The sequence below is a fragment of the Scomber scombrus genome, chromosome 14, assembly GCF_963691925.1.
Source record: "Scomber scombrus chromosome 14, fScoSco1.1, whole genome shotgun sequence".
NCBI classification, from domain to species: domain Eukaryota; kingdom Metazoa; phylum Chordata; class Actinopteri; order Scombriformes; family Scombridae; genus Scomber; species Scomber scombrus.
In genome coordinates, this window is record NC_084983.1 from 12,751,883 (window position 1) to 12,873,778 (window position 121,896).

At 38.5% G+C, this 121,896-nt stretch overlaps 1 protein-coding gene across 1 annotated transcript; it reads left to right on the top strand.

The window, feature by feature from the left end:
• The first annotated feature begins 27,792 nt into the window (after positions 1-27,792).
• Positions 27,793-121,539, top strand: nrxn2a (neurexin 2a). The gene is made up of 20 exons (XM_062432629.1): positions 27,793-28,495; positions 30,046-30,066; positions 37,287-37,316; positions 44,679-44,980; positions 49,188-49,349; positions 54,110-54,539; positions 55,247-55,630; positions 56,507-56,710; positions 59,395-59,421; positions 63,579-63,698; positions 63,786-64,167; positions 65,208-65,398; positions 66,455-66,628; positions 67,446-67,565; positions 104,912-105,093; positions 111,760-111,931; positions 114,781-114,870; positions 116,254-116,582; positions 118,626-118,704; positions 120,523-121,539. Exons 1-20 carry the CDS (start codon positions 27,793-27,795, stop codon positions 121,323-121,325), a joined length of 4,905 nt encoding a protein of 1,634 aa, XP_062288613.1. The 3' UTR covers positions 121,326-121,539.
• Positions 121,540-121,896: the final 357 nt, after the last annotated feature.

Consider the following 121,896-nt stretch of genomic DNA (forward strand, 5'->3'; position numbering starts at 1 on the left):
AGCAGATGTGCTTCATAGGTACGTTGGTGACTTCCAGTGTTTTACTCAGGTCAAATGCTTCATTTTATCTGTCAGTGAACCTGTCAATGTGCAGCTGCACAGGAGGAATACTGTCACCTGGTGGTAAATCTGGTAATGTCACAATGAAAACCACCAGGTTTGTTCTGCAGTAAGGAGACTAAAGCAGAACAAACAGTGCCAGTAGAGAGGATTATCAACTAAGTAATTTTATTAACTTAATGTCACAGAGATAATTTATAATGTGTCACCAGAATGTTTGATAAAGCTCACAAAATAAATTACCATTATTAATTGCGATTTTTTTTAAACATTTGTGTTGGATATGTACATTCTTTCACTATGACAGGCACAGAATTGTCTTGCACATTTTGTGATGAAACCAACTTTTGTCAGGGAATCCTGGGGAAATATTTAAACAATATAAAAAGGAACAGATGAAGATTTGCAGGAAAACATGATAATTCATTCTGTGCCCTCTTTTAAGACAAATACCCCACCTACAGGTGTTTTTATTTACATTAACTGATTACCCGTTAAGGAGGTCAAAAATTACATCTTTATTATTTGTATTGGTACAGAGAGTTTGGTGACATCGCATAATTCCTATCATTACTCCACCAATCTCCAGTTCAAAGATACACTCAACCAGAATGACTGCAAACACAAGTGTGGCCTTTTAGTGCATCACTAAGACAGCACACATTACTGAAACATACATTCAGGTGGATTGAACCTTGTTTGTTTGTTTTTAGTCTTTTTTGCATCTTTTTAAATAATTGATGCTATTATTTTTCAATCATGTGAGAGATTTTTTTGTCTGCTCAATAGGCCTTTTTCAGGGTAGACATTTTGACTTTTGTTGTAATTCACAGGCATTACTAATTACATTAACAATGACTCTTCTCTATTCAAGTGTGCCAATAAACCATGACAGTGTGACAGTGAGCCAGTATGCACAATACCAGGACCCTGAAACTGAAGCAGTTAAATGGAATTCAGACTTCATTAATTTTACAGTTTTCTTACAGCTTTTCTTACTGTGACATTTCAAAATGTTTTCTGTGAAAAAGGCCTATTGATTTTCATTCTTTATTTATTTATGATGAAATCGTATTATCACATAATATACATTTTCAATGTGAGAGATGGGACAGTGCTAATAGCCTACTGTTGTGACTTTAAAACAAACATCATAACAATTAGATATTTTATGTTTGAATTATAACTATCTTGTATAGTTATAATACAATATGATTTTGTTTGAATGATACAGTGCATTACTATGCATTTAAACTCACTCATCAATATTTAGACCAATGTTAGACCTGTAATCAATGTTACACACTTTTGCAAAGCAGTTTAGATAAACACAGTATAGCTTTTACTCAGCTGACTACTCCTGCAGACCTTGTTTATTCACTCCACACTCCTGCTGACTGTGTGTTATCTGGTATGTTTTGAATATTAACAGCTTAATTGTACTAAGTAAAGTGCCTGAACTGCACAACACAGAGTATCACAAGAACTGCATAAGCAAATGTTGTCGGCTGGTGGATGAGCATTCCAAAGAAACAAACAGAATAACTTGCAGTTGCTGCTGTATCCCAGAAATCAGATTCAGTAACATGCTTGCTTTACTTTAGTCCCGAGGGCTTTCTTACGTATAATATGCATGTTGCTCAATATTTTATTGCAATTGTGGATATATATCTCTCTGCAAAACAGATGATTTCCTCATCTGGTCCACAGAGCTTCACTCTGCCTTACAGACCAGAGCATGAATCAATAATTGCCTTACACAGGTCACTCAAGAACACGCACAATACAGAATACATACTAACTGTTTGGTAGGCGTTTTGGGGGCAGAAATAAAGTAGGCTTCTGCTGTTTATAATAAAAGCTTGTACTGGTCAGCGTGTAGTTGTGTCCCCGAGGGATGGACAAAAGGATCACAGCTGGCCAAGTGAACATAATCATGATTTAGTGCATTAAAGTAAAACACAGTTTTCAGTTCTCTTTGTATTGTCTTTACATTTATTGATGCTTCATTGCACAATAGTTCTGCTTGTCAAGTTTTGTTTAAAACACACCATCTCTCCTGCTGCAAATGGCCTCATATGACACAACCAGCAGCTCTCTAAGGCTGTACTCAGGCACATCAGGGTTTTGACTGAATGCTAATATCATTATTGATAACAAAGTGATATTTATGTTTAGCATAGCATATGCTATGAGTATTTGTTGACTAGTACTAATATTATAATATTTGTTGACTAGCACTAAAGCAATGAAGGGTATGTCATTTGTTCATTGGGTACAAAACAAAAAGCAAAAACAAAAAACAAAAACTAAATATTGGACAAATAAAAATGTGTATTTTCAAGTGTGGCTGGCGGTAGAGGAAAACTGGAGGTCCACCATAGGTTTCACCATTCATCCTCTGGGAAACATGAATGCGTATACCAAATTTCACAACAATCCCTCCAGTAGTTGAAGATATATTTCAGTCTGGACCAAAGTGGTGGACACACTGCCATCCAAAGGCCCTGTGCTAAAGCATAGCTAAAAATAAGGTGACAGATGTCTCACTTTTGTCTCTTACAATGATGTTTTTACTGTTCCCGTGTATTTTCTACATAATAACTTGCCTAGCTGATCAACAAAAATACAACAGAGACAGAGAGAAATGTATGCAAAGTCACACATGCTTCTGAAAGACTCACATTACCACAACATGTTGGCTTTTTTGACACCTTTGTAACGGCAACATGGTGTATGTGATGATTTAAAACAAAGTCATTGACAGTGTTGAAAGTGTGGCACTGTCTATCTTCCAGCTCAACTCTATTAACAATTATTTGAGGCTGGAAACATTTGAAATGGTAACTAATCTCAACTAAATTCTCTGTGAGTGCCACCGTCTAATCTGCACTGACTAACACAGAGACAATAGTAACAGATGAATCAGTGTACAGATATTGAAAAGAGAATAGAAGAGAGGCTGAAGGTAAGATAAGATGATGGCGAGACAGGAAATTCATAAGCACTCGACCTCTGCGGTACTGTAAATAGCAGCAGAAAACCATTCGTGGACATTTAACTTCAGAGACAGGTTTGAAACAATCAAACCTCTGATGAGGAAATTCTTTGAATTGGAGTGTGTACCATCTCTGCTATGTGACTGGCAGGCAGATGTGTTGTGGTAATTTGTGGACATGTATTTTGTTCAGAGCTCAACTGTGGAAATCAGCTTTGGGTTGGTTTGTTGGATTTCCTGATTTAAGGATTTAAGGATTCTTGAGATGAGGTTTATTTCTTAATATCAATATTAAAAAATCTATGAATAGACTTGAATTTTGGATGATTTGGGATGCCTTAACATAAGGTGGAAATGCATTACTAAATTCCCATAAGTATGAATTATAAACATGCGTATAGAGGTGATTTTTAGCAGTGACAATTTTGAAATGTAGCTGCAAAAGTATTCAACCCCATTTACTCACTCAGGCTGAATTGTTTCGCAGGCAAAAACATTTCAGAGCATTCATTATTCATATGTCACCCTCAGATTCAAGATTGCTTTGATTTCATCTCTTGCGAGGAAGGCTCATACCAGCTCACCTTGACAGGCTTTTAGGGGTTTATGCAGGTGAGTCAGCTGTCACTGATGAGTCAAATATCCTACACACGAACATCCATTTATTGCATAGACCTTGTGTTGAACTTCCTCACAGGGAAAGTAAAATTGGTCATTTTCAAATGCATCTCAAGCTGACTTTTAATCACATAGACTCTATCAGGGTGGTCTCAGCTCATTTGGTCATATTCTGTTAAGAGTTGTCAGAGTCCAAACTAAACACTGAGAAACTGTTTAGTTATTAAGCTATGCATAGCTGGAACAGTAATCCAACACTAATACAGTTTGATTTGACCGGGTTAAAACATTTATGTTCTCTACCATCCTTATGTGCTTATATTGTGTACTCTCTTCTATTCATTTCTGCGAATTTACTTAAACTGTCATATTTCTAATTTATGTTTCATGCTTTAAGTTATACACTTTGATTTTCTTTTGTGTAATTTGTAATTTGTGTATGAAATGTAGGCTACCATATATATCACATTTTCAAGCATACATTACAAGAATAACATTTGAAAGACACTCCATTTGAGAAAGGGGACTGCCTTTACACTAGAGTTCTTCTTTGATCTTTAGATTTCCCATTTTTTGCATTCTCTTCACTAGTAAAATCACTTTTTGTATAATTTAGACCAGGGCTTTTCAAAGTCTGAAAACTGCGGGCCTTCCCTCAGACAAAGCTTGGAAAAAGGCACCCACTCAACCTCTATTACTTTACTTTGTTTTGTTCAATTACATGATGCCTATGGGATGAAGATTATGTTATTAGATCCTATAGACACAATTGAGCCAAGATAACTTGATATTTCTGTTCCATACTTTAGACTATACCAAATGCATTAAAAAGGTCTGCCCTAAGGAATTTATTAATTTCTTACTCTGGGAAAGTGGAAAAACAGCCAAATTTCCCAAAACGACTGTATATCTGAACCATCTCTTGAACCAAATCACACACATTTGTGCAACTCGACATGATCTTCTTTTGATAAATATTGTAATATTTTTTCATTTCCATTCACCTCCCCTGAAACTATTTGGAGCCCCCTTGGGGAGAGCCACATCCCACTTTGAAACCTCTGCATTAGACCAAATACACTACAAAAACAAAACAAAAACAAAACTATTACTCTTTCTAGCATGCCCCCCTTCCCATGTCATTAATGTGATATGTGAGATTATATTTCTGCTTTTCTAACTGGAAGGACCATTACTTTATGTGCTGCAAAATACAAATTCAATCGTGCAACTACACCTGGTGCTGGTGCCATAGTGGCAGCCAAACATAGACATTCAATTTTATTGTTTTAATTGTGGAGAATGTTTTCATAAAATTATAGCCTAATATAGTTTCCACTAAAACAAACACAATTTTGCTGGACTGCGAGTCAACATTAACTTCAGATCAACAAAAAATATCACCCAAATGTCACAATAGTTTACCTCAATTAGACAAATTAAATTTGGCAGGTGGTATTTCTTGTATGACATATTGGCTGTTTGAGTGAGCAACTCTGCATCATGGAGACACATCTTGTGAGATGGGTTCAATTCACTGCACAATGGGGGGAATAGTTTGTATTTATTTATTTATTTAGAGGCAGAATGAGTCATAGTAGAATTATGGACGTCTTTAAAAACGCTGATTAAGTTATTGTCCAGTCTTGTGCCTTGCTCAAGGACTCTTCGGCAGCATGGGGGGGTGAACCCGAGTCTGTCTTGAGGTCACCCTGCTGCCTTTTAAATTAAATACCACTCCTACAGTATATTGGAGATGCTCTTTCTAATATGATGCTTGGAGTGGAAAATAAAAAAACCTACTTAATCACCTACTTTACCACCACACAGGTTAAACGCCGCTTAATCCTCCATGGCAACGCCGCTGTTAGTTTGATGGGGAGCAGGATTGGTCAACAGCAGCTGACCGCGCCCTCAACCCATATAAGCTACCTACCAAACTATTACCATCAAGTGTCGGGGGAATGACGGCTCTGCTGCTGCTGCTGCTGATGCTGCTGCTGCTCTCGGTGCGGCGGAGGAGAGAGAGCATCTTTGTCTGTGCGGAGAGGCTCGGGGCTTCCCTGCCCGCCTTCCCCCATCGATACAGCAAAATATAAAGATAAGAAGACTATCCTTCTGAAGGCAGAGGTCGCAAAATTCATCTGTGGCGTCCATCTACGTTCAATTTAGGATTTCTGTTTCCCTTTTTGTGCTGCTTTTTTTTTTTGCCTGGCTGGAATAACCAAACCCTTCGCTGTATCCATGTGTCGGATGGCTGGATGATGCACAGGTAAATGACACTGCACACCTCTTACACAAAAACGACCTTATAGACGGTGATAATGAGCTTTAAAGCCTTGCTGCGGTAGAAGGCTACAAGATAAGATGCTGTATCTGTGTGTATGTGTTTTTTCAATGTCAGTGGTTGTTTGTAGGCTATTCCAAATCGGGGATGTTGGGGTACTGCTTGACACTTCTCTTGAGGTGTCTTTTGGAGAATTCACTTAATGTAGCCGCAGAAGATGATATTTGAAACCAGCCGTCTTTGTTATCAGTGTTTACTGTCAGTTGAGGTGGGTGTAGGAGAGGTACGGTTTCCAAATTCAACACGGTTGCGGATGAGGTCGCTTAATTGCGTGCCGGAAGACATGCCCTGTGGTTGGGATACAGCACATACAGTGGTGGCTTTGCCTGTGAATACAAGCTGCAGCTCAGGCAGAAACATGGAAACCAGCAGCTACACAACCATTGTTTGATTTTGCAGGATGCCACATGCTGGGCTGCCTGGTTATTAATTTTTCATCTACATAAAAGTTAAGGTGGTCTTTGAGTCATGCTGCATACAGGGCCCTTGTCTCTTGAAATGCTGGCGGTAGCCTACTTGTATTTATTATTGAGAAGGATTTCATGTTCTGTGTCAAAGGATTGGTTTTGAAGACAGGAAAAGAGAAAAACCATAGTTGAGTCAAGAAGCTTCCACATCATCTGCAACAAGGGCAGCTCTTTATATCATCCTTAAAATCAGGGAAAAGTTGTGAGCTGGAAAGAAAAGGTTTTCTTACCTGTGTGGTAAGAAAATGTTTCTTCAAACCTGCAGTCCAGTCTGCACGCCTCCATAGGAAGCCGCTGCCTCCATATAGCAGAGTGTGTGGCATCACTTCAGGAGGGGTTGACCACTGAGGAGGTGGTGTGGTTCACATCTAAAACTCATGCTCCTAAATTCAAAATGCTATTAAAAAAGAGACAGATGAAAAAATGACAGTCAGCTGCACTCATTTACAGTCTGGATGATTATAAGTGGATGAGTGTGAAGGAACAGAGAGATAATCACTATCCATTGTTCTTGGATTGCATAAATTGGTATTAAAACCTAATATTATAATTTTACTTCAAGATGTGTTTGCTTTATTTTTTGTCTGCCTTCAGTGCGGTCGATTTAAATATGGTAATGAGTCTAGGGGCCCAAAGCCTGATTCCCCCGCAATAATTAGATTATTTTATCAACAACAAAAAGGGGGGATGTGTTCAAGATTCTGAGCTACACCACTGCACATCCTGCGCACTGCTGCCCTTCCTGAACCTCCTGTAAATCTATTTGCTTTGCAAATTCTCCTCCCAACTGTAACACGACGCATTTTGTCATTGAGTTCTCTGTGCAGACAGAGAGAGCACTGCTAGCTCTTATTTCCTGTTCACCTGAATAAGGTGACCACCTCTCTGCTCGGCGACTGTTGCACGCCATCCTTCTGCATCTCACTTGTGGACAGCCTATGAGTGTTGCGTCCCAGATCCATTGCACGTTCTCTCATTACCATTTGCTGTTTGGCTGCACTCTTAAATCCCTGCTGGTTGTGCTGACAGACTCATTTAAATGCTATTGCATTCTGTAGTGAGCCACTTGGTTTCCTTTGAGAGCCATGTTGACAACAATTAAGTCATGGCTTGCAGTGCCCAGAATCTAAACAGTGAACTTATGTAATACTTTTTTTTAGTGCATATAGTGTTGTATTTTGATATTTTTAGGTAGCAGTACAACAGCAGGGAATGTCACACTCTTGGCTTTTTGTTTTATTTTTGTTATATATTTCTGCATTTAATGTTCCCTTGGTCATGCTTAATTAATATTTGCAGCTCAGTGCAATTTTCATGTTTATTTGTATTCTTATCAGCACTAATTTGACACAGGATATGCTATTGCCAAGATTTTGCACTCAGTATTTTTGGTGCCTTACGTGCCATCCTCACAACAATGGTGTTGCTATGATCTGACTCACAAGACATCTGTCTCCATAGATGCTTCCAATAAGATTTAAGGGTGTGGGTAGCAATTAAAAAATGATACCATCACTGCTACAACAACTAACTTTATACTGCTATTCAAAATATTTTTCACGAATAATATTAAGGATACATTATAGCCTTTAATAGAATTTGGCTGCATGGTACATCATGTTACTTCACATCCAGCTTAATATTCAAACTTCTTTAAGCCATTATCTCTTAAAGCTGCACTCATGACTTTTGCATTAGCATAGTAGCTGCTGAGTATGAAAAGGAAATAATATCTGGAATTAAGATATTTCACACAAAGCATCAGCCTATATGCAAAGACAGATGGATGATTGGATGACATGAAGGAGGAGACTGCTTGAAATAAGGACAGGGCAGAGTTGACATGGTGTGTGTGTGTATGTGTGTGTGTGTGTGTGTGTGTGTGTGTGTGTGTGTGTGTGTGTGTGTGAGTGTGTGTGTGTGTGTGTGTGTGTGTGTGTGTGTGTGTGTGTGTGTGTGTGTGTGTGTGTGTGTGTGTGTGTGTGTGTGTGTGTGTGTCACAGCTCAATAGCTTCAGCATGCATACTGGGGAAGAGGAAGGTTACAGATATTGTGTGGCATTGCGAATCGTGTCGCTTCCTCTCTATCATACCCCATCAAGGTCATATCCGCAGACTGAAAGTGGTGGCCCTGGCCTTTTCCACTCCTGGCTCTGGCAGAGGAATGGGGCCCGCGGACCACTGCTGCTTCTAATCAGGGCTGACGCGTGACTCAGTTGCATGCCAGCTGCACAGCCAAACAGGGATTATGTCCCTGGATGGTGAAGACAAACAAAAAAGGTCACTGTTGAGATCTTTGTCTCTCTACACCTTCGGCGAGTTTGGATTATTTCATTATTTGTGCCTTATTTCTAATGAGCTTTGCTCAAATAACTGAAATATAATACTTCAGTAGCTGAAATCATCCACAGAATATGAGGCATATAGCTGGGAGCCTTATAGTCAGAGACGTGACACCAGCGGCACACTGTTGATTAAGTTACAATCTGGGTCATTGTGCCACTTTTTTTGGAGAGTAGCTAGAAGGTTGTAAAACAGTGTGGAAGTCCAGATATGGACACTGTGCTGTGTTTTTAAAAATCTGCATATACTGTGCCAACTGACTTGGACTGCTTGATTGATATTGTTATACATCTCTGAAGTAGTCAGTAAAATTGCTGGTTATTTTCACCACAGGTGGTACAGTAGGTGGAATGGAAAGGAAGGTGGTCTATAATTTTCTGTAAGCAGAATGCTACTCAGGATTCAGCAGAGGCTGGTACATTGGAGTCTGTCATTTGCAGTGACAGAAATGTTTTTGAAAAGCTCAGCTGTGATTCATTAAAGATATGCATAGAAAAAAATCTAATTTTTGCTCGAGACAATGCAGCCAGTATGAAGAACAGATGAATATTCCTTCCCAATAATTTCCATTGATGCAATGCTGTAAGACTGAAATGTGTTTTGATGTGATGCATTATTAAGGAATAATACAGTGCAACTCAGCTTAAAGTATCCTTTAAGTTATTTCAGTGGGCCGGATCACTGAGGCAGTAGAATAAGGAATGTAAAGTCAGACCTGTGATATCAAATGTTTCAAAGGCTCTCATATAACAATGGCCACTGAGAGAGCAGCACACTCAGGGTCTTTCTTTCAGGGATATTGGTACATTTTCTGCTTCTTAACTGACAGTTTTACTATATAGATCAAAGCTCATCTGGTCCAATGGAAACAAGTATTTCCTCCCACCAGGAGCAGACACAACTTTTATAACCAATGACTTCCTATGGTTAAGACCAGGCTCTCCAATGTGTCTGAACCTGATTATGAGGCTATTCTGGGTCAGAAATAACAAAGAAAAATGGAAATTAAGGGATGTGAGTATTCATAATCATGTAGTTTAAAATTGCACAGTTCTTTTGGACCAAAATAGCATACAGAATAAAGAGCTCTTAGAGTGCAGATAAAAGCCCCCCAAGGTGATATTTATAATAAGCATTCCCTATTAAACTGAAGATATGTGACCCATCGGTTAGTTTGTCTTTCTGTTCCCTTCAGGTGCCTTTTGCCCATTCAAAAGTGTTGTATTACATTGCAAATGTAAGTATTTCAGCTCATCCATCGTTTTTACTGTATGACAGCATGAGAAAAGGAAGCTGAAACTGCACTGTTAACCAAAATGTGCCCAGGCAGCATAATCAGTGCCCTTAGAGATATAAAACACAATATCACCCTGTCAGGATATACATTATGCAGTTACAGTGTTCTGAAGAGGGCAACACAACGAGGCCCCAATCTACTACACAGCACTGAGAGCAAAAAACTAAAAGTGGTGAAGAATAACAACTACTGTGTATGCTTGATAGTCACTGTATCATTTTGAATCTGCATTTTTACTTCAATACAAGGAAAGTTCCATGGGCGATGTGATATAGGATTGGATATTGTCTGGTAGTTGGCAATCATAATATCATGATGTACTCTACGCTGTACTGTATGTGTTTTCCTGATCCTGAAAAGCTAAATTACAGTTAAGTGGAGAGCTTAATTGACTGTGAAAGAACCAGTCATCCATATAAATATCATCATATTTTCTGAATATTGAATACTATACGGCAACATAAAGTTATTTGGGTTTGTTAAGTCTGATATTTGGTTATTCCTTCTCCAAAATAAAGATATATCCAACAAAAGAAAAATTTCCAACTGCAGACTTGATCAATGCCGCACTATTCATGGTAGCGCTACAGCCTGCCCTACAGTACATCAGTGTCATCTCTAAAGAAATGTGTGCACAAGTCAATCTCTTCTGCTAAAACACAAGTGACGTGAGGAAGGTCAAGAATTCACCTTGGCTGACTGTCAGCCTGATAATATACTTTATCCACATCATCCGACACAACACGCCACACTCAGCAGCTGCTAACTTTAAAATTAAAAAGAAAATCCCGACTACAGTTTGGCCAGTTGAAACATTTTGATTGAACTTGCATCAGATCTGTTGCCAGAGACTTCTGACAGAGCTGCTGAGGTCTTACCCTATCTTAGTTGCAGATCGCTCAATGAATCTTTCTCTTTCATTCCAGACATTTCTCTCACCGGCACAGGCATTCATCTTTTTGAGGTAATATCCACATAACCCTCACATGGGAGGATGGGAGAGTTCATGATGAAAGGTGGTTTGTATGTGTGGAGAAAAATAAGAGCAGAAAACCTGGTCAGCCATCATAAATTGCATTATAGGAGTTGAGGTTAAAAGAGCAGTGTCCTGCAAGCTTTCTTTTCTCCTTCCTTATCATGTCACAGTAAGGCGGCAGGCAGATTTACGTGGATGCAATTGATCAGTAAGTGGCATATCAGGCTGGGCGTGAATCAAGAGATTTTTAGCAGCTGCCTGGCTGTCCATCCATCATGCTGGTCTCTGCTGTGCCTGAACCAGGGCTGTCACACTTAGATGGCCAACTGACTGCAGCATGGGGGATGGTAAACACTGGGACAGTCATTTATTTCAATTCACTCTGTGTCTGCAGGCGTCTCTCATGGGGAACAGATTCATGCTAATTCGTTATAGTATGCATCGGAAATCTCATCTAATGCTGCATGGCAAAATCAATCTTATCCTTGCCCGAGGCTGCTTCATCTAAAAAGGCGTTTGTCTTATGTGTTCTACCTGTGTGAGGAGGCTCCATGCCTTATCAATGTCAGCATTCATTGGGTTTTAGTGGAGCTGTCTGATCCTGGCCAAGAAGCTGTTGCCCAAGATTAACCCAGACTGTTCTGTTGCATAGCTGCTGAAGAGATGATGCGTGTGTGTGTGTGTGTGTGTGTGTGTGTGTGTGTGTGTGTGTGTGTGTGTGTGTGTGTGTGTGTGTGTGTGTGTGTGTGTGTGTGTGTGTGTGTGTGTGTGTGTGTGTGTGTGTGTTTGTTTGTTTATGTGTCTGTGTGCATGTATGAAAAGAAGAGAATCAGGGTATGATGCTTGCTCGCTCCCACTCTCAGTTTTGTCTGGTGGCATCCTCCTCAGGATGAGATGTGACAGTATTGGATGATCTAATCATGGATGTATGATAGCATACTGTAGCTGCTTATTAACTGAGATTTCAAGGGCAAACATTTCCATCATTAGTAGTATACTGTTGTATAAATGGTAGAGCTCCATGAGCAAGTACAATGCTCAATGATGGCTACTGGTAATGTCACTGAAACAACTGAGGAACTGGTTGTCTCATTTATTTATTTATTAATTTGTGCATACATCTGAGAAAAAGTCTTTGTGGAGAGCTAATTTATAGAACATGCGTTCTACTGTTCTACTAGAGGATGAAATGTAAGTGGTAATTCAAGTCTTCCTTGAGAGTTGAGGGGGAAGAGACTGTCATATATAGTCAGGATCACTTGGGTTGCTTTCATGGTGAATAAGTTTTACAGTATTTGCATACTCAGAGTCCTGAAGAGGCAGTCTGAAAGATGTGTGAATTTATGAAGTTTCACAGTACCGGAAGGTTTCATTGATCTTTGATATCTGTACTGTAAACGTTAAGTTCCTGACGGCGTATTTTCCCTTTATTTCTTTTGGATCATAGTATGTTTTGACAGTTAAAATTAGTTATATCGGGCAAAAAACATCTCAATCGCACAGTTCTTTGTGCGTGTTTGTGTGTAGTTACTTTGCTGTTCATCTTTAAGAAGTTTCAGGGATCTCCCAATGAGATATTTTCCCAGGTTAATTGTCTGTGAGCTTGATGCTATTTACTGAAATATCTCTTTGGTTGTTTTTTGGCAACTGCTGACTTCTGTTAGTAGCTGAGAAAAGCATCTGTCAAGAATATATTTTTGATAATATTTATTGACTGAAATTCACTTTTAGCCATGCTGGAACTGTGGCTTCAGAAATTACAGTTGGTCATCATCACAGTCAGTAAGGTTTTGACTAAGTTAATAGTATGGCCCTTACTCTGGGGCTACCCTCAGGTTAAACTTTTATGTTTCGGCCCCACTATTAGTAAGTTATCCATTTGTCCACCACTTCGTGGTGTATAATAATAAAGTGGATATACAGTAGACTTTAAGTGTATATAAGGGAAGAAAATGTATGCTGGCAGCAAACTTTTTAAATATGTTTCTTGTTTCACAAGGAAGCCAAACTATGATCATTAATGTCAGACAGGAAGAGATCAGAATATCAGATGAATATTATGAGGCTAAAAGGCTTTCCCAATCATTCCTACTTCGGCTTACCTCCGGGAGATTGACAGCGTCTAACTAAATGGCGCTCCACGCCATCGTTTGCTCGTCCACACACATCACTCATGTCATTACGAGCTGAAAAAGAGTAGAGTGGATGGCAAATGGAAAATGTCAGTCTTTTCACACACACACAAAAAAAAAATTAGCTAAGACAGATAGTTCTGTTGGGTGACTATTGTATATATATTATGTATGAGTGAATAAATTTAATGTTGACGGTACATATGCTGGGGCTAAGCTCTTTCTAATGATGTTTGGGAGCCTTTGTGCCTCAGCTGAGCCCCTGATAGCCACAATCTGGCCTCCACCTCAGAGTATGATAAGGGTGGTGCTCTGATCCTCTGATCACATTTTTTGCTGTGGTAACCCAGGCAAATTGCATCTCTGAAGAAAGCATTTCAAAACAGTTGTCGCTATGTAGCAGATGCGCATGCACTTTATCCTTTACTACGCCTACAGTGCATTTACATTTACTTAATGAGGGTACTGTGCATAGTACCATGTTTATGCTTGTAGCTAGTGTTATGTAGTTAGCTACCTAATTACCTGGCTTGCTGGTTTGTGAAAATGTCAGCTGTTACATTGCCCTATACCATTCATAAAATGGAAACTCCTGTTCTGTTCTGATCACACACAATCACTGTATGGCCTATATAATGTTCCAGCAAGAAGATGGCCAAAATGAAATTGGTTGTTCTGCTTGACTGTGGTTTCGAGCTATAGTCCCATATTTATCACACTTAAACCCACAGGTGCGGTAAAAACACTCTTGTGCCTGTATCTGTGCACTGTGAGCTCTTCCAGCAAGACAAATTGGCAGTTTGTTAAGAAAAATAATAGGCATATACTAACCGCTGGTTTGACCAGGACCACAATATTTTTATTATTTATTATTTTTTATTATTGTTGAATATTTACAATTGGAATCCGTATTTTCAGAAGACCACTTTGTGTCACTGATAAAAAACAATTTGTGCAGCACACAATGTGAAGAGAGTGCAGGTAAAAACATCTCATTTTCAGCACTACAGATATGGAAAGGGTTATACATCTCTGCAAATTATGCAACATATAAATCATCAGGATAACAGCTGATGCAGAGATATGAGTTAACGTTCAAGAAGAGGATCAAGTGGCTGATGAGGATGAGGATAATGACAGCTGTGTTGATGATGAAGACTGTGAGGCTGATGGCAGGGGTGATGATGCAGATGTGAATGAGTATAGTGATTATATCTCTTAAGCTTCCAGCCGAAGTAAAAAGCATTCCACAAATGCAAAGCATCTGTGAAATAATATGCAGAGAAAACCACAACTAAGAAGCAAATGTTTACAGCTCGGCTTTCACATTTTTCACCAGCGCCACGATGATAACCTAGCTTGTACCAGCACCAAAACAACCATCTATTGACAGCATTTAAGAGGAACAAACAATACGACCAATCCATCTTTAGTGACAGGGAACAACAATTCAGTCAGCTCCCCTCACCCCACCTACCAAAGAAGACACATTCTCAGCAAACAGGAGATAAATAAATAAATGTCATCCTTGAGTAATTAAAGTTTCAAGTGTCACACCAGCCACTGTGGATGAGTGCATGCCCATCATAAAAGATTGAGTTATTCCAATGAAGTTACCTCCAAAAAAAGAATGGAGGCTGAAGGAAAAAAAAGGACTGAAATGTAAGTTTCATAAAGCTGGGAGAAGAAGAGAGAGTGTTGTCTGCAACATGACATACATTTGAAGTCAGGACACTGTCATGCATAGTGGAAAATACGGATCTCACGACTAGCACTGAGAGCCTGGAACTGTGAGGCAGATACCCACAGGATCAAGCATGAAACAACATCAGTTGTTGTTGAGACATCCTGAAATTTAAACTTAACCACGAAGCTAAACTAACAGGTTACATAATAAATACAGTCAGTCCAAAACATGTTTAACATTATATATTACGTTTAATTTTTGTTAAGTATTATGGTAAATGGACTGCTTCTATATAGCACCTTTCTAGTCTTCCGACCACTCAAAGCACTTTAGAATACATGTCACATTCACGCATTTACACACATACTTGCCATGCAAGGTGCCAACCTCCTCATCAGGATTAGCATTAATTATTCACACACTCACACAACGATGACACAGCCTTCGGGAGCAATTTTGGAGTTCAGTATCTTGCCCAAGGACACTTTGACATGCAGAATGAAGAAGCCAAGGAATCGAACCGCCAATCTTCTGATTAGTGGACAACCTGCTCTACCTCCTGAGCCAAAGCCATCCCACGCTCTTCTTTCACAATCAATAAACACAATGTTCTACAATGTTTAGAATTGAATCTGTGCTTCAAACAAACAAAATGATCATACACATACAAGACAGGTTGATCTGTGAACAAAAAGAAGAGAAAAGAAAAAAACTCAACAAACAACATCCTTGTCAAATTACTGCTTGGTACAAGTCACAAACAACATGGCCTGGCTGTTCGAAGCAGATATTACAAATTACATTTAACTGACCTTTGAAAAGAAATAAACTGCTATTCACCATGAAATCGAGGGTGGTTTAGGTCACAGACAGTTATGTATTTACACAGCTGTAATTCATTAGACATTTGCTCTGCTTTTATCTAAAGAGCTGCAACATATACGGTAATATGAATTAAGTTAAGATGGCTGTAATTAAGAATAATATTGTAATTAAAATTGAAATTATAATTGCTTTATTTTTAGTCGTGCTAGCAGTGTGGCTATAGCACAATGTTGGTTGGTTGGTTCACCACTTTGGACAAGACTGAAATATCTCAACAACTATTAGATGGGCTGCTCATGAAATTTTGTGCAGACTGCATGGTCCCCAGGGGATGAATCCTAATGACTTGGGCGATCACTTCACTTCCTCACAACAACTATTGGATGGATTGCCATAATAGAGCCGCATAAAGCTGGATAAAGCCGGATAGAGCTGATAGCATGGCTGTAGACTCTTGTTATGACATTACTTAACCTAAAATTTATGTCAGAGGAATAGCTGACCAGAACAATAAATGCACAACCTGTGACTACCGTTAGTCAGCTATTGCTGCTTTTCGAAATGGATGAGTTAAAAACAAAATCTATCAATCAACAGTATTGGGTTTTTTGTACTCAGAGAGTTTTTTTCACGGCAGCAACTCATGCTGCATGAACTTTTTTTCCCCCTTTTGTCTCTTTGTTTCTGTTAAATTAAGTTGTTCAGGGGAAATTCAGACGGTATTATTGACATTAGGAACATCATGTTAATGGAAGATTATATGATATTTTCTTCTAATTTGTGAGCAGTGCATAAAAACTGTGATGACTATACTGATGGTGTGTTTCGGTTAGTTATAATAGGGTCATTTCATTCAAAGAGATGGAGATACTTTATTCGGTTAAGTTGTTCTCCTAATATCCTCTCTAAATTTTCAACATGCTGTTCGGCATGTTGTTCCATTGAAAAATGGAAAAACAGTCTACATTATCATATCTAAATGGCCATAGATTGTGGATGGTGGATGGTGAACGGTCACGATTCTCCACCTACACACCAGCATGTTATGTTGCGCCCAGTGAACCACCTGCTATCAAAATGCAGACACCACAGACACTGAGAATATATAAAAATACTAGGTGCAGATTGCAGTTGAAACATTTATTACCCTAACAGATTTTTCTGGATTAAGGTCCCATTTTAAAACCCAGGTATAAAATCACTTTACTTTAGTCATGTTAATGGTTGAATTTTGAGACGCAATATCTTAGCTTTCACAGCTTCTTCTGTAGACCCAGTTTCAGTGCAAAAACTAGTTCAACTAAAGTATCCTCAGAGTAAATGTGACTACTGTGCAGTGGATGTAATGTCAGTCATCAGGAGAAATATTTGGACTGAGCCTGGTTGATTTATAATGATGTATCCTTTTTTGAAATGCAGACATTAAGAAGTGAATCCTGAGATGAGACAGTGTTTGAAACTGAAACAGGCATTAAAATGAGTGTAATTGATATTCTGTAGATGAGATCAGTAAATTTGAATAAAACGAAATATACAAAGAGCATCTTGCACATGTGAAATAGAGGTGGGCAATGATTAAATACTGTACATTAGTGGAATTATGTCATGATGATGAAATCATATATGAAGATCATTATAAATGTGTCCTAGTGAAAAAGAGAGATTCACTTTATGTGGTGTATAACAGTGGAATTGAGCTCATCGCATTGCATTTTTTATGTTTTTCATTTCCCATATTGTGATACTGTACATATTAATACATAGTGACAGAGATTCTAGACCTCTTGTCTCAATGTTAAGGGAAAATAAGAGCTGGTATTTCTCACAACTCAAGTCTTAAAATTGAATTAAGTTAACGACAACTCGTCTTCCAGGCCGGTAGGGAATCACTGAGGAGTCGTTGGCATGGAGAACACAGACAGAATTTATTCCGACCCAGCAACAACAGCTCACTGAGGCTGCTTTTATAAGCGCCTAGTAAACAGTGTAAGAAGCTTCAGCTGGGCCAGACTGAGGTAGCAGCTTGTTAGAGTGATCCCACACAGCTGAGCAACCTTCTGTGACTTCGTCCTGGGTGCTGCAGGGTGGAGGGCGGGTGCTGTCCTTGTAACTGTGCTGTAGGTCCCCAGGCACTATCAGGGCCTCAGTGAAAACCCCCTGCTGCCTTTCCCCTGCTTACATTTGCAATCATATCCTATTTATATACTCTACTTTCAATGCAGCAGAATTCATGCTTAAACTTTCTTTTTTTAACTAAGCAGAACCTCCTTAATTATAAACATTTTAAAAAATGTTTTGCTATTCATGCAATTAATGTATATTTTTACATTCTTGTATTTAAGCTTGTGAGATCATGCATGGTATATGCTGCTGTTTATTCACAGAAATTTGCATTAATGTACATATATCTGTGAAAGCAGTGTTGGAATCTTTAAGGATGTAGGTAATTTCTGCATAATAATATGATATAATAGTGCCTTCGTTCAAATCAATCAACTACAGATTTAAATTTATTTTCCACTCAGGCTGATTTATTCTTCCTCATTCCTTTCGCTAATAGACTAATTATCATAGAGTCATATGCAAACTCCTGCTGCTTGTGTGACTTGGTGTGATGACTGAATATGGTGGTGTAGGAGGAACGAGAACGAGGAGAATAGTGCAGTATCCAGGAGAGACATATTGGGTACATCCCTTGAGGCATACACACTATGACTTGCCAGTGACATAGTTGATGATTCAGATCACAATTATGGCATCAAACTGCTTCAACCTGATTCGTTCTCAGTAATAGTGTTAATTAGTGTATTTCAGTCATATCTATCTATATATCTATCTACTAAGCTAAACCCATACATTACAGCACAATGAAAAAATAATACGCTGTCTCTTTAAAGGTGTTTAGATAGGTTATTAGTGTTCCTGCTGTACTTCAGTGCAATTTCTGCCATGTCTGAAATATGCAAATTCTTAGTAAAATGTGCAGTCTTACTTATGGGCGCCAAAATGCTGACATGGTGTGAACTGGGATTTGATGGAGCATTGAAAATCCTCTGGTCACTCTTTGTCTATGTATCAGTACTCTGCAGTGTGCTGACCCAGACAGTCTCCTGAGGTCCTTCTGGAGGAGAAAAACCTGAAAAAACAGAGTGATTACAGGGTTTAGTCAGAACACTCATGAAACATAATATTAGCTTTAAAGATTCATGATTAACTACATATCTTTGTACTCCATGTCTGTCCAGTAAGGATCTTTCCCCTGTTAGAAGAGCAGGCTTTATGTACAGGTCCTGTCTCCTGGGGAAGCCTGATTGCTGTAAATATGAAGAAGTGGCTACATTTTGAGCTGTAGATATTGGAAGTAGGGTAACGTTTTACCCGTCAACCTGTCTATTCTCAGTTACAGGAATAACTCTTACACACACCCCTACACTCACTCTGAAAAATAGCATGTCTCAGGGTTATTTGAAGAAATCAATTCCCAGTTACACTCTGTAATTACTAAAATATGCATAGACATAGGCATAAATGAGTCATTATGAGACAGCAAACAAAGCAAAACTATTTTTTGTCTTTCATCAGGTTATCAATAATGGAAGCAGACTAAAAAAAAAGAAAGACCAGTGAATAATAAAATAGAATAAGAACATTTAATTTAGAAAAACATATTTGATCTTCTACACTAGGGGTTTTTCAAAGTCTGAGACTGTGGGCCTCCCCTCAGACAAAGCTTGGAAAAAGGCACTGCCCTACCCCTTAGTTCACCTGCTTAGTTTCACTTGGATCGTGATTATGTTATTTGATCCCATAAACACTCAACAATTGAGGCAAGACAGCCTGATACTGCTGTTTGACATAGTTCAGACCACATCAAATACATTAAAAATGTCTGTCTGAATTTATTAGTCTCTGACTCTGAGAAAGTGGGGAAATACAGTAAAAATCCCTGAAACTACTGTATCTCTGAACTGTCTCTTTAACCAAATCACACACATTTAGGCTATTCTACATGATCTTCTTTTGATAACTAATGTAATAACTAATGTAATTTTTTCTCACTTCCATTCACTGAGCCTCCCCTGAAACTATTTGGAGCCCCCCTGGGGAGGCCCGCCTCCCACTTTGAAAACCTCTGTATCTAGACAAAGTTTCGAGGCAGCAACCCTTTCGTATGATGTCTTTAATCCGAAGTTTTCATCAAAGAAAATGTCCTAGTGTATGTAGGTCAGACTCTGTTCCATATCAGATTACATTAGATTTAATTTTTAGATTAGTTAAAAGTGTGTATCATTATTGCAGTCATTGTTTCAAGCTATGATTATTTATAATAATTCATACTGAGCTTTTCTTGTTCGACAGAAAATCCATTGTGTTTGATTTCTCACTCACAAAAATATGGCTGTGGCCTGTGGCTTAAAGGCCGTGAACCTGAGAAGCATGAAACAGGAACAGACTTATGACAGTAAATATTTCTTAATAAATAAATTATTAGTAAATTGAGTATCATCCAAATTTACTGATTCAACCAATCACATTAAGAAATGATGTGTCCAACTAAATATATAGAATTATAACAGCATTGTCTCACTATTAAACCTGCAATTGGTGCAATTTAAAAAAACAACAACATTACAGTAACATGAAAACAAATGACTGTGTTTCTGGTGAAATTAATTATTTTATAACTGTTGCATTTCTGTTCAGCTTTTATCTGCTTTTAGCTCATTTGACTGATTGAGTCTAACTGCTCTCATCAATTCTCCCTCTAAACCTCTATTCAGCCTTTATTTGGAGCCTTGTGGTAGTTTAAGCTACCTTGTTTAGACTGTTACCTGTTTACTAGACTAAAACCTACTTGATATTGTAGTCACATATTCCATACATCCTCCAATCCACATCCGTACTTCTCACAATAGGTGGTTGATACATACATTTGGGGCTCACAGTCTGCATCCATCAATACTGAGTTGTACTGGCTCACTGTTACATTACTACCCGCTCAGAATTTAACTGAATCTTCCTCCCCAGCCTTTTCCTGTTTTGGCTTTCAGTTGTTGGAGAATTTGAATGTTTATTTTGAATATGTATAATATGTTGTATGTCTCAGGCTCTGCCAGGGGGGTTGTAAGCTCAGGTACAGTCTCAGGTACAGTCTTTGTCAAGCTGGCAGAGATAGTTTCCTGAGCATCATGTGAGCAGATACTAAAATGCATGTTGTTACAATAAATGGTTAAAATCTTACCATGACTGTCCTGACTAAACAGACACAAAGCTTGGACAAGCTCAGACAAACATGTTACTTGAACCTAAACTGTGTAGTAAGTAGTAAGTAAACCCCGTTTTATGTATAGAAAAGTCAATCATTCAACACATAGTCAGTAAAATGGTTCATAAATTGTACACAGAAACATAACTGATTTATTTTTAAAAGCAATTGTTGCTAACTCTGGTGTGGGAAAACAAACAGAAGTTCATAATGCAACATTTGTTTAGATTAGCACATTCACAACGAGAACAGAGCAGAGGAAACAACTGATGTAGCTCGTAAAGATAGGCCAGCTTGACAGTTACTCAAGTGTTGTGTTTCAAGTCACCAGAGAACAAAAGTTATTTCTGTAACAGTATTTCTTTAAGTTATTTTGCTTTCCCTGAAATTACTTTGACACAGTTAAAGGGAATCTAAAGCACAAGGCTGAGCCCAAATGTGTTAGATACTTATTCAGTATTTGTACCTCAACTAAGCATCTAATATACCAAAGCATGCCTCGTGTTTCCTTGATTATCACTCACACTATGTGCCCTAAGGTTGAGGTGGTGAGAAATTGCAGAGGTGGGGTGAAGAGTCATTACTTGCAGCACAACTTTTACTTAATGCATAGACCCATGAAAGACCCATGCCTCTACTAGATTGGGTGTGCATATTGAGTGTGTTTTTGCTTATGTTCGCTTCTATAGGTCTTTTGAAATTACTTTCATAGACTTGCAGGCTCCGTTTAGAGAATGAGGGCGTATTCAACCTCCACTGGCACTCTAATAGGAAAATTCATGGGTGAAAAGAATAAAGCTAAACAGCTGGGGACCAATAACCATGTGGTATGCTGGGTACAAATGCTGCATTTTTCTGCAGAACCTGCTCTGGTAAAGTCTAGATAAGAGGGAGGAATGCTTGTAGTTCCTTGAATTGTTAAAACAAACCAATATATGCAACAGAGGCATGTTGTAAGACAAGAGGACTGTGATAACATATTGCGAAATGTATCACTTGCAATACATTATCGATACACTTGTGCCAATTTATTTTTTAAAACATAGGACTGCTCAAAATAGATTCAGCTACTTTGGCCTACCATTAACCTTTGCCTCCTTATGGAAGCACTGAACAGACTGATGATGGTCAGATAGATGGACATTGTAGGTAAAGACAAAGAAGAAATGCAGGCAAAATAAAGGTTTCCAGCACAGACTCATGACTGTACTCTAACAGTCATTAGAAGCACATTCATGGCCTTTTGTAAAAGTTTTTGTGTGGTACCTGTGTTGCAGCTGAGGTAGCTGGGAGGCTCCCAGATGTGTCTGTGTCTGTGGGGGAGTGTCAGTATGTCGATATAGACCTGCTGTTTATTACTATTAACACCACCATCATTACTCATCAGCCCTACATAATATCTTATGAAGCGCTGACTATCGCACAGTTAGTTATCGATGGGTCATGTGTTGTGTTTACTGCCACAGAAAAGAAATAAATCTTTAGGTTATTAGCACAACGTCACCTCTCTGCCATCTCTTATCAGACTTGCTAACACTATCAGCAGCTCTGGGAGAGGCATAAACTGAGTTTACAGTTATCGTGTCGTGATATTTACATGGCAGCATTTATTTTCCGTGTAACTAATGTATTGTTAAAAAATACTGTGCTGTATTTCCTGCTATTTGGGTTAGGGTTTAATTTTTTGTTTCAGTCACAGATATTGTGACATATCATAGATTTATTTTGTCATATATAGTTCATCACAGATTCACCTTTTTTGTGATACATCATTATCATGGGAAGAATATGTAACTTCTGAAATAATATAGTATTAGTATCAGTATAGAATATGATTTATGATTCCCACCCGTACTGCAGTGGCACATGGAAACATTATTCATCTTGTTAAACCAGGCTGTGACAAAAACAAAGGTGATTGTCTCACCCAAATATCTGTCAGCGTACTTACAGCAATTCAGTGAGGTTGTCATTTCCTTCACAGTCAACATGCTGTTTTGCTTTTTTACCTGTTTATGCAATTGATTCCACAGAGAAATGCTTTAAGATCACCACTGCATTCGCTAAAATGTTGAGGGTCACACAAACTCCTGTTGCTCAGTGTCAGTTGTGTACTCAAGCTGAATATGCTCAGTGCCATTCCCTTCAGTGTTCAGTCTCAGTATCTCAGGGCAGAGCTGTGAAATACTTATTGCACAGTCCCTAACTGTTGAACTTCCAGCCCCCCTGTCTGCCCCTCTGAGCTTCCCCAGGGTAGCAGGTTGACTCCTAATAGCAGCAAGTGAGAATCTCTTCAGCAGTGTAATGCTGGTCCTGAACAGATACATCCTGAAGATGTTCCATTTATGAGGCTATATTGATTGAGTGGAGAAAGTTGTACAGTTAAAATTATATTAGGTTGCAAGCCCTCCAGTCTAAATTTTTCAGTGGCCCAATCCCACAGGTTCCATATATCTGAATGTAATTGCTGTGCTTTGGCCAGTGATAAAAGATCCTTGAGGAGCAGAAGCTGTGGCATCCCAGTCACATGCCAGCTGTATAGTAAGGATGGGTCACACAACCATGTGTTGAATATTAATATGCAGGGTTTTCTGTAATATTTACAACTCTGTATTATACAGACCAGTGTGCACACATAATGCAACTTGTCCATCTCTCAAAACAGAAATGCTTTAATTTTAACCATTGCTGCTGTCTAGATCTGCTGTCTACACTTTTGCCATGCTCATCAATACAACTCAATATTAATCTTATATATTAACATATCTGATCTGTGATCATTCATGTATTTTATTTTCAGAATCATATATATGTTTAATATAATGTATCTCGGTATATGGCATAAAATCTACCAATCGTATACCAGTACTGTGAATGGTAAAGAATATGCATAGGTACTGGTTTAGGTCAGATACAGCTGTGTCATGTTAGATGTACATATGTCCATGTGCACAGCTGTAAACAGTCATAATACAATCTGAATCCTGGCAGCATGGGATCTCCTATGCTGTAATAGTCAAACTACTGTATGTGTACCATTCTTATGACACTTTTATGTATTCTGCAGGGGTGACTAAAACATTACACTATAATACACAAACAAAATCATTTTTGTATTATAGGATCATGAGTAGAAATGACATAGATTAAAGAATGGGGAAGTGGGGGAAGAAATAAAACAAGCCATTATATTCTGCATAGGAAATCAGAGATTAAATTCACAATTTTAGGTATCGTTTTATCATTGGTAACACAGTGTGTGTCCTGGGGCCTGGTGGAGTTGGCACAAGTCTCCAATGGAAATGCAGTAAGCTGTAGATGTGTACTGAATCTGATTGGGGTCTTTTGTTTGCACTAAAAAAAGAAAGGAAAAAGGATTGGGTGATGATGCCAGGAAACGTGTGGGATTTCAATGATAAAAACTAAATACAAACAGAAATCATTTAAGTTTTCAGTGGAGTTATTTTTAGGGTGTTCCTTAATCATCATCCCCGCCATCATCATCATCGCCATTTATACTTGTTATCCTTGTTGAATAATTTGACCTTAATCAAATTAAATTAAGCTAAACTAATCCTTCCTTTAACTGTGTGAATGTTGCCGGTGGCAAGTTATGCTTATTGATGCAATTTGTTAGACAGGGCAATGTGGCTAGCAGTAAATAAGGCGAAATGTAGGTTTACTGACTTTGCTTTAAAAACATAACTTCTTTGTTGAAATTAAACCTATTGTTATACTTGAATGTCAGTTAATTTTGACTTGAAATAAATTTGGGCTTAAGCTTTCATAGCAAGGTATGATATTCCAATGAAATGGTCTATAAATACAGTCAGCCTTTCTTTAAGATATTGTATACTGTATCTAAGTATTCTTAGCACAGGATATATTGTATATTATTTATCATTATAGTCTGTGTGAATACATCTTCTCCCACATTATGGTGCATTTGCAATGCCATCTTGGAGCACTAGTTGGTCTTTATGAGTACAGTATAAATGAGACTTGCTGTGGTACAGTGCAGTACAAGGCTGAAAGTCCCTTATGGCTCCTTGTCTTTTATTTTACAATAATACTAATATGGTCTTTATCTAAATTAAAACAAGCTGAAGTCTGGCCACGTATATACAGTGAGGGCAGGCTCTGAGAATCAATTCACACACCATACCTGACCCTGGCAAATTGCAATTCTTCCTGTGAGGAGGGTGTCAGTTTTTATGACCTTCCAGGATACAGCTATTCCCATGATAGACCGGTCTATCAGAAGGCTTTTCTTCCAGCCTGGAGCTCTCTGATACTTCAGGGAAAGACTTCGATTTGTCTGCTGTGATGCATTCTTTCTTGGAACATCTACCTTTGGTGAATAAACCCAACTGTGGCAGTCCCTCATCAGCAGGAGACCCAATAGAGGCTGCAGACTCAAATACATATTATATTTCTCTCTGTCAGAGAAAAACAATACTTGAATGAAGTGCCACTGACCCTAATTAAGAAATGCTTTTAAAAGACAACAGTTTAACATACAGAAAGATATTTATTGCTTTAAGGCAAATTAGCTATAACCCTGGAGCTTTACCTTGACAAATTGTTTAACAAATAGACTACCTGATTAAATCTGAGTGGATCAATACCTTGTATGTAAACTGCTGCAGTATCTGTATTCCTTTCTATTTCTGAGGAGACAAGGTGACTTTGGCACATTTTGTGAATGTTAAGAGCAGAAAGCTCAACATTCATTCTACACCCTGCTTTCTAAATCAAACATACTATTTAGAGTAGAGGTTCACTTTTTTTTTTGGAATCCAATGGGCCATGGGATTCCTGTGTGATTCCCGCCGGATGGAAGTCAATTCATCACATGACTGGGACGGGACAGCCAGGCAAGACAGGAATCCATATATATATACATATGTATATATAAATGAACATAATGGTTTTCATTATGTCTTTTTTTTTAAATGTTTTAATTCTCTCGTGTCTGCCCTGTTTGCTGGTTGGTTTCAGCTAGAAGCTGACAGTTTTTTGGGAATCCTGTGGCTCCATGAATGGGATCATATTGGAGTCATTCTTTCAGGATGGGATGGGACAGGAGTATTTTTTGGGAGTGGGATTGGACAGGAGTGAAAATCCACTCCTGTGTCACTCTCTAATTTAGAATTTGATCATATGTGTTATGTATTGCAGCAGAATATAGGCAACATTGTTGTTACGCTCTATTGAACAAATTGGTTGTAATAGATTTTAGTAGCTGATTTTGTTTTTGATCGCTTAATAGGATCACAGTACAGTGTTGCCCTTTTATGTGTTTTTAATGGGTTTTGTTTTTAATAGGTTTTGGACAGCAGTGGAGATCTTTGGCACCAATGCATAATCTATATCAGGCAGTGGCAGATACACAGTACTTGTCTCTAGATTAAATGCCTTGTTGGTTTTGTCCTCTGTAGGGAAATCTTTGTTAATAATGAAAATATCTGTAAACACTGCCTCATTCTTTAAATACAAACAATGTCTCTTAGAGAATGTGTTGTTTTCTCGGACACAGTCCACAGGATAACATGGCTCTAGTTGTAGCTTGTAGCTGAATGGTCATTATGAGTCAGGGCAGGTTCACAGTTTAGCCAAAAAGTGGTGTACAACTTTGTTTGTGTCCTTAGGCCTCAGAGGCACAGCCTCTTTTTTATCACAGAGTATTGACTTTTTTGTTAGTTTGTTTGTTTGTTTGTGTCTAACACAGGCCTGTTCTTTTTTCATCACTCCCAGCTTCTGGTCTGCATGTGTTGTTTAGTTGCAATGTCTGAGCTTGAGCCTAGGGAGCGCAAAGGGCTTAAGGGGCTCAACATCACTGAAGTTAGTGAGGCCATGGATTGCGCCAAAACATCTGCAGGGGTGCTAATGAAGCATACTTTTCCCACCAGCTTCTTGGAAATCAGCACAGATCTCAGCAAAACTACAGAGGCCGAGTGATTTCTTTTCTGCCTGAATGTTAAGACAGTAGGGGGGCACAAGGACAGATAAACTACTTGGATCTTTTGCTACAATCTGTCATAATCTTTATGGTAACCAGCAGTAAACAACAAATTAACTAGACTCTATTAGTTAACCACTGCTGAATTCTGGGCTGTGCCCCTTCAGGAAAGAAATGATTTAAAACATTCATAACAATTAAACCTCCATTTCACTCTCATCTACATATTTCCCACTCTGCCATTTTAATGATTTATTAGGTTTAGTAATTAATTTGCCATTTTATTCATAATGACTGTAGATTATTTGCCATTTTTGTATAGAAGAGATTGTTAGTAATCTTCCTAGCTATTCATTAAACATTCTTCTTTTATGTCTCAGGATGTTGGGAGGCTGAGAAGAATGGAGGCTGTACCTAGGCTGCGTGCCTAGCCAACCCATGGAGAACTGACAGGAACAGTGCTGGATGGAGGCCAAGACACTGGATGGCGAAGACGAGGAAGCACACAGTATTATGGATCTCTTGTGTCATTTGTTCTCTTTCTCATCCTATCCAAAGTAGATGCAAAGTGTTCTGCAATGTGCCTCATTTGTTCACTGTTTCATGTGTCACCCATGGAGCGATGGAGAAAAGAATCAGGATAGGCAGTCGAGGCTAAAGAAACTCTTTTACTGCATCTGGGAGTTGCAGTGTCATTTCTGCAAATTTTAGGGGAATAAGTACAGACACTAGGTAACATTTACTCCTCACAGCTGTGTTGGATACATATGAATTAGAAACCACAGAGGAACCAGTAGCTGTAGATAGTAAGAATCATGGGCAGGTGTAAAATCAAAGCCTCTTGGTTACTGTTCTTAGCTGGGTTGGTGCTAACAGGAACTGCTTTGGAATATGAGGGGGTTCCTGGTCAGTGGACACGCTATGGCCAGTGGGACGCCAAAGCAACAGGTGAGCTCAGTTTTATTATGAAAACCAACATCAGCAAAGCCCTGGTGCTCTATCTGGATGATGGAGGGAACTGCGACTTCCTGGAACTTCTAATTGCGGATGGCAGACTCCAGATGCGCTTCACCATTCATTGTGCTGAACCAGCCTCGCTGCATACAGAGACACGTATCAACGACCAACGTTGGCACAGAATTCTTCTCTCTCGTAATTACAGAGACACCAGGCTAATGGTGGATAACGAAGAGAAAGTAGCTGAGGTGAAGTCCAAGAGAAAAGAGATGGTAGTGGCCAGCGACCTCTACGTAGGGGGGATCTCACCTGATGTTCGTCTCTCTGCCCTGACGTCCAGCACTGTCAAATATGAGCCGCCGTTCCAGGGATTTATAGCCAATCTGAAACTTGGTGAGGCCCTACCGGTGCTGTTGGATGGTCAAGCTGTTCATGGTGATTTGGAGTATATATGTGCCAGACACTCTCCATGCAGCAACAAAGGCCTGTGTTCTGTCAGCCAAGGGGAGGTCCTCTGTGACTGTATCAATACCAGCTACATGGGAAGGTACTGCCATGAAGGTAAGGAAAATGTCTTTCTTCTGTTTTTAGAAAAAATAATTATTAGCATTAGTGTTTCATTTTTTGCTGCATGATTTAGGGACAGGAAAACTTCATTTAAATGTTATATGTGTTGCTTTCTATTAAATGTAAGGATTCTTAAAACTTGTGATGGAAGCATGTTTTTCTGTTTGTACTGATTTTCTGAACAGCGAAATGCAGTAGAAATTGCACAAGAAGGAAAGATTCACAAAATCAATGAACTGACTCAATAATGTGATTTTTAATATCTAAGTTTAATATCTAAGTAAATGGTCTGAAAGACCTCTCTCTTCATCATTACCTATACTTTCACTGTTGTCATATGGATGCACATTGTACATTTACAAGTTGCAAAATGTCACATGTAACATAAGCACTTGATCACTACTGTACACAAATAAATTAAATAATATATTGTATATATTATATTATATTTAAACACTCAAATATATTATGATACAACGTTTTCTACAATGAACTTAACAATTAATCATCTTCGATGATTTGTATGCCCAATGGCTTTTTTGTTGTTCAGTACTAAAGTTCCTTGGCCACTCAAAAAGTTTGGTATATAAATGGTTAAAACCTCTCATTCTAAATATATTGTCTATATTGTCATTGAGCTCCAGAGAATAATCAATACCCTACATAAAACTGGTCCAGGTCTAAGTATACTATACCAGTACTGTGAGGGAGTCCAGCTCCCTCACAGGGAGCTGGAGCATTTATTTCCTAGGCTGTGCACACACACTTGCAGGGAAATGACACCTATTCTAAGTCAAAGAAGATAACAGTTTGTGTAAGTGACAGCTGTTTTTATGTTTTCAAGACAGAGACATTTAATGGGGTTCCAAATGGATGTTTTTTTCCCTACTCCTATAAAAGCCTACAAAACAGTAAAATATGGCAAAATATGGCATTTTAAAGTGAGCTTTGAAACAGTATGTAATAGGAAGAGGAAATGAGTCATTAAATAACATTTCCACTTCAATAAAATAAATCAAATTTTATTGATATTAGTCATCAATATATGTACTGTAAGTTTTGTCTTGGAAGTTCTGATGGTCTCTGCCAAGATCAGGAGTCATACAGTAGGTAGGAATGTCCCCAGTAGTGAATAGTGAACACATTTTTTGTTAACATTGTAGAAAAAGTGAACATCTGAACTGTGAGTATGTCACAATTGACTCTCAATGTAATACAGTGTCACCATTATTGCTAGTGAATGTTAATGCTGCAATTTTAGCAACAGAACAAATGATCAAAATTGCATATAATTATGTAGGTACAGTGACAGCCAACAAAGCAACCCAATGCTTCACTGGAAAAGCTGTGCTTATAGTCATCACAGTCTGTGGCCGATACATGTGAGTCTACATGCAAGTTGTGACATGGAAAGAAACTGAAAAGTTAAGCAAAGCATTAAATATCTGTGTTAGTTTAGATTTAGTTAGTGGACTGGTAGCGGTTTGATATTTAACTTCCTGCAGTCAACATTAAATGTGTCTGTTCTTCTTTTTTTCCTGCAGTTATCCAGCGAGAAGTAGAAGGTAAGACAATGCGTTACATAATGAGCATAATTATAGTTTTTTGTGATACTGTTATTTGCAAAGGCTATTACCACAGCATCAGTGTGTGAGAGTGCTCGGTTATTATCAGGTTGTTATTGTCAGTTTGGACTGCAGTTCTGACATCCAACAAATTAAGCTGAAAGGAGATATACTATCACTGGTCACGAGGTCACAAAGGAAAAAGCGCTTAATGTGCTGAATGCTCATTGTATGTATTATCAGTCTGCTCAAGGTGACTGGAGAGATCTGCAGAGTATGTGGCAGTCACACATTATGGGAGCATGCATATACTGCATCACAGAGAAAATGACTGTACAGAGATATTTTGCTACATTTTTTTATAATCTTATAGTTATGTCTCACGCAAGCCCCACCCTCTACTGGACTCTATGGGTAACACTCTCCTCCAATCACATGAACACAATCACCTACTGAAATTTGCAAGGTAGCTGGCCAATCAGGACGAGCCAACTAATCACGTCAGCCTCACATAGTATAAAGGGTCTTGGTGCTGCTCACTTCAGTGACAGCGAATCTGCTGTTGATCTTACCTTTCCATGGATGGGGTTGCCCCCCCGGATGTTCACACTATTCATGTGTTCTGCTGTGTCGAAGTAGGCGCCAAAGTGCAGGAAGTTCTGTGTTTTTCCTTTCATGGGATAGCCTACTAGTACAGGCTACCATTTGGCTACTCCCTGGCTCTCTGCATATTCAGCAAGTGTATGGACGCAGCGCTGCAACCATTGCATGACCAGAACATGAGGGTCTTGTTCTACTAAAACGACCTCATTGTCATGGCAAGGCACAGGGAATGGGCCATTTTCCATACAGCCAAGTTGGTGGTCATCAACTAGGAGAACAGTGTTCCCCAGCCACGCCAACAGGCAGAGTATCTTGGACTTATGCTCAACTTAGCACCAAGATGCTGCCTTTTATACTGTGTGATGCACAAGTAATCAGTAGCATGTCCTCATTGGCCAGCTGCGTACATGCAAATTTCAGTGGGCGATAGCATGCGTGTGATTGAAAGAGAGCATTACCCATAGAGTCAGGTAGAGGGCGCTACCTCTGCTTAAAGAACAAAGTTACAATATTGTCACCTTTGTTTTCTCTCTCAAATGCCATATTTTTCTCTTTAATATTAAGGTTTATTATGTATTTTATGCCACTATGCTCTAGACCAATATGTAGATTAATCTCATGTAATGGCATAAATCCTCTAAACATGGCCGTTTACTGAAGTCTTAACATTCATCAAATTGTGCTATTATTTTCATTTTCTTTTCTGAGGGGGAAGAAATCTTCTTTGGCATGAAAAGAGATGTTTGTCTCATTATTGGCAACACTTTAACTGAACACAATTAAACAGGATTGGTTTCTAATGAGGTGCACATACTGAACGTGAAATGAAGATTGAAAGTGAAGAGGGGGATTTGTTTAGTCCGCATCAGAGCGAGACATCCATCTCCGTGGTAAGGACTGCTGGTTCTGGTGAAAGGGCAGCCAACAGGCTCAGGAGACCAGCACAAGGTGCACTGAACCACTGCACATTATAAATCACTGTTACTGACTCAAAATACACTCTCCTATGCACACCTGCTCTCTGAAATCCCGATTCTGATGTTGGCATATATGACTGCAAAATAGATTTCAAGATGTTATCTTCATGTCTAGTTTCTTATCATGACTGTGCAGAATACAAGTAGAAGGAGCCTATAATGCCTTATTACAACAAACAGAATACAAACTGGTATTATATTACTGTAGATTTAATACTGTAAAAGATGATACATGTTTTAGTGCAGATAAGTAAGACTTAGAGACTGTGGTATAAGGTTGTATGCTTCAGAAGTACTTAATAGGTTTTCATCACAGCACTATTTCCAAAAACAAGTATTAATCATTCTTAATATGAGCAAAGATGGCATGGTCCTACTCTCAGCAAAAAGGCAGGCATTATTAAATGACATGCTGCAAAGAGAGCACATCAGAATGTTTATTGGATTAAAGCTTGACATGGAGACAATCCCCAATGCCGAATGCATGAAAACAACAATGACAGCAACAGCAAAAGCACACTCACCAGATTCCTTTTTTCCCCTATCCTTCACACAACTCCATGTGCTATCGGATGGCAGCAAGTCTTTGTTGTCCTTGCTTCGATGGAAATAGAAAAATGTATGTGTTAGCTAAATCACCTCCTCCCCCCAGAGATGGCAAAGATGGTAACCCATATGCTATATTTGGTCTTGGCTGTGGGTTTTAAGTGGTGCAGGAATTATCTCTATTTGTCTGAGGAACTGCTTAAAGGCAATGAAAACCTTTTGCACAGCAGGTGGGTCTTCTGAGTTGTTCATCTACAGTATGCAGCGCGTGGGCTCCTGTCGATCTGTGTGGACAAAGGCCATGGCGTGGCATGCTCTAATGCCAAAAGAGTGCAGCATCCTCTGATGTTTTGTGAGTGGAAAAAAAAAACAGGTCTGTGAACGAGAGATAAGAACAGCCACCTCGCAAGGCAGAAACAGACCAGAGAGAAATCTCTCAAACGTATAGGAAAACCTTACACAAACACACAAACGGCCAAGTGCAAACACATTGTCATTGCTTTGTTTTATTTAATTTTCCTTCAGAATTTCATGTGTAAGCACACAGTAATCACAATAGAAACTACAGAGATGACAAAGCAAGCATATAAATCTTCGAAAGAGAGGACACAGCTAGTCCTAGTGGGCTTGCATCTTTCAGCAACAATGACCTTGGTCTAATCTCTCATTACAACACGCTCCATAATACTGTACTTTTCACGGAAAAACAAATTTGGCAAATCCTAATCCTCATGCAATGCTTCTTTCGTCTCAGATGCTCGCTAATTAATGTCACAGTAGTGGTTGGAAGGTCCTTCAACATCTGTATTTGTTTTCCACGATATTTGTTTAATTAAACCAAGATGTTTGTCTTGAAGTATTTTTAAAAGTTATTTAAAGGCATAGGCACTTACAAAAATCTTGAAATCAAGACGTATTTTGCTTTTTTTAAATGAATTCTCTTTATAGGGAATATCAAATCCTCAAATTTTCTGAAAATATCAACAATCAATCAGTATTTTTCAAAGACTATCATTGACTGATAAATAATTTGAAAAACTATAAAAACTAAAACAATTTTAAGATAAAACTGTTATACCACTCCATGGTGTACCTTAACACACTTCCTCTCTGAAGATATTTTTTTTGCTTGCAAAACATTTCAGTATGGAAAAAGTTATTTGTTTTATGCTGGCAGGGCATCACTCTTTTTTATAGTACCTGACACAGGTTTCCCCCGCTACCTTTTACGTCACTCAATCACACAGGTCAAAAAACTTCTGCTGCACTGCTCTCTTCGGGTTCAGTCGTTCAGACCCCAATCTGTGATGCCACAGTAGGTGCAAAAACAAACCAACCAGCTGTAACATCATTGATTGGAGTGGAACCAGAAGTGAAACATTTTACTTGAAGGTTTGAAAACACAGTCATTTAGCAGCAGTTTTTGGAGGTGTACGATTTAGTATAGATTTATTCGGGCAACATATGTAGATGAATAAAGGTGTGTGTATCCACAATAAACACATCACTAATAAATGATTGCTGCTCACACTCCTTTGGGAGTGTCAGAAAAAAATGACACGATCAATTGAACAAAGGGTGACTGAAATGATCGTCTTTCATTTACTTTTAATACACTGAAATATAGTGCTATAATGAGGCTAGAAGCTAAATCAAAAGGATCCTTAAAAGCAATACGTTAATATTTTAATACAATAAGCTTCTATTAGCTGTTTAGGTTGCCTTTTATTTAAAAATAGAAAACTAGTAGATTACTGGTAGGAAGGGTGGTTTATTTTCATACTGGCATCCCCTTGCTAATGGGAGTCTACCAGTTTAAACCATTTATCTCTGCATTTCCACACACTGATATTTGAATGTAAGGCTCAAGTAGGATAAGCATATTCAATGGGTGGCTGCCCCTATACAATACACCACTCCTCATCCACCTTTCTTTAATTTCTCAAGTGACTACATACTCAAGTAAAGTGATGTTCTGGTCTTCTTTTGGTCACCAGCATTAGTCTCCGTCAGTCAAGGATGTAGGTCAGTTTTCTTCACTCCAGGGCTCGAACAAATCTGGAAGTGTGTCAAGTCATCGTTGCTGTAACATCTTTTGGTTAAAGTTCCGATCTCTAGTGCCACAGACTTCACCAGAGAAAGGAGTAAGACTTGTCAAAGTGCTAGCCCTCAGCTTTATGGCCAAGATTACCCCTCACATTTTGGGTGATGGGGTGCTGTACATGATTCACAGATAGGGGCAGATATTCATCCTGTTGCCTTACTCAGAGGCGGTTTACAACCTGACACGAGTTGGTTTCACTATATCTGCTTTAATGATGAATACACTTTTCTTCGTAGCCCTTTCTTGCCCCTGTCATGTCATTTTTCTTCATACCTGAGGAGATTGGTAGGGGATACAGATACCAAAGGAAGATGATGCTTAAGCTCCAGTCCAGTCTAATCTTAGCACCTCTGGAGAGAATAAGATTAACTGAGGGGTGATGAGAGAAAGGAGAGTGGGCATTTTGTATGCCTAGTGCATATGTTGGCTTGTCATGTGCAATGCACAGCCACTGTGGGGGAGCATACAGCAGCTCTTTGTCTGCTACAGTATCTGGACAGGGTTGTAGGTGAATCTTCTTTAGGCAGAGGTTGATCAGTGTATCAGAAGCCTTCGTGTTGGCAGGCAGAGACACAGCCGTGGGTAATCGGCAGCATGAACAGCCTTGTTCAGTGGAACATGTGGAAAAGATTTGTGCAACAGCGACCCGCCACTTCAAGAGGTTTTACCTAATGACTGAACTGGGACTGGAACTGTGAGAGAGTGACTTCTTTTATGAGATTCTTAGGAGTGCTGATGAACTGATGAGAGCTGTTTGGTGTTGGCTGACACAGTGGAGCTCATGTGCTCAGCAGAAGTGTTGCATTGTGACAATGCCCATCTCCTTTCTGGCAAGAAAAGCAGGTGAAGTATCCATATGATCTCTGCCAGGCTGACCTATTGAGGTATCTGTGTGTGTTTCCCTGCGCCTCTGCTAAGCACACGACATAGATGTAGGAGTGAAAGACTTAAGCGGGTGTTGAACAACAAACTAAAATCAAATTTGGCTTTGATCACCGCATTGCATTCTTGCCGACCAGCTGGACTTTTATACACAGTCACTTGCAATTGCTCTGCAATATCATGTGATTTATAGGTTGCTGTTTGTTTTTGCTTTGAGGAACTTGCAAATCATATCATATCCAATATGACTTGCAAGCCTGTTTTTTCTGGTGCTGATCCCATTTAACAGACAGGTCTGGGATCTGAAACAGTAAGTATCCCAATACTGTAAATATTAGCAGACCATGAGTTTGCCATGTTACATTTGGTTTCGAGTATACTGTTTGTTTCATTGTGTAGGAGTGTTACACCATTGAGTCCTGTATGTGTTGGCTAATTTATCCCATTTATCCCCTGTGTTGAACACTTCAGGCGTTGCATTGGGCTCACCCCTCTGCCCTGTGAAAGAAGATGGAGGTGGGATGGGGTTTTTTTTCCCCCTTTGGCTGACTGGCGTTAAGTTGTTTTACAGTCTGTAGGCAATGCTTGGGCGGTATCCAGTTTTTCATACCTTTCGACATTTTACCGAGGTAAACAGAAATATGACGGTATTTGCGTAAAAAAAAAACATAAATCGTTGCTGGCGATAGGACTCATTGTAGCATGTACAGTATTCTCTAGCACTGTTGCGCAGATCAGGGTTTTTAAATACCCCTTATGAAAGCCAATCCGCCTGACCCGCAAATATAAGTCAACCACAAGAACTAGACCTGACCCACAAACCGCCTGCAGTGCAGAAAATACATGATGAATATGAGCGCTTAGGTAAATTAGAGATAAGTTACAAGACAAAACTTAAGACAGCAAACAATGAACATTAGTCTTACCTGTTCATCAGGTACCACAGCAGAGAAACAGCTGAATAAATGTAAGGAACGAAATTACTGAATGCTACAAGATGAATATCAGTTCAAAGAAAGAGAAATCTTGCAAGTTTCATTCACCACAATCATAAAAACACAAGAATAATTCATATTTTGTCATAGGTTTATAGCGAAGTTAGAAACTTTGAATTACATCTTCTGCATTCTTCACTTACTGCGGATTCAACCTGCGAAAATACAGACAGCGACACTCTGCCATGGCAACCAACTTTGTGGTCGAAGGGGGGATTTCATGCTGCCTTCAGGGGCTCCTCGCAAACTATGTTCAGTCATAAACTCATAAAAAAATGTTGACGGTATTGACAATCGTACTGTAGGGATTACTAAATACCCTGGCATACTTTTATGCTGTGATACCTCCCAAGCCTAACTGTCAGTTAAGCTTTACTGCAGCGCAGGATCAGGTCCCAGCTCGGTCACAGTTTTTTTTCTGGAATTACAAGATTAGATGTGGCAGATCATTGCTGGCTGACCCGTCACATTATGGTTGCATGATGTCTACTATAACAGTTGAGTTTCCCAGGCTTCACACTGTAAACCTGTTGAGCCGATGTTAAATCCTGTGTGAAATACAGTGATAGACACCTAAGATCTAGTGGGTAAGGAGTGGTGTAACTGCTGCCCTCTTATAAAACACAGCCATATAGAAAGTTAAATAGGCTCATTTGGAATGGCTGAGCACTTCCATGCAAATATCAGTACATATCGGGGTGGACGTGCTTTAAGAGATCATAGAACGGCAGTCGTGTTACAACATGTAACTCTTGCAATGGAGAGCAGGTTTTATGTATAACCTATCTGATACATTTCAAACGCTGTCTGCATCAAGTAAACATACAGTATGTGTTCCATTTGGAAAAAAAGCATCTTTGTGAGCAACTGAGGGGGTTGCACCAATCAAGATGTTTTTTTTTCTTTCCTTGCCTTCCCTCTCCTCCCTTGAGATGTCTGTCCGTTTTTAGTTTGATTTCCCTTTTATATTTTAGTTTGAACTTTGACATCCGTACCTACCCCAGGATGTCTGTCACAAACTGCAGTCCAACATTGTGACAATGCTTTTGTTTTCCCAAACCTCTTTATGAATATCCTGTTTTTCGTATCCTTTTTTCTGTTCTTTCCCTCAAGGTCTGGCGCACCTGATGTTAAACCGCCAAGGTATGGGGTCTATTGGTTTGCTTTTCCTTGCCAGCCCACCAGATCACAACATTTCCCTTCCCCTGAAATCATTTTAGTTGACTGTGCTGCACTAATATTTCCTCTCCTCTTTTCTCATATACTTGCCTATTCATTTTTGCTTCCTGTCATGTTATGCCACTACTCACTCAATTTTTGTCCGTCAAACCCTTGTCCTGACCACTGACTGAGCTACTGGAACATCACCTTTGACCTCTGCAGTTTTTCACCAAGGTAATGCACCTATGCTCATACTGTAGCATCTCTTCGGTTTGGTTTCATGGTATTTTCAAAGGGAATAAACCGATGTCAAGTATAAAAAATGAAGGTGTCTCGTGTCAAAGATGTCTCCCAGGTCCGCACAGAAAGCAACTCATTGATTTTTCCTGTTGAAATCATCAGAAGCATACATGAACAGAGGAATTCCTTTTGCCATTATGTACACAATTTTGATTTTCATGCAGTTAAAATGTATTACTGACCTCATAATTCTGATCTTTTTTGCTGGTTATGATCATTGATGGGTTGTAAATGATATTGCCTTCAAATGGTTTTTAAATTGCAGTAATTAGTGCTAATGTATTGAATATACTGTACATACTGCATGAGCACAGACTCAAGAACAAAGATTTCTATCTACTGATGGAAGTAGTGTTTTACACAGGGAGTTTTTTTTCCAGTGAATGCTACTTTAAAGTCCTGTTCCTTTTTCAGAATAAAAGGGATGGACACAAGGCTAATATATATCATTCTGCAAGCTGCCTAAACTGAAATCAGTTAAGTGAGCTTGCTGGAGAAGAGTGCATTACAGTGAAACCAAAGTACTGTGATGTAAAACATTGCAGAAAAACATTCATCCCGTGCTGATGGTAAAACATACAGACATTAAACAAAAAGTGTATTTTGAAAGAATAGTATGGGTAGCATTAACTAACACAAGATTAGTGTTATTTATACTTTGTGTTTTCTGCCACGTGCTGTGAGATTCAGATACAATTCACCATCCTGTCTCTATGGCAATCAGCGTTGCCTCTAAACATATAGACTTTGCTTTATGACCATCTCTGACAGTATAATACAATGCTCGAGTCTTCATTTTTCCATTTTTGTCATCGGCAAAATGTTATTTTCAAGAGATTAAATAATCTCTTGGTTACATTTTTAAAAAGATAAACATCCTGCACATTTTGGATGAAATTACTGATCTGACACAAAAAGCATATTTTTTTTGTTTTTGTTATAGCCACTGTATTAGAGACTACATTTCTTTAGTTTCAAGTTAAGGTTCAACTAAATATATATATATATATGTGTGTGTGTGTGTGTGTGTGTGTGTATTTATTTATTTTTGTATGTATATTCATATATATATGTATATACATATACATATATACACATACATACATACATACACATACATAGACATGTATATACATATATGTTTTTGCATTGGCAGTGATTAAAAAATCTGTGAAAATCAGTGTTTTCCAGCTGGGTGATCTCGTGTACATTTTCTGGTGTTAAACTGATTACACTAATATTGAAGTGAGGGCTGGGTGATATGGACAAAATCAAATGTTCAACCAAACATCTCAATATCAATATTGCAACAATATTGTAGGGATCATAATATGGATATAATGACTAAGTGGGTAAGGACAAATTATAGAACAGTCTTATTACAACATCAATTTGCAGTAATGCAGCTGTTAAAACCAGGAAAAGACAACACTTATGCCATATCATATATCACTATATATAATATCAATATATTGCCCAGCCCCTAATGAAGTAATTTACATGAGATGAAAGGGCTCGAGCCAATACTTCAAAGTATACCTGAGTTTTTTACCTGCCGTAAATGATGCAGCTTGAGGTGGTACATGCCTGTGGTTCTGTGGTTACACGCTTTGAGACAAACAAAAGCATTTATCAATCTTTTCAAGGCCAAAACATAATGTTCAATTTAAGCTTCTAAATTGACTCATTGCACTATGCAGACAGAACAATACTGTCAGATATACTGTAAGCTGCTGCTTCAACTGTAAAAAGATGAACATGACTGCTGTATTAGAATAACACTTCTGTATCAAATAGTTAATGATTCACACAGTAACTGTGTCCTAAAGGCCAACCACAGTGTGATTTGTCATGAAATGAGGCCTAAATGTAATTGCTCCATTTCATGCATCAATAAGAAGAAGAACTTGGTAATTGATTGTGGAAAGAAGATTTACAGATATAACCCTCCGAGCAATACTCAGGCGTAGCACAGCTACAGTAGGTAACAAAGCACTGTACATCTGACTGCATGGGATATACATGAGACAAGTTTTATTACAACATTTAATTTCATAACAAACATGTGTTATTAACTTTGACAGCGCTCCAGCTTTTAGCCATAGGACATACTCTAGAGAGTGTTCTGATTTGGTCGTTATTTATTTGGCCACAAATTATTTGAAATCAAATACACACCACTGTTGTCCCTCTCTGGGAAGAGGCCCATAGCCTATAAATGAATTAACAGATTTTTGCATGCTTCAGGAAATTATGTGTGTTCTTCGGTTCCCAAATTATTTGCTGGTCTGTGCTGAGGCACACAGATATATTGTATATAGCGAGATTATCCATGGGCAGGTGTGGCTCGCTGACCACCTAGAGTGCTTATGTATCTCCCTGCCTCCAGACCAATGGTCAACTGCTGCTCTGACACCCACATGCCCACACTGCCTGATTTAGGTTGCGGTGCATCCAGCCGAAAACTGACTACACGGCCCCAGAGCAGCAGAGACGAAGTCAGCAACTGCCATCTGTGCCCCAGGCTTATGGACCACTTTGAAATTAATCAGCTGTAAAGCTTAATATTAATGAGCAATCCACATGTTGGCAGTTTTCATGTGGTGCAGCCACTGCAGCATAGTGTAATTGTAACAGAGACTGGAACAGGTGGGCTAATAGCAAGTAGTAGGAGGCGATGCCTTCCCACCTGATATCAAAACCCTCTTTCTCTACAGTGTTTAATGTGCTCATGCTGTGTCAGTTATCAGCTAATGTACAGCTCTCGACACATGTTATTTAGACATGGGCACAGGGGCAGGAGAAACATGTAGACATTGTTGGTACCAATGTATTCTGTTGAGCCTTTTTTTGCCAGTGTAGACAGCCATTTGCATGTAGGGATGGTCTTATAGCAGCAGCCAAGGTACAAGGTACCTTTTTTGGGACCATGTTTGAAATAAGTGTTTTCACTTTAACATGTTATCCCTAGAATTTTTGTTTTTTTGTTTGTTTGAAAATCCATAAATAAAATGCTAAACATCCCCATCAGCATCTCTTAGGTGCACATTTCTGACTTCAGCCAGTGTCTTTGGTGAGTTAGTGCCCGAGTCTATCTAGTGTCAGGGCAAACACCAGTATCCTTCTTCACAAGCCGGTAAACATTGTAGTTGCAGACAATGGACCACCTCCTAAGAAAGCAGGAAAGCAGAGATATGGCCTACTGCTCTCCCAGCCACCCACACACTTCCATTGATCCCTCAAAGACCTTCAAAAAGGCTTCAGGTTCATCTGCTGCATAAAAAGCTGGGAATTATAAAATGGTGTTTGTGGAGATTACACAGGATATGATGCAAATCCTCTTGTTATTTAGACTGATCTTTAATGAGGAAGCCTTTCCAAGATGTTATTAGATTGATTTATTGATAAATTGTTTTAATGACTAAATTAAGACGGAATACTTCTGGTGTCACATAATCACTTAATTTCTGTCTTAAAAAGACGTTTATACACGGTCGCCCATAAAGTTGGAAAAAAAATATGTTTTACTTCTTCTCATGAAATGATTGTGACAATGTGATTTATTCTTGATAGATAAAGTGTATATATTCTCAAAATTGTATTGATCAATCTCATTGCACTTGGTCAAAGGTGATTACTGATGTGTACTGTATAAATAGAAAATACAAACGTATTCCAACTTTATGGGTGACCTTGTATTTCACCTACAATTTCAGTCAAATGCCGAATTTCACATTTAGGCTAAAAAATAGTAGCTTAACAAGCTGCTGTCTGCTCAGAAGTTGAGTAAGTACACTGCTGAAGAGGGACCAAATGTTCGCATATCCAAGCAAATGTTTCACTGCAAGGCAAAAATGATAACTTTCTGCACACTGTTAGGCTCCAAATAAATACTTTAATTCTCTTTTTCTCTTTTTAAGGAAATGTTTCAATCACATGAAAGGTTCCAAATCAGCATGTATAAAAGCCTCTCTTGTAAGAAGAATGTCTCTCAGTTTCTGTCTAGGTGCAGAAACATACAGCTGTATCTTAAAGTGGATAAATTGTGTTTTAATGGATTGCACATTATTTATTTTTTGCTGCTTCTCTGTTCAATTTTAGAACTTTAGTGCTGAGCCTTTACAATATATTGTAGGCAAAGCCACATGGGCATTTGATCATATGAATAAGATTTTTTGTTATTACATATAATGAGACCTTTAACTCTGAGCTCTTTACCAGAATGAGGGTGACTAAAAAAAAAAGCACTTAAAGGTGAAGTTATATAGTAATTGCCATCAGGAATAGAAGAGAGAAAATGTGTTGGTGTTCCTGCTATAACAATATCTTAATCTTAATGTCGGGGTCTGAGCTCAAAATGCACCAATGTTTTCTCACCCAGTTTTCAAATTCTGTTTTTTTCTGGCGTTTCTTTTTTCTGGAGTACTGTGATTGCCATCTTGTTTTACTTTTTTCCCCTGCTGCATGCTGACCAGCTTCACGAAATGCCTTTTTTCTCTTTCTTTCATGTAGACCGAAAAGAGAAAAAGAGTATTAAACTATTTACAGTGCAGGCCTCTCCTTTGTTACACCTACTGCTGAAACAATAGAGATTAATAGGACAACTGATCCTACTGGCTTAAATTGGTCTCAGAGTTCAGAAGCCGACATTTACTGTAGAAACAAATATAGGCTTAAGGGTCAGCTTATCCCTCTAGCTTGAAACAGCTTGCTCAGTAGCTTTGAAGCAGCATCTTGTAAAACAAGCTAAGGAGTGTTTATACTGGCTTGAAACAGCCAACTCGTGATTTCAAGAACTGTTTTTTACAATATTTAACATTATTCTTGTACTTCACTATAAAACAGTGGTTTAATGTCAAATGTTACAACCCTGAAACAACTTTTCAGACAAAGCGGGACGAGCTTTAACTGCTGTGGTGTCTGGGTTCAGTTTCAACAGTTTGCTGTCTACAACCAGGTTTTTTCACATCATCACATTTGAATAAAGTCTCAAGATTTATAAGTTGCTCCTTAATAGTTTTGATTTTACAAAACTATTTTTTATAAGGCATTGAAGTTGGTAGTGTTTATAGATGTGTTTTCATGTATGTAATGGCCCTTGAGTAAATCTATCTATCTATCTATCTATCTATCTATCTATCTATCTATCTATCTATCTATCTATCTATCTATCTATCTATCTATCTATCTATCTATCTTTCTGTCTATCTATCTATCTATCTATCTAATTGTCTATCTGTATCTGTTTATGTATCTACATAGTTTTGATTTATTAATTTATTTAAAATCTCACATCAGTCTTACAAAGATAACAATTGTACATGCTGTCTTTGGTAATACCTGTCAAAAACCCAAACAAATCAATCATTATTTTCAATAAGGTGCAATAATTTAAAAAATGTATAGTATGTGCTGAGATGTTTTGACCCTACAGCTGCATTGATAGGGTTCTTAGTGCAGCTTGTGAGAAGTTATGTTTGCTAACATTTGGAGCTCCAAGAAATGAAACAGACAAAGACTAACATCTTCCATCTGCTTCGGTTAAAGCTGGAACAGTTGGGGAAATTGTTCGACTGTACACTAACATGTATATTCACTCAATGGACATGTGTCTACAAGGATCGTAGATTATCTGTTTAGCCAAGCCTGACACATTTATATTGACATTTTAAAAATGTTGTTGTTGAATAAAGGATAAGGCCAACATTATTCTATTAATTTCTTTTTGTCAACAAATTGCAAGAAAAGGCCAAAACCAACACCAGGTTAGTCTGTCAATACTTTCTGGCTTTCCCCACCTTGCCTGTGGTGCTCTGCCCAAAGGCAATTTTCTCCCACTGGAATTTTAAATCTTTGAAAACAGGTCACCAATATTTATTTTTATTTTTATTTTAATTTTAAAGGCAAAATAACTTCTGAAAACAGTTGTGTAATGTAGCTTTCAGCAAACTTTATTCATACAGGAGTAAATAGTGCATTGGTTCCTGACTATTCTCAGCTACCATGCAGCTCATTTATGTGTTTTTAATAGTTTTGTTACAACAATGTAGGTTTAATGAACAGAGAAATAAGCTATATTAAGCTTTGGTTACACAGAGAATGCTTGTTAGGTGGAACAAGTTATTGTTGGTTTTGGTATTTTCATTTGTTGACAGTAAGAAGAAGAATATATATATATATATGTAGAGAGAGAGAGAGAGAGAGAACAACACATCTACACAATTTACAGATACATTTACAAGAATCATAAAAACATTAGATAATAAGGTTTTAAAAAGAGTAATGTAAGACTAGTTTTAAGGAAGTTTGCAGTTCATTCCATTTAAAAGATTCGTTATATCTGAAACCAGTTCTGCCAACATTAGTGTAACCATGAGGGATATCTACAGTTGCTTGATTGTGTACTGTAGATTTAAATGAGAGAAGAGATGTGAGCTAGTTTGGAAACTTCAGCAGTAAAGCTTTATAGAAGAATAACATGAGATAGTTATTTATTTTCACTGTAAGGAAGCCCAACTAACCCTGTGATACAGATATGTACAACATTTGAAATTTTTGATAAAACATAATGCACTATGATACTATGATGGGGCAGCATGACAATACAAAATACCTCCATAACCAAGGACAGAAGTGACGGTTGGCTGCACAATATTTAGTTGGAATGTGGAAGAAGGTTGGAGGAAGAACTTTTCTATACCATGATTACCACCAGCTGTATTCTTTAAAGTGAAAACTACACACAGAATCATGTTTTGAGATATTGACAATACACTCTTCCTTAAGCATATACAGCAAACTTTGGAGAAGAGAGAACCACAAATACATATATGTATGATTTAAGTCAGTTTTGGTAATAGTGAAATACTTGTTGAAGAATATTGTACTGTGTACTTCCCGCTCCTTTTAGTCTTGTTTCACTCACCAAAGCCTTACTCTAGCTCAACATGTCACTAGAGTAGTGAGCATACTGTGCATTTAATAAGTCAAACTTGAGCCTGAAGACTGAAAGCATAATCTAACAAGATTCTTCTCCCACCTTAGGGCAGGAGGAGTCAGTGGCCACCTTCAAAGGCAATGAGTTCTTCAGCTACAACCTGACCCTGACGCCCATTCAGAGCAGTTTGGATGAGATCACGCTGTCCTTCCGTACCCTGCAGAGGAACGGCCTGCTGCTTCATACAGGGAAGTCAGCAGACTATGTCAACCTGTCCCTGAGGAATGGTGCTCTGTGGCTGGTCATCAACCTGGGCTCTGGTGCTTTCGAGGCCCTGGTGGAACCTGCCAGTGGGAAGTTCAATGACAACGTCTGGCATGATGTTCGAGTGACACGCAACCTCCGCCAGGTATGTATACTTCCAGTCCTGGTGGTTTCCAAGTTTTCAGTTCACAGGAATGAGACACTTTTTGTTAAATATGTAGATTTTACTTGATCATGTTAGACACTGCTAGTAACGATCTAAAATCATGAGCAGTATGTCCAAAAGGACACAATTACTGTAAACAGTCATGATTTATAGTATATCTTTCAAGTACACATAATACTGTATACACACAGTATAATTATTCATAACATTTGTATATCATTTTCATGAGGTGTAGGTGATATGACTGATGATATGATTAGCTGTGGTCCACCATGAGTATAAACACCATACACTGAACACGATACACAATACTGTGTTGGTTTCTTGAATATTTCTGCTCTGCTGGACTCCCAATCTCCAATTTCCTATGTTCGCGAAGATATTATAAGCTCATATTAGGTCATTGCCCTCTTTCGTATGAAACAAATTGCTTTGGTAGAAATTACAGAGTCCTTTTCAAATCAGCAACTTGCTTTTTTCTGCACCACAAGATTGCTGTAAAGGTCTTTTTAACCCTATTCAAAGACTCAACTTGTACAGAAAGTCCATCATATCCATATGTCCTGCAGTAGAAATCTAATATCTGTATCCCGTTCTTCACTGGATGATAATTGTCATGCAGATTTCCAGATTTTAATAAATGTAGCCACAGATGCATTATTGCAGCAGTATTGGAGAGGTCACGCAGGAAACAGCAGGGCTTGTATAATACTTTTGCATGTGTCCAGCATTGTACTGCAGTACCTACTGTACTGTACTCCAGCCAAGTACATCTCAGCCCTAAGGTTTCATATTCATTAACAATGTCCACTGGACACAGAGCTGAATTCCCAAACTAATCTACACACTGCCAGGATGTGTCTGTTACATTAAATGTTACCCCACTGGCTTTCTACTACGACTGCAGTCATTCTACAGTTACTGCAAACATACAATACCTTAAAGTTCCACTAATGATTATCTTTCTATATTAAGACTGAATTAAATTACTGGCATTAACACAATTCTGAATGCTTATGTTGCTCATTTTCTGCGGGTATGTAAAAAATTGTTTGCTAACACTTCAGAGTTCTGTCCCCACTAGCCCAAATCAAGTCATGCATCTTTAATTCAACCACTAGAAAGGGTATATAAAGCTCTGAAAATACTCTCAGTTTACTTGCTCATGCAAACACATGAAAAACAAACAAATTAAAAAAATGCAGCTAATGTCAGTTTCAGAAAAATGTGCTTTTTAAGCACAGCTAATATGCTCTGACTTATTCGTTCATCATCTTCATCATATATTATATGAAGTGATGGCAACGTTAAAATGTCACAGCTTTGCTTAATAAATATTTTTGGAGCAGTAACTCAGTGTTTTGGCATGTTTTTCTAGAATTGCTTTTGTCTTTTGTGCTTCAGTCTGCCAATGCTCTTGGCTCATAGTGGGATAACATGTGCAATACGAGGCACAAAAATTGTATCTGCTCAAGCAGAGCTCCTTTGGGCTGAGGTGCAATGCCACATTCCTACCATAAATGTGCATTTAAAAAATCTGTAGGCGAGAAGTCACACCACTGAGTCCAACACGATGCCTGTCGATCACTTCTAGCACAACACTTGGGCTTCTGAAGGCAAAAGGTTTTTTGGGGGGGGGTTAAGTGATAACCTAGTAAATTTACCTGAACCCTAAGTTAACCAAACATATTTCTTTATAATGTGCTTTGCCTTTTGCAATGTATTTATATGTTTTCTTTGCTAAAGTAGGACTAATTTTGTATCTAATTGTCTTATCATCACCAATTTATTCTGAACCTGTCTTGCATCCTCCTCCACATCTATTTCCTTAGCCTGGCTTCCAGAGGAGCTGCAATCCAATGCTTACAATGTCACCTATGCTTTCAGCCATGCATTTGATCCCTGTGTAAATTGCTTTCCCCTCAGATAAGTTACCTCACTGACATGTAGATAGGGGGAACTTTAACTCCCGAGAGAGTGCTGGGGTAAACATTTTATTAGATCTGGTGGTGCTTTTCAGGCTAGAATTCCCCCTATTACTATCTCCCTCTTCATCTGTCAGGCAAAATCGGATTGGTGCTCAATCTCTCTCCTTTTCTGACCCTTATTAATGATGCATCCACATATATATGGGCCTGTACAGTACACACACACAATGGATCATATTTGTGTTCCAGCATGCACACATATGATCCATTGTTGTTCTTTCTGTCATTTTTCCGTACTTTTCTTTTTAACAGTCATACCTATTAATAAATGTTAATATATGTTACCTTTTCATTGGCTCTGCGTAACACTGGCTGTGAAGAAATCCTTGAGAAATGATGATAAGTAATATGAAAGGTCTCAAAGTGTATCAGCCAGCAACGTGCCTCTCAGGCTTGCACTTCTAATTAATCATGTTTTTGTTCCATTCAATAATGACCTGTTAATACATTAATCTCTTACTTTTACAATTTTGAAATGCCATTAAAGGAACTATCTATGTGGTGTAGAGATATGATGTAATACACACCGTTAGACCCGGGTCGTGCTTTTGGAGAAACTGTTGAATGAAAGACAAAGCAGCATTAATCAATTTCCAGACATGAAAGCACTTTCTGGCCTTTCTTGATGAGCAGTATCATCAACCCACAGACGAGCCTTGCTTTTGTCCAATGTCCAAACCAAAGATACTGAAGGCTTCACCACTAGATAGACAGAAATCAATATCTGCCAGTATACAAGAGAATGGTGAGGCAGGGTCTCGTTTAAGAGAGGTGACACCTGAACAAACCGTGTCAGGTCATTACTTTGTGTTTTATCCTCTTGCTTTCAATATTACAGTGATTTCACAGAATAGACACCACAGATTTCACAAAGTTAAGCAATCTTCTTTGTACACTTTAAATACTTCTAAAGGCTTTTAAAAATCATATCACTCTATCATTTTAAATTATTTTTTATTTTTGCATGCTTACCAAGACCTGGCTGGGAGATCGTGATAAATTTGTTCTGGATGAGGCCACACCACTTTGCTACTCTTATCTCCTTAAGTCAAGGTCTGTTGAACCTGGTGGGGGTGCAGTTGTTAACTTATGAGTGCCCAGGATTGTAGCTCAGTGTCTCTCTGTGAATTACCTCCTCTGAACCATCGTCCTTCTCTCTTTAATATAAATCATTCCATTTTTATCTATGTGATGCTTATCATTCCCCCATACAACATAAGAATTACAAACGGAAAACTATAAATCCAAATCAGATGCTATAAATCATTAAACATAAACACTATAAGTTAACTACAATGTGTACAGAGAAGGTATAAAGTCTATTTTCTTGTCAGTTTCCTTTCCTTCCCATTGAATATATAGTCTGTGATACCAAAACTACAACTGCTGGCTTCATTTTGACAAATAAAAATAATGATGAATAACTTCTATTCACTCAAGTTCAGCATTTATAAAATGACTGTGTTATGGCCTAAAGCATTAGAAAAATCTGCTGAAATGTTCTACATGCATGTCCCTGGCCTTGTTTGAGTTGTCTTTTTTCATTTTTAACCTAACAGTAAATGCAGTTTATTACAGGCAGGACAATTTTCAACAGAACTATAAGCTTTTCATTGTAGATGTTCCTGAAAATTGATTTTTTTTCCCCCTCCCACTAAGAAATTGTAATTGTTTTCATTTATCACCCCAAAGTGGGCGCTGTTACATTCATGCAGAAATACATGTTAACTGTGGGCTCATTGTCATGGCAACAAGCATATCATTTTTTTACTCTATAGCCCTATTCAGTCATTCATTTCCTTTGCCTCTGTGTACAGGTGGAACTGATATGAGAATAATCTTGTTTTGTTGCTGCCAATATACAAGTAATGCCACTTCCCATCTTGATATCCTTAATCTCAAATTAATGGAGTATACTGTAGCATTCATACTGGTTTGGTGTCAAAATATTAGTGGACGAAATATTTATGGTATATTGACTCCACTGCAATGCTGTTAATATATCAGAAACAGGGATCAGCTGAGATTAGTGAACCCCTCACAGCTGTTCTTGTAATTGCTTTCAAGATCCAACACTAAGGCAAGCTCAACTAGAATAGAGAAATGAAGTATGAAATAATTAGGCTGGTTCTTTCTGTTTGACTCAAAATCTCCTTTGTCAATTATTTTCCCCACTCTCCCTATAATGGTTCCTATAGGTGACTATCTTGGTTGATGGGATTCTCACAACCACTGGCTACACTCAGGAGGACTACACCATGCTGGGCTCCGACGATCTCTTCTACATTGGGGGCAGCCTGAACACAGCTGACCTGCCGGGCTCCCCAGTCAGCAACAACTTCATAGGCTGTCTGAAAGATGTGAGTACAGCTTTGACCTCGATCTCAGCAGAGGACTGGAAATACTATCCTGCCCTCCTTAGATAGCACTACCCCTTCCTATAAGCAGAGCATGTTGTGCGTATAAAAAAACCTTCACATTAGTATTGATTCTTCTGTTGTAGGGTGTTTGAAGGAGAAACATTTAGCCAAGAGGCTGCACTGTTCATTTATAGATTCTTGCTGTGGGAATCCCTTGGAGAAAGCAGAACCAATATACATAAGAAACAGATGCATCTTCTCATGTTCATTCCTAAAACACAGTCTGGACTCCGTTTTCATTTCCACATTCTTGAAGATTTCTAACGATGGCCTGTACCTGTCACATTGATTATCCTGAGCAAGCAAGTAAAGATCATGTACTCAGCATTTGAATTAGTTTAGACAAAGCAGTGAATTATGGGTTAATGCTCAATTTCAGTCCTGTCTCACACATTTTTAATGAAGTGAGCACTCTCATAAAAAGCAAATGATGTGATATGTGGTCTAAAAAGAAGAGAAAGGATTTCCCTCACCAAGGAAGAATTAAGAGGAGACGTGGATGAAATAGGCAGAGATTTGATTTTAAAATAGTAAAGAGGAAAGTAATAGCATGGGCGTCAGAGAGGCAGTTGGGGGCAATCATATTTTCTTGGGGTCAATACTCAACTCAAACAAAGGAGTTTACTGTTTACTGTTGGAGACACTTACATCAAAAGGATATAGGACCATTTCTTGCATAAATACCTGCAAACGTTTGTTAAGCTCTGCTTGATCCGCATTGAAACCAGCAGTGTGAGATTCAGCAGGAAGTACAATGTACCCAGGACAGAACAAATGCATGACTTAGATATGGGACACACAAAATACACAAATAGAGTAGAAAAACCTGACTAAGTAACAGCAGCAGCAGCAGAGGCAGGTCAATCATAACAAGCAGCAGCTGAATGGTGTGTGAGTGTGAGAGCTTGGCAGATTATACACAATGCCATATTGTCTTGTTAAAAGTAGATTGGTGATTTATTTCAATATTGTTAGAGACTTTGTGGCTGACTTCAGTGCTCTGCCAGAACTAATGCAAAGCTTCATTACTGTGAGATATTTCTTTTTCAGTGCCAGTTTTCTTATTCAGCCTAGCCTGCCTGCATAGTCCAAACCACAAAGCATCCAGTTTTGAGCTGTGACAGAATGTATTTACAGTACGGTGGAGAAGTGAAATCTTGTTTTTGTGTCCACAAGAAGTAATCTGTGTTTCAGATTTCCCATGTCACAAAAATATAGAAAACTAAAATATTTCAATAACTATGGATTGCCATGACATTTTTACAGATATTCTTGCACCCCCAGTGATTGAATCATTCTGACTTTGGTAATCCCCTGACTTTTCTTGTAGTGCCACCATTGACATTTGTAATTCACAGTGAAATATCTTGATAACTATGGATGAACTGTCATGAAAGACATTCAAGGGCCCAGGAGGATAAAATCAAATGACTTTCATGATTTTCTGACCTTTCCTCTTGCACCACTGGCAGGTCAAAGTTTTCACTTATTCAGTGAACTAGTTTAAGGCTGCATTCAGACCAAAAACAGCCCTGCATTAAAACAATGCAAGGGGTTGCATTTTGGGTGCATTGCAACAGTCATGAGGTAAGCAGTCAAATATGTCATTTACATTGCAGTAATGAGAGGTCTGTGTTTTTTCACACAAAGCAAGTGTTAATCTGAACACTCCCTATCATCTCCTAGATGAACTAGCACAAAGGTTTGTACAGACATTCATTGTTCCAAATTGATGTATCATATTGAATTTTTGTCTTGCGCCACCCTGAATGTGACACGTGATTGTGGCTTAAATGTCTCATCAACTATTGATGGATTGCAGTCAAATTTGCTAAAGATTATTGCAGTCCAAAGGATGAATTGTAATGGTTTGGTGATCTCCTGAATATTTATCTAGCAGGTCAAAATTTCAACTGGCCTTTGGCTTATTGACCATACCTTCAGTATGATGACATAATGACACATTCCCATGAATCTCAGCTGTACTTCTGTACTGTTTAGGGCTAAGTAGCAAATGTTAGCATGCTAATAGTCTATATTAAGATGGAGAACCTGGCAAATGTTACTTTTGCATTTTTTGTCTTGTTTAAAATCTTAGGCAATTACTTTTTATTTTGAATTTCATAGTCCACACAGTCTGTGATATGTCAGATATGTAATTTTGTCCGTTAAACTCTCCAGCACAGACATGCTCTGAATGAGTTTTGTTATAGTATAGTGTAATACTGGTTCAGTATTAATAAAGTAACATCTACATTCTTAAACTGAGCATATTCTGGATGATTTTTAAATAGGGTGTCTATATAATTATTCTGCAGTATGAATAGATTGAAATGAAAATGAGATGTTATTTATGGACAGGTTAATGTCCCAGTATCGCTGCCAAACCGCAACCTCCGCTCTGTGGGCGGTAAATGGTGGTGGTGTTTAGACCTACTACGGCTGTGCGTAGTCATACAGATGTACTGCAGGCATGCGGGGAAAATATGACAGGATAAAGAGTCATGAAGACAGGATGACAAACCCGAAAAGTCTTCGTAATGAGGACGAGCGGTGGCAGAGGCAGAGCTGATCAAATAGGATCAGCCTGACAGGAAATCCAGGAGCCCAGCTCAGAGACGGGTGATGAACTAGAGGAACACACCTCTGTGGTAAATGGAAAGAATTCACACATACATATTAATCTTAATCCAGGTGGAAAAGAAAAGTGAGAAGTGGCTGAAATATTTATCGTATAAGCAGTGGATCTATTTAGGGGCATACCTGTCTTGAATCTTTCTTTTTTTTATTGAACGTGGAGAGTTGGGGCCATGACTAATCTCTCTAGACTTTACATGATAATAGATGTGAGTGCTGCTGGGTAGAGGCCATAAGGTTCATCAGGTACAAGGAAAATAATGGCCATTTTCAGACGAATGTCACAACTTCAACAACTGGCAGGGAGAGATGAATTTGTCTTTGAAGTCACCAGTTTATCGGTCTGCAGTATGTGTGCCCACAGGATATCCCACACGGGATCATTAGTTTCCTCTTCAAAGATTGTATCCAATTTGCTTATGAAGAATGTATTCACACTGCTGTTAGCAGCAGTAGAGGTCTTCGTTCTCAGACTGCTGTTATTCTTCAGTTTCTGAGCATAAAGGACGTGAGGGCTTTGTCAATAGACACTAAAAGAGCTTTGTTCTTGTGTTTTGGGATACTCTGTAATCCTTGTCACATACAACAGGCGTCTGAATTGGTGAAATAGGATTCCACATCCTGTATTGTCCTTCAGCTTATATAATAGCCCTGCAGAGGTCATAGAATGCCTTTTTGTAGCCATCTATGCATTTTTTGTTCGATGTGGTGTCCCTTGTTGTAAACCCTCTGCATATAACTACTAATGCACCTCTCCCACTTTAAGTGCCTGAACTGATTGACTGTCTTTCCATTTAAAAATTGCTTGTTACACTCATTTCTTGATGGTCAGTTTCACCATCTGATTTCACTGCTTAATTAGTCACACTGAGGCAGTGTGAAGTGTGATATTGGCTCAAATTGCCTGTTAGTCCTCTGTGCAGTGTGGTGTGTCACCTCAGGCAGTGACTGGTTGCAGAGTGATGTGGCAGATAACAGTGGGCTCTCGGTGACTTATAACTGATGCGAAATGAGACAAGGATTTTTGTCTCCTGCCGTGCATATTGATGAACCCAGAAAATAATACAATAATAGCACAATCACAGGCATCCTATGGACATTTTCAGATATTGTATACCTCTTGTATTTCAATATCTTTAAAATATGCTTTGTATTTCACTTGGTTTCCTGTGATTGATCTAAAATTTCAAATCAATAACCAGACATTCTTGCAAGGCTGAGGTAGGTCTATTGTACAATCACTGCAGCCAGAGTGCACAATCTGATGTATTAGCTGCTTCTGCATCAACAATGAAAATGAATACTGAAGTGTAAGCCTCCTACATTCGCTAAATGTTCCCTCTTAAATAATAATTTCTGTGTTGTGCGCACAAACGATACGGTCCACCTCTCTTCCACCCACTTTCTCTGCCTGACTTGATCTCAGTTTACTTTGTATGAACATATATAAATGTTTGTCGTGGTGTGGATGCTTTGTCTGGGATTGTTCCGCTCCAAATTTGAAATGATTCTCCTGTTGGACCCATTGTGCGCTCCTCCTAAGTGAGTCAGCTAAATATCTAAAATGTAAATGTTTATATTTGCATCTAAATCCATCTCCCGATTGCTGCCCTCTTTCTTTTTAATGAAGAACATGTACATTCAAAACCAGGCAAATTCTCAGTGTGATGAAGAACAATGTCTGTCAGCATTTGAGTTGGAGTAAAATACAATGTTCTCAGTTGTACATGCTTCCCTGATCTCTGCATGGATGCACAGTGGCAAAGACAAGACAAAATGTGACAGATTTTTTTTTCATTAATGAATCAAGTGCCTCTACATCTGTATAATTGAAGGTGCCAGTTTATTTGACATAACTCTGTAAATGAAATCATCAGGACATTTTCTATTCTCAGCTCTGAGTCCATGCGATGATTCAACGCGTTTTCAGCCGCATGTCCTTGTGAATACTTCTATGTCATATCAATTTCTTGCATTTATTGATGAGTAATATTCAACCTTTGCACCAAATGCATTGCTCTCTCCAGCTGTCATCTCACCACGACATCTCTCTCATTTATTAGGTGGTTTACAAGAATAATGAGTTTAGACTGGAACTGTCACGGCTGGCTGAACAGCGAGACCCTAAGATAAGTATCCATGGTGACCTGATATTCAGCTGCGAGAATGTGGAAGCCCTAGAGCCGGTCACCTTCGACACGCCGTCTGCCTACTTGACATTGCCCAGGTGGAACACAAAGAAGACGGGCGCCATATCTTTTGACTTCCGCACCACAGAGCCCAGCGGCCTGCTGCTGTTCAGCCATGGCAATCTGCTGGGGACACAGCCTGACAGGAAGCCCCGGGCAGACTTCTTCGCCATAGAGTTACTGGATGGACTTCTTTACCTAGTTATGGATATGGGCTCAGGCAGCATCAAGATTAAAGCCAGTAACAATAGGCTTGATGATGGCGAGTGGTGCCATGTGGACTTCCAGAGGAAAGGGCGCAATGGTAAGACAATTATGTGTATTTGTGAAGGTAGGGGAAGCCTCCTGCCTGCTTCTGTTTCTGTGTTACTGTGTACTCTGGTTTTAGCTGTGGAGTATAAAAAGTTCCAAGCTGTGAAATTGCCATATGCCAGCATTGATACAGTCTCTTTGGCAAGCTCTTGCCATTTATTCACTGCAGTGAAACATGCATGCATATGCAGTAGGTTTTAATTACAATGAGATTTCTTGTTGCTGTAATCAATGTATGACATTTAGAAATCTTTGTTAAACTATTTCACAAGTGGCCAATTAAACAACCCACTTCAAATGGGGAAATGTCTGCACTATTAGTACAGTCCAAATGTCTGCCTTATTAGTGGAATCCAAAAAATATACACAGTCACTTCTAAGTCATTCCTCACATTTGTATTAATTCCCTTCTATTTCCTTCCCACTCACGCAGGGTAATATGACATAGCAGATTTGTCAGCATTAATTCTTCACTTATCTAGAGCAAGTTTTAGTTTTAGCTCCTTCTTTGCTCACAAAATCAACTCGTAAGGAATGTCAGTAGAGTTTCTTTATCCACACAACTAGCAGCAACTTCCTCAATCTCAGTTTGTTTTCTCACTTCTTACTTAGCACAACCCACACACACCTGTCTTCATTTTCTGCAACAAAAACATTGTATAAGGACAAGCTGACTCACTGCTAATGCCTGCCCTACAGGCTTTATCTCTGTGAACAGCCAGAGCATCCCTTTTTCTGCTAATGAAGGCAGTGAGATACTTGACCTAGATGGGGACATGTATCTTGGAGGTTTACCTGAGGATCGTCAAGCGCTCATGCTCCCCCCTGAGGTATGGACAGCATCCCTTGGCCTTGGCTACGTGGGCTGTGTGCGGGACCTCTTCATTGACGGACAGAGCCGTAACCTGTGGAGGCTGGCTGAAGTTCAGAGCGCCACAGGTGTCAGCAGCTTCTGCACCAGAGAGACTCATGTCAGATGTGCCAGAGACACATGTGCCAATGGTGGACACTGCAGAGAAGGCTGGAACCGCCACATTTGTGACTGTAACGGTAGTGGCTACCTAGGCCCTAACTGTGAGAAGGGTAAGAGTTTGTAAGAAGGGATGGTGTTGGATGGGGAGGATGAGGGATTTCACAATGCTGCTGCAAAGCTTTTTACACACTTTGGCCAGTATTTTATTTATTAACCTAGCTGTGTAGTGCGTGGAAAGTGCCTGCACAGATGGAAAAGATGAAGATACAAAGAAAATTCACATTCACATCATCCCTTAATTCTCAGGCCTACCAAACAATGATAATTTAATTTGCAACTACAGTATAGTCATCTGCACACTGTATAATGATATATCTATTCAAATGAGACCCCACTTCAAACAAATAAGACTCCTCACACTCACACATCCACAAAGCAGTCTAGGTGACTATGAAAGGACAATGGAAATGATTTTTTTCATTTAAGCCGTTCAAAAGTAAATTGCAGTACCTCTTACAGTATAGTGATTCATTAATGAATTGTTCATACCGTGAGGCTGCCAGTGCTATGAGTGTTTCATTAGAAATGCAGTGCTGCTTCATTGGCCTGAATCACTCTGCATTTTCCATGCGGATGATTTTTTCACAGAGGCCAAATTACGCAGATACATTGGCAGCTAATAATATGAGGGATATATGAAAATCCCCCTTGTATTGCACTATGATGGGTATAAATCCTACAGAAATTTGGTTGCCATTGAAATCTCGCCCTTGTCTTCGCATGCTCCAGGCTTTTTCTGCCATCTGGTGCAGCTGATGAAAACTGCAATCTAAAATTATATCATGCAGCACCTGCGATAAGCTTTAATGCAATAGAATGCACGTTTCACTCCATAAACACCACTTTGCTTTTTTTTTTTTATTTAGCATTGTGATTCCCTGAGGGGTCCAATGACTGCTGACACTTCCTCTTCCTGAAATCCACAGATGCCACCATGGTGAGTTATGACGGCAGTATGTATCTGAAGGTGGTGCTGCCAAGGACGCTACACACAGAGGCTGAGGATGTGTCCCTGCGCTTCATGTCCCAGAGGGCCTTTGGGCTGCTGATTGCCACAACCTCTCAACAGTCAGCGGACACCCTGCGTCTGGAGCTGGACGGAGGCAGAGTGAAACTCACTGTGAACCTGGGTAATGCTGCTGCGACAAATGCGAGCAGATAATAAAGCACTTGACCTTTTAGGACGTGTCACTCAGCCAGACTTCACACGATATTAGTTTCATCTCAGACTCTTCCATACCCATCTTCATACATAATAACTATAGTTGCTTAAAAAGAATAAGCACATTCCTTGATTCTTTTGCATGTTGGTTTCATTTTTGTTTGTTTTTCCAGAGAGCTAATGTGGCTGTGTCAGTCTTATTCAGTTTATTTAGTTCTAGTTTACTGGAAATGAGTCAATTACAGTACAGTATTACAGTATGCTTGGTCATTAAAAATGACAAGGATAATCCAACGAATGAGCTGGGATGTACTAGCAAGGTTTCTATTTCAGATATTTCTATTTGGTCATTTATGCTTAGGAAATGTAAAACAATTCAAAACCTGCTTATTTCCCACAATACTGTATTCTTCCCCCTCTTTGTAATTTCCTACTGGAAACACCTCTTTTATTTAGTTTAATTTAAATGGCATTTAAAATTCCATTCAACATTATAGAAAAAGTTTAACTTCAAAAGATACTACGGCCAATTAAAACCTGAACTTTTGTTTAAAGGTATGGTTTCATTTCTTATATCAGTTTTATTTTAAAGAGAAATAATTTGGAGTTTATTTCAGAATGAAAGTGTTAAATCCATAGATGGCACTTAAGACATCTGGCATTAAATGAAATCCAAAATTAACACAATTCCCCAAATAAGGCATTTTCTCTGAGGAGGTGCACTTTTATACAGAGTGAAGACTGGTATGGCATGCAACAAAGGAGGAATTGCGTTTATTTGTTGCACGTCTTAACCACTAAACCACCAGGACCCACCAGCAGCACACTTTGAGCACGGGTTGCCTTTAAAATTTTACTTTGTAGTAGAATGGAAGTGCTGGAAGAAAAACGAATGAAATCGGTATTTTTAGATTCTAGAAAGGGAACAATTACTTGTTCCCATGGATAAAAGTAAAAAATACAACATTACACGACTGAATATTAATAATTAAGTGACTAGTGTGTCTAAAATCCAAAATAAATCTTTTAACAGTAGGAAGTTTGAAAAGGTAATTCCTCAAATACAACAAGGTACTGAAAAACTCAAAGGGGTTAGTTCCTTTTTAAGCAACTGTAGGTGTGTATGATTATTCTGACCTCTCTCTATCTCTATCCCACTCTCTTTCGCTCTCTATTTCTATCTCTCTTTCGCTCTCTATTTCTCTTTCTCTATCTCACTCCTCTCTCTCTCTCTCTCTCTCTCTCTCTCTCTCTCTCTCTCTCTCTCTCTCTCTCTCTCTCTCTCTCTCTCTCTCTCTCTCTCTCTCTCTCTCTCTCTCTCTCTCTCTCTCTCAGTTCATCCAGTGGTCAGGTCCCATCTGACCGTCCCGGCTCTTTCAGCCCTTCAATGGCTTGTCTGCAGTTCAAGGAGAAGGCAGTCAGAGACCAGATCTATCATTACTCTGAGATATTACCACTTAAACTGCTCACGCCATAAGTGTGACCATTGTAGTTCCCTCCCCTCGCATTTACTGGCCTGTCCAGTTTAGAGTCGCTTCACTGAACACAGGGTGCCAGTGATGGATACACACATACACACACACACACACACACAGCCGCACAAACCTAGAGCGGAAAATCACTGGTCTCTGGCTGTCTGTATCCACTGCTCTGTGATGGTTGACAGCTTGAGAGCACTCCTCAGCCACATGACTTACACCAATATATTCATGCACTCGTGGATAAATTGGTTCCGTTATTCAAAACATGCAAATGATGAGTGGGTGATTCCACTGTGCTGACATTTTTTGAATATTGTAGAAGGATTTAGATTATATTAGCTGTTCTAGACATGAGAAATGTTTTTTACAGTGTAAGGTTCATCGTGGCTGCAGGTTGTGCAAATCGCCTTTTTCCTCTGTATTTGACTTGGAAGATGAATTACCATCAGGCCTGCAAAACAAGCAGGAGACTGAATATTTCAACTAATAGCAATTTGAGTTTGGGCCTTTAAGTAGAGGTGCATTAATACATAAGCCTATCAAATTTACAGAACCAATCAAACTTATTAAATTGCATATTCATGCTTTTCTTTAATGTCTACATAACTTATTAATGCATGTAGGCTATCCTACGACATTTTAACAAAACAAAAAAATAATTTCGATAGTATGGTGTAGTGTCAGCTGCCTCTGCTTCTAATCTATCTTTGCGGTAAATTCATCTTGCTCCTTTGAGCGATAACCATGTTTTATTCAGCTTGACATGTTAAAATCTTGATCATAATCTCCGCACAAATTTAGCACAGGTTCCATTTTGGGTTTTTGTTATCTGAATCCGAGCTGATACCAACACTAAAAATAATATTTGTGCACCTCTACTTTTATGGCAAACAAAACTCTTATTGATCCCAACTTTGATCTGGACTGCTGTACTTCCAGCAGTGCCAGACACACACTGAGGTTTTTTCACTCACTATTCCTTTTTTCTAACGTTATGTGCACAACAGGGAGGAAAGGGGCGGTTTAGACTCTTGAGGCTGTCCCCGGATGGTGGGCTCTCAAAAGCACTGAACTTTCTGCAGAATGTACCTTGAAGGATGTGAAATATTCTCCTCTTTTATGCTGTTCCTTTTTTCTTTTAATCTCACCATCTCACTCTCTCTCTCACCAGATTGTATCAGGATAGACTGTAATCTCAGTAAGTGTCTCCTATGATTATTTCCTGTACCATGATTTAGATTTAGGTATGATCATATATATATATCATAATTCTTACGTTTATTCTGCTCCACAATTGTCCTTGTTTACTGTTGCTGTTATCCTGCTCACAAGCATCAAAGATAAGAACAAGAATGATACTCCACTGTGGCAAGTTGCCGTATAGTTGAATATAATTGGATCATTTTGCTCTGCAGTCATGCAATCCACATTTTATTAACAATTTCAGTGAGACATTTCTTCATTATCGCAATAATGTTATAATCAAATGTAGCAAGATATGACATATAGTAGTCTGTTGTTGTGCTGCCAATGAGCCTATCATTCATTTGCCTGTGACTAATTTACTCACATAACTGATAATTGGTTACAGCTGAAGTACAATCAGCAATTATCTGTGCTGAGAAAAGCACCGCTTGGTCTCTGTTTAGAGAAATAATTGATTTAGTTGCTGGGTAATCACACTGCAGCGGCAGAGCTGAGATCAACTTGCAGGTTTCTGTGATATCTGATCAAAAGTGTGAGACAAGACGGTCAGCCTTCAAAAAGACTCCTGCTTAAATGTTGAAACATGCTCATGGGATTTACAACTTACTGGAGCAAATTCTTCCCATTTGAGGAAAATATCTGCAGTGGAACGTCTTCTCCTTAAAATAATAACAAACCCAATTGAGTACAAAATGTGTCTGAACCTATCTAGTCATCTTACATCACCAGACACCTGTTATCTTGCTTTGTGAATCATGACAAGCTAAAAATGTGCTTTTTGCATCTTTATGAGATTTTAATTCTAAGAGACATCCTGGACCAGATGTGAAGGATTAATATTAATTAACTCTATGAATTAATAAAATGTGCAAAAAATGACTTTGTAGGAACACTCAGGTTCAGGAAACATGACAATAAAGACAAGACAATCAATCAAATACATTTTCATCAATTATGGTGTATTTAAATGAGCGAATGTAACATGATTGAAAGTCGATTTTCTGGTATTCCATACTCCTGTGAAATGGAGTGGTTTTAGCCTGTAGGGCAACGATGTTTGAATTTCTGATATAGATTGTTGCTTGCATCTGATAGTGAGAGACAGGCAATTTAAGTTTTGGTTCAGACTACAGCGGTGCGAGAAACAGATAAAAGCTATTGCCAGTGGAGAGGTGAACGGATCCCTGATATAGATCATCCAATACAGAAGAGGCTTATGAATGCTTATAAAAGTTATCGCTATAATCGAGTGCTGGCTGAAAGCTTGTTTCCATGCCTCATGTATGAATAATTCCTGGATACTCTCAAATAGTGTGTCATTCAGTGTCTAAATATTCAGTGATTTATAGAGCTGCCTAGATTGAAGTCATTGTATGTGATTTGTAACATGTTAAACTCACCAGATGAAGGGAAGCCATTGCAACAATTGCTTATTGACTCTCAAACATATTTTGACATTTAAGCATGTTAAATAACCAGGAGTCTGTTCTGTAATTTAGTCTCATGTTAATCTATTGATGTGATGCTAATTTGATGACATGCACAGTAATGAGGTACACTGTTACAACAAACCATTATACTGAATGGATTACATTGTATTTCTCTTTTCAAGGTGAGTATAGTGTGTGTGTGTCTGTGTGCGTTAGCATTTGCGGTTGGTTGGACAGAAGTGAGGTATGCATGTGCTGTCTCTGTAAACCAGTTCATTGACCCAGTGTATACACACCAGCATGAAAGTAATTTTAAATGGTTCATTACTCAATAGCAAATAAAACATGCAGGTAAAAATTGCAAAGGAAATATATTTATCATGGCTTATTAGAAATGATGAATGATAAATGCTTTATTGCCTTTATCTCCTCAGATATTTGCCCAATAAATTGCCCTGTCTACCAGCAGATGGCATTGTACCATCATGCACTGCAGCAGTAAATGTGTGCTGTATGCATGTGCATTTTTCTGTGTGCAAAATTATCTGCAAAAAATCTTCTTCCTGGGCAGTTATACTGTATGTATGTTACATCAGCGACCTCTAAAGGAGCCTAATGTTGCAGATGTGGTGATTGATGGCTTGTTAATGGCATTCATGATTGATAATAAAAACTGGAGCCAAATTTTAAATGGCAGAAATAACTCCCCAGATAATTTAGACGGCTGTTATTTAGTGAACACTATCATCTGGCGCAATTATAGTTTGCACACACTGAATATGAATACCTTTGTCTTGACTTGCTTTGAAGGATTAGCTCACAAGTTGAATTGAGATCTTTCAGTTGAGGTATCTTTTGAGTCTAGCTTACTTCTGAAGGAATCAGGGAGGCAGTCTATCTGCTGCAGCTGCTTGGAAGCCATAGTGGCCATAGTGGGTGGGTAATAGTTGTAAGAACAAATGTTGCTGAAATGCTCTTGATTAATTCACTGGAATCTGGGGAATAATGGTACACAGCACACTTGTGAAATGAGGCATTTGTTCTACATAAATTACAGAATTACCATAACATGCTTTGATTAACACGCACATCCTGCGTTCAAAGTCTCAGCTTGCTCATAATGCTGACCTGTAAAACCCTTCCATGCCTTTGAAGTTATCCTTGTTTGAGAATATTAATCAAATTAAATTTGAACTGAGGATCAAACTGGACAAAATAGGCCCTTTTACATGTGCAGCTTGCCCCGGTGCCTCTGGAAGCTGAGCCTGTGAAAGCGAAGGTGCTTTGAAAGAAGCCCACATTTCAAAGGGTTCACAGTCAGATGTCTGTGTGAATACATATTATATTCCACCATTTTACTGCCCTCTGCAGTGTTAGAGAGAGATGACTGTACTGATATGAAACACAGTATGCCCTACGGTTTTGTTCTGTGTAACATTTATATTTAATAAGAGATAAAATTCTTTATGACCCCACTTTCAAATGAAAAGGCTACTAAAACAAACAATATTTTTGGTAACACAAATAACAATTTGAATCCGTGTGTATCATCCAGTAGCCAACAGAAAGTATTCCCTGTTAGTATATATAGATAAAATAAAAAACAAGCAAATATGCCATGCTCTGCTTTGCTCTGAAAATATTTACTCTGTTTTTCTGTTTTCATATTTGGATGTTTGGGTTCAGACGCTGACATTAGATAGCAAGGAGGTTCCCCTCTGAGAAGCGCAGATAAGATAAATAATCCCTCCTTTCCAGCATTCCTATCACTTCTTTCATTACAGCAAATCTATTCTATTCCTGTGTTTTCATGACAGAGATTTACAGAAGTAAATATTTCTGTTTTTGTGCCGGCCTGATTCCAGCAAGTGGTTTGTTTTTCATTATCTAAGTAAATCCATCAAATATAGAGGGAGCAGGATTTGATGCCATTGATCTGTCTGGTGTTCATAGTCAATATTCAGCAGGTGGATGTTGGTATCAGGGGGTGTGCTGTAAAGACAGTTGACATGCAGCTCTGGCTAAAGTCTCCAGTCGCAGTTTTATTTCCCAGAGGATGAAACAGTGAAGTGTTCGGAAACCAGTTGATGTTTTCCATTTATTGCCCTCTGTACGTCCCCTGTAATTCTCCTGCACCCTGAGCTCAATTAGACAGACAAACCCCTAAAGGCGCAGTCAGCTTAGGCATGGCCAATTAGTTTCCCAAGCGAAGTCAGAACTCCTTTGAACTGCCGTGTCAGCCTGTTGCATAGGCACTGATTCGGGATGACGGTGCTGCAGTGGCAAGCTTCTGCACGGTGACCTATTTTGAAACCAATGGAAAAGTCAGAGGATAGTGCAGAAATTCAGAATATTAAAGCTGTATGTTTGAGCCAAGTCTCTAGATAAAAGATGCTTCCCCAGTAGACTTCATTCAACTCTCCATATAAAGAAAAAACATTCTTTATGATATTTCAGCACAGAAATCATTTTACATGTCAGTCATCAAATAGGAGCTGCTGCTGTAGTTTCTTTGCTTTATTTTTTCCCCTTTATAAGTGTGTGGAGTGAATGCAAATTATTGGTTGCAGGTAAATGTTGGTGGCTGTGCATGAGTGATAAGTGAATGAATGTATGCACCCTGAGTAGAGAGTGCTTCTCATGTTAAGAGCTTCGTCTGGAAAGAGTATACACTGAGCTGATGTGGTATGATTTTCACTTGACGCTTTCCACCTCTTAGGCAAGGGGCCTGAGATACTCCTGGTAGGCGAGAAGCTGAATGACAATGAGTGGCATGCAGTGAAGGTGGTGCGGCGTGGGAAGAATTTACAGCTTTCTGTGGACAATGTGACTGTGGAAGGTACTGTAGGGATTAAGCAGCAGTGGTAACAAACATACACATATTGAAAGGTAATTACAATTCAAGCTACTTGTTTTTGTGCCGTAGGCCACATGACCGGTGCCCACACCCGCCTGGAGTTCAACAACATCGAGACGGGGATCATGACTGAACGGCGTTTCATCTCTGTGATGCCGTCCAACTTCATCGGCCATCTGCAAGCGCTCTCCTTCAACGGGATGCTCTATCTGGACCAATGCAAGAATGGAGACATCTCGTTCTGCGAGCTGAACGCCAGATTTGGCATGAGGCACATTGTGGCCAATCCTGTAACTTTTCTAACCCAAGCCAGCTACTTGGCCTTCTCCACCTTGCAGGCCTATGCCTCCATGCACCTTTTCTTCCAGTTCAAGACCACCAGTCCTGACGGCCTGATACTCTTCAACTCTGGGGATGGTAGTGATTTCATCGTAGTGGAGCTGGTCAAAGGGTAAGTGCTGGGGTTTTACAACTAAGCTTTAATCTGCATACAGTAATTCAATACATCTGCATAGAGCCACTAATTCCTTCAGCTCTATTGTTAATATATTTACTTGATAGAGGAGGTTAAGGATTTAATTATTTATATGTAATTCATATAATTTATTACCTGTATGCTTGTGTTTCAGTGCAACAATGTTTTCTCAAATTTAAGGCATATGAATAGGAACCTAGCAATTTTTCTTCTTTCTTGGGCTCAAAATGACCTACTCATGATTCATACATTATTTTGAATCCACTAGCCCGCAGCCCTGAAGAGAGACACGAAATGGCTTTAAAATAATTTGTTCATCATAAATAATTTTGTTACAGGGAGAGATACAGAGAGAGGAAGCAAGAGTGAAAAAACTATAGTTTCCACTACCACTGTGCCAGTGTCATTCTCACACTCAGACCTGCTCGAGTAGATTTGGCAACTTGACTCCATCACAAATACATTCTAAATGTTTTATTCATTGTATATAATTTTGAACAGCAGAGAAAGGTTGTAGAAACAGAGCAAGCAAAGCAACAATTGTAGTTTCCCACTGCCAAACCTTACATAGACTTTCTCCCAGTAAGCAATTAGTCAGCAGGAGGCCTTGTTCAGCTCTCGAGCTGTAGCAGAAGCTTGCACAGACAACAGACAAAAAATGGCTCCCAACACTTCTGTCACAGTTTTCAGGCAGCTCAGTTTTATCTGTGAGGTGTAACAGCTTGTCATGGGTTGCTTTACTTCCAAAATTTCAAAATTCAAACAAGATTTCTGTCGTCAGTCTGTCTTCTGAACAATATAAACATGGCAGTATGCTATTAGAGCCTCACCATTATCATTGGCAGTTACCTAGATTTGTTTAGTTTTTTCTATTGGAAAAATCTACTCAAATGTATTATTTGAACCTAGTGATTATTATTATCACCTAAAAGTGTTATTGCTAGTTTGTAAATGGTATATGGTTCTTATAGAACTTGTATAACTGAATGTTAGCAAATATCTGGATTGTCTTGTAGGTACATTCATTATGTTTTTGACTTGGGAAATGGGCCATCACTAATGAAGGGAAATTCTGACAAGCCACTCAATGACAATCAGTGGCACAACGTGGTGATTTCCCGTGACAACAACAATGTGCACATCCTAAAGATTGACTCCCGTACCGTCACCCAACATGCCAATGGAGCCCGCAACCTGGATTTGAAAGGTAAGTAATTTAAACAATCATAAAGTTTAAGTATTCTATTAGAAGTTACATATCAGTGTATACTTGCTGCAGGTACTAACACTGGGCATTCGGTGTTTGTGTGTCCAACCAAAATCCTTGCAGTTTATCAACATCCATATTAATGTATTTCATTTCCATCCATACAGAAAATCCAACTGAGCTCCTCTCAAAAAGGGAACAATTTGGAAATATTAATCTCTTGCATGATGACATATGTTGTTAATAAAGTCCAGAACCTTTTTTGTACAATTCTTAAGTTCAACTAACTTGCTTTTAACGTTTTCATTCTTCTGGCAATGTGGGTTATCTCACTAATTGCACATGTGCAGTAACTGAGTCTCAATATACTCATATTTTAAAGCAACAACCCACTATCCACATATCAAATTAAGTATACCAGAAAAATAAAGAGAAGTATCATTATAACAATTCTCAGCTACATGAATCAACATTTACATAAAAACTCAAATCTTATATTCATAGTCAAACCTGGCACTTACAATTGGCATTACAGTACATGCTATTTGGTATCCTGGAGAGGAAGCATCTCAAAAATTATAAAGTATGACTTCTTATGATTGTATGGTTGTTTTGTTTTTGTGGAGATTTGTTATTTCATGGGACCAAGTTCCCCCCTATTTTTTGTATTTCTCTTTTAACATCACAAAAATACCCACAGACTGTTGTGTTGCTCTATGAAGGTTTAAGCAACTGTCATAAAACACATGTTTAGCATGCACCACCAACTGGGGTTGGGAAACAGGCAACAATTACCAGCTCTGAAAATGGTGGGCCACCTGTCAGGTTTTGGATTCAGTTTTCCAGAGTATTTTTTAAATTACTTGTCAACTCAAAGCTGGTTCACAACTGCACTGAAATAGGTTGATTATTTGTAATATACATAAAATGTCATGCATGGTCTCTGAAGGACGCTTCATACCACTAATTTCAGTTAGTTTGATTTTGTAAATGTACCAGCATGTACTTGAACATGACTTCTGAGAGTTTCTCTTAACCAATTTGTGTATCTTACAGGAGAGCTGTACATTGGTGGTGTTGGGAAGAGCATGTACAGCAGCCTGCCTCGATTAATAGCATCCAAGGAAGGATACAAGGGCTGCCTGGCGTCTGTGGACTTGAATGGAAGACTCCCTGACTTGCTGGTAGATGCCCTCCACAAGGTGGGAGAGGTGGAGCATGGCTGTGGAGGTAAGGAATGAAACACTTGAGAATCCTTCATATAAACTTGTGTTTCCATCAGATCAGACATGATGCCAAAGAAACTCAGAATGACTGCTCACTGAAAGCTAATTACACCACATTTGTTATGGTATTTAACAGCTTTGTTAATGCTCCATTATGATTGGCCAGTGAACATAATGGGGTTTTATTATTTCTGATTATACACGCTAACATGTAATAATGTCACTCTTCAGTCAAGAAGTCCAGCTGCTTTTGTTGAGTTTTAATCAAACAGAAAAGCACACAGTAGAATTTATATTTCTCCCAAATCAAAATAAACTCAAATAATCAAATCCCTATGTATCCATTATATTTGCGGAAAGCATTGTGCTGGTTGTGACAGAATAGTATATAAGCATGCCCAACTTTGGCTTGAGGGTGACACTTGATCAAAGATCATGGTGTCTCCAGAATCAAATGGTGGTGGTCTCTGTGTATGAATTTTTGGGGGATTTTTTTTAGATTAATGATCTCCAAACTGAATTTAAAAATATGAATTCTCCTCTTGAGAGTATAACTGTGCACAGCAAATTCCAAACCAGTCGAATTCACCTTACTCTGAAGCCTACAGTTGTATGATATAGTGGCTGGCTGCTAAACAGCAGTCTTGGTTGTCTTGTTTAAATCATTATGTTGTCTTGCTGAGCGTCACTTTACATCAATATTTTTGCAATAATGACTGTCTCTCCATTACTTATTTATTCCCTTCGGAGAGCAGTGAAGATGCACAAATAAAATAAAAAGAAAGTATCTGCATGGTAAATCTGCTGTCAACACCCTGCAGGTCCCAGCACCACCTGCACAGAGGAATCCTGCCACCACCAGGGAGTGTGTCTGCAGCTGTGGGAGGGCTTCTCCTGTGACTGCACCATGACCACCTACGGGGGGCCGTTCTGCAGTGACCGTAAGTGCCGATGTTTTACTTCTTAATGGGTCTGATGGTGGGGAATGTCCTCTGTAGTTTGAGAGAAAAGTCTCTCACTGGTCGTGACAGGGTAAATGATGTTACTGATCAAATCTCAAAGTGAGTAATTGGTTGCCAATTGTACAGGTGCGGTGAAAATATCTGTAAAATATGAATTCTCATATTAAAAACATTCAGTCAAGTTCACTGTGTTGGTTTAAAAGGCTTTAACAATGAGACATGACAAATGTCTTTCTAGATTGCACAACACTGTGCACACTTAGAGCCACCCGCACAGATTGGCCAGTCTGTCATAAGTGTTGGGGGAAACATCGTATCCTCAAAATTTGAAGTGTTCAATAAAGAAGACAGCCTTGTTTTATCTTCATGAAATCATGTTTCAGTTTATCTAATTGGTTTTGATTATTGATTAAATGATTTGCAGACATTTTGGATTAATCCGCTCTTGTGGTTATAATACTGCACAAAGTGACATACCTTTCCCATAATCACTGTAATTGATCACCCATTTTAAGCACATTTTAACATTTAGAATTTTTGTGCCTCTGCCTTAGCAACAGCACATTCTCATAAATGCAATATCTTAGGAAAGCATTGAGAGAATTTCTTCACATTTGGCACGAACATCCACTTGGACTCAAGGACTGATTACAATTTGGTTGTCAAAGGTCAAGGTAAATGTGACCTCACAAAACACATTTTTGGCCAAAACTCAAGAATTTAAGCGCTAATCATGACAACGTTTTGCACAAATGTCTTTTAGGATACAATGATGAATTATTTACATTTTATATGCAAAAGGTCAAAGATCAGCTTCACTGTTACATGATATTGTTCTGCAAAAACAGTTTTCTGATGCCGTAACTCGGGAACAGTAGGTGAGATTGTGACTGTATTTCACATTTGTTTGGTTATGGAATTGGTGACAATAATCTTGGGTGCCCAGCTTGAAACTGTGATGATTGTATAGATCTGTGCTGCGGGGTTGAAGAGGTGTGTGACGATCCACATTTTTGCAGCTTCTTTGCAGCAACGTCCATATCTGAAGCATCGTCTTCGGTCATGCCTGCAACTCTGTGTTCTGTCAGAATCAGCTTTACTGGCCAAACATGAGAACACATACAAGGAAAATACCTCTTATTAAATTCCTTCACTGTGAATATTGTATGTGTCTGTAAACTGTAACTTGACTGACTGACTGACTGGTTAGCAGAAGCTTACAACTGGAGGCGGTATTTCTAGTTATACAGCATTGAAATGAATTGCTTCAAGGGTAGGAAATCAATCTAAAGGCTCATGATATTCTTTGGAAAATGATCGACAGTGATGCAGAGTTAAAATGATTTGTAGTCAATGGATAAAACATGAAAAAAACTGATATACTAAAAATGATGTTAATGTAAAGCAGTATTAATGATTGGCGTCACTATCCTTGCATCAATAGCTTGCAAAGTTTGATTGACACACTATTACTCACTGTTTGTTATTGCTTTTCATTAAAATGCTGAGACTTTGTAGCTCAAGCGCTATTTATAATTAAAAAAGACAGACTGAATGTCATGGGATACACGTCTACATGTCTTGGCCCCTCTCTCTGCTAGCGTGTGGATTGGTGGTAATGTACTATATGTGTAACTTGAAGAATTGAATGCACGCTCTTTGCACATGACACATTGATAGCAAGGCATTTCAAAAACCTCTGGACCGGTTGCTGTCTCCACTATAAAGAGCCCTCTGTATCCATAATAATAGACCCGACTTTTACTAGAAGCTTTTCATACTTATAATAGCAAGAGATTAACATTAAGCTTATTGGTCCAGTGGTCATGGCAAGTTAAGCTTCATTTGCTGTAGAGTCATTTAGAATAACTGCAAGAATTGTGCCTTTGTGGTAATCATTTTTTAAATGTGCTGTTCTACAGTATTGTTATAAGTAAGAAAAGGACATTACACTCCAAACTCCGTAGGAGGTCCATTTGAAGATAATTTGATAATAACAGTGAGTGAAATAAAGTCATGTTTACAGGAAGAAGGTGTCTGATGTGTATTGTGTTAACCCATTTTAATACTTAAGGAAAATCTAAATGGTTTAAGAGTGATATATAAAGAAAACAAACACCATCACTGATCATTATGAGCACATTTATTTAGTTTATAGTATAACAGGCTAATTAATATTAGAGAATTATGAAAGTTAAACTAGTTTAACCACTTTCTCAGCTTGTCAATCAACTTATTGTAAAGCACTTTGAACTCCACTAGCCTGTATGAAAGGTGCTACATAAATAGAGTTTGATTGATTGATTGATTGATTCTCATGTAGTTCCACAGTAGATGGCTCTTGCTGATAGTTTCTTCGATTTTAGCTTGGTATCAAAAAGCTGCTTTCCAGCTCCATTTGTTTTAACAGATTGTCATTAATCTGCTTCCTCTTAGTGTTTCAAACATACACATAGAAAGCCAAATGTACTCGCTGCAGTAATCTATTGATCTGTTTTGAAAATCAATAGTTTGTCCTCTGTAGTCTTTATATATTACATCCCCACTGTCCCAAGAGTGTACAACTGGCTAAATTGTATATTATGCTGTTCAGGCTGTTTTGTGCTTACTGCATGATAAAGAGGGATCCGGGACAGAGCGGGATAGTGGCTCTATTTAGCTAACAGTTTTGTGTGTGCAGGATACAATATTAAGAAATTCTTAATATCTTTAATATCACTTAAATATCCCCTCCACACAGGTATTAAGACTTACAAAAATACTGACACTATAATATGTGTCTGATATGTTTTTTCCACCAAAAAAGTATAATTACCACTTTGATATACTTAAAATGACATCTCATCTTTCTCCCTCACTAAAAAATCCACAATCTATAAATTTAAAAATATATTTCATTTCAGAAGTTTAACTGTTCGACACAAGATGTCTTTTACTACATTAACAAGTCTATCTTCACTTTGAAGCCTCCAGTATGAGCACTGGCTTCAATTTTCCACACCCCACTTGTCTAAGTTGAATATTGAACCACGACTGGCTTCAAAACTAATTGTGACATCATAAATCATGCTAGTAGGCCAACCCCTTAAAATCAGATTGGACTGATCTGCTCAATTCAGTTTGTTTCTATCCATTAAATTAAATTAACAGTTATTAATTAATATGAGTTTTATTTCCTTTTTTGACTAAATTTCGCTTTGAACCATCATCATACAACTTGGCATACAGCTTTTGCACGTAAAAAATGCCTTTTCATTAAATTAATTTTCAATTAATAGTCACGAACAGTAGTGCAGCAACTCTAATATAGAGCCCAAATTCTCTTAAAAAACAGGTTTTGTTCACTTTTGATCACTAACGGTGCGCTTTTGTAGACAGTATGTGTTTGTAGACAGTGTGCTTTCAGCTGTGGTTTCCCAAAGCAAAACAGAGTTTCAGCAGACGATAGCTACTCATCTAAGCTACACAAAAACATATTGTTGATCTTTATCAAACTTGAAAATGATTCCAGCGGAGAGAGATTACACGTTAGTGTGCAGTTGTTCAAACCCAATCGTAAGTTCAAAAGATACAACATAAAACTCCTCTCGACATCTTATAGACACACATCTCAGAGTTTCTATTTGAATTTCTACTTTCTCTGTAATTGCAGCTACTCTGACACACATCACATCATCTAAGCCAGAATTTCAAATGTCTGCCTCAGGCTAATCCAACAACTTTTGTAAATATACTGAATGTATACAGTAATATTTGATTGCCAGGGACAGAGGCGAAATCTGGCTGTCTGAAGGATATTATATACAGAGCCTGTCGATTTAAATGATGTAACAGTGTGGTTCAGTCAATATGTGGTTTGAATACCAATTCTTTTTTTGGACAGGCGCTGCCAAATATTTCAAATTTTTCATCTTTATGCCCCACAAATTCTCCGCTTTCACTCACTATTTCCTCCAGAAATGTATTCATACATCAAACAGGAAAAGCCTCTGAAACTGAGTCATCTACTCCACCCATGCAATTGCAGGGGTAACTCTCCGAAATATTTCTGAATTTACAAGACTGTTATTGAACAAAAAGCTGCAAAAACAACATTTTCAAGGGAAGTGCATTTTCTTGGCAGCTTTTTGGTGTTCATCTAGCTGTTTTCAGGGAGGACTCTCAATCATGCAGGTGGTAAATGGCATGGCTGGCCTACATCAAAGGTCAAACCAATACATCAGTCCAACTTGCAGGAAATAACAAGCCTTGTGCACTCATTTAAGTCATCAAAACAAATGAAAATGTGGCAAAAATGTGAAAACACAAATATGTACAGTTGGCATATCAATGTTTTGTTACCATCACTATTAGTAAAGTATGTCTAATCCATGCCACAATCTTTTGCTTTGTTTATTCCACTTACATTTAAACCTAACAAGTAATTTCACCTTTGTTTGTGTCCACCTACCAGTCCAGAAGGTCAACTCTGTATTTCAAGAATAAGCATTAAAAAGAGAGGAAAGCAGTGTTTTACTGATCAGATCTTTTTTTTCCTCCATGATTTAAAAGTACAAACTTCTAACTAAGAAAGTAGAAGTGAAGAAACTTGTGAAACATCTAAAATTCTTTAGTTGTTTCAGTGCCTCACCAAATTGATGTTTATGTACAGAAAGCAATTTACGAAGTATGCCTCCAACATCTGTGCTAATTACTTCTAGGTCATCGTTTCATCACGCAAAGTCATGGAGATATATAATGATGTTCGGGGCTCAATTTTCAGCGTTTCTTTATGTAAACATATGGAGAGTGTAATTATTGGTTAACCTCTGCAGTCACAGACGATTGTTGTGGCATATTCATCACCCGCTTGTGTGTCGGTGTGTTTTTGACTGTAAATGTGGGCACAATGGCACAGTGGGTGACTGAATGACTTGTCCTCCAACCCCGTCCCAACCAAGTGAGTCTACATGCAGAACAATATGCAGTTTTGACAAACACATGAAATTCCACCTGGGACACCTTTTCGTTACCTCTGTGATAGCAGCCATCAGCGATCTGCAGAGTGGAGCCCACCCTCATTGTTATATTGTAAGTCAACATTTTCTTTGAATTGTTTAATTCCCATGGAAGTAAGGCAGACTTTAAATTGTACTTGTAGCCTCCAGGCATGTAGGCAAGGTACACTAACATGGCGCTAGACAGCAGCTGTCTCCCTTTCCTATTTCACATGCCAGTTAGCAAGCGCCGTATCTAACTTTCATTTTATTTGTGTCAAACGTACAATGGTTTTGCATTTTCTCAAAAGAGCCTCGATGAAATTTGCATTATCCAGCTGAAGCTGTAATTTTCAAAGGATAATAAACTGTGATGCATGCAGATGCTTTATGCAAACCTGTATGTAGACTTAAGCAAATTGTAGTTTAGATTCCTCCACTCAATAACAGATGTAAGAAACACAATTCTCTGTTTTTGGAAATATTAAAAGCCTGTTTGTGCATAGCTACGGTATATATCTAAAACAGTTGTGCCCAATCAAATCCCATTTTTCCTTTGACCTTCATTTCAGGTGGAGTCATTTGCGATTATGAGTGTGTCCCAAAAGCCACATGGATAATCCAGGATAGAGGTTCAGACTTAATCTCACGCCCCGGGATTGATGCTCAAGAAAACATATCGCTCTTCATAACGTGGTGACCTACCAAAAATAGGCTTGTGAGACACTTCTGGGTCTGGACTGTATAAGGTCAATGGTCTGGATTGTACTGGGATAAAGCAGAAATGCATTTAAGAGACGCGAATGGTGCACAGTATGACATAAATTGTAAAAATAACAACACTTCTTTTCCTTTGTGTGTCTAAGCAGACTTTATTTCAAGGGTTATATATCAACAGACTGCAATTGGAAAACCCATTGCTCTCATTTACACGTTAGTTGTGTAAACAGACTTTGTAATTACAGTGTATGCTTCATTCCGTTGTAGTCTTAAATCCACTAAAATGAGATGGAAAGACTTGTGCAAAAAATATGTATGGCTGTCTAAACATTTTAATGCAATTTAAGGGTTCATGATCAGCAATTACTACTATTAAAGAGATCGTTTTGTGTTTGAGAGAGTGAGGTGTGAGGGAGTGGAGGCAGGCACCTACAACAGTGGTAATCATTTCACAGTCACAAACAACTAGCGCTATAAACATGTATGTATAACAACTTGTATACCGTCTGTGGTGTACACTGCACTGTGTGGTGCATGCTGGGGTACGATCCTCCCCCCCACAATTCTTACCAGGATAATAGACACTGACGATGGATGAATTGGTGAAAAGATGAATGATTATATCATCAAATTGAAATATTGTTTGCTCGAGTATCATGTTCTTATCTTTCTCATCTTACTGAGCTAAATTTGTGTTAGATCTTTTTCCATCAGTGACCATCTCCATCATCTTAGCCACCTGACTTTGTCAGCTTTGTTCAACATGAGAGGCAGTGTATCCCATAAATGATCACCTCTGCCAAATCTCTGCTCTGAGTGAGTCATAGGGATACTCTGATCCCAAGACGCATTGCTTTACTCTTTGTAATTCTGTACTAAAATAAATATCATGTTGAGTCGTCCTCTGGTATAATACACCACAGGTCAATGTCTCACAGCATTTTTACAGCTTTTTAGCCTTTTAGGCATGAGTGGAAAACTCTTGACATTTACATAGATGTGAAAAGAAGTTGAGCACCTGAGGGAATAATGCTCCCTTTGACTTATTTTTGCTTCTCTGTCCATGCAGTTTCTCACATTAAAATGTCTTATGTGTTATTGATGAATAGCAAGTGTAAGGCACACAAATAGAGGAGGGATTTACTGACATAGCTTACTTCCATCAATTTCCCATAATGTAGCCATCAAATGCACTGGCATTTGTGGTTGGTATTTAACAGAGCACAACTGTGCTAACTGTTCAAACACAAGACATTCAGAGACAGAGGACAACAAGGAAGATCTCATCCATTTGAGAGTTCATCTCTTTCAAATGTCAGTGGATGGCATTAAAATAAATGAATAATGACCATATTATAGAACCATTACTTGATTAAATAAAATCAAAAGTAGGACATCAGACCAAGTGAAGCCACACTGTATCAGTAGTGACAAAACTAGATTTCTGTTAAGACCGTGTCATCTGACCTCTGTTCATTTCCCATACACAGTAGCTAAGCAACCCGGGAAAAGGCTGAAAAAGGGGAGCAATGGCTTCGTTTTTCTGCTAATCTAATTTGTCTTCTTTCCTTCCTACCTGTAATTTCATGGAATTTAATTTTAGTCGTGATTGGCAAGTGCAAAAAAAATAGTTTGGTTTGTTATTACATCTTAATCACAGCCATTCAGTTTCACTGTTTGGGAATAAACAAGAACCACCATAAACAAGACACCATACTCTAAGTAAACCAAAGAAGTATACCTATACCCTCAACAAGGTGTATTCATTTCTAACACTGAGTTTACAAACAAAGCTTGTTGACCCAGTGACTTTTTTTTTTAAAGATGTGACTTATAGTCCTACGATATCATGTGAAAGTGTATTTTATAAAATCCTTAGAAAAAGCAGAGGGTTTTTTTAAGTCCACAAGTTGACTCTGTGTAATTTGAAACACTTTCTCTTCACACATATTTATTAGGCTTCTCTCTATAGAGGATTGGAGCACTCGTGGTGAGATTTGAAACACTACAGACTCGATGGGGTGCCAAAGTCATCAAGTTTCATTTTGTACTTTTAGCTTCATTAACATAGCACAGTGTTACAACAAGAGATCAGGGCCACCAGAGAAAATGCATGACTCGCCTGTTCAAAACCTGTGTGAGACTACAACAGAGATGCAATTACAGCCTTTCACACCACCATGTTTTGGTCCTAATAAGGCACTCAACAAAGTCACTCCCGGTGTGATGAACATCACTGTCTGATCGCAATCTCGTTGCTTTGTTAGTAATGATCTTGATTATCATTTCCCCTTAGGTGTTGTATACAAAAACTGTGCCTGAATGGATTTCGGTTAAAGTAAACTGCTCCCGCAGTTGGAAATGCTTGAACTGCTAACTTTTTTAAAACTGTAGTATTAGTATTCAGTCAATCAATCAAATTTATTTTTCACATGCAATCATTCAGGCGCAATCACAGTGAAAAGCAAAGTCATCACTTCCTTCAAATTGTGCAATAAATATACATTAAATAAGTAATTTGTAATTTATTTGTAGTAATTATTTGTAATGTATGCTTTGTATATTGTATGATTTGTAATGATAATAACAGTCTTTGGCAGTGACCTCATTTAGGATCCTAGTGGCCTGAGGGTAGAAGCTCATCCTTAACTTCTCAGCTCTGTCGTATCCTGTACTTTCTCCCCAACCACAGCAGGGAGAAAAGGCTATTATCCAGGTTGTTGGGATCTTTAATGATTCTCCTAGATTTATTCTTGCAGCACCTGGTGTAAATATCCTTTAGGCAGGGTAGAGCACTGCCTATTGTATGTTCAGCTGAACCAACAACTCTTTGCAAGGCCTTGCAGTCCTGTTTGGTTCTGTTTCCGTACCAGGCAGTGATGTTTCCTGTCAGGATGCTCTCGATAGTGCAGGAGTACAAATTCCTCAGTATTTGAGAGGGAACCCTGAATTTCCTCAAGTGTTTGAGGTGAAACAGCTTAATATTAAGGGGTACATAGTTTCCCCCTGCATTTCCCCAAAGTTCACTACCAGCTCCTTAGTCTTGTTAATGTTCAGGAGTAGATTGTTATCTGTGATCATACCCACCATAGCTGTGTCGTCAGCAAACTTGATGATGGTGTCAGAGTCAAACGTGACTACACAATCCTGCATACAGGGAGTACAGCAAGGGGCTTAAAACACTGCCCTGGGATGCTTTGGTGTTAAGGATGATAGTAGTAGAGGTGTGTCTGCCTACCCTCACGGCCTGGGTAAGGTGTTTAATCCCAGTTCATTGGGCTTTCTAACGAGCCTGCAGGTAAGGGAACTATTGTCAATGAACAGCAATCTCGCATAGCTCCCTTTCCTGTCCAGGTGAGATAGGGTGGTGTGGAATATATGTGCTTTGGTGTCTTCTGTTGAATGTTTTGGACAGTAGGAAAACTGTAGTGGATCCAGTGTGCTCGGTAGTGAGGGGCAGATGTAAACCTTGACCAGCTATTCAAAGCATATCATCACTACAGAGGAGACTGTCACTGGGCGGTAGTTGTTCAGGCATGCTGGTCTTGTTTTCTTGGGCAAAGGAATGATGGTGGACTCCTTGAAGCATGTGAGTATAACAGGATGAGCCCTGGACATGTCAGGTTTTGGTTAACACAATCTTTAGAAACATGTTGCACACATTTCTTAAAACATATATAAATGTTACTTCCCTCAGTATTTTCATGTCTGAACTGAACTGAACTCTCATATTATATATTGTACTTTAGGCTCAAAAGTATTTACATGAGTGGTCATTTTCAGGTCATCTGCAAACATGAGAGCAGTAGGTTATGGCCTGTCTCTTTCAGAACAGTTCATCTTTCTTTCTGCAAAGACTGACTGAGCAAGGCAGCTGTCCTGATAAGACTGGCTGTCTCGTAGGGAAGCCAAGGTCATGAAGATATGCTGTGCTCTGTTTCAGATGGTCAGATTGTCTCCTCTGAGAATGTATTGTATGTGACCTGAATGTAGACAACATGATATTGGTTAACAAAGGTAAGCATAGTTTCTTGTTTAGGATCCAGTACCCAATAGAATCCTTGCATATGTATAGACAAGTACAGAATAATCTTATTTGGACATGTAGTAAATCTTGTAGGTCTAGTAGGGTTAATTACTGCTCACCAGGAAGAAAACCTTCAGAATTGAGTAGCATTACACAGTGTTTTCCCGTGTACTACTACTGTTCTCGTCAATCTAGTTTCAATAAATGTTTCTGCATAAGATATCCAGGTCTCCCCAAAACCTCCATCAGTTAAAGGTTAGCCAGTTCTAAATAATTTGGATCACATATCACTTTATATGCAGGAGCACAGTGTACATCAAGGTTAACTTGTGCTAGATGACAGCAAACGTTTTACTTGCCTATAGGGTGACGTTAATCTACTAAAATCAGGAGATTACTGAGGAAAGCTTCAAACAGGTGTTGATTTACATTGGCATCCATAGTATTAGTAACTTGTTCACATAATAGTGAGTCAATTGATTCAGTTGCATACACATAAATTATTGCTTAATAGATTATGACAAGAGCACTGTTTTCTATATATTTAAAATCAAATTTGTAAACACTGTACATGAAAATGTATTATTTATTTCTAGCCAGATGGCCTTCCAGCTATAGTATTTATGATTTGTGTTTCCTTAGTTGTTGTTTACTATAATTCCTTTTTTTCTCGTTCCATTTCTACCCATTATGGAACTCGTGAAATTATAAGTATGCATGTTTCTAGCTACTGTAGCAGTGTAGCTTCATGGCAGTATCAGTCAGTCCAATTTGGTCCATACTGAAATATCTTAACAACCATCTCATGGATTGCCATTCAATTTATAGAGATTTATAGTCCCCAGAGGATGGGTCTGGTGATTCCCTGACTTTTCGTCTAGCGCCACCCACAGGTCAAAATCTTTACTTATCCAGTGAAATATCTGTACATGTACAACATGGATTGGCACACATTTTAGGTACAGACATTCCTGCCCCCATCAGGATGAATTTTGATCCCCTGACTTTTCATCTAGCAATATCATCAGGTCAATATTTTTCTTTGTCCAATACTATAGTCCTATTTTCAGGGCTAAGACTGAAGTAGTGTTTTTCAGTGCAAACGGCAGCGTCTTAATGCTCTCATTAGTCTTCCAAATTTACATCATCAGCAATCAGTTATTCCTTCTTCACAAATAAACCTGCTCATTATTTAAAGCCACTAGACATTGCTTTCCTGACCTCTTGGGTCTCTTTATAAATTAAAACTTGAAGAGTACGGTTTAGAACCTGCTCTATGTGTAAAGTGCCTTGAGATAACTTTGTTGTGATTTGGCGCTATACAAATAAAGATTGATTGATTGATTGATTGATTGCAACCTTTGGATATAGTGTCACGGATCAGGATAATTTAATGCAAGCTGATAACTCATTAGAATGCAAACAGACAGGCTGTGCTAAGCTATGTTTAACAGATTGGAAAATACAAGCCACATTGCCAGTTTCACTCAGATATGCGACAGGTTATTTCATAATTAGTCATGGTCTTTTATGACTCACCCTGCAAACAACTGAATGCTGTAGAGGGAGTTCAATCTTCTGCCGATGTCACACTGACTAAAAGAGTTAGAAGAAATATCCAAACCTCTGTAAGACACACTTCACTCACCCTGTCCACCGAGGACTTCAAACCACACTCACATTGTCTGAGATTGGAAGTCACAGGAAGCAACCATCACTCTGCAGCCATTTCTTGAGTTCCACAGTTTCAGGCCATGCGAGTTGAACTTCCATACCTGTTATGAGTTATAGTGGCTTTTGTCAGTATCTTATTCTAGTATATGTATGATATTAGCTCTTCAGCAATTTATATAATCAGTGTATGTCATATACATTGTGGATTGAATATATTATTAGTATTAGTGAGCATACTGTATATCACAGTTACATTGTCATCTATGTGTTTCAAACAGCACGTAACACTTCTCTTGATTTTACCAAATCCATAAAAACAACCATTTCTCAGCTGTCTATTATTTAAAGTCTTACAATAGCTGCAGGTTTCAATCCATCATTAGTGATTGTGTGTTTATCTGAAACTATCACTGGCCACTTTATTTATACACCTGTGCAGTCTACTGCAATACATCAGCTCAGAATTATACTTTATATTATATTCTAAAATCTGTACAAATTAAGTGATGAAGTTACACCATTGGTTGGCTGGCCCAGTGCTGGAGTGTCTACATTGGCTATTGCTCTTTAGAAATGTATTTGCACAAACAGTCTTATTATGTCCTCAGGGGGTGTGGACAGCGCAGCTCAGTGGATGCTGCTAACAGATACAAAGAGACAATTTATCCGTTTTACCAGCCTGCACGATGGCTAGCAGCTAGTTAGAATATAGTACAACAAATATTACTGGGACCAACACAGAAAACTGCAGATTAACATTCAATATTAACATTCCCATCAGTATAACCTTCACTTTATAGATACTGCCGCTGACTATCCCTGTAAAATATTGGCCTCAGTTTTGCACATTGATAATACAGGGTCCAGCTGAAGTATCTTTTCCTCGCCATCAAGACAAAAAAGAAAGACATTTATATACTCCAAAATCCTATTTCTCTCAATATCTCTGAAATAATATATACATATATGTATATATATATATATATATATATATATATATCTCTGAATAAACTGAAATATTAACCTGCTTCTCTGCTCCTTTGGCGCCACCACGGGTTTTGCACAGATTTGTACTGCACATAACATAATATAATGATGTCATTAACCTGCAACATGAGCTGTCTCTGCACTTTCGACTGTCAAATAAAGACAAAAAAAAGGCAAATAAAAATAATTTTTTGAAGTAGACTTCATAGCAGAGCTATTTTATTCAATTGCATTAGATTATGCAGGTTTTCCTAAAAAAGTGACCAGTGAGTTCACCTTTTTTCATTACTGATATGGGAAGTCCATCCATAAATGGGCATTATCTTTATCATTATCACAAATATCCAGGTTCCTGTTATTTGGTAAAACCAAAAAGACTTGACTTTAACAGTTATTGGATTAACCTATCAGTGTCCATGCACAGCTTAGTCAAATGCACCTAATTATGCAGGTAAATCAAATTTCCATCCAGAGTCTCATTTACGGTTTATTCAGTAATACTTTGCCTAAGAGAATTCATTTCTGCCGAGCAGATGCTTTATTGCCTTGAAATCAACACATATTGAGAGCACTCGTTAAAGACTTGCTCATTTTTTGCCTGTGATTTGAGTGTGTCCCATTCACTCATTGAATGAAATGCCTACATTGTTAAAAGTAACTGACTCTATTCTTATTGTCAACATACTCGACAGCTCCTTGAAGCAGAAAAGACTTATTTTATGATAGAGCTCCGCCAATTACATTACCTAGCAGCACTTCTGCATTTAAAACATGGGATGCCAGTCCCTCACTCCCCATGCCTGCTTGAAAAGACTAAATGTACTGAAAAAGAAAAACCTTCAGTATTGTACTTTAAATGGGTTACATGGAGAAGAGTTTTGTATCAAGAGAAAGCAGTTATCATAATTGTATTGTGACATAAAACTGTATTTGATACTCTCACTTCTTCTCTAAGGAGCACTAGATATACACCAATCAGCCACAACATTAAAACCCTCGTGCCACCAGAACATCTCTGACTTGTCAATGCATGGACTCTATAAGACCTCTGAAGGTGTCCTCCAGTGTCTGACACCAAGATGTTGGCAGCAGATCCTTTAAGTCCATAGATCAGATTTATTTTTCCAGCACATTCTACAGAAACTCAATCAGATTGAGATCTGGGGAATTTGGAGGCTGAGGCAACACCTTGAACTCTTTGTCATGTTCCTGAAACCATTCAAAAACAATTTCTGCAGTGTGGCAGGGCGTATTATCCTGCTGAAAGAGGCTACTGCCATCAGGAAATACCGTTGCCCTGGAGGGGTGTACTTGATCTGTAGCAATATTTAGGTAGGTGATATGTGTCAAAGTAACATCCACATGAATGCCTGGACCCAAGATTTCCCAGCAGAACATTGCTCAGAGCATCACCTTGCCTCTGCCGGCTTGTCTTCATTCCATAGTGCAGCATGGTGCCATCTCTGCCCCAGGTAAACAATGCACACACACCCAGCCATGCACATGATGTACAAGAAAACGTGATTCATCCGAACGGCCATCTTTTTCCATTTCCAGTTGTGATGCTCACATGCCTATTGTAGGCATTTATGGCTGTGAACAGGAGTCAGCTTGAGTACTGACCAGTTTGCTGCTACACAGTCCCAAGCTGCAATGTGCCCAAGCTGCAATGCACTGTGTGTTCTGACACCTGTCTGTTATACCCAGCATGAACTTTTTCAGCAGTTGGTGCTACAGTAGCCCTTCTGTGGGATCAGAACAGATGTGCTAGACTTCGCTCCCCATGCACATCGGTGAACCCTGAGCACCCATGATCTTGTTGATGGTTCACTGATTGTCCTTCCTTAGACCACATTTCATCGGTACTCTACCACTGCATACTGGGAACACCCTACAAGACCTGCCATTTTGCTCAGTGATTTACTTTTAAAAATATACAAGCAACCGCAGGCTTACTATCCTTGTTTGCCCCAGAAAATATGTGGTTTTGGTTGCAAAGCAATGTTTCCTAGCTGAGATTATGTAAATTAATAATGTAAAACTCGATTACCGGTTTATGACAATCACCTATGTGATGTAGCATATTCAATACTGTCCATTAATGTTTTTAGTATTTATCTGTGTATCCATCCCTCAATCAATCTATCTTTCTGTACATGCATTAGTATATGGATTAGTGAACATTTCAAATAATGTACAAATACTACAGTACACAGGAAAAGTGGGAACAAAAATCCCAAACAGGTTTTCTAACTAAATCTATCAATGTTTTGCCCCAGTTTCTTCTCACGTTGTGTGTCAGATGTAGAACAAGGGACATCCTCTATAGCAGTAGTATAGGCAAACAATACAAATGAAAGATTCCTTTAAAGGAGTTTCCAGGAAGGTTGTATATCAGCCTGAAATTGCTTTGGTATGATGACCAATTTAAACAGCCAAAGGCAGTTTCAGACTCCATAACAACAAAGGTAAGAGCTGGCCAAAGGGCTACATTTGCAGCAATGACAGTGACATATCCGTAGAGGAACTATTTGGATCAGAGAGGAGAGCAACTGAGATTTCTTTTTACAATTTGTTAAAGAGAAACTTTGAAATAATATTCATATAAAAGCTATTTATTTTATAAATGCTATACAAAATTGCTTTGTCACCAACCAAAGTAGAAGTTATAGCATAACAGTAATGTGCCTGCAGGTGAAGTAACCAAGAGCGCATTTAATTACATCAATAAATGTTGTAAAAGTGGGGTCAGAGGCTCGCCAAAAGGCTCAGTGTGTCTACACACAATGAGTGCTGTCGGTGTGTACAGAGATGCAAAATAAGGTATAAATTGTCTCACATTGGCAGTTACTGTCTCTGTTCATTTGCCTATTTCCTCGATGATATTCCCCAAAGTGTCTCAAAGGCACAGTCCACTTTAGGGACTAACATTATGCAGGGACTGATTACCAAGTGGACAGTCCCCAGCCTGCTCTGAGTGTCCCTCTGTGCCCCACTCTGCATGGAAACATGGTGGGTTTCATTTGACACCCAGACCACGCAGCAGCTGAGCCTCAGATGAATGCCAGTCTATGCCGGTTCCCGGGGGGGACCGGGGCTTCCCAGTCACTCCTGCAGGGGCTGTGTGAGAGGAGAAAGGTTACATTCAGTTTACATCATAAAGGCTAGACGCACACACAGAGGCCTTCAGATTCAGAGTCTGCCTCGATCTGGCTTGGTTTCTGTCTTTCTGTCACTCTCCCTAACACTCACAGATATGGTGACACACTCACTTATACATCATTCACTTGTTGTTAGTCTTGCAAAGCCAGTGCTCTCACTCTGTTCGGTGCACAATACAATTATAACTGCTTGTGATGAAGAATTTAGAGAGAGTGCATGCAATGCAGCTCTGTCAGTGTGGTTGTCTCCAATCCACTTTGGCAAGCCTCTGTCTACATCATTGTTTTGAACTCTGGATTTTAGATGTGGTTTAGCATATATAGGATTTTATCTTATATAACTTATAAATTAAAAAAATCCATTACAATTACACAATATATTATGATGGTATGTTATGTAGTACCATAAATGTACAGGATTATTTTTTCTAGCGGTGCAAAGAAATGTCACCTTGGATTATTGCTGGTCTGACATACATGGTACAAGGAGAGAGAAAAGCCTCACTTGTCATTGATACACAGAGAGTGTGCTCAGCATACTATGAACAGCAGACGATACATCATTCGTGATATACTTTAACATAAGATGGATTCCTGTTCTTGAGGTCACAATTGTCATCATTTCCCTTCAGCCAGAGCAACTGGCTGCTGTCCTCAGCTGCTGGAGCTGTGTCTGTGGCCTGATAAAAGCCCATGTGTTAATCCCTCACTTTCCCCCAGCCCACTTCTGTAACCTATTAAAACTCACGATCCATATAAAATTGGCATTCTGATTCGTTTGTGGAAACAGGGACAGACAAGACAGTCAGACAGTCATAGTCAAAGCCACTGTAACTAACCCAAGCATGTAATAAGTGGACTTGTAGATAGAGGATTTGACATGCAAGCTCAATTGTGACACTAAATGTCTACCTTGGCAAACACGTCATTATGTGATGGACCTCACCACATGCACCAATCTTCAACAAATTTGACAAATTCTTTCAGATTGCAAAACCTAAAGAAGTGATGCTGTTTGTTCATCAAAAATTAATTCACTGACTATTTATGTGCAGATGGATTTAAAAATCGAGTTTTTGATCTCAAATTCACAATATGATAAACTATCAGCAAATCCAAGGCAAAGTAAGTTTATTTATTGTTTATAGAGCGTCATCACAAGTAAACTTAATATGCTTCCCATTAAAGTGCCTGAACAAACACCAACCCAAAGGCATTGAAGATTTGGTCTAATATTACAAAGGATTCAACAAAAGACCAAGAACTACACTGATCCCTCTTCATGGGTCAGTATAACTCATCTTGTCAGTTTGCCTATACAGTCTTCATGTATAATGCAATATGTATGTGCAATAGTGCTCTTACAACAACTAACTGCACCTGCACGTCGATACACTAGAGATCATTTACAACAGAGCAGTACTATACATGAGCTGGATGAAATTTTGTTGCAGGTCACAGAACCCAGGCTTTGTATTTGGTACGTATGCCTTGCGGATGCACCAGTGATCTCTCTGTTCCTGTATCTCTTTCTTGCACACACAAACAAACTCTCCTTTCCCTGCGTTCTTATTTCTCTCGATCCATCCCTTCTCTTTTGTCACCCCCTCTCTATTCCCGGCTCAATCTGTGGTCATTGTACAACAAAGCACCAGTCTCTGCATGCTCAGCAAAAGAGAACCTTTACATTTTCTCTTTGCTTCCAATTCATTTTGATATATTGTTCAGTCACTTTCAGCTGTGTTCAATGAATAATAAAAAAGATCGGCTAAGCTTCCCTTATACAGTACATTTCTCTCAGTTGTAAGATGTAACTGTAAAGCAGATCATTATTTATTCATGACACAATGTATATGCCCATTTCTCATTTGATTTGATTTTGAAATATCACCTTTTCTCAATACACAATGGACACTATTGTTAATTGGTCAGTGATAAAGTACTTTGTTTTATGACCTGGCAATAGATATCCAAAGGCCATTTGGGTTAACAAACAGTGTAAAGCTTTTGTCCGAGGGACAATTGTCCCTCGGTACCCTCAGACACCTTCAATAAATAATATTTTAATATGTACATTTCTTTTTGCATTGTGTAAGTGCATCATTAAGGGGGGTATTCAGTGAATACAGTTGATGCCCACAATTCAAACTTATACAGGCTTAAGTGTTTGAACACGTGGCCAAAAGAATCACTGTTGAAATGTCTTCATTAATAACAAAAACAATGGAGGTGTTGATACGCCGCAAATGGAATGCTGATCTTGTCATTCACACCAGGGCTCTTAAACAGCAATGTTATCTTTACAACAAGGGACAAACATATATGTAATTTTAATATGCTGTTTGCTGTCGCATTATAATTTTAATATATAATCCTATATCCCATCCCATATGCAACAACACTCCAGACTATATATTATGTGAAGTTAAAAAGTATAGAAGAATACTTTTAATAAGCATTGTCTAAAAGACTTTCAGACCCTAACTTGACAACTTTCTTGCAGGATTAGTTTACCTGGTATCAGGATCAGCTGTGCAATTTCCCACCTTTAATAACGGGACACTGTGAAACAGTAAAGAATGTGAGCAAGACAGCAAAACATGTTAAATGTGCTGCTCATATCTTTCCCAAGCAGAAAAATAATCATCTAAATTTGTTATTTATATAATTTTAAATGTGTATCTGGATCTGCAATTAAGGCTGTTGCTAGGTGGTTGCTATGGTATGTTTGGCAAGACAATATTTAATATGGTTTTTAGGGTATTTATGTTTGTTTGTAGCTAGTTGCTATACTGTGTGGTCGCAAGAGTGTACGAATGAGTACTGATAGAGAACAACTCAGGGCTGATGCAGGCACACTGTTGGAGTGGTATATAGTTTAGTTTCACTCTCTACTATTAGGTTTGGGATAGCCAATCATTTTGGAAAAAATCCATGCAATCATGCATACACTGCAAACGGAGAGACTAGCTGTGCGTTTTAAGAAGTGGTGTAACAAACCCTTGTTCACTGACCCTCTTGCTTGATGAGCAGCCTTTCACTGCAATATCAAGTGTTGGGGGGGGGGGGGGGGGGGTGGATGAAACAGAACATGACAAATGAATATTGACATGTACCATAGGGCTTTGTCCGAATATCTCTTCCCATTTGATGTTTTTCTGTGTGTTCCTCCAGTGGCCTTGTTTCTTCGTCCATGGCCTAACCTTCAACCAAATGTCACTGAAATCCTTTCAATCGTTATTGAGATATTACACTGGAAACAGGAAAAAACTGCATGACCATGAGAAATAGAAAGACAAGTTATTAAAGAGGATTTTTAGCTGAAAGTGAAAATTATCTACTCACTACATCTGTTACAATAAGGTAATTTATTAGAAAGCTTTGAAGGCATAACTGCAAAGGCCCAGTTTTCAGTTTACTTGGTGGGTACAGATAAAAGTCTCTGTTTAGTTTATGGAGTACATTTTCAATGTGCACATTGAGTCTGAATGTGCATATAACCCACGTTAATGGGGTAAAAGCCATAAATAAATAAATAAAAAACTGTGTGTAAATATAAAACGAAAGAGATTTAGATTTATGTTTGGCAAAGTGGAAAAGTCTGTGTATCAATAAACAGAAAATGCAAAGTGCAATGGAAACATACGTAGCAAATAAATAGTGTTGTATGTGAAAAGCGTGACTTCAACGTTGCTCAGTCCTCTGCTTCACTGAAGAGATGACAACATGAGGTCTGTGTGTGCAGATGAGGAATCTATAAAATTCCTCTAATTAATGGAGAAATAGCCACAAATAATGCTTAACCGTACTAACTAACCCTAACCCATATTTCCAGTAGAAATAGTCTTATCTAAAAATACTCAATTAAAATGTAAGTCCTGAGTTTAAAATGTTACTTAAGTCAAATCACAGAAGTATTATCAGAAAAATGTACTTAAAGTATCAAAAGTAAAATTACTCATTATATTATTGTAGTATATTATATTGTTGTTGTTGTTGTTGTTTTCTATCACTAAGAAATACATCTAAGAGCATTTTAATGTTGGAGTTTATTGATATGGTGCCAATTTTAGATACTGTGGGTAGATTAGATAGATTAGTCATATTGTATTATACAGTAAGTGTACATTTTATGTAGCACCTTTCCCATGAACACATTTTTTAAAAGAAATTAAAGGGTAGCCATTTAAAAAAACTGTTGGAATATTCAAATATATTATTTGAAAAATAACTAGAGCTGTCAAATATATAAAGGAGAAGAAAATACAATATTTCTCTCTGAAATGTAGTGGAGTAGAAGTATAAAGTTGCATGAAATACTCAAGTGAAGTACAAGTGCATCAACATTGTAGTTGAGTACACTACTTGAATACATGTACTTAGTTACTTTCCTCCACTGAGCAGGAGGAACTTGATCATATCTAACACTGAGAATACACACACAGCTCAACACCAAGATGCCAGCATGTTCATTTTGATGAATTTTCACTTCAAGTATTTCTTAAAGCAACATTTGTTTATGCATGGACTACATTCTTATATAGTAAAATCATTTTTTTTTTTTTTTTTAAACTTCCATTCAATCAGGCATCTTGCATGAAACGTTTTGATTAGTTTTTTACTGCCAGTTACTATTTTATTCAGATGAGATGACAGCACAACATTTCACAATAATGGCTGACCTACTGATTTCTGAAATATCTAGTCTGCAAATATCACACTATCATTTTTTAAAATCTTTTCTTTGTTCAGGGGAGTTTCTGTGAGAGTGATCCTCTCTTTTTCAGGAAAGCCCTGATCAGATTCATACAGTTACACATTCATGCCTGGAAGCTGCCCAGTATAACCACAGTCTAATCTGCCGGCCACTGAGCAGCTCCACTGGAGCAGTCAGGGTTAAGGGTCCCTCAGTGGTGGTGAGCGCTGCTTCTTCACTTTGCCCACTCAGATTTATCCAGCTATAGTCTGGTCCAGATAAATCCAGTCACAGACTCACTTCTCTAACCTTTAGGCCACCACTGCCCACAAAATGATTTATGAAGGAAATCATTAATGTATGAAGTATCATTATGTAGTAACCTGCCAGGAAACTGGATACTACAAAGTTATGAAGACGTAAGAACTTTATGACCATTTTTCAACCAAATGAAATAAAAATGAAGTTAAAGAAAAGACGGAGTGGTTACCGTACAGTAAAAGGCAACAGAGTTGTTTTAGAACTACTTTTCTGCTCTATTTAAGACACATACATTTTTAAGGCCTAAATAAATTCATAAATAATAATAAATGTAGGCTATTCATAATCATGAATATAATGACATAGGCTGGATTGCAAGTGTAGCTTGAATTGTAGTTTATCCATGAAGATCAACATTTTCAACATTTTATGAATCTCCTAAAGGGACGAAAGCATTTATCAGGCTCAAACTTCCAGCATAATTTGCAATCATAGAAACAGAAAAACCTGACATGCATCTCAGCTTTTTTTTTACTGAGTAGATTGACACAAGCCAATAACAAAAATAGGGCTTCCTCTGTATCCAACTATCCTGCTGATTCTTTTTTAGGTTCATCATCAAAATTAGGCTATTGGGAGAAGAGGGAAATACCTCAGCCTAGCAAAGATAGTATCTTCCTCTGGTGTGACAGGATCCTGCCCACTGTCCTCTCCCTGCCTCATTTTGAAAGCCATGGCAAGACATTGATGGAGATAGACAGGTCAAACAGTTCCTTGTGCACTCAAAGATTTCATCTCTTTGGATCCATCCAAAAAACTATGTTCAAGGATTTTGCTTGTTCAAATTCAAGAGACTGTTTGCATTTCCCTCTTGTTGGGAGGGCTTTCTCCACATTGTAAGCATTTGCTGCTCTTCCTTACCAGGAGACATGCTGAGGCTAGTAAGCTCAGCTAAACAAGCAAATGGAATCTATTTTTGCCAGCGCCATGTGCAGCCAACAATATGCAACCCACTGTCACATGCAGTGTCTTTTCAGAGGAGAGTGCACATAGTCTCCCATGACACCAAAGTTGCTATAAAAAAGTGAAAAATCATGTTTAATCAAGGTGTGAATCTAGAGAAGAGCAAGCTGTGTGAGTAGAGCAGTGCATCCAGAGGTCCATCGTTCCTGTAGAGAGATACCTGACCTCCTTAAGCATCCATGCCTCTCTTTTTTTCACTACAACTCCACGATGGAAATCTCCATGAGCTTATAATGATTGTCATCTCTCCATGTGATGCAACATTTCAACATAATTAAGAAAAAAACCCCACTGGAATCAGTTGTTCTGTTAACCTGGTGCTGTTAGATCATTATGTGATGATTTCTCTTTTAAGCCTTTGCCCAATTCTTCTTTCAGCTACACCATTTATGCATTTACTTCTATCTGTTGGTGGAACTGTTTTGCATTTCCGTGCCTTCATGTTTCTCTTTTTTTTCTCCCTTCCTTGCTCCATCTAAGCCTGGCTTATTTTAGGTGTTGTCGCTTTGAGCCTAATGAAATCAACCAAACATCACAACTGCAGGCCATGCCTTTCAGAGGATGCTCGCATTATGAGTAATTAATCTGAAAGTGCTATGATTAATCCTGCTACTTTACCCCCTGGGGCGAGACTGGATGTCTGTGAAAAATCTTCTCTCACAAATCCTCCTGAGAACAAACAGTGCACATTTAGGTTTCTTAAGGCTTTAAAACGCTGAACACGTCCTCTCACATCATGTCATTTGCAAGTTTGTGAACTCCTTGACTTGATTTTCTTATAAAGAAATTTAAACATTATCTGTTCATAGTTTATATACTGTATCTGATTCCATATATGTGAACATAATTTGATTATGTAAATTCCTAAAGATCTGCCAAACTGCTCTATAAGTGGGGAAAATAGGTTTAAAATAGCCTGTAGGAAAATGTAAAAATGCAAATCAAAGGTTTATTAGACTGGAACCAAAGAAATAGCAGATATAAACGGCAGTCATCGCATTTGTAAATCTATGTGTCTATTGCAATTCATTTCATAATAGCTCACCATCAAATATATCATCATACATCAAATACACATTTGATGTGTATCCTGTGAGGTGTGCATTAATAGAAAACGCTGTGTGGGATGCTCAACTTATTAAATACCCAAGGACAACACAAGGTTACAATCACTGCCTTACCCATCCTCCCCTGTCTTGTTGTCCAGATAGCGTGGCTTTCATCATGTCGAGCAACCCTCAAGCACGTAAATTGATTAATGCAATCCTTTCATTCTAGACAGCTCTCAACAAGATATCATCACCACCGAGAAAGATGTTTATATGCTGGGGAGCCTGACAGTCTAAGTCACTGGCTATAAATCATCATCCCACTCCAACTTCTTTTTCCCCAGTCCTGACGGTTACTGGAAATAACATAATGGTTCACAATTCTGTGCAAATATAGTAAATAATTTTTAGATTGAAATTATTTGTCTGACTGCCCTTACATGTCAGCTGAAACTGACTTTTCTGTTGACGTCATCAGAGGATTATTCTCTATGCTTGTCATTGCATTCCCACACTACATAATAATGACTATACTGTAAATGTGTCTACAATGGTAAAGCCAGGCAGTGCTCTGCATCGTGGCTTTTGTCTGTTTGATTAAGCTGCCAGGCACTTTCCAGAATTAACATTTACTCAGGAACATATAGAAGATGATGCACATAAAGCATTTAAACCTCCCTGGGACTCATATTGGACAGATGAGGAAAAAATCCAAATTATTTATGTTCAGGATACCAGCAGATGAATGCGTACATGTTCTTAGGGCACTTGCCATTCCAGAGTGTTATGCACTCACCCCTCCTCTGTTCTTTTTGTTCAATCAGCCTCGCTCCCCGACTCGCCCCACCCCCTACCCTGCTTGAGTAATGGCCTGCGTCGACTTCTTGTCACTATGAGAGGTGGTGCTGCATGGTTTGCCTCTGTCCTCCTGTTTCCATGCGTGTCCTTTCAACCAACTAGGCAATCCCAGCTGATATCTCTATCGACCGTGATTTAGCTGATATAGCCGCAGTCTCTCTTCCTCTCCTTTTACCTCTCCCCCTGCAATCTCTCTCTTCGGATTCTCCTATTTGGCTCCATCTCCTCTACCTACCCGTCCCTCCCCACTTTGTCTTTCCTTTCCTGATAATGTGTTCATCCTCTGAAGTGTCAATATATTCCAATTCATCTTATCATCACATTTTCCCACCCCAAAAACCCTGAGCAGCTCTGAAAGTGTCAGAATACCTCTGAACTCAGATCAGTCATAGCTAGGAATAAGTTCTGCATGGTTAAGCAGCATGAGAGCAGAGTGCTACTGCACTCTCTTACAGAGAGGTGACTTGTATACAGATATGAGGTGAAAACAGGCAAAGGGATTAGAGCAAATTGATGTGGAGTGTAAAAACAGGAGAAGCTATCACAATGCAATGCTGGGAAAATGGAGGTTTGAGATTGAATTTTGAAGTAGGCTCTCAATTTCCTCGAAATGGATCACAAACCATCTACTATAGCTTCCTCAGCCTGAGGTTGTAGGCTGTATTGTATCATTTTGACAGGTATTTATGTTTCTATCATTCATGCCTATTATAGCTCTTTATGTTAGGAGCACGTCCATACCTATACCCTTGTGTTCATTCTGTAACAGCTCTGACAGCTCACCTAAATCAGGCTCCTCCTCTGCAGTATGATTCCTACGTGTTTCTGCCAGGACCTGCAAGCCAAGTGCGCTGTGAATCTGTAGCATGTATTTATTCACACAGCCCATTTTCTTTCTTCACTATTTCCCCGTGTGTTTGCTCTGTGGCTGCCTGTTTTCTCTTCTCGTCGTCTCTTCCTGTCTCTCCCTCCCTTCTGCTATCGCTCACCCACCCTCCTCCTCCCCCCCTCCCCTCCTCACTCATTTGCTCGCAGACTTTCTCAGACACACACACACACACACACACACACACACACACACACACACACGCACACACAGTCACACACACACACAGAGGCACATGCTGTGCCTCACTGGATCCGAGCCTCTGACTACAGTATGCCTTCAGAAGAGCTCCTTTATCTCGCCTTCATTAGACCACAACTGCAAACCAAGGTTATTTTTGCAAGGGGTCCAGGCTGTCCCGGAATTTCACCCAAACGAGATTCATTATGATACGACGGTGCTTTTAATTAGCATATTTTTTTTGCTGCAGCGGTCCAAGGCAACGTCTCAGTCTCTCTCTGCCATCTGAGCAATCTCATCTGAGGAGAATCACCTGCCCTCCTCTGGAGACAGACGCAGCTGTCGCGTTAACCATCCTCAGTCAGAGGCAGCAGCAGCAGCAGCAGATCTGGACAAGGTAACGGGAGAGGATAAAGGGGAGAAAAAAGGAGCAGCAGCAGTGAAGGGAATGCAGCAGTAATCTTTACTGCATGAGACTGAGCAGGTGGAGCATGAGGGAAGGATCATACGTGCGTTTGAAATAGAAACACTTCTGCATTCTGGTGGATCTCTGCCACACCAGAGGTTAACGTTCACTGGATTTGCTGCGCCTGTGAGGGAGTGAATGAGGAGCTGCTGAGAAATTATTTATTTATTTTTTTCTGGATGTTCTCCTGTACCGCGCTGCTGCAGATACTGCTCTCTCTCTCTCTCTCTCTCTCTCTCTCTCTCTCTCTCTCTCTCTCTCTCTCTCTCTCTCTCTCTCTCTCTCTCTCTCTCTCTCTCTCTCTCTCTCTCTCTCTCTCTCTCTCTCTCTCTCTCTCTCTCTCTCTCTCTCTCTCTATCCCCCCTCCCTATCTCTGCTCTCTTTCCCTGGCTAAAGGGGAACAAAAGCACTGGTTCCTGCATCACCATTCATCGCTGCATCTTCCTCACTTGTGCTTATTTTTATCTCCTTGTCCTTTTTGCTTAATGAAATGATCCAGTTTCCCACGGACGGGTGTTATGTCTTCTACTGCGGTGGAGGGGCACTCTTCTTAGCGGGCAGGCTCAGCTGCCCTCCAGCTCTACCTGTGGGCGATGGAGACTCTTATCAGAATTCTCATCACATGAAGCTCCGTCCTGCCACTTTTCATGCCTAGATATAATGGTCGAGCAATATGCCTGCTTGAAATTTCAGGGGTGGATTCGTCTCCATTCTTTATTTGGATGTGTATCTTTCCTGCGTTTTGGAAACACTCGGCTCTCTTTCTGAAAAAAAAAATGTTCCCTGGGATGGTTTTCAATGAGGTATTAAGGTTGGCTTCTCTGTGCAGTAGACATCTTCTCATGGCAAAAATGTTAACATAAGTTAGTTGCTCTCCTTTCACCAACAAGAACTAGAACACTGGATTTTGGCTTCTTTCTTGAAATACGTTTTTTGGCTATTTTTTCACGTATTCAAGGGATATTTTTAAATCATCCCTAACTAAACTAAGGGATTATGAACGAAATGGGCCCAGATTGTCACTGAGATGCCCTGTGGTCTTCAAGTTGAACTGTCAGAGGCCAAAGCGTGGTCAAGTCGTCTCTCCTTGGCCCATGTGGATCTAATATACATGGGTAGACTCTCTGCAGCCACCCCTGTGCTCGGACAGCAAAGCAGCTGGTCAGGCTTTAGCCTAGGCATGGGCCTAAGTTATTGTTCAAGACTAGCCTTCTGGTTTGCCTTGCTTACTGTGCTCCCCATCCAGACTGGAACAGCACGTGTGTCTTCTAGTCTCAGCACCACGCACCATGTCCACCATTTCCACAATAAGCATGGCACTGTTCCTATTGCCATCAACAGGATGCCTTTTCTTACCAGAGGCGGCCATGGTAAGAAATTTCCCTCCAAGATTCCCAACATTATGTTTGCTGCCCTACCAATGCATCATTTTGCTGTGATTTCAAGTATCAAGGGTCAGAAATAATAAGAAGTAGGTGTGTATCAGAAGCTCTGGCATTATAACGGTAAAAAGGTCTTTGTAGTTCATACATTGTTGTTATTGTTGGGGACTCTCTTGTGACATATAATCGGATAATGGATCCCTTACTAACTATAGATGTGCTGCAACCTCTGTGCATCATTAAACCCCTTATCAGCCCATCAGTATCAGTAGTGGTTGCCCTTTCCCCATGCTGCTTTTCAAGATGCTCCAACATCAGTAGCATTATGTTTGTCATATTTCAAATACACATCAATGATGTGATGAATCATCATTACAAATCTCTTTATCTTTTTCTTTGAGGTATTTGTTTGTGTCTGCAGCGTAATGCACTCCCTATGGATCATGTTTTATGTCAAAGATGATGGCTTCAGTGTGCTGTAATTAGTGGCACATCACAACATGCAAACAGTGATTACAGTGATACAAGATTTTTTCTTCATACAAACTCTGTCTTGATAATCTGTGCAATTTAATGAGACAGAGTATTACTTATGTTGAACGAAGGGATATAAAGTAATAACCTATCCTCAACAATTTACATCAAATTGGCAATGCTGCTTGAATTGGCTCCCTCAAAGTGCCAACACTAGAGTCATTGCTCAGTTTTATGTTGCACTTTGAAATTTCTGTCCTAAGACTCACTTTTATGTCCTGCAAAATGAGGCCCAATGGATTTGTAGTGTTTTTTTCACTGCAGCAGTTTTGTCAGTTGTAAAAGGGCTAAAAATGTGATGAATTACATCTGCTCCATTATAGCCATATCACTCTGGACCAGGCTTTTAAAGGCCCAACACAGCCTGTGATCAAACAGTCCTATTAAAAAACACTTCAAAGAACTGACTGAAATGTTCAGTTACCTTTATTGTAGATTTTTGTACTGTAGGTTGTTCTGAAGTATGTGCTTCAGAGCAAGGAATCCAATTTACTGCAAAGTAAATGATACAGACGGTACTCATGATTCACCAGTCTTGTCTACAGTGTCACGATGTGCTGTGTGAAAGAGATAAACAGACACTGGTTAATATTTCACTATTTTCACCATAATACCAGGCTATTTAGCTACCATCATGGAAGCATAAACATTTGTCCGTTAAAAAAAATCCAGCTTTTATCTTAATAAAAACATTATTTTTTGAACACTTGCTTTAATATAACAGATATGTATGTATGTGTGTGTGTCAAGGCTAGCCAAAGACTTCTGAGGGCCCCAGGGCTACGGCTATTTATAGGCCACCTACCCTGCTGCAATGCCTCACACTCCTCATCCTAAACACAGGTTATTGCATGTATTGTTACAGTGTACCGGTCAGAGTATGTATGTGGCAAGCTCTTACTTACGTAAAATCTCCCCTGGTTCAAATAATGAAAACACAATGATCTGAGTATTTCTGTGAAGTAAATGAAGATTCTCAATTATCCAGGTCATAGAATAGCAAGCGAAAAAGAAGAATCAGTTGTAATTGAATGAATACTTATGGATAAGAACAGAGTTGTGCAAGTTGTGAAAGAAATCTCGTTCAATTGTTTTGCATATATATTTTTTTTTAAATACAAGCCTCCAGTTCAAATTTTCTCATTTTAGGACCTCCATTGTGTCTCAACACCTGTCTGACAGTTTGATGGAGATATAATGTCAGTAGCAATATACGTGAGGATAATTATTTAAAAATTCTACGCTGATGACATTTCACTGATCGCAATCACAAAAAACCTGCAGCTTTCTGTTAATTTAAAAATAAGAAAATATGTTTCTACATGCCAAACAAAATATCCTACATAATTGTACCAGATTATAAAAGGACTATAAAGAATGCTAGCACATTGAATTCTCATATCAGGGGAAGCCTAATCCCAACTTGAAGCCTTTTATATAACTAACGTACTTACTGTCTTCTTCAATTCATATTCCAACCCTGCAGTTCTGTGTTAACTCAGAGGGTGTTTTGATTTCATGCTACTACCCTCATCTAGTTGTGCCTGTTAAATGCTGTGTTGTTTCAAAGCAGGTACTGTGCAGTGTTCTGTTGAACTAACCCCCTAAACCACTTCACCATGAAAGAGCTTGCCCATGCCATGACCCTCTCTGCCAAAGACCTCGTATGCTCTCAACTAGAATGCAAGGAAGATTGCACTGTAGCTGACCCTTCATCGTGCTCCCAACACACCAGCATGTTCAACACAATCAGTGAAAATCTGCTGCACTTCATTCTCCAGGGCCCCCATGTTGGTGTAAGAATTGTCTGGCTGTGGCAAGGCGAGGAGCAGCTAATGCTTCCAGAGAGATATCTCTAGTGGACGAAAGGGTTTAGTCAGATCCTTTCAATGATGATATCTCTGAGCACAATTCAATGTTCTGAATTTCACAGAAACGGTGTTATCCTTACATGAATGCATTAACCTGAAAAAAAAGTCTGTCCTTTTTCTCATTGTAGACATAATGTTTTGTTCTGTTTTGTTTTGTTTTTTGCTACAAGAGCTGCAGAAAGGAAAGGGGAAACAGACAGGAGCATCAAAAGGTCTATCAGAGAGGGCTCAATTTCCTCCAGGTCACATATTACATTACCCTGAAGGATGATAGTGAGGAAGGCCTGCGCACACATACACTTACACACACAAGCATACATACATACACACACACACACACACACACACACACACACACACACACACACACACAGGCAATAAAAACAAACATTGATAAATCGTAGCAGAAATTCTCTACAGCAGTCCACAGGCAGGTTTTTGTTTCATTTCTGTGTCATTACAAACATTTGGCCCATCCCTTTAGGGATTATGAGTCTCTTTTACAAAACATACATCTTCTGGTATTGCATATACAAAGAATGTAGAAAAAAGGAGAAGAAAAGAAACACAAACAAAACAAAAATCCTAGATGAACCATTCACATAAGGAACTGTTACATACACAGATTGTCTCGATAAAGCGCCTTTTTCCTTCTTCTCCCAGGCTTTCTCCAGATAACTGGCTAATTTATATGTTTCATATGTGAACAGCCAACTCAGTCTTTATGCACCATCAATTTTTACTAAATCAATATCTATTTTTATCTTACTTAAGATTGTGTCACACAGTTCACGATAAAAAGGACGTCGGAAAACAAAATGGAACTCATTTTCTATATCATTTCAACAGCACATTGGACAAATAATGCCTTTGCTTCTTCTAGATTAACATACCATTCAGTTTCAACAGTCAGATGTAAAATACCACATATTAGCTGGGCACTTACAGATCTTTGCTTTTTAATACAAATTAGATACAACACATTTTCTCTGTACCATATTCAGTTTGTATCATTGAAAAATTACACAATTTTGGTTTAGTCCATAAATCGTCAACCTGTGGCCCTCTAAACATAGATTCTCTAAACAAACTAATGTTGAGCTTTTTGTTGTTGAAAAAAGCCTTTAGACCAAGAACCAATCATTTGTTTATCTCAGATAAATATTTGTGTCATCATCCTCGTGTATAGGATGGGTCAAATGCGGAGGATAAATTTAGTTTCAATGTAAACAAGTACTGAGGAGTGACAATAAAGAGGGTCTTAATCGTAATCTCGATAAAGACAAGATGTTGAAATTATAGAATCAATGACCCGTTGTGAAGACTGCATCTGAAGATAAAAATACTCAACAAGGTCATAAGAAAGAAAAAGGGCATCAGCAATTGTTTCCTTTATGTGGTCACCACTGGTGTAATTCTGAAGGTTATATTGTGTTTGGGGGTTTTTAAGCAGTTTAGTCTTCAGTGTGTTTGTACATGTGGGGGGATGATGGTGAGGGACCAGCATTGACTTGGAAATCTGCCTACATGAAATATTACAACAGGCGCTTGACAACAGTCCACAGTAAAAATTAACACTAATGGACAGAGGTGATGTTTATTACATAAATAATACATGGACACCAGCACGGAGAGGGCATTGTGGTGTCTTTAAAGAAGTATGGGCATGTTACATAGTGTCATGTTTTTCTCAGTAAGGCAAAAATACATAATTGTTTGCTGCTGTTTAGCTGTATTTTTTTCAAAGAACACATTGTCTGTGTCTTTGTTCCCCATCTTATGAAAATGCATTAAATGTAGGAACATTTTTTAGGTGAAAGTGCACCCATCTGACCAGACAAAGTTATGAAATGAGGCTTCCTCCTATGAATAAAACCACATACTGTACACCAGATTTTGCCAGATTTATGCTGTTATACTTGTAAACATTAAAGCAGAAGTGCTCCATAGAAACAAATAGCTGAACTCCCCAACAATGACTGTGCCTGCTACATATCATAATTTTCCATAAAACCTCTACCAGTCCCCAAAGTCTTAATTTCTTGCTACAGTTTGGTGTTTCCAGCGTGCAAAACCGTCTAATGCAGTTGCAGTTATTTCCATTACCAGTGTATTTAGAATATAAAAGCAACACATATGCTTTTAAAATATTAATGTTTTGGGATTTCAAAAATCGGATTTGGCATTGACTGTCACAGTGACTGGTTTTCACTGTTTTTGTTCATAAAGTGGACTTAAATACCATAAATAAAGGGCATGTTGTTTTCTTTTCTTATCACTGAGTAATGTACAATACAGTTACAGGGAATGTAAGATGAACAAAACAAAAAAGAATACCACAAAACATGAGCTAATTTTAACAAGAACAGCTGGCAAAACCTTACAAATACATCACTAATAATGGTTTAAAAATTGAGTCTTTTTCCCGCTTAAATCTGAAAAGCTGTTTAAAAAAATAAGAAGAAGAAGAAGGCTGCACACATAATGCCCAAGGTGTTCATCTTTTCTAGTCATAAAAAACTATTCTGGTGCATTTGTGGGAAATGTCTTTGTGACTTATGCAATAGGAATAGGCATTCACGCAGCATTTCAGAATTGCATTTGAGTCGTCACATTCTCACCATGACCCAAATCATATGAAAGTTCAGTGGAGGAAAACTTTAACATTGTTACACAAGAAGGAGGTTGTTTGAGGCACTCTGAGCTGCAAACGTTAAATTTGAGAACTGACAGTCTGGATACATCTCACTGATTGGAGCAGAAACAGCAATTTCCCCAATAATATAGCTGAAGTCTGTGTGTGCCAGCTGCTTGTGCAACTATTTTTTTTTTCAGTGTGGCTTTTAATTGATCAAATTTCATTGATTTGATTGATTAAAGCTTGTGTTCACTGTAAGTATATGACGCCACTTTTTAGCTTGAACACCATATTTTTAACTTGAAAACCATGTGTCCTCTCTGTCAGGCTTTAGGCTGCACTATTCATTTTTGTCATTTCACTGAGCTGTATTTAATAGACCGTGGAAGAAGCGCGCTCCAGATGCCATAAGTCAGACGAAAAATCCAAACTTAACATCTCTCTATAACTCTCCATTTCTTCCAAACAGTTTGGAGATTCATGTGAGTTTATATTCTTAATCGATCAGCTCCAGTAAAGTGTCCCTGTTGCTCTAAAGTGTTCTGTCACTGCGTATAATGCTTCCGCAGCAGACTGTATATTCTACTGCACTTAGACACATTTGCCCTACTGAAAGCTTGCAGGCCATTCAGAACTGTTTATTGACTGTGAAAAAAACATGTATACAAGTATACAGCCATATGTGCACTCAAGGGCGTCAGTTTGTTACAAGGGTGCACAGTTTCACAATGCATATGTTAATGTTCACACCAAGTCGTTACCAGTAATTATCTGCTCTGGCTTCTATTTTTATGATCAAACCGACCCCCTATCAGTAACTATCTATAACTTTAATTGAATGACACTTATTAACACCACCTTGCATTTAATAGCAGTATTGAAATCGAAAAGTTGGTTTTCCTCAGGGGTATCTCTGGTTATCTAGGATTACTGATGCTTATGTAATGTTAAATAAAGAAAGATCACACCAAGAAGAAAACAAGAAACACTTATTTAGCTCGGCTGGTAAATATCTCCCATTTTCAGCGCTGTAAATTTGACTCCCCATTCTAACAAAAATAATCATTTAACTAATAGAATAGGACAAAAAGCTAACACTAATTAATTAACACGGGTTAATTACCTGCGGGTTATAGTTATAATGATGTTAAAGTCACTTTAAATAGGGACATTTTAAAGCTCTCAGTCATTTACATAATCATTTAAGTCATACTGTTTGACGTCTTGAGCTTAGATTGGTTATTCATAGCTCACACTGCAGTCAACACAACTGCAATTTGCAACAATTCTACACAACCTCCACAGTACTCAGCTGAGCGTATTTAATGCATTATTATGGATCCCATTGCTTTTACTCTGCTTCTGAGTATTCTACTCTGCCTCTAATTAGCTTAGTCAGATATTGTTACCCCTAACCCTAAACAATCTCACTCCTTATGCCTAAACCTAACCATCACATGTAATGAAGGCAACAAGTACTAGCCAATCAGAGGCAGAATAGGACGGCTCTTGCCAAGAAAAGCAGTGGGATCCATAATAATGTGTCACTACTAGCGTCTTTGCTTTTCAGCTGGAAGGAACCACAAGTAGCCTAAACAGAGGGGGGGCGGGGGGTGGCACTGTGTGTTCCAGGCAGCGTTCATATACAAATAAAAACATACAGAAAAGTGACTTTTATTTACTATTTACATATATACTTTATTATTAAGAATTAAAACCATATTCTGTGGAAATAGATTTAACAAGCCATCTAATCTCATATATTTGAAGGGCCCCTCAAGTTGAATGGGTATGACACCTCTGGGTGTGCGTACTCTGCCAGTGAGATTCATAATAATCAGAAATGGGTTTAGGAGTATGTGTAATTTTCTGTTTGTGCCCCTGCTTTGTTTTTACTGTGCCACAGCTGATGGTAGTTGTCTTCTGTATGATTCATGATTATTTTTTCAGCCTCCTAGTCCAAAATCATGATTAGTAATATTAATGGAGCGACTACTCACTCACTCACTCACACAGGCCACAGGGGTTCTCCAATTCTTTACAACAGCAAGCTTGGGGGTGCGTTTGAACCTTTTCACATCTCTACTGTTACAGTATGTGTGATGCAAATTATCACCAGCGTCTCAGTGTACTTTGCAAGTCCTATGAGCATGTAAGCACATCCCTTGAGTATTCAGTTGGCTGAGAGCACAAAAGAAAACGCTTTGAGTGGGTAGTATGCATCTTGGTGCAAGCAAACAATCCATAATGTTGCATTTGTTGTGCAGATATCCATTAAGACGTGGTTGCTTTATAGGAATCTGTGAGCCTCATCTGCATTATTACAATGCCTGTAAAAGGTTACAACAGCACTGTATTGATTCTGCTGACCTCTATAATGTGTTACGACAACAAAAGAGCTTTAAAATGCTCACAATTTAAATTTTTATAGAGAATATACTATCACAGGACCTATTTAACATTCAAAAATAATATAGCACCAAGAGTATTACAATGCCTGTGTGCAGTATAATTAATTATCAAGGCTCCCTACTCATAACGATGTACATTTTGCAGTAGAGAATCTCCAAGGCAGCCCTATTATTCTAGCATAGATGTATTGTATGGCCATGACAGAAGAGAAGATCGCTCCCATGACATAGCTGGCACACAGCGAGGAGAGTCGCTTCAAGGGAGAGAATTGTGACACTTACAGTAATAATCTTAACAAGAGTGATTTACTGCCTGCTTTATTTGATGCAGGTCTACCGCAGAAACAGAAGAGATAGCAGGAGACAGAACAGCGTGGCACAGAGGAGTAATGAAATGCTTTACATGTAAAGTTATGACTAATGCAGGAGTTACTGCATAAGAAGAATGTCTACAACAAATGCTTCCATGTGTTTCTGCAGGTGTTTTAGGGTTTCATATTTTATAGCATGCATTACAGGAATGCATGTTACCCCTGATTCACCCTCCATTTCTCTCTGTCTCTGCATATATCACTACACAAAAACACTACAGTTTCAATGTTCAGTAGCTGTTGTGAGTTTCCTTGATAAGGGAAAACATTAGTTTTAACACATCATTTCCTCAAGAGTGTTACATCATTTAAATATATGAAAGACATGGTTTCACTAGTGAAATGTGCTATTGTGTTTTAAATCTGATGTCACTTATTATGCAACATGTTATAAATTAATGTGTACTTCTTTTTTTTTAGAGGGTAGTTTTGTCATGTTCAAAAGTATCTTCCTCTAAGAGCAACCCTTACTCACCACAGTACTGAATGCATTGTGTGTAAGAGATCCCAAAGGAGGTTAAAAAAAAAGGGCCTGAGGTTTGAGTTCTTGGAAATTGCTGTTCAAAACTATTTTGCACAAGAAAGTTTGAAATGTGAAATGTGGTCTCAGAATATAGGGGATGATCACATCATGGCTTTGCCCACTTGATTGTTTCAACAAAGAACAAAGTGAGAAATCATCAATCATGGGTTGTATGCCATAATGCAATGCATCATTGAAGCCATTCAACAAGTACCACCAATGTGAAGCTTTGAGTGTCTGATTTTTGTTGAGATTGCTGTTGTTTGTTGTGTTATTGCAATTGGTTTTATTATTTTGAAACATACATTATCAACAAAAGTAATAGTATTTGTTCCAAGGCTGCATTGAAATGTATACCATTGTTTGTGGATTCATGATGTTGTGTCCATCCCTTATATTAAGGCCCTTCCCCAGGAGTATGAAAGTAGTAAGCATGTAAATTGAAAAGTAATTCCAAACATCCATTACCCTTTGTACAAAGCACAGAGATCTTTACGCATTATTCCTTCAAACAGAAAGAAAAGTGATTTCATTGAGCAGAAAAGAGGGCAGACTGGGAGGCCAGATCTAGATAACATTCATTCAAAGGAAGAAACCAATAAAGCCCACTCACTGAGACTCCTTGATGTAACTAATGTCACCGGCTCACATTTGACTGCAAATCCCAGACATTAATTAAGATTAGCTCAGTAAGAAATAATATGGTTTGAAACAAACACCCTTCAGAGAACCTGGCCTTTAATTAAATGCAAAGTCAGTACAAGGTGTTTTCAAGCCTTTGGAGTGAGTGTTTAATGTTAAGAAAGCATCCAACCAGCAGTTAGTTCCTGTCAATAAGAAACCTTTGTTGTGAGTGCTCATTACACAGAGTAGAAGAGTACTTAAGTCTTCTTACTCCGTGAAAATTGAAGCTACAATTTTGTCTCAAGAGTTTCTCTGTTCTTCACTTAAGAGGGTTGGATATTGAAAAATGTCAGTTGTAAAAACAACTGAAACATCTATGTTCCAGGTGTTAGAGCAAGCACAGAATAACATGTATTTCCTGTGTACTATCAAAGGTCATTCGTGCTAGATCTTGGTTTATAATGACTATGTATCTAACACGTACAATTTTGTAGCAATAGGTTAATCTGAGGACTGAGGTCTGTCTATATTTGCATTCAACACATGAAATCCTTACTGTCCTAAACGAATAATCTCCCCCGAGAAAGGTAATTTAGATCTTATTCAAATTGTCATGAAAGAAATCTATTATAGCTCTGTTTTCCTGTGCAAATGCATATTTAATTAACAATCTGAGGTGTCTTGGAGGTTAAGAACACATCATGCCGTGAAGTGCTGCCTGATTTGCAGATCAGCAAATGGATTTAAACTCAAGACTGCATGGATTTGCTCAGGTAGCTCAGCTACAAGACTTGTAAATGATAAATTAACAAAAATATGCGTCATTCATCTCAAGGAGACAGGAATCCTTCTGAGTGCAGAGGAATAACTTGCATGATAAAAGTTTAAGTAGACACTATTGCTTTGCCACTCATCTGCTGGATACTGTATGAGCAGGTGGATGAATATTAATCAGGGCTTAATCAATGCTATTCAAACAGTCACTTCACATAAATCACTTAGTTTTTCATATTTCATCAGAGGGTTTATGAAAAAAGAAAAAAAATATCTGTTAAAAGTGGAAAAGTAGTCGCACTTAGAATACACAGACAACTATACAAACTATATCAGCAAGAACATAAATACAGGGTAAAAATATATAAATTGGACACCCGCATAAATAACAATGCACACACATTAATAGCTTGATAAGTGCTGTAATTACTGTAGATGGTGTTTGATGTAGAGATGAAGTACTGCAACTGAGATGATGAGACCAGGCAAACACTAATGGAAGTAAATAATAAGGTGCCTTGTTATTAGAGAATCACTGGTGTGTTTTTCTGTTGGATAATGTGAAATCCTGTTAATACATTTTTATTTTTTTTATGTAAAAAAGAACACATATGTAAAGCTGCAGATGTGATCTATATTTCCCATCCTTGTTTATTATCCATCTTTTTCTGATTCCTGTGAATTAATTGTATAACTAAGCTCACTCTTTTAAAGTCCAAACTGGGACCAAGAAGACCTGCCTCAGTAGTAACAGTGATGTGATTTAAGAGCCATGTGGCATCATAAAAATTAAAGATGCTGCTGTGATGCTCAGCTGTTACTATTGGTTTACATCTGTGAATGTAAAGCTGCATTATACGTTGTAAATTAGGCTCCTTAACTGTGACATAAAGAGTGAAGAGGCCCTCTTTGATAAATCTCTCTTTCTTTATTCCTGGTTTGTGCTTTTCTGGCACCTGCACAATTTCAAAAAATAAAAGATTAAGTCCCCTTAAATCTAAATCTCAACTTCGTGCTGATGGTGATGCTTTAAAAAGAAAATCGAACACTGTTTGAATAGATGTCCTTGAACATCACCAGCTGCATCTCAAGCTGAAATCTAGAAAATGTCGACCCAATGACGCAGTTGTGTTTCATGAATCAATACTACCTGTTCACAGTTCAGAAAGTACTTTTTGATCTCTGTGAGTACTGTCATTCTCCTCATGTTTCTTTTTCTGCCTCTGTTCCCAGCTGGAACAACATACATCTTTGGGAAAGGAGGCGCTCTCATCACATTCACATGGGCCCCCAACGAGCGGCCAAGCACCCGCGCTGACCGTTTAGCTGTGGGCTTCAGCAGTCAGCAGAAGGATGCCATTTTGGTGCGAGTGGAGAGCACCCATGGGCTCGGAGACTATCTTCAGCTGCACATAGTAAGGACGGGTGGCAAATTTGGGGATTTAAGCATACACATAGATAATAAATATTAAAATGTCTGACATTTTTTCCAGATGCTTTAGTTTATGCCAGATTTATCAACAACAAATCCATACATCACCTTAAAATCATGAGTATTTGAGAGCAAACATTGTCCTTTGCTATCTTCTGCATTACTCTGTGAAAATTGAGGCAATACAATTAGGATTATAAATGTTTAAAAAGAACAAAAAAACAAAACCTAAAATCCATTCCTCCTGAAAATCAGGACAATGTGAAGTGGGCAGCTAACTGGAACACTGGAAATGAGTCCAGTCGGTCTGCAAACGCAAGATAACAAACTTTTAGATTATATGCCGCAATTATCCAAATAATGTTGGAGGAAATCAGTGAGCAATATTAATGCATACTATTTCCCGTGTCTGGATGTGAACAGTCAGTGGTTTTCATCTTTTTAAGTTGGTGGGGAAAAGAGCTCAAAGTCAAGCAAGACTAGATACATTTGTTGAGGTGATATTTAAATATTAAGGCTCTGTTGTGTAAATAAACTTGAGCTTTATACAAACATTCACAGCAGCATTTATGCAAGTGTTATGACCCTGAAAAGGAGAAGAAAAGATCACAATAATAGTGGTGATAATGTCCTATTTTTTTCCCAGATATATTGATGGAGATGTGAGCAAACAATCCTATATTAGGCTTGTTAGTACTGATGCTACAATTGTAAATAAAAAATATATAAATAATAATAATAATAAAATAATATAATATAATATAATATAAACCTCTCATGCTCTTGTGGTCTATTAAGGCTTTAAATTGGCTGTGCTATTATTCTATCTTGGCCCACATGTATGAATTACTGATTCATGGCATGTGAGTCCAAATTTTGAGATAAAATAGAAACACATAAATAATGACCACAATAAGGAGATACAATAGAGTGTAAGACAAGTACATTGAGAGACGTTTTCCGGTGATAAACACACGTGTGTCTGTCGGTGGAACCAAGCGACTCCCCAGCAGCTGCCAGCAACTGTGTCTGTTTCTTGGGGGAAAATCAGCCTTTTTAGCATGTAGCCACAGGACAGATGTGCCATGATTAAAACCAGAGGGGAGGTCTGTCAAGCGTCTGCGAGTGGTGTAATAATTAAAATCACACCTGTTGTCAAAGCAGAGGATGAAAACTGCAACTGGAGTTTATCTCTTATGGATGATCTGTTGTTGCATCTCTCATTTTCTGAAGCTGCCTCGGTTGTTAATTATTTTTCATCAGAACTTATCTTGAATTTTGAAGATCCATAAATGATTTTCAATGCTACACTTCATTGACTTGATAAATTCGCAAACAGCCAAAAAAGAGTTAAAATGTATGTGTTAGGCGGGTAAAAGAAGAGAAAAACATTCATCTTTTTGTAAGAATAAAATTTCAAAAATAGACACACAATAAAGACAGCACACTGTTCGACCGCCAGTGCTGGTGAATTAAAATATTAAAATGTTATTTCTAGGAGGTTAGATGTAACAAGGATATTAGATAATAATTGGGATTTACAAGAGCCTTGTGTTTACTTTATCTGTACATTTGTGAAAACCTAAAAGTTTTATTGTAAATTGTGAAAGTCATTATTTTCATCAAAGGGACAAATATTTTTGCTGCAGGGCCGTATTTGGCCCACAGGCCGCATTGTCTAGCTCTCATATATAAGATGTGAGTTAATTTTGATGAATAACAGGTGACGTCACACTCATTGCACTCATCCTTTAAAGTATCTTTCATTCATTCAGTGCATATCTTGAATTGAACTGATAATCTGTTCATTCAAGTCGCATCAATTTTTTGTATAGCCCAATATCACAAATCTCAAATTTGCCTCAGGGGGCTTTACAATCTGTATAGCAATACAACATCGTAATCCTTAAACCCTGGATTGAAATAAGGAAAAACTCCCTTTAATGGGGAAAAAATTGAAAAAACTTCAGGAGGAGCAACAGTAGAGGGATCCTTCCCCCAGGACAGACAGACACGTAGGAGATTTTGAGTGTATAGAATTGCTTTCACAATTTCAAGCTGCTGTTTTGTGTTTCTTAATTGTGGCCTAAAAGAGGAAAGATATAATATAATACTATCCAAAAACAGTTTTGAGACTGAAAGCTCAAACTTATTGTGTTTCTATCACAACATGATATGCCAGTTTCTACAATTAATTGCCATAACACCATTTGACTGCTGGGCCTATTAGTTACTCAACATGTTTGGTGCTGCAAATCCTCCCCTGGATGTTTTTTTTTTTTTTTTCAAACTGTCTCATTTAAATTGTATTTCCATTTTTAAAAGTGTGAAACTGACCTTGCCAGCTTCAGGCTGTAGCTTATAAATGAAAAGGCCGCTGCTTGTGTGCAAAGCCAGTTGAAAAGATTTTTTTTCTACAAACATCTGCCAAGTCCTTGCATCCTGACTGATTGCTTACTTTGACACCTTATTACTGCTCAGCGAAGGGAATTTAAAAAAATTAAGAGGGTGTTGAGGTCGTCTTTTTTTGGTATCTCTAACTACATATTATGATATCAAACATTCCTTTTTCCGTGTAATTTCTTGTCATTTATGTATGCATATTAATAACTATATCTTTTTTTCCACATTCCTTTCTCTGCTCACCTATTGAAGAGCAGGAAAACTTTGAAAACTAGGTGAAGACAAAGAGTAGCAGTACACTGATCCAAATAACACCAACCTCAAGGGAGGGTTGAAAATAGTAAAGGAAACAAATGATATATGAGTTTTATGTACTGCAGGGATTTAGCTGTTTCAGTTTAGGTGTCTTAGAAGAGAATTCACTTCATATAATCTTCCTCAGACATCAAGCTTTCTAGTCAAAACTACAACATGATGAATATTCATATTGGATCTTCATGAAAGGGTGTGAATTATGCAATGAAGGGTCAACGCTCTTCCGTAAGGATAAATCTAGGCACCTGATATGACTAGAGCACTTTCTTTGTATTTAAAACACTCTTGATTATGAGACAAAACTATTAGAGCGAAAGAGATGAAATGTGACATTAGTCTACTGATGGATTTCGATTCACTGATCATTTGGAAAAGAATAAGTCTTTACAGCTCTGATTGCCACTACTTAAAAACCCATTGTTAAAAGAGCAATTTTGAATAACAGATAACTCCACACACAACAAAATAAACATTAATAAATAAGCGCACGCTGGACAGAAGAATGCAGCATTAAAAAGGACAAAGAAACGGTAACTGTGAGGATGGCAGCTTCAAAGACAAATTACTGTGTAGAAAAGAAATAAACCATTACCATATTCACTTGAGAGTACATTAGAGAGGCTAATGCTACTTTCAAATGGTTATGTTTTTAATCAGTGATTAAAAAGATAAAACAAAAGATGCACTCTGCAAGATGAAGACAATTAGAAATGTAGAATATACACAATAAGAGCAGAAAGGATGAAGTGAAGTTTAACAGTAACCTGGTGGACGGTGGTTGATTCCTTAAGTTAATTTCTTATGCATTTTGTCAACCCAGAAGAAGAGGTTTTCTGAAAGGGGAAGTATTCTTTAATGCCTCGTTTTCACATGTGGGAATGGAAACACAAAACTTGAATCAGGTGGGACCTATATATAAAAGCTAACTAGACTGTAATGTTCACTTTAAAAGCAATCAGGCTTCTTTACATAGACACTACAGCCAAAATACATTTTATATTAATAACTCCATATTTTCAGATATAACTTGTTTTAGAGAAAAGAGGTGCCTTTGATCATTTTGGAAATGTGAAACAGTTCAAAGGAATTAGAAAACAATTCATTATAGTGCGAGGAGCAGTTTGAAGTTAGTTTTTTATGATTTAGAATGATCTGTCATTTCCATCCAGTAAATCCCTGTATGAAGAAAGGAAAAGTGTCTTGTGTCACAGCCAGGATCAGAAAAAAAAAACCTTTTACTATTGTTTTTATTTACAAGGTTCCTTTTATGTTTTCCATACATACATTATCACTTTGCTGAGTATGATGAGGAGGGGGCAGGTTTATAATTCATGTGGCAATAGTAAAGATTACACGTCTCTGTATTTCCCACACTATCGAGACAAGCTCCCACCTTGTATTGAGAAGACGATATCCGGCAAAGAGAAACACAGCTCATCTGTCCACTTTATACTCTTTTTAAGAATATATCAGGTAGCAGCAGAGTGTCATTATAGATTTGTCAATGTCCTCCTCTTTCTCATCTCATCACAGATCAGTCCTTATAATAATACCACATCCTTTTTGTAATGAATTCTTTTCAGCTAATATGAATTAGAGTGGGCTGCAATTGAGTTGAGAGTTGAGATCCCACACTGAAAGCTCCAGTGGGAACAGAGAATACTCCAAGGAAACGCTTCCTCCAACAGAGCTGTTGTTCTTGTCAAAACAGCTAAGTGGGAGACTGTCTAACCAGCTTCATACCCGAAACACACAGGAATCAAGTAGCCACTTGCAAAAGAAAAAAAAATGAAGTGGAAAGGCCAAGCTTTTGTTTACTCAAACTGGAGAGCAGCAGTTTTGCTTTGCCAGCTGTCAAAAGGTGCTTTGGGACTGTTTTGCAATCATGCTCTACGACTGCAAAATAGAAACGACTTCCCTGCTGAAGCCTTCGGCAGACTGTTCTGGCCTCAGAGATGTTAATTGTTGTCCAGGACATGGACTGAATTTGACCTTAGTTTCCTAATGAATACTCATGGAGTCACTTCTTGGGAAGAGTAATTAAACCCTGAACAACCAAATAGCTCTGCATGTAAAGAATACAAGTAGACACGGACATTCCTTACAAACAATATAAGAAATATTATTTACATATAGATTAAAGGTTATAATATGGTTTCTTTTTAATCATAAAATGTGACTTTACAGTGTGTTGTAAAATCCTACTAACTCCCACTAACCTACAACTACACTGACTTCAATTAACTCACAGGTTCATGAAGGGAGTGGTTAGACATTTGTCATGAAGGAGGTTTCATCTTCTTTTTGACATGTTTGAATTTCTTGTGTCATAAATCAGTCAGACAGAGCTGCTTCCTCTTGGTTACAGGACAACTCCTAGTGATTGCTGAGGAAGAGCCGTCTCAGAGAGCTAAAGACACTCTGCTGACCTGCAATGTGAAGACTCAGTTTAGAAATAGAGCTCATTCTTATAAATTAAGTTAGAAGTCAATTTCTCTTCAAGCTTTAAATATTATTAATGGGATGTTCAAGGTCTCTGAAGACACCTAACATATATGTCCTTAACACCAACAGTGTCAGCATGAATAATTATTTTCTAGAAGGATTTTACATATAATTACAGGGTGAGAGCAAAGCTCGGAGACAGGTTTTTTCACACAATAGCAGCCACCATCAAGGCAAGAAAAGATATATTTCTGACTTTATATATTAATTTCTGGTCTTTCACTCAATAATACAATATTGGAAGTATGGTGAAAGGGAACTATGACTTATATTAACTTGCACATATCGAGGAATTAGCTGTGGAAGAAAGTAGTCCTCTGTTCAGTACAGTTATTACTGTAAAGTCTGACAGTCCAAATGTGATGCAAGACCCAGTGTTGGAGATACTTACATCATGCCTGCAAGGCCAAAAATATTGTGCACATCTTGTGCCATGCATGACCTGCAGGATTTCATTTCAATAAAACACTCCACCAACCAATTTTAATGTTTACTTCTTCACTGGAGGAAGGTGTTATATAGTGCAAGTCGCTGCTGAATAAAACCCTGTAGACCTGCACAGCTGAGACAATTATGTGGGGGTAAACTTCAAAGCCTAAAAGTCACTTATTATAATTATTAGATCATGGTATTTAGGATTTACCTTCCTGCACAACATGCTATTCTGCATGTTAGACAGACTATACAACAGACACTCATTTCATAATCACTTGAGTGCCTGTTAAATGAGTTCCAAAAGGTGCACTGTTATTTGGTTTGCTGACCTTTACTGCTCTGCACTTAATGCTGAAATGTGTCCTGTTTTGTTACTATAATTACAGCCAGCTGCACTGTGACTATTTGTAATTTTCATCATAGTTAGTTAACAGTACAGTAGTCAGCAGAGGATACAACAGGTAATGTTGTGCCCCTGCTGATTGTTGTGCTGTTTTTCGCAATGTTTCTTAAAACAACATTAGCTCTTTGACCTTGTGTTGCATTTAGAGAAACTGCACGGCAGTGGATGTGCAAAGTCCAGACAGGCACAGATATCCAACACAGTTTGTTTCCAATGTTTCTTATTAGCGCCGCCCAAAGGCTGGCTTGGGAAGCAGATTTGACCTTTGAGGAAGGTTGGCAGGAGCAGGGAGAGGCTGACAGGGAGAGAAGCTAGTGAACCAAAAGAGAAACAGCAGGATTCTGTCAGGAGTGATCCGCATCAGGAAACCTGAGCCGGCTGCTGACGGGGAATGGTGCTGGACCCTAAAGAAAGAACTAAACATACTGCCCATGTCACAAAAGATCTGCTTTTACTGCTTAAGCAAGGTTGCTGTCTCGACAACCCTGAAGTAGCCAAAGGATTCCTCATACACAAACTGCTCTTTATGCATGAATATGGCATAAAAATGAAAAAAAAAAACACTCGTTCTTTGTTTCCCACCTGTAGGATCAAGGAAAAATTGGTGTTATCTTCAATGTGGGGACAGATGACATCACCATCGATGAGCCTGCTGTCATAGTAAATGACGGCAAGTACCACGTTGTGCGCTTCACACGCAGCGGTGGCAATGCCACACTCCAGGTGGACAACCATCCAGTCATTGAGCGTTATCCTCCAGGTAAGACTAATGGGAGGAACTATGTACTTATATAAAGACATCGCATGGAGCATCTGGACTAGAGAGTGATAGAGGACTGCATGTCTGCCTATAAAGCACTTGAGCAGTTGTGAAATGTACTGTTCGCAAAAAAAAAGGCTTATGAAAATGGCCCAATGGCTCATTATTAATTCAGCTTTCCCATGGCTATTTCATCACTCTATAAGCTATCTATTAAGTTGCCAAACACATACAAGTGAACACTTCCATACTGCATAAACAGCCAGACAGTTTGAGGCAAATGTATCAATTTACAGATTATTAGACTAAGTATATCTAGCAGTGAAGGAATTTTCATCAGCCGCTGTCATTTTCACAGCCCACTTGGCAAAAAGGTGGGAAAGGGTGTAGGAGATGAGAAAAACACCCTCACTTAACAGTTAATTAAAGCTGCTTTTTTCTCACCCTTCCTCTAAAATTGGCTTTTTGAAAGTTAGTTCAGACATATGTGGTTCAAGTGAGCCTAAAAGGCCTACAATATTTGTTCATGGGTAATCCACCAACCTCTGGTCCAGGTCTAAAGAGACAGTATTGACTAACCAGGGTCTCATCTAAAATACATATTAATTCAGAAGATAAATTCTTGTTGGCATGAACAATTTTGTTGCGATTGCGCTTTAATTTAGATTTCCCTGCCCCCTGCTGATCACTAACACTTGAAAATGTCACATTTACACAAACAGATTGATATACTTAATAATGTATAACATTATACATTCTATAATTGGAAATATATGTTTATGACTCATAGCCTTTGGCAAATTCAAATACATTCATGTTGTATATTTGCACAAAGGCGTACAAACAAAACAAAGTCCACAAAAAAAAAATTCCAAACACACAAGGAGAAGATATATCTGGCAGAAAGTCTGTCAAGATTGAGACAAAAATTCTCCGCAAAGGTTTAAGGCTCAGTTATATACACACAAATTTAACGTACCAAGACCAAAAATAAAAAAGTAAAACAAACATACAGAATGTGATCACCACCGGCTGTGCTTTAACTTGCTCTGAACCAATCCACCAATTCACATTATCCAGAACAGGTGCACCAGCTGGCCTAGCGAGAGGAAACCAAGTCCCCTCTCTGCCTCCAGCTGGTGCTCAAAGCACACACGCACATACCACAGTTGCACGTAAATCAAAATTGAGTAATGGGAAAGGCCATGCATGTGTGCACTCTTTGTCAGCTCCCACTCAGTAATCAGCAGTTTCTGAAGCATTTCTGATGTTAAATGAGTAAAGCAAACAGCAGTAATCATAAACAACTATGATTTTGCAGTAAAGGGAGTATACATCAAACAGGCTTACAATTAAGAGAATAAAGAAACATAATTGATCTTTTTTATGTTTTAAATGGACATGAAACAACATGAAGTGAAGTGCAATACATCTTCCAACATCTGTGTGCAAAAATACAAGGGTGCTGTCTGCAGCTCTCTAAAGGCTCAATGAATATGCAGCTTTACTTATATCTAAATCTGCTGTATGTATATTTAAGCTTACAGTAAAGAGATAGTCTACATAAGCTTCACTGTAACTGTCATGCACCATCATGTACTGTGCCTCCTTTTCCATGTTGCTCTGTAATCCTAATCCTTTTTGTACATTCATTACTATCCCATGTCCAACTACAGGGCTGACTTAGTATTCATTTATTTTTCTGTTTATTTACATGTTATTAAAAGTCTGAAAAATTAAGCATATTTTCAGATAACCTGTGATTAATAAACATCAAATGGAACAACAATCATAACTCATGTAAACAAGAATTTACTAGTCAGAACCTTTTGGCTCATGATTGTGAGAAATTATTCAGTGCTACATCAGTACAGAACTGAATGAAGAGTATTTATGGCATTAATATTAACTGGGATCTCCTATTATCCAGAAATTTGCCATTTCATATTCTTTAACTTTTGATCATGTATTTCCTGCAGTTATTTTCATTTGAATAGTTACTCTTGTATCGTTGCATGTGTTAAAGAGAGAGCTGAAGTCCTGCCCCACATGAGACCAGCCTCTGTCCTCTTAGCCTTAATTACACAATGTAGTTTACCTTTTTTTTTTTTTAAGGGATCTTTCCGAAATCAGAAATGATGTATTTGTGCTCTCTGTTCAAATTCTAGGTTGTTTTACCGCTGGACTTGTTAAAGTCTGGAAGTCTTCTACAAAGACATACTGTAACACAACTGCAACTCCCATGAGTCCTTGATGTAGACATGTTGTCAATGTCTCACAGGAGCGGCTGTAAAAAAAACAAAAAAAACAAAACAAAACACATCTGATATCATGCAATACATTATAAAAATATATTGTGGGGTGAGATTTTGGCTCTCTATAAGTCAGTTTGAAAGGCTGAGTAATGTTTCTGCTTTAACTACAGAATATGTATGAGTGTCTAAGTGTGACAACCATTTTCCTGATTGTCTTTGTTAAAGCGCCAGATTTTCTGAATGTTTTCTGTCATGTTTGCCTAAATTAACCTCTTTTTATACAGTACATAAAACGATTTTACATTTTACTGTAATTGGTTTTTACTGAAGATTATGTTTTGCTTAAAAAATAGCTGAATAACACTAACTAGTGTAGCACATCATAAATAGCCTAAACATTACTCTAATTAGCATTAACATTGTTACTCTTAATAACTAGATAACACTAAGTAAAGCTCAAGTTTCTTTTTAACTCACAGATGGGTTAAAATTGATAACTTGTTAAACCTGTTAGCCATTATAACACTGTTTCTAACCCTGTGATCTTTCAACTTGCAGACTTTAACCTTTAATCTCTCTCCAAATTCTTTGAAGGACACTATGATAATGAACGACTGGCTATTGCTAGACAAAGAATCCCGTACAGACTTGGTCGGGTAGTTGACGAGTGGCTACTCGATAAAGGTAAAAATTAATTGATTAATTAATGAACCCTTGAAATAACTACTAAACGACTTGCCTACATGAGCGATGCAGTGACAGAAGACAAGGGTGACAAGGATCAAGTGCTGTTACCCAGATGTATACTTCCCATTTAATTGGACTTCATATTGGCTGTGAATTTTGATGGCCACAAAGGGCTGTCCAAAACACCTGTCATAAAATTCATAGGGGTATAGCATACTTGCCATTTATTCTTTGTCACCCTTGCAACTTGTGTAAAAGCTGCACCCTTAACAAAGATTTTAAACCAATGAACTAAAAGCACATAACCCTTGTCTAACCCCGTATCGTCCCTCTTAACCACTGTGTGTAATTAGATACTGTGTGTAATTAATCTATTTAAAAATCATTAAATGCTGTGTAATGAAACTAACATGTGACATGAGCTGACCAGTTCTCGTCCCTTCTAAACTGAAAGATTAAACCTCAACACCTGGATGTGTTCACATCAAATGAACACCCTCCTCCCTTCTGTTCCCTGCAGCCTTGCATTACCTTACCATGCACGATAATGACCATCTCAGAATCCCGGGCTGACATTTTTTGCTGCGACAGAACAGCCCTGACAGGCTGTTAAAGTAGATCACTGTTTGCAGCCATTAACTTTGCTAATAAGTATTCTCCTGAGATGGGCCCATTACTGCAGTCCTCCTCCTCTGATGTAACACTGCTTATCAGTAAAGCTGCTGACAATGGCGCTGGTAGATATCATTGCCCCTTTCAGGAGGTGAAACAATTGGACTAGGGGGAAAACCAGAGCAAAGCGTGTTTTAATGGCCTAATGGCTGATAAAGTCAGCAAGGGGAGGGGTGTTTAGCTTATATTGTCATTTAGCTTTACACAATCTAAAGCATATAGTAAGAAGACTTCCATTTTAATAATTCGCCCAGTCTTGTTAGAAGAAGTCATAAGATACACATCCCTGCACCATATATTTTTGAGTAAAGAGGGAGATAAATAAATCCTGGAAAACATCTGTCCCTTTTCCCCACGGACTCTTTGCTAACTTATTCGGAGAGAATTCTAAATGACTGTCTGTCAAAACACGTAAATAGACAACTAAATATAATCTTTCTTTTTTAAAAGCCTCCTCTGGTGATTGTAACCTGCATGTGTAAAGTCTGACTTACAAACGTATTGCTAACTAAGCTTTCCCCTTTAAAGTTAAAATCGAAATCAAATTTTAAACAAATGACTAACTATAATGTCTATAATCACTAAGTCCCACCTGGTCCAAATTATGTTCCTGTGCAAGATCTCTGATATGACTTCTCTATGTCTACTGTACCTTGCTCTCCCTTTTTCTGTCTCTTCCTTCCTCTTCGTGTCTTTGTATAACTTTAGGGAGACAGTTGACCATCTTTAACAGCCAGGCAGCCATTAAAATTGGTGGTCATGACAAGGGTCGACCCTTCCAGGGTCAGATTTCAGGGCTGTATTACAACGGCCTCCAGGTGCTCAAACTGGCAGCAGAAAATGACCCCAGTGTTCAGGTTGAGGGGAACCTGCGTCTGGTTGGGGACTCGCTGTCTGTGCTGACTACTGACACCACCTCAGCCACCCCCCTGGCAGTGTCCGATATGTCTACCACAATCATGGAAACCACCACCACTATGGCTACTACCACCACCCGCAGGCAGCGCTCACCCAGCTTAAGGGAGAGCATCTCGAAGGTCAGAGAGTGTAAAGGAATATTTGAGGAAAATTGGATGATGATTAATTAACAGTTGGGAGTTAATTGGGTTGTAACTTACATGAGGGCTATTCATAAAATCAGTGATTGTTGGCGTTTTTATGCAATCTTACCAGCACACCGTTAAGTCATTACTTTTCCAGGAGGAAGAAATTATTGGATTTTAAAATAGTTTAGCACCAGAAGGCAATTAATACTATACAACATGTTTGCATTAAGTCAGTCTGTAGAGACAAGGGGCTTTGCATAGTATTTAACTACTTAACTTAACTCCAAGGATTTACATCAATATTTCTTCTTTTTGGTATTGAAAATGGTTCTGTCTATCGTGAACACCCACATCAAATAATAATGATTAAGAAAATGATCATGTTAAGACCTTAAGAACAAAAAAGGGAATTAAAAATTATCATCTATTTTTTATCATACACACACACATGCATTATGTGTCATTTGGTCTGTGTATTGAATTTAGAGGCCATCTATCGCTGGTACAGTACATTTGAGTGCATTCTTAATTGACTCAAGTGATATTAAAGTTTTACTTACCAATTCACTCAGTAAAAAGGGCAACATTGAATGATATGTTCTATTTCATTATATGTAAGTATTCTAAAACAGCTTTAACCCTGGGTCTGACCACAGAATAGAGTTAAGGATGATTTTATCTTGTATTAAATGTCCTGTATGCGTGTAAAATAACACACCTGGATCCTTGATCCTTATTCTATCTCACTTTTTTATATTTTGTTCACACTTGGAAGATGTCTATTCATGTTGTATTAATACATGCACTGAACATATCTTTGGTTCCTCTCTACACTGCAATGACCATGGCTCTTAACTCTGGAAAAAGAGCCCTAGTTCTGTCATTAAAACTGAAACATTTTCGTGAAAGTAAGTCTTCATATTGGCATCTTCTTCTTTTTCTAAGGCTTCAAATTTCCCCTGAAAGTCTCAGAGAAGGATTAACTCTGATGTTTATTGTGCAGGGGTTGAATTGAATATGAGCACTCTTCGGCAAAGAAGTCATTCTGATTTTTTATTGGTAATTAGACAGAAGTTGCTGTTAAGCTTTAAATCAAAACGCAAGCAATCTCAAGCAATAATAGTTTCTTTGAACATGTAACAAAAGCCTGTATGAGACTTTATATATTTCTAATTGCAACACCCATCACCACTGAGGACACAAATGTTTCTAATACATCTAATACATCATTATATCTAATACACTTCTTTGTAGAGATTGTACACAGTAAGTATTAGAATAAAATACTACTTAAATCAATTAAAAAACATACTGCACATGTCATCTTACAACAGGCTTGATTCCACCATTTCAAATGATCTGATTTATAGTACAAAAGCTGTAAAGCTGCCAAATTGGAAGGATTTCAGCAGTTGTACTTGGAGTCCTGAGGTTTCAAAGAAAAGAAAAAAGCCACCTGCCACTCCTAATAAAAATACAGAGTGCATTTTTCATTACATTTCTCGTCTCTTGATTGCCTAAAATTGCCTTCTCTGTATTTTCAATTTATCCAAGTAATCCATTAGTGAACCATCTATTCCCCACTCTGCTCAGGTATTCTGAGTCCACTGTGCACCCTAAAATCCAATTTAGACACACTGAAGCATGATTTAGCATCAGAGAATTTGTTTTTGCAATATTGAAATAAAAGAATAGTACACAAAGCAAATGATATCGAATTTAATGAAACCACTGCATAGCATTTAGCCCACTGAGGATTTGCTTTCCACCAGTAGTGCTGTTACTTTGTTTGTAAACACATAAAGTGAGCCAAAGGATAAAAAATCAGCTGCATATGGGCCCATTTTGGATTTGAAGTCTTACTAGTGTTGCTCCAAGCCAAAACACTGAAGTACAGTACAATGCAACACACTGCAGATTTTCCAGCCAGTAAACACACACACAAAACAGTGAGCACAAATCTGCATGATGGGAGTGTGTTGACCGTGTATGTGTTAAGTCAGCTAACGCATTTCATTTCCCATCCAGCCGCAGAACTCTGACGATATTTTGGTGGCATCAGCTGAGTGTCCAAGTGATGATGAGGACCTGGAAGAGTGTGAACCAGGAACAGGTGGGTCAGCCATGGCAAAAAAAGATGGGAGTACTGCTCTTATCAAACTATTAGTAATGTCACTTAAAAATGTCAGAAAACTGTAACTTCAGGCAGCCAACATTTTTTTTAAACTGTTCAGTTCTCCATTTCCAGTCATGCCATGTTTCTGCTAACATAAACTTGTTTATTAAGAGATCCTGTCAAACAGCTCTCCACTTTCAGATATTTGCTACAGACTGCAAACATAATTTGATTCCATATATGAGCTTTTAAGTCATGCCTGTAACCTACTTAAATGGATGGAAGGAAATCATTATGAAGTGCACTGCAGTCATTAAGAGTGGCTAACAGTAGACGGAGGATCGGTTGTTTGTGATAGAACAAGCTTGGGAACTTGAGAAGAAGTCCACCCTTATTATGGCTCCTTCAATTATTAATATGACTTTATCAGAATTGTTTGTTGTCAACTGGCCTGGCAAAATGTGACTCAAATGATGATGCAAGAAAACCACAACCAAGTAAACAAGCTTCACAGGCTGAAATATTCCTTCACAACCATACGGAAGACTTTCTGACCTCAGACTTAGATCAAAGATAAAATGTCAATGCATGGCATGAGAGCTCATATATATAAAAGAGAATATATCATACATACAGGTGGGTGACAAATTAAAGGAAAAACCAATATCAAGTGACATAGTATGGAGTCAGGCCACCACGAGCCTCCAGAACAGCTTCACTGAACACCTTCTAATGAACGCCATTCCTTCACAAGATGATCCCTCATTATACAACTTTTATTTAATCAGGTAATCTCATTTAGCTCAATATCTCTTTGCAAGAGAGACCTGAGTACAGCAGACAAAAAAACCCAAATATAGCCAGGCATAAAAAAGGACATATAGCATGAAAGACAGTCACAGACATCACGATGCTAGTTTATATTTTGTCATTTGTATATACGTTAATCCAAAATCTTCCATAGGTGTTCAGCTGGATCAGAGATCTGGTGACTATCAAGGCCATTGCATTTTATTCACATCATTTTCATACTTACCAAACCATTAAATGAGCCCTGGTGCACAGAAGCATCTGCATTTGATGTTTATTCTCTCTTCTATTTGGGTTTTTCCTTTCATTTGTCCCTCATCTGTATACATATTTATAACTTAATATGCTTGGTGAGGAATGTATATCCCAGTAGGTGATTAAATATATACAGTATAGGGCACACTGGTTGCTTTCACACAATATTCCACATGTGATACGAGATTGGTTTCTACACAAAATAACTCCTTTTTTCTTGTCACCCCTTACGTCTGCCTGCAGATGTGCATATAGTCACATGACAATTTGATTTACTGTTCTTTTGTTTGACGTGTGGTCTGTTTGTTACATGCTCTTCATTCAGCTGCCGCCTTTCATGGGTCACCTTGTATGTTTGTGTCTACATGTGAGCTCTTTTGTGTTCTTGCTGTATTGCATTTAAGTTTAATTATGTTACATATTCTCAATCTGCACATTGACTCCACATGAGAATCAAAAGCTGCACACATCATTTGAGAACATCACAGTGGTTTTAATTTGTTTTTCTCTTCTTGTGCCAAATGTTGGTGTAAATAACCTCATGCAGTAATATTGAAATCAGCATAATATGTGCTATCACTTTAAATAATATCACTGATATTATAGATAATATTAGTTTAATTCCTCAGTGCTATTCTACATAATGAGCAGATTCTGCTTCTACTTTAATGAGCGCAACTGTTTAACCAGAATTTTGGTTTTAATGCTGTTCTAATTTAGGATCCCCTACCTCTTCTGTTTCTTTTCTAGGAGGTGAATTAGTGTTGCCTATTATAACAGTGGATTCCCTTGAGCCCCCATCCATCGCCACCCGTTACCCCGTCATCCCTCCTCCCCCTACCCTCCTATCCCCACTTGAAACCACCAAAGAGTCCCTGATACTCCCTCCTCACCCTTCCTGCCCCCCGGACCAGGAGGACTGTGGTGACCCTGTGGAGGTCTCGGCCTTCGGCTCTGGGGAGATGACAGAATCCGATGATGAGGACTTTTACAATAAAAACTCCCCTATGGTCACTGACAGGACAGTCCTTCCTCCACCACCCGCCGCCGGTGAGGGTGGAGTCCAGAAACCCCGCCCCCTACCTCCTTATGTTCCCACCACCAACCCTGACCAGCTCCATATTCCCGCAGGCAAAATGAACACCCGTGACCAGGTGCTTCTGCCCCCTGCTCCTCCATCATCCCGAAACACACCAGGACTAACTTACCCCCCCAATTTTCCCCATGTGCCCACAGCCAACCCCACAGCCTCTGATGAAAAGAGCCTACCAGGCGCCGTGGAGGTGATCAGGGAGTCCAGTAGCACCACGGGCATGGTGGTTGGTATTGTGGCTGCTGCTGCTCTCTGCATTCTCATCCTCCTTTATGCCATGTACAAGTACCGCAACCGGGACGAGGGCTCCTACCAGTCAGACCAGAGCCACAATTTTGCCAACAATTCCACTGTAGAGGGCAACGGAGCAGTGGTCAAAGACAAAAGCACACCAACAGCCTCTGTGGCCAAGGCAATCACAAAGGGCAAAAAGAACAAAGACAAAGAATACTACGTCTGAGAACAGAGAAGGCGAGCACAGGCATGTGGACTGAGACAAGAAGATGAGAGCTTTTGTTTCGCTCCCCCATTTTGTCTGGTCGACCATCAAAAAATTTCACAGGCCACAAAAGAAAAAGAAAAAAACTGTACAAAGCAACTGCATCTTGCTTTTAACAGTTACATTTCCCTCAAAAGTCAAGGTTGCCCAGCTCCTAATAGTGATGAAATCCTCATCTATGGCACGTGACTCATGCTCTGTGTCAACATGTGCACTCAGTCTGCATTCACAGATTCTTTGTGTCATTTTTATGTTTTTTACAAGCTAGGAAGAGGCATATCCACTTTGGCTTTGTATATAGCATGGATATGGTACAGCGAAGATGGTGCTGAGAACATCCAGAAAGATTTGCCTAAATGTTTTCTTTGTACTTTATTGTAATGCTCTATCTCAAGTCTCAATGTCCCCATTATGATATATGAGGCAGAACAGGTCACTTATTGAATTTTTATGGTAAATGAGCAGAGAGCACCCGAGTAATTCTGACTACACTCAAAACGAAAGCCTTCATTCGGATAAGACATCATCTCTG

Excerpts from the sequence above, each read along its gene's own strand:
- nrxn2a (XM_062432629.1), top strand. The coding sequence starts at position 27,793 with ATGGGCAGGTGTAAAATCAAAGCCTCTTGGTTACTGTTCTTAGCTGGG. Across the intron at positions 55,631-56,506 it reads AGGCCCTAACTGTGAGAAGG|ATGCCACCATGGTGAGTTAT; the intron begins GTAAGAGTTTGT and ends TGAAATCCACAG. Across the intron at positions 65,399-66,454 it reads CCGCAACCTGGATTTGAAAG|GAGAGCTGTACATTGGTGGT; the intron begins GTAAGTAATTTA and ends TGTATCTTACAG.